The sequence below is a fragment of the Onychomys torridus genome, chromosome 18 (genome assembly GCF_903995425.1).
Source record: "Onychomys torridus chromosome 18, mOncTor1.1, whole genome shotgun sequence".
NCBI lineage: Eukaryota > Metazoa > Chordata > Mammalia > Rodentia > Cricetidae > Onychomys > Onychomys torridus.
In genome coordinates, this window is record NC_050460.1 from 43439429 (window position 1) to 43560753 (window position 121325).

The 121325-nt window shown below is 50.8% G+C and overlaps 2 protein-coding genes and 1 pseudogene across 2 annotated transcripts; 1 reads left to right on the forward strand and 2 right to left on the reverse strand.

The window, feature by feature from the left end:
• Positions 1 to 16169: 16169 nt before the first annotated feature.
• Positions 16170 to 19681, forward strand: Prf1 (perforin 1). Its single transcript, XM_036167098.1, has 2 exons — positions 16170 to 16705; positions 18553 to 19681. Exons 1-2 carry the CDS (start codon positions 16170 to 16172, stop codon positions 19679 to 19681), a joined length of 1665 nt encoding a protein of 554 aa, XP_036022991.1.
• A 17061-nt stretch (positions 19682 to 36742) lies between these two features.
• Pald1 (phosphatase domain containing paladin 1) lies at positions 36743 to 61004 on the reverse strand. The gene is made up of 17 exons (XM_036167160.1): positions 60710 to 61004; positions 59552 to 59769; positions 56681 to 56783; positions 55173 to 55352; positions 53932 to 54096; positions 52962 to 53122; positions 52735 to 52810; positions 51828 to 51979; positions 51446 to 51545; positions 51194 to 51298; positions 48309 to 48404; positions 47829 to 47957; positions 47318 to 47434; positions 47083 to 47238; positions 46587 to 46769; positions 39651 to 39806; positions 36743 to 37253 (listed from the first exon to the last, which is right to left on the reverse strand). The coding sequence occupies exons 1-17, from the start codon at positions 60725 to 60727 to the stop codon at positions 37101 to 37103; spliced, it is 2268 nt and encodes a 755-aa protein (XP_036023053.1). The 5' UTR covers positions 60728 to 61004; the 3' UTR covers positions 36743 to 37100.
• Positions 61005 to 80878: 19874 nt separating this feature from the next.
• LOC118569407 lies at positions 80879 to 92366 on the reverse strand (annotated as a pseudogene).
• Between the last annotated feature and the right edge of the window lie 28959 nt (positions 92367 to 121325).

Consider the following 121325-nt stretch of genomic DNA (forward strand, 5'->3'; position numbering starts at 1 on the left):
TGCGCCAGATGCAGTAGTGACCAGGCTCAGTGGGAGAGGGGATGCTTTCTTACTGAAAGCTACTACTCCGATATGCAAACTTATGTAAATGAAGGTAGAATGGTATGAGTCTTTTCTCAGCATCCGGCTCTAATGGCCAGTACTCCATTAGTTCTAGCCCTCCCTCCACACCCAGGTTATTTAAAGCAAACCCCACACATCATCCCTCATTCACCCTCCATAGCTAGCAGACAACGCCTCTAGCTCCTTGAAACACAGAATCAGGGCTGGGGAATGGCTCACCCAGGAAGACGCCTGCCACTCAGGCATAAGAACCTGAGTTTGATCTCCACACCCATGTGAACAGGCTGGGTGCAGTCATCACCTATAAATCACTTTGTACTTCCAAGGTTGAAGAAGCAAAGACCGGAAGTTCCCTGAATAGGCAACCTAGCCCAATCAGCAAGTACCCAGTGAGAGATTCTACCTCGAAAGTCAAGGTGAATGGCTCTTCATGAATGCCACCAGAGGTTGACTTTTGGCTTCCACATGGCCACACAGGAGCACATATACACACAAATAAAAATTTCAAAACACGATAGCAAAACAAAACACCATGTATTTGGCAATACCCAAAAAATTCCTTAAAAAATCGTTGTTCACACTTTCCAAGTCAGCACAAAAAAATCCACTTGTCTTGATTTTGCAGCGTAGAGGCTGAACCCAGGGCCTCATGAATGCTAGGCAAGCACTCATACCAGAAGCTATAGCCTCAGGCCTTGACCTAAAGTATTGTTTTCTTTTGTTTTGTTTGAGATTGAGTCTTATGTAGCCCAGGCTAGCCTTGAATTCATTAGTTGGCCAAGGGTGACTTTTTGAACTTCTGATCCTCCTGCTTCCATCTCCCAAATCCTGGGATTATAGGAGTGTACCGCTGTGGTCATTTTATGAGGTGTGTGACTTGGAACCCAGAGCTTTGTGGAGATGAGACTAGAAATGTCACCTGCTGTCGAGAAAGGACTGAGGCCAGGCATGGTGGCAGACACATTTAATATCAGTGCTTGGGGATCAAGGCCAGGAACTTGCTCTAGAGACTAGGCTGGCCAGGGCCACAGAGTGAGATCTTGTCATAAATAAATAAATATTGAAAGAAGAAAAGAGAGTGGGGGCAGAAAATGGAGTCGCACCAGTCATCAGTCCAGAAGCTCCGTGAGAACCAAGGAGCAGAAGCCATCAGATGGAACAACACTGGGGTCTCAGCGTCCTCTTGAGTCTTAGAAACCGAAAGCCCTGAATGAGTGAGAAGCCCTCCTTGTGGTAACCACTCGGGGGCAGTCTGGCTGGAGGTGACATTCGGTCATTTCCAGGATGAACTGCCCTGTCAAGCTGAGTCACACAGATACCTGGAAATTTTTTGCTTTCAAATTTGGTTAGCGCTTTCGCAAACCTCATCTCAAACCTCAGAGCTCCCAAGTTGTCATCTATGCGTCCTTTAAGAAGCAAGCACCTCTACCCAACATCCCGCCATTTTAGAGGACAGGAATGTTTACTGAGCACCTACTATGTGCCTGGCACCTCCCTCCAGCCTCTGCATCCCGGCTTCATTGGGTTCACCAGTGGGTGACTAAGGTCACAGTGTTACCTACACTGTGCCTCTCAGTTCTGAGGCACAATGCAGTCCCCGGGCCTTTCTTCAGCCTGGGATGCCTTTTCCCATGGCTAGGGTCCTCTTTCATAGGCTTCATTTCCTAGGAAGTCTTCCCAGGAACAGACCACCCCCCACTCCCCCCACAACTTGCCATTCCATGCTCCTCCAAAGCTGCTAGCTTGAGTATCTTGTACTGAATTTTTTATTTCTTTTTATCCTATGAGTATGGGTGTTTTGCCTGCTTGTGTGTCTGGGCACCACATGTGCGCAATGCTTGCTCAGGGTAGAAGAGGGCATTGGATCTCTCCTGGGACTAGAATTACAGACATTTGTAAGCCACCATGTGGGTGCTAGGACTCGAACCTGAGTCCTCTGGAAGACCAACTAGTGCTCTTCACACCTGAGCCATCACTCCAGGCCCTCTTGTACTGAACAATCCATCAGTTTAGACACAAAAACCACGGTCTCATTTCACCTCTGTGTCCTATGCTTGAGGCGGAACCCAGACCGAGGCTTTCCAAAGGTTTGGTGTGCCTGGACGATTGCTACATTGTTTCTTAAACCCACTGGACATTAAGAGATTCTTATTACCATCTGGAGAGACATAGACTTCTTGTTAAAGCCTTCTGGGTTTGACTGTTTTTGAGACAGTGTCTCCCAGCGTGGTGGTCAGGGGTGGCAGTGAGTTTCAGATCTTGCTAGCTCAGCCTAGGATTTCAGACTTGTAGCACACACCTAGCTTAAAGAACGCCTTGTACTTTTCTTCCCTCTTCCCTTCTTTTCTAGGCTGGCTTGTAGACTCCTGGGCATCAGAGATCCTCCTGCCTCAACTTCCTGGGAAGCAGGAACTACAAGCAGAGCCCCACACCCGCCTCTCTCACGCATTTCTGTTGTTGTATTGCTGTGGTTGCATCGGCATATGCTTCTTTAATCTGCGTGTAACCTTTAGCCATGCAGAAAGAACCCTGAGCTTTGCACACCCTGTGCCATCATCCCCAGGCCGCTCCCTCTCTTACACATTATCTTTATTACGATTTTACAGTTCTTTATGTATGGGAGGGGTGCCACAGTACACCCCTAGGGGACAACTTGTGGAAGTCGGTTCTGTCCTTTTCCAATGTGGGTCCTGGAGACTGAACTCAGGTTTTCAGTCTAGGCAGCAAGCTCACCACCTCATCTCCTATGCGTTTCTTCAGGGCAAAGCCTATTTTCTTTGCTCACATTTAGTTTCATCGGGTCTTGGCACACAAGAGTCTCAGCAAACAGGTATCACGTCAGACGATATTGAGGTCTCCCCTCCCCCCTCAGCTGACCTCCTCACTGAGAGAGCAGGCTTTCCAGGGGGCTGGGGAACTCCCAGAGAGTCAGAACTCACTGCCACATGGGTGTGGGAATTAATTAAATTAGGACAGAAAACATCTCCATGTGTGCTAGGGTGGGGCCCTGCAGGCCAGCCTGTAGCAGGGCTACCCAACAGTATGTCCAAGAAAGCCACTGTCATCACTGCTGGTGGCCCCAGACCCGAGGAGAGAAGTGTGCTATGACTTAAATGTAAAATGTCCTTTGCAGGCTCCCATGTTTGAACATTCGGTCCCCAGCTGGTGACATTGTTTGGGGAAGTTATAGAACCTTTAAGGAGTTGGAGTCTAGATGCAGAGAGAGGATCCCTAGGGGGCTAACAATGAGGTCTATAGCCCTGTCCACTCCCTGTCTTGTCCCCAGAGATGTGAGCAAGGAACCTCGACTTCCTGTTACCTCAGCCTGGAGCTGCACCCGCCACCATATCTTCCCCATAACGATGAACATGGTCCTCGAACTGTGAGCCAGTAAGTAAACCCTTCCTCCTGGGGGTCACTTCTTAGTAGGCATTTGTCATAGCAACAAGAACACTAATCCACAGTAGTATAACAATGACAATGTTTGTTGGGGGTAAAGGCTGTCACTGGGATCAGCTAGGAGACAGAGGCAGGAGAAGTAGTAGTTCAGACTATATTGGGCTTTGAACAAGAGCCTACCTCAAAAAAAAAAAAAAAAGAGGGAAGGAAGAAGAAAGTAAATGTATTATTTATTCATTGTTTATTTATTTGTTTGTTTGTTTGCTTTTCTTAAAAGAGGCCACTCTGCACAGACCAGCACCTAGCCGGCAAGACCTGCTGTGTGTGAGAGTCAGCCAAGGATAACTTGTCCGATGTTGGGTTAAAAATTAGGTTGCTGACTTTTCCATGTAACCTCGGTGGCAAAGACGGTGTCCTCATTTCCGAAACAAGGCCCCCTGAGGTCCAGAGAAGCTTACACACTCAATGGAACGGCACACAGCTAGCTGGGACTTGGAGGTAGCCCTCCAGACTCCAACGACCACAGTTTTCCTGTTCTTGTCAACTCTGCAAGCATTCAACTGTGAGCTTCTCCACCCTGCAGGGAGAGAAGTCTATCCTCAGAGCGCATGCTCGACCACCATACTTCATCTTGGCCACCCTGCAGTTGGATTTCAGGGAATACCAGGGGCCGCTGGCCAAGTCAGAATTGGGCCCTGCAGCCGGCTTGGAAGGTGAGTGAGGCTATCAGCTTCCAGGGAAGAGTCTTGAGAACACAGGGTAAGTGACCCATCATCTTCCCTGACAGCTGACGTGACACCCTGAGCTGCCACTATTAGTCACTCACAGGCCATGATGCTGTTACTCTCTTTATCAGCTGAACCCAGCTGGGCCCTCCAGCAGCCCCAGGGTTTGGCTCCCAGGCCTCAGGGCTGGTTTTTTTTTTTTTTTGGCAAGAGCTCCAGCTCAATTAGCCAAGTCAGCATTGGGAAGCCGGGAGGTGGTAGGGTGGGAACCGGGTCAGAAGTTCCTCCCAGGGCCCCTGACTCAGTCACTAGCTGGCTACTTTAGGACCAGTAGAGCTGAACTTCTGCCTTAGGTGGAGCTCTGCACAGAGCCATGGAAAGATGAGGTCTCCAGAGAGCAAAGCGCACCAAGAATTAAAGTACTGTGTGAAGACTCAAATCCGGATAAAGCTAAAAATGACCTCTAGATTGTATGTTACAAGATGTAAAGCCAGCACCCCGGAGCTATGCAGTCTTACAGCCCACTGCCAAGAGGAGCTGACCTCAACTGAGTTTTCCAAAATAAATGGGTAAGACATCCAGCCTCACTGTCCAGAGAGCAGCTAGAGGTGTGTCCTCCCTGTAGGCCAAGCGCCCTATGACCTCACCCTGCAGACTGACCAGGCAAGGAAAGAGGATTCACACATTCCATTCCGGGAGATTGGCTTTTGGAGTGGAAGGCGCATGTTACCAGTGTTCAAAAACCCAAACCTAAGAGCCAGTTTGGGTTTAGGGTCTAGGGAAGAAATGTCAGTAACTGAGGCGTGGTGACCGATCTGTGGGAGGGTTTCAGCAGCCCTCTGGCCACCTGGGCTCAGTTTGGACCATCCTGAGCTCTCTCTCTCTCTCAGCTCTGGTGTTCACTGCTAAGTTAGGCAAACTCCTACACTGACTTGAGGGCAGAACCTGCTCCTCTTTAAACGGCTGTGAACTTATTTCCAACATTGTCCCTTTTGTTGCAGCTAAAAAAACTCTTTGGAAAAACTTACAAGGAACATCTAAGGTCACTACGTCACTATGACTCATTCTTCTTAGGCAAAGCCGAAATAAACTTGGCTTAGTACAATACTGAACTGAGCATGCCCAGTAGCATTCACATCTGCCATATTTCCTTTTTGAACACATGGTCTAGGACTTGCAACCGAGCATGGTCAGGAATGTGTCAGCCATCCTTCCTGTTGGAACATGGATCACTAGGACTTTAAACTGAGCATGCTCAGAAGTATGCCTGCCCGTGCATTAGCTTTCTTATATGGATCTGTATAGAATTTCTGGTGTTTCCTCTTTTTCCCCCAGAGAACATTGCTCTGTAAATAACTCAGGGCCCTCATTACTTGCTGCAAGTGATAAACCTATCCTCAGTCTTTTAGCTCCTGAGTGAGATTTCCAGCTTTGCACTCACCAAGACATAAGTCTACTGTGGTCACTTCCATGGCCCTTGGGTCTGTTTGCAAGAGGGTAAGGAGCAGATAAAATGGTTATGTGTAGTGGTTCATTCCTTTAATCCTAGCACTCAGGAGGCTAGGCAGGTGGATCTCTGAGAATTCCAAGTTAGCCAGAGCTACATAATGAGGCCCCATCCTTAAAAAAGGGAGGGGGTGTTGAAGTGACATTTGAGCACCTGGTTTCCATCCCAGCTCCTGCTGACAGCTTCATTAGCAGGGAGGGACCCTTATTCCTAACTTCTCACAACTGACCAACTGTGCTTCCTTTTTCCATCATCCCCCCCCGCCCCCAAGGAGACTTTAGATGCCTGGGTCTTCCTTAAGGCAAATGAGAATCACAAGCAGTGGCTGAACAGGGGTGGGTCTGAGCACAGAGGGGTCTGTAGGCTGTGACAGAGGAGGGCTGCTCAGGACTGCTGTGGAATAATCCTTCTGTACACTGTGTGCATGATGTCGATACAGTTGGTTTAATAAACAAGCTGACTGGAACAGGATGACATTAATCGGGAAAGCCAAACTGAGAATGATGTGGTGAGGAAGGACGGAGTCACCTGCAGACACCCACATATGGCGCTCCAAAATGTGGCCAAAATTTCCACATAAAACCTGACAAAGCTTAAAAAAAAAAAGGATTCTAGACACCCAAAAATGAAATCAAGCACAGCTTCTTGGTAGCTGCATTTTCTTGGGTGGGCTCTGTTTGCTGCTGGGGGGCAGACGTACGGCTTCCTGGCTCAGTACTATCAACATAAATGCGCGGCTCTTTTAAGAGGCCCTGCTGCCAAACACTTATATGGTATTTATGAGCAATGGATGGCATGATACTCAGTGGCAACATGGACCCAGGGATGGCATGATACTCAGTGGCAACATAGACCCAGAAACTCCCCAGAGTTGGGGCAGTAAACATGGCTCCCAGAGCCGGCAGTAAATATACCTCTGTCATAGGACTAGCCTCTTAGGGACCAAGGAGGAGCCAGCCACCAACATGCCATGATTTAAGTTACACAGTAGGGTTTTTTTTGTTTGTTTGTCTTTTTGTTTTTCTCCTGCAGGTAGAAAAGCTTACAGATACACAGTAGTTCAGATTCAGACAAAAAGAGCATCTCAACCGGTCACAGTGTGTTTGAAAATATACATAGGCGTGAAAGAGAAGAGAAAGAGTCTATACAGTTTTAGATTTAAAAACATAGTTTTAAAATAATAAAATAAAGTCCTTAAAGGGGGAGTAAAGTAATATAAAAAGAAATAAACTGCATAAAGATGGAAAATACACAGAGTGTCTGGATCCTCTATGTTATTGTGTTGTCTTGAATTTTTTGGCTGCTAAGAGACATTGGACCAGGCGGTGGTGGCGCACGCTTTTAATCCCAGCACTTGGGAGGCAGAGGCACGTGGATCTCTGTGAGTTCGAGGCCAGCCTGGTTTACAGAGCGAGATCCAGGAAAGGCGCAAAGCTACACAGAGAAACCCTGTCTCGAAAAACAAAAACAAAAAGAGAGAGAGAGAGAGAGAGAGAGAGAGAGAGAGAGAGAGAGAGAGAGATTGGATTACTGAAACTGCTGGATTAAACCAACCTATATGTTTTAAAAACATCTTAACTTCAAAATTTAAGTCAAGGCTGGGCAGTGGTGGCGCACTCCTTTAATCCCAGCACCCGGGAGGCAGAAGCAGGTGGATCTCTGTGAGTTCGAGGCCAGTCTGGTCTACAGAGCTAGTCTAGGACAGGCTCCAAAGCTACAGAGAGAAACCCTGTCTCAATAAACAAACAAAAAACAAACAAAAAAAATTAGTCAAAAGATATGTTGCTCTGGGGGAGAGGTAATGCTTTTGTTTCTACAGGAAATGGGAGGCTATAGATTCATTCCGGGTTAAGGAAAAGCAGGCATGTTGATGGAGCACCTCACATTGTGACAGGCAGAATGAGGCTGTATCCTCGCATGCTGGCTGTGTTGCTACAGTCGTTTGTCTGCCATAGAGCCTGTGTCCAGTCATTTCAGCAGCCTCTTGCAACAATGCCACCAGCTGGAGTAGGTTTGGTCTTGTGGGAGGAAGTATGTTACTGTAGGGGTGGGATTTGGGGTCTCATATATGCTCAGAATAATATCCAGTATCTCAGACTACTTCCTCCTCCCTGCAAGATGGAGAACTCTCAGCTCCTTCTCCAACACCATGTCTGCCTGCACACCACCGTGTCCCACCATGATGATAACGAACTGAACGTCCGAAACTGTAAGTGCCCACCACAATTAAATGTTTTCCTTTACAAGAGTTTCCATGGTCATGGTGTCTCTTCACAGCAAAAGAAACCCTAACTAAGACACCTCGATTGCAGCTCAGGCTTCCTGTTCAGTTTTACACATATCCTACTCGTGAGATCCACTCAAGAAATCTGAGCACACTACTCATTACCCAGCCTCACTGGCATTCTGGAATCCTGGTGCAAGCCTCCATGACTCTGTAATTCTGTGTTCTTCATGCCTAAAAAGCAAGCACCCTTTGAATGATAGCATGTTCTGTTACCAGTCAAGATGTAGCCTAGTGGTCCTCTGGGTGCCCTTACAGCTGAACCAGGAAAATGCTGCCCTCATACTGTGGGATCTTACTGTTTCTATTGTCTTAGTTCCGAGTTCACACTTGTTTCAGAGGCTGGCTGCTTCACCCTCGGGATCTCATAAATATTTCTTAATTTTCATAAGCTTCAATGTATCCATTTTCCCTTTATATGAAAATCTTTTTAAAAATTCTGTTTCAGGGGGCTGGAGAGGTGGCTCAGCACCTAAGGGTGCTTTCTGTTCTTGCAGAGGACTGGAGTTTGGTTCCCAACCCATGTCAGAGAGCTCACAACTGCCTGTAACTCCAACTCAATGAACTCTGATACCCTCTTCTGGCCTCCACAGGCAGCCTTCAGGGGTGTGTGTGTGTGTGTGTGTGTGTGTGTGTGTGTGTGTGTGTGTAAGAGAGACGAGAGACAGAGAGACATCAAGGCCCTAATGAAAAGACCACATGCAAAAACTCAAGAGATGTAGTTTCAGAGAATTGATAGCAGACTTGAGAGATGGCTCAGCAGCTAAGAACACTAGCTGCTTTTCCAGAGGACCTGGGTTCAGTCCCAGGACCCACAACTTACCAGTACCCAGTGGCTCACAACTGTCTGTAACTCCTATTCCAGGGAATCTGATATCCACTTCTGAACTCTGTGGGCACCAGGCATGTATGTGTTGCACATACTTACATGCAATAAAACACCCATACAATTAAAGTTAATTCATTAATTTAAAAATATGTAATGAAATGCCTCAGTGCTTCCTAAAAGAAGACTGGAAATTAATGAGTGTATCTAAAGAAGTTAGGAAAAAGAACAAGAGAAGCCTAAATAATATAGAAAAAGAGAAGAAAATGAAAAAGATAGGGAAAAAATTAACAAAGTAGAAAAAAAATGTCTCCTTACAGAGGTGATTAATAAACCAAGCACAGTCTTACAAAACATCATATAATATCTAAATGTCTTCAGAAAAAAAAAATCCTTTATGCTGGGCAATGGTAGTGCATGCCTTTAATCCCAGCACTTGGGAGGCAGAGGCAGGCGAATCTCTGTGAGTTCAAGGCCAGCCTGGTCTATAGAGCAATTTCCCGGAGAGGCTCCAAAGCTACTCAGAGAAACCCTGTCTCAAAAAACAAACAAACAAACAAAAAATCCTTTAAAAAATATGATCAAGCCAGGTATGGTGGTGGCGCATGCTCTTAGTCTTAGCACTTGGAATGCAAAGGCAGGTGAGGTGTATCTATGTGAGTTCAAGAAACCTTCTCTGCATAGCAAGTTCCAGACCAGCCAGGACTACACAGTGAGACTCCTTCTAAAAATAAGACAAAATAGCATACTCCCAACCCAGAGACTATGTTTTAAAAATAGAGGTACCAAACTATAAATAACTTCAAGCCACACTCACATTGTTTTTCTGTTTTACATGTGTGGATGTTTTGCCTGCCTGTGTGTTCATGTGCATACGGTGCCTGCAGCCCCCAAATCTGTTTAAAAGAAAGAAAGATCAGAGACAGCTGAGGATACAGTTAGTAGAAGAGCGCTTGCCCAGCATGTGAGAAGCCCTGGTAACTACTAGTACAGCAAAAAGGAAAGCGGGAGGAGGAAGAGCAGCGGGGAAGAAAGGAAAGGAGACCATGAAAAATGACTCAGAAAAGAAACATTCACAAAACCATGTGTTGGGAGCCAGGCTGATTCCCAGGCTATCTCAGAGGCCCTGATAAAAAGACAAAGGGAATTCTACTTCTGTGTCCGTGCCCAAGGGCAGACTTGGCAAGGTCTAGCATGGGGCTAGCTAGCGCGGGGCCTTGAAGGAGTAAAGATTTCATTTCCTAGCAACCTGGCTTTTCTTCCTTGAAGAGACTGGAGCTATCCATCCCCAGGCCACTGTGTCCCCAGGCCACTGTGTGCTCAGTCTGTGCTACACTTGAGATACCCTGTGTCCCTTTGGGCAACATTGCTTGGTTACCTTCCCTCTGACTTCACCCCATTGTGTGGTAGCTTTCGGCTGACTCTATACCATTTTCCCCATACAAACATATACAAGAAGCTGCACTTCTTAATAAACTTGCTTGGAAGCTGGGTGGTGATGGCGCACACCTTTAATCCCAGCACTCTGGAGGCAGAGGCAGGTGGATCTCTGTGAGTTCCAGGAAAGGCGTAAAGCTACACAGAGAAACCCTGTCTCAAAAAACCAGATAGATAGATAGATAGATAGATAGATAGATAGATAGATAGATAGATAGATAGATAGATAGACAGACAAACTTGGTTGGCCTAAGACAAAGCTTGGACATGACCTCCTGATCCCAAACTCTGCTATTTTCTTGATTTTCTGATCCCCTGGTCCTTTCTCTCAGAAACCTGTCACTGAAGAATGACCTGCTGATCCTGGCCCATGATGTATCTCTGAAGGGTCTAGAATCCATCACAACTCTGAGTTCCAGGACAGGCTCCAAAGCTACACAAAGAAACCCTGTCTCGCAAAAACAAAAAAGAACAACAACAACAACAACAAAAGAGTTGTCACAACTCAAGAATAAAAAGATCATTCAAGACTGGGCAAAGGAGTTGAAAGGCAGTTTTCCAAAGACTATAAACAAATGGCCCACAAGCTCACACGCAGAGTGCACATCTCTTAACTGAATGAAAAGAGAAGAAAGAAGAAAGGAAAAGACATGGCTGTTCCTAGGTGTGGTGGAGGAGAAAGTTTATTATAGATAATAGGGGATTATAGCCATAGCCAAGGGCATCTGAGAGAGTCCAGAGTGGACATGACCAGACTGAACTGGGCTATGTGGGAAGTGGGGGGTGGGGATGGGAGAGAGGGAACCAAGAGCAGCAGCCAGGAGGCCCAAAAGAGAGTAGACGAAAGGACCAGGTAAACAAAATGGTTGGATTTATATAGGGAAGGACAGCTAGGATGGGTGGGGGTATCCCAGCCAAGAGGGCCCTGTAACAGGTAGAGACTGAGGGATGCAGGGAGAACCTGGCAGCCTGCATGCACTTTGATATGTTAAAGAGACATCTCAGCCATTTCATCCCAGGTTTGAGACCTAACATTAACCCTCAGGGAAATCAAAAGAGAAAGTACAGTGAGTGATCACTTCATACCAGCTAGGGTAGCATAGTCAGACAATCGTAAGGGTGGGGAAGCTGGAGCGCACACACACACACACACACACACACACACACACACACAACTGGTGGGAATGTAAAATATGTGTTAGCTGCTTGGGAAAACAATTCCTACAAGAACAAAACGGAAGTTACCGCCTAACCCTGCAATTCCACTCCTAGGCATACACTGAAGGGAGTGAAGACATGTGTTCTCACAAAGAAGTATGTAGAGAAATATTCATAGCCTCGTGGTTCGTAATACTGAGTAAGTGGGAAAACATGACCGTCAACCGATGCATAGATAAACAAATGTGGTATGCCCATATGATCGTATATTATTCCGCCATGGAAAGGTTGACACATGGCTACAGCATTTGTGAAGCTTGAAACTCTTGAGCAAAAGAAGCCAGACAGAAACAGTTATAGTGCATAACTCCATTTATGTGAGAATAAATGTCCTAGTTAGGTTTCTATCACTGTGGCAAAGACCATGGCCAAAAGTAACTTAGGGAGGAGAGGTTTATTTGGCTTACATATTCAGAGTCATAGTTCCTTGAGGGAAGCCAAGGCAGGAGCCTGGAGGCAGGAGCTGAAGCCGAGGCCATGGAGGGGTGCTGTTTTACTGACTTGCTCCTCATGGCTTGCTCTGCCTGCTTTTTCAATACAACCCAGGACCACGGGCCCAAGGGTGCCACCACCCACAAGTGGACTGGGCCCTCCCACGTTGATTATTAATTGAGAAAAAGCACTACAAACTTGTCTACAGGCGATCTGATGAAGGGGCTTTCTCAATTGAGGTTCCTCTTCCCAGATGACACTAGTCTGCATCCAGTTGACAACGAAAAAAAAAATAGCCAGAACAGTAAGAAAACAGGAAAATGCAGAGTTGTAAACCAGGTTAATGTTAAGAGAAAACAAGCAGCTCACCGCCAAGTGAGTGCAGGCTTTCCTTTGGAGAGGGGTGAAAATGTTCTAAAGTCGGCTGTGGTGGTGGATGGACAGCCCTCTGGGCATAGCAAAAACAAAGGGGTGTCAAATACTTTCAATGGGTGAGTGTAGGGCAGGAGAATTACATCTCAGTACAGTTGAAACTTGTATCAAAGAGAAAAAGCTATGCAGATGCACATTTCAAATGATAAGACAACTCTCATCAAGTCTACAAGCCCGGAGATGTCAGAAACATTGGTGTCATCGTGGCTTTCTGAAGGACACCCCCAAAGGGAACCTTTGACAGCTTGTCATTTGCTAGAAGAATTCTTTTTAAAAATGTGTGTGTATATATATATATATAATATACTTTTATTTTGTGTGCACTGATTGGTATTTTTGCCTGCATGCATGTCTGTGTGAGGGTGTCAAAAGCCCTGGAACTGGAGTTACAGCCGTGAGCTGCCATGTGGGTGCTGGGGATTGAATCTGGGTCCTCTGGAAGAGAAGCCAGTACTCTTAGCCACTGAGCCATGTCTCCAACCCCCAGCTAAAAGGATTCTGAAGAAAACAAAGGTTTCCTGATGATTACGGTGGTGGTAATGTGATGGTGGCATGATGGGGATGGGGATGATGGGGATATGTCAGTGATAGAGATGATGATGGGGATATAGATGATGGGCCGGTAATGTAATGTCAGTGATATGATGACGGTGATTACGAAACTGCTGATATGATGAAGACGAGGGTGGTGATGGTGATCTCATAATGATTATGATGATATAATAGTGATGATAGTGGTGACCATGATGATGATAATAATAAGGATAATGACTGTGGTGCTGAAGGTGAAACATGCGGCCTTTCACCTGCTAGGTAAGTACTCTACCACCGAGCTACATTCCCAGCGCCCTCCCTTGCATTTCATAGATGAGCAAATTCGGGACTACACAGGGGCTGAAAACCACTGCTGAGAGTGGGTTTCTGGTGTAACTGCACCAGAGCCTGTTTAGATTCTCCACTCTTTCCCTGCAGGCATTTTGCAGGTATCTACACCTTCCCCACTGTCCTTCCAGCGTGGTTGGAGACTAAACTTTGGCATCCTTTGGTCAGGCCCACTCGGACAGAGTACCAGCCTGGGACAGGGCAGCTGCAATTTCTGGGAGAGTAACAGAAGATGAGGCCAGATTCTGAGAAGGCAGCATAAGCCAGGGTGAGATGTGACGATGTGGCCTGGGGTCTGCGGATACTTGTTGATCACGTACACACTTGGAGGTGTTGAGAACTAGCACCCCCCCTTGCCCACTTTTACCCACCTCATAACCAGTATGATTTTTTTTTTTGCCCCCAGAAGGTACCTGTGAGTCACCCCACCCATGGAAACCTCTCTATTCTAACCTCAGGCAAGTCAGAGTAGGCAACAGTCTCTCATCCCCTCCTAACCCTCAACAGTACTAGCTTGCTCAAACCTGGGGCAGGGCTGGGATGTAGGTATGGACAGGAAGTGGGTGCCAGCTGTGAACATCTCTCCCCACTACCCAGGGAGGAGGGGACAGTCACATGTATTAAGAAAGAGTGACGATCAAGCCTGATTCTAAATACTGCACCTCTTCTTCATGTGCCCTCTCCTGGGATATTGTCATTCTCCACCATTTGGGGTGAGGAGCCGAACCAGGAGGAGGCCAAAGCACCTTGCCTAGCCAATCAAGCCCAGGCCACCCCGCCACAACCGCCAGCTCCTCACATCTTATACACTCAGAGCAGAAGCAGAGAGGAGTCAGTGGGCCTGCTGGGCCACACCAGAGTCCCACACCCCAACACCTCTGCTTGGCAGATGAGGCCCTGGCCTTCACAGCTGACTTCCTGAAGGCTGTCACAGGCCGGATGAGGAGGTGACAGCAGGGTGGGTGCTGGTGGGGACCTGTGACCACACTCTGGGGGCAGGGCAGGAAGCAGTAGTGAGGTGACGGTGACCAGGGTGGGCCTGCCTGGGGATCGCAGCCCCATTTCAAAAGCCTCCATTGGGAGCGCAGGTGTCTCCTGTACTGCAGCGTCTCTGTGGGACTTCAGGTAGGGGAGAGGAAGGGTGGGGAAGCAGGGAGGTTGGGATACCCTGGCAAAGAGAATTGAGAGGCAGAGCCGGAAGTACTGGGGCCATAAAACAGGAGCCCTGGGGCTCTGACAGCCTTCGGGGCCCATCACTAATTCCTTCACTGGTCTTGTGCCCACTTTGGGGCTCGGGTGTAAATGAAGACTGCCCACAGTCTCAAGGGCTATTTCAAGTCCTGGCAGTCTTTAAAAGATAGAAATGGGCTGAGTGTGGGGTACACCTATGATTTCACCATTGGTAAGGCCGTGGGAGCCTGTCATTGAAGATACAGGGAAGGGGAGGGAAGGGAAGGGAGGGGAGGGGAGGGGAGGGGAAGAGAAGCAAAAACCCGTAAATAGACTACCTGACAACAGGAAGAGTTCCAGAAGCGGACTGATGTCTGTGGGTCAGCACCAGGAGCGTTCTGGTCACCTAAGGAGGGTGGCCAGAAAGCTTGACAGGATTCTCCTTTGCCTGTTTATCTCCCGGCCCTCCAAGTCACCTCTCTGGGTAGAGCATGAAAGCCTGCAGCTAGGTGGGAGGGACCCTTCTGCTCCTTGCTCCCTCGCCTAAGACCCTGCTGCGTATAACAGACAGCAGAGGAAAACGATCTCTGAGGGCCCCAGAAGGAGATAGAGCAATGGTTCCCAATCTGTGGGTTGCGACCATTGGAAAATACACGTATTTCCAATCCTCTTACGAACTAAGACACTGCTCAATAGCAAAATTACAGTTATGAAGTGGCAATGAAAATTAATTTATGATTAGAGGTTTCTAAGATCATTGGAAATACGTTTTCCTATGGTCGCAACCCACAGGTTGAGAACCACTGAGATGGGAAGGAGATAGATCGGGATTCAAAAATAGGCCCCTAGGCCGCCTTAAAGCAAGGAAGAACCTTCACTGGCAACAAAGTAGTCCAAGTCTGAAGAAGTTGGTGAGGAATGTCAAGACAGGAGACCTGAGCAGCTGAAGGGGCTTGCAAGGGCACCCTTACAAGTCTCTCACACTAGAGCCAAGGGCACAGACACGGGGCAGCCATCATTCGTTGTAGAGTTGGGGCTGGCACCCTTCCAGGAAGCTCAGAGCAGCCACACGGGAAGTGCCGGGAGAGGAAGGGAGCTCACTGCCTCTCCATATCTGTAAGGGAGAGACAGAAGTGAGCACCGGAATTAGAGACAGGGAGAGAAAGAATTAGCTAGGAGCCATGCCTGGGGCCACAGGTTTAATTAGGCTCCTAGCTCCTCTGGAGGATCACACGTTCAAGGCTAGCCTGGGCTACAGAGTGACTTCAAAACCATCCCAAGCAACTTAATGATACCTTGTCTCAAAATAAATAAATAAAAAGAGGTAGAGTGTGGCTCAGTGGCAGGGCACTTGTCTACTATCTGTAAGGCTCTGGGGTCCACCCCTGGAATAGGAGAGGGGAATCAAGTAGGAAAAGGCACCCTATTCTGGGTAGAAAATGGCACTTCTCCAAAGCCTTACCTATTATAAATGCTTTGTCCCTTCTGTATGGTCAGAGCCATCTCCCCACACCCCATAAAGTATTGTCCAGGATCAAAGCCATCCATCTTGATTCCCACTAGGTTTGAGATAATGAAATCTGAGCACAGGGCTCTTCCTGGCTGTGTGACTCTGGGCTATATGTTTAGCCTTTCTGGGTCTCTTTGCACAGTGGACCAAGCCTGTGAGAGCCAATCTGGCTCTGGCATGCAATAACTTAAGAGAATTTCAGTCTCTCTCCTTGAGTGAGGTCAGCATCTTTCATCCCTGTTTCCACAGCTTGCCAGAGCTCACGGCAGCCGTCCTGCAGCGCCATGGCCAGACACTTGTTCCTCCTGGGCCTTTTCCTGATGCTGCCACCACCCGCCCCTGCTCCCTGCTACACTGCCACTCGGTCAGAATGCAAACAAAAGCACAAAGTTGTGCCAGGTGCGTGGCTGGCTGGGGAGGGTGTAGACGTGACCACCCTCCGCCGCTCCGGCTCCTTCCCAGTGAGCACACGGAGTTTCCTGAGGCCTGACCGCACCTGCACCCTCTGCAAAAATGCCCTGAAGGGAGATGCTATACAACGCCTGCCCCTGGCAATTGCCCACTGGCGGCCTCATAGCTCGGGCTGCCAGCGTAGAGTGGCCACAGCCAAGGTCAGTTCCACGGAGGGTGTGACCCGGGATGCAGCTTCTAACATTAATAACGACTGGCGTGCAGGGCTGGATGTGAACCCCAAGCCCGAGGCAAACATGCGTGTGTCCGTGGCTGGCTCCCACTCCAAGGTAGCCAACTTTGCAGCCGAGAAGGCCCACCAGGACCAGTACAACTTTAATACTGACACAGTGGAGTGTCACCTGTACAGGTAAGAAAGAGCTGGGGCAGTGGAGAGAGGAGCCAGAAGAGTAGCAGGACACTCCAGGAGGTCTAGGAGCCCTGGAATAGCACTATGGAGTCTATAGACCGCTTCACAGGAGGGCACCAAATCCTGATTGGTTTAGATCAGAGGTTTTCAACCTTCCTAATGCTGTGACCCTTTACTATAGTTTCTTATATTGTGGTGACACCCACCCCCAACCAATTTCATTGCTACGTCATAACTGTAATTTTGCTATTGTAATGTAAATATCTAATATGTGACCCCACTGTGGGGTCGCGACTCACAGATTGAGAACCACTGCTCCAGATTTATTTCTGTTGCTGTGATAAAAATGTCCTGACCATGGCGCATACCTTTAATCCCAGCGTTCAGGAGGCAGAGGCAGGTGGATCTCTGTGAGTTCGAGGCCAGCCTGGTCTATAGACAGAGATCCAGGACAGGCACCAAAACTACACAGAGAAACCCTATATCAAAAAAAAAAAAAAAAAAACCAACCCCCCCCCCAAAAAAAAAACCAAGCAAACATGTCCTGACCAAAAAGCAGCTAAGGAGAGAGGACTTGTTTTAGCCATACTTCCAGGTTACAGTCCATTATTGCATGATGTCAAGGCAACAGGAGCTTGAAGCAGCTGGTCACATCATACCCACAGTCAAGAGTAGGGAGAGAAATGAATGCCTTCATGCTTAGCACTCAGTACTCTATTTGTATACAGTCCAGGGTCCAAAACAGGAAATGGTGTTGCCCATTTTCCAGCTGGGTCTTCCTACATCAATGGAGGCAATCAGGACAATCCCCCATTGGCATGACCACAAGCCAACCTGATCTAGATTATCCCTCATGAGATGTCTATCTGTCTGTCTGTCTATCTATCTATCTATCTATCTATCTATCTATCTATCTATCTATCTAGCCATCCATCCATCCATCCATCCATCCATCCTAGGCCTCCTCTATTTATGAACACCCACATCTGGAGAAAAAGGGGATGGAAACAAGACTGATCCTGAGTCCTAGCTGAGTGACATTTAGGTAAAGGCAGGGAGCACCTAAGCCCTGTCTCCCAGGCATTGCCAACCTCCCATGGGGCCCTTCATGAGTATCGACAGAGACAGGAGACCTGGCTGTGTCCTCCCTCCTCACTGCATGGATACACAGTGACTCCACATCATCTGCACTTGTTTCTCAGGCTTTTAAAAACTATTTCTACTTCATTTATTTATGTATGTATTTATTTAGTGTATCTGTGTGTCACAGTAAGTATGCAGAGTTCAGGGAACAACCTGTGAGACTTTTCTGTTTCTTTGTCTTTGTCTTTCTTTCTTTTTTTTTTTTTTTTTGGGTAGCTTTTTCAAGACAGGGTTTCTTTGTGTCATTTTGGTCTCTGTGTCCTAGATTTCTCTGTGCAGACCAGGCTAGCCTTGAACTCACTCTGCCTCCCGAGTGCTGGGATTAAAGGCGTGTGCCACCACTGTCCCGCTCATTTCTCTGTGTCTGCTGTGTGAGTTCTGGGGATCAAACTCAGGTTGGTAGGCTTAGCAGCAAGCTTGACCCACTGAGACACATTAGCCCTTACCCCACATGCACAGGCTTTACGTTTTTAGATATTAAACATTAATTCTCAATAACAATGAGTTTCACTATGTGTATATATTTTGATCGTACTCTTTCTTATCCCAGCTCCTGTTAACCCCTTCTTTTCCCCACCTGTTCCCATCTGGCCTCATTCTACTTTCATGTCTGTGTGCATGTATGGGGAAGGGGTCTGGAAGTTTGAACTGAATCGGGGAAGTACCACCCACTAGGCTCACCTAATGCTCTGCACTCTCCACAGTTTTCGTCTGGTACAAAAACCCCCACTGCACCCTGATTTCAGAAAGGCACTCAGGGACCTTCCCCCCAACTTTAACACCTCCACAAAGGATGCTTATCACAGGCTCATCTCCTCCTACGGCACCCACTTTATTACGGCTATGAACCTAGGTGGCCGCGTCTCAGCCCTCACGGCCCTGCGCACCTGTCAGCTGACCCTGGATGGGCTCACGGCTGATGAGGTAGCAGACTGCCTGCAGGTGGAGGCCCAGGTCAGCATTGGTGCCCTTGCCAGTGCCTCAAGCGAATTCAAAGCCTGTGAGGAGAAGAAGAAACAGCACAAGATGTCCACCTCCTTCCACCAGGCCTATCGAGAGCGTCACATTGAGGTGGTTGGTGGCACTCTCGATTCTACCCAGGACCTGCTCTTCGGGAACCAGGCTACCCCAGAACAGTTCTCAACCTGGATAACCTCACTGACCAGCAGCCCTGGTCTGGTGGACTACAGCCTGGAGTCCCTGCACGTGCTGGTAGAAGACCTGGACCCGAGGCGGGAAGCACTGAGACAGGCCATCAGCCATTATGTGATAAACAGGGCTCGTTGGAAGGACTGTAGCCGGCCCTGCAGGCCAGGCCAGCATAAGAGTACCCGTGACTCCTGCCAATGCATGTGCCACGATTCAAAGGTCACCAGCCAGGACTGTTGTCCACGACAGAGGGGCTTGGCCCAGCTGATGGTGACCAATTTCCGTGCAAAGGGTCTGTGGGGAGACTACGTCACAGCTTCTGATGCCTACGTGAAGGTCTTCTTTGGTGGCCAGGAGTTTAGGACCAGTACAGTGTGGAACAATAACGACCCTAAGTGGCCTGACAAGATGGATTTTGGGAATGTGCTCGTGGCCACAAGCGGACCCCTGAGGGTGCAGGTCTGGGATGCTGACAATGGCTGGGATGATGACCTTCTTGGTTCCTGTGACAGGTCTCCCAAGTCTGGTTTCCATGAGACGACCTGTAACCTGAACCACGGCAGTGTGACATTCTCCTACCATGTCAAGTGTTTGCCCCACCTGACGGGAGGCACCTGCCTAGAGTATGCCCCCCTGGGACTTCTAGGAGCTCCTCCGGGAAACCGCAGTGGGGCTGTGTGGTAAAAAAAAGAAAAAAGAAAAAAAAATGCTCTGAAAGCTGGGCGTAGTGGCGCACGCCTTTAATCCCAGCACTTGGGAGACATAGACAGGTGGATCTCTGTGAGTTTGAGGCCAGCCTGGTCTACATAGGGAGACCCTGCCTCAAAAACAAAAACAAAACAAACAGCAAAATACCATACCCTGAAAGCATGTCAGTGATCAACTGAGTTCTCCCAGGGGAATCCACAATGGCTTAGTATGCAGCAGAGGCTGAGACTTGAACTTCTCACTGAAGTGGCTAAGTTTATAGAACAGAGCTTCCCGGACCTCCCTGGCCACGCTGCCTCCGCCATCCAGCGCCGCCAAGCCTGACAGCTACCGCCCACCACACAGCACCAGCATTAGCCAGGAGTCCAGCAGAAAGCCAGGAGGCGGTCCCCACCAAGCTTTCAGGCCCTCCCTCCTTGGCATAGCACGGTCATCTGTTAGAGACGACCCCTGTGCCCGATTGATTCCTGTGTGCCTTCTGTTCCTCATTCTGCTCCTGATAAGTCGAGGCCTGTGTCACCAAGCACAAAGCTTGCTACAGGACCAGGAAATACGGTGCGATGGTAAGCACACTGGTGTCATGGTGGCAGAGAAGAGGGGTAGATGTCTATGTCCAACCGCCCAGTTTTATGAAATGGACAACTAATGTAAACAAGCTGGTTGTTTTGTTTTTTCTACTTTTGCCGCTAATGTGGAACTGCAAAATACCTTACCCTCTTACGTCCAGAAACAGCAGCATAAACTCAGTAATAAATGATGATGGGCATTCAGTTTCTGGCTGAAAGACAATGTGGAATGGTGGGGACTGCGGGGAACCGGCAGGGGTGGCTTTAAGTGGCTGCGGCTCTACTCGGAGAATGCAAGCCCAGGACCACAGGGTTTTCTTACTTCTTTCACATTTATTGTGAGTGCATGAGTGCTTGTGTGTGTGTGTGTGTGTGTGTGTGTGTGTGTGTGTGTGTGTGTGTGCCATAGCACAAGTATGGAAGTCTGAGGACAACATACAGGAGTCAGTTCTCTAATCACATCGTGTGGGTTCTGGTTCATCACACTCAGGGACTGTGATAACTCAAGTCGTCAGATTGGACAAGAAGCACCTTAACCCACTGAGCCATCTCCAGTCCCTTCTCACCTCTCCTCCTCTCTTCAAGACTTTTTATTTGAGGTGTGTGAGTGTTTGTGTGCACATCTGTATGTGTGCCTGGCATCTGAGGAGGTCAGAAGAGGCATCAGGTCCTCTGGAACTGTAGCTGCAGATGGTTGTGAGCCAGCCTGGGGATGCTGGGAACCAAACACGAGTCTTCTGGAAGAGCAGCCAGTGCTCCTACCCACTGAGCCCTCTCTCCAGCCCCCTCTTCTCACTTTTTAAAGTAACCAGGAGCCCCGACATGGCAGACACAGTATATAAGACAAAGTGTGTGTGTGCGCCTGTGTGTGTGCCCATGTGTATGTGTGCCCATGTGTATGTGTGCCCATGTGTATGTGTGCCCATGTGTGTGTGCCTATGTGTATGTGTGTGTGCCTGTGTATGTATGCCTGTGTGTGTGCCTTTGTGTGTGTCTGTGTGTGCAGGTTGTCACTGGCCCAGGTGTACCCATAGGAAACCTCAGTTTCTAAGAGAATCCATCTGCATAGGTCTGTAAGTTCTCTCCTACTTTCCAACTTAGGGGAAGCAGTGGTCCTAACAGGGTAGTCCGGGAGTCTCCCAAGTTCAGCCTGCTTAGCCAGGATTTGATATCAAGCGATACCCTCTTTGTTTCATGTGCCTGGGACACAGGGCATGGAGCACAGGCAAGCTTTGTGGCAGCATCGGGGCCAAGGCAGGACTTGGTGATGCATAGCCGTTTGTAGTCAGAGGGGCTTGCAGGAACCACACAGACTCTGAGTGGCTTTAAAACCCCCAACAAAATAAACTTCGAGGTGCGTGGGAGACCCAGAGACTCAAACCTCAGTCTCTGACATCGCAGTGACCCTAAATCCCCAGCAAACAGGATGATCAGAAGGGTCTAGAAGCCTGTGGAAACCACTGTTCTTATATGTTTCCAGTCTCAGCCACACACAAGCAAGAGCACCAGAAATATTGTTTGACACACGACACTACCTGTGGCCCTGGGTGAAAATAAAGGTGGTTATAGCCAAACCCCATTGAGAAAACTGATCGGCAGGACTCACTCAGCAGGTCCTTTTCCCTGCCTCAGTTTCTCTCAAAGGTTCATCTGTGGTTTTCTCCTTTCCCAGGACCACTTGCAGGGGGTCACCAGCCTTTGTAGGATAAGAGAAGGGATCCCAAGAGAGAAGTCACTAACTCTGAAAGGTCATCTGCTAACCCCCCTGCTTTCACATATACAGAAATTGAGGCTGAGCGGTGGCGGCGCACGCCTTTAATCCCAGCACTCGGGAGGCAGAGGCAGGTGGATCTCTGTGAGTTCAAGGCCAGCCTGGGCTACAGAGTAAGATCCAGGACAGGCACCAAAACTACACAGAGAAACCTGTCTTGAAAAACCAAAAAAGAAGAGAAAAAGAAAAAAAAGAGAAATTGTGGTCAGAAGGAAAGGAGAGTCGTTGTTTAACAGAGGTTTGTGAGGATTTTGTTTCCTCTTTCTTTTGTTGTCCATCAAGGAATTTAAGTGTGGTCAAAGGAGTTAATTACATCAACAAGACAGCCAAGTCTCCGGGTCCTGGCACTCCAGCCTCGACATGCTGTGGAGAGGCCAAGGGCACAGGAGAGAGTTTATTTGTGGTTTTTAAAGATTTATTATTTTTATATTATGTGTATAAGTGTTTTGCTTTCAGATATGTATTAAGGCCAGGAGAGGATACCAGATCCCCTAGAACAGGATGGAGTCAAGGACAGTTGTGCGTCACCATGTGGGTGCTGGGAACTGAAACCGGGTCCTTTGCAATAGTAAGTGCTCTTAACCACTGAGCCATCTCTCTAGCCCACTATTTATATTTTAAGATAGAGTTTCCTATAGTCCAGTCTGGCCTCACATTTGATGTGTAGCCAAGGGTGACCTTGAACTCTGATCCCACCCCCTCCCCGCCTCCAGGTACAGGCAGGCACCACCATACCCAGTTCTATCCAGACATAGGTGGTGACATGCTGGACCAGACATGCTTCCTCCCCTTTGCCCATCTATTTTCCCGCTCCTGCTGCTGTTCTCTGGAGTCACCTCCCACAGGCACTGCGTGCCCTGTTACTGGACCTGCCTCTGGGGAGACCAGCTATGGTGCTCATTGGCCATGCCACTGCTATACTTAAAACCCTTCTTTCAGGCTGGGAGAGATATTCCTATTGGTACAGGGATCTCCTGGAGAGGATGAGGCCCTGAGCTCAGATTCCAGAAACTATACAAAAATGCTGATCTTATAATTAAGCCTAGAGCTGGCGAGGCAGAGACAGGACAATCCCTGAGTCTCACTGGCCAGCCGTTTCAGCCTTATTGGTGAACTTCAGGCCCATAAGAAATTGTGTCTCCAGGAAGTGGACCTTGTTTCTGAGGATGACCTCAGGCCTCTACACATTCATACATACACACACAGAAAGATGACCTCTACACATACCCACACACAGAGATGGCCTCTCTATACATGCATACACACAGCCACATATGAATACATGCATACATACACACACAAGCACACATGCATGCATACGTGCACACATAACACATCTATACATGTACACATGCATGCATATGCACCATACATATGCATATACATATATCTGCAGCTACACATACACACATATGCATACATACACATATATGCACACATACACACACACTCATACACACACAAGGACACACAGAGAGACATACACACACCACACACACTCATACACAGACACAAGCACACACACGTGCACCCATACATGTCCATACCCACTCCTGCACACACATGAATATGCACAAACACATACATTCTATTTTTATTTTATATGTCTGAGTGTTTTGCCTACATGTAAGTCTGTGCACCACGTGCATGCCTGATGCCCACAGAGGCCAGAAAAGAGGGTTAGATCCTTTGGAGCTGGAGTTATAGACGGTTAGGAACCACCATGTAAGCACACCAAACCGAGGTGCACCTGGCCCAGAGGGGGAGGTTGCCTGCCTCCAGTTTATTCAGCCCCCTTCAGACCCCAAGATGCTAGGTAAGTTCCTTCAGGGACTGACTCCCACTCACAGCTGTCCATTCCTCCCGGGGTCAGGACAGTCCTGGCACTAAGTAGGTGCCAGTGATGGGCAGTGTCAGATCTGCTGGAACCCAAGGTCATGTATGGTGAGAGTCTCGTGGTGAGAGGTTAGGATTTGAGCTGCTTGCACAGAGGCAAGCCTCAGCCCCAGGAAGGAGCCTGGGAAACAGTCAAGGAGTGACTTGTACAAATAAAGAGACCTCCATCATCCCCTCAGAGGCTAGCTACCAGACCCAGCCTGTGGTCTGACACCTAACCCTATCTACTCTCTTAAGCACGCTGAAACCACATAAGACTGCTCCTCCAACCCCAGATGTCCCCAGCTGTGATACACAGGGGCTGAAACAAAGGTTTCTGCACAGCTTAGGGGCTCTAAGGGTCCATGGAGTTGTCTTACTCTGGCAGTCCACACGTCACCACGTCAGCCTGCATGGTGAGGATCATACGACACCCCCATCCCTGGGCCTGGAAGACACCTGACTTCTTCTGTGTCTTGCTTCCCAGAGGCTAGGCCTCGACTCCAGCTAGCCCAGACCGGAACAGCTGCTGTTGTTCTGCAGGCTGTAACCGGGCTTTGTTGTTCATTGTGGGGACTCGATGGCACATCTGGACTCACTGTTCATCTCTCCAACATCTGGTTCTTGGTTTTGTCTTAAAAGAACAGTGACATCATCAGCTTTTTGATGGTGCCTTGGGCTTTTCTCTGGGAACCCCAGCCTCCCTGTGACCATGAAATAAGGCTGACCCCAAGGAGGACAGCCTCATCTCCCTGTCCTCACTGCTCTTAGGACTCAGTCCCACTGGGCTCCAGGAAGTTTCCTCAGTGTCCTGCACAGGGCAGAAGGCAGTAATTGAACAATCATGGACATCGTTACCGCCCATGCCTATCCCTCCCCAGGATGGGTTCTGGGACACCATATGAATTCATTTTGGAAAATGTTCCTCTAAGTCAGAGAATTGGGAAAAGGGCCCTCGCTCCCTTCCCTGCCCGCTTCCTTCCCCTTCTTTCCAGGTAGCCTCTCCTGAGGACTGCAGAGCTTTAGGCACAGGGTAGGTGTTAATGACCTTCTCAATAGCCTAATGAGGTAAACACATGTCTCCCCATCACAGAAATGGGGTCACCTATAAAGCCACAACTTTCTCCCTCACTTTTACAGTTCACTTACAAGTTTGGTTTTGGTGTGTGTGTGTGTGTGTGTGTGTGTGTGTGTGTGTGTGTGTGTTGTTTTTTATGGCTTTTGTTTTGTTTTGTGTGAGACAAGGTTTCTCTGTGTAGTTTTGGTACCTGTCCTGGATCTCGATCTCGCTCTGTAGACCAGGCTGGCCTCGAACTCACAGAAATCCACCTGGCTCTGCCTCTTGAGTGCTGGGATTAAAGATATGCACCACCACCACCTGGCTTTTCACTTAACTGTTTTTATGCACAGCATCTTTGGGGTTTTCCTTCATATACTCAATAGACTCCTGGTGCCATCACTGGCCATAACAGTCCCACCAAAAGATGTGCTCTTGGCCAGGCGGTGGTGGTGCATGCCTTTAATCTTAGCACTCGGGAAGCAGAGCCAGGCAGATCTCTGTGAGTTTGAGGCCAGCCTGGTCTATAGAGCGAGATCCAGGACAGCAAAGGATACACAGAGAAACCCTGTCTTGAAAAACCAAAGGAAAAAAAAAAAAAAGACATGCTCTCCAAGAGCAATGTGCTCATACCATCCTGCCATCCCAATTTCCTAAAACATGATTAAGCACATATAAGTTAATATATCTGGTCAGTGTACCATTCAGTAGTACCCAGTGAGTTCACAATATTGCATAACCATCACTACCAAGCAGACCCCCAGTCTTTTCATCCTCCTCAAAACAGTGCTGTGCCCATCATGCTAAAATTCCTTCAGGATTGAGGGTAGGGAGCAGGATGCCAGCCACATCTACCCCTTCTCCTAAGGAACCAATGACAAACCAAGACACAATTCCACCAACATCTACTCTGGGAAACTGAGTGTGTTGGGCTTCCCCACAGAGCATAGATGAGGGGTTACTTACAGGGTGTGGGTTCTCTCCCCACCTAATAGGCCTCACCCAACAAAGACGAGGACTTCTCTGTAGCTGCACAGATGAAGCCCACCTCTTCTGGTCTTCCCTCCAAGGTCTGCATTCGATTAAGATAGAGCTGCATACAGTTGGGCCTGGACTGGGCAGTAGGGACCTGCAGGTGGTAGGGAGCTCAGATGAGGGTCTCATGACCTTCCCCACACATCCATGAATTATGAACAGTCAACAAGCCCAACTGTGGTAATCAGTTTTCAAGGGGGCACTGCTGAACTCTCCAAGACTGTGGTTGCTTGACTCAGAGGACAGTCACTCACAAGAGCCCACGAAACAGCAGTAACCCCAGGTCTAGAAACTTCTCTCCTCTCCTCTGTCTTCCACCGTTTGCTCTGCGCTGAGTACTTGGTGTGTTTGAGGAATTCTGCAATCTTATGTTCTGAGTCTGGCTTCTGTCCCTGTCCAGCTGGGTTGGATCAAAATGCCATTCCATTTGTGGCTGAATAATGATGCTATGAACATTGGTGTTCAAGAGTCAAAGCTTCCCGCCTTTAGATTCATGCCGCGGAGCAGGGTTGCTGCTCATGTGGAAGTTCCGTCTGAGCTTTTGAAAAACCACTAGATCGTTTCCCTCAGCTGCCACCCCACCTGTCAGGTGGAGACCCAAGTGCATGGGGGAGTCCCCACAGGTGCATGGGGGCTCCAGCTCCTCCCCCACCTTTCCCTTATAGCCTCCCCACAACAACGAGGTCTGGTCTGTACAGAGGATTCTGTTCGGTAGGCTACCTCCTCTGCCTCTGATCCCCCATTTCTGCTGAGGACCCCGCCAGCAGCTCACTCTAGCCCACATAGACTGGCCAGAGGTCAACAGTCAGACCCTCCCTTCCATCCCAGAACTCCCCAGGCTCAGGGTGACTGCTAAGAGGGTTCTTCCCCACAGTGACAGTGGGAGGCAACCCCTGAGTGGCCCTGGGATGGGTGTCCAGCCTGGGGTTCCCTTCCCCCACCACGAGCATAGCAAACTGGACACAGCAGAAAGGTCTGGGTTAGGATGTAACTGGCAGTGTAAACACACATCTGTTTATAATTTTAAAAACACAACAAAACAACCTCTGTGGAACCAATCGAGAGGGCCAGCTGGTTGGTGGGGAATTACACAACTTTCTTTTCAAAAATTGCTTTACATGTGGAGGTCATAGAAGAACTTGCAGGGACTGTCTCTCTCCACCCTAGAGTGTCTCAGGGATCAAACTCAGGTCATTAGTCTTTGTGACAAGGGCCTTTGCCAGCTGAGCCATCTTGTCTATGTAACTTTCTTAAGAAATCAAAATACAACTGGGCACAGTGGTGCACTTTAATCCCAGCACTCGGGAGGCAGAGGCAGGCGGATCTCTGTGAGTTCCAGGTCAGCCTGGTCAACAAAGTGAGTTCCAGGACAGCCAGGGCTACACAGAGAAAATCTGTCACGAAAGCAAAAAACAAACAAACACACAAAAAAGTGTACACACCATCACTGTCCAGCCATAATTTCTCTACTAAAAATGCATACAATAGTAAATGCCAGCCCAACTATAGGAGTTCAGGGAACCTTCCAGCAGCAGATAATTTACGATTTTATTTTTAATGCTGAAAATATAGAAGGTGTCTCACAGGTTTATAAGACTGGCATAGCCCTACAATGGGCTAGAAGCCATGCCAAGAGGGGAAACACTTAAAGCACCAATATAAATTTTCTAAATAGAATAAAACCTATTAAAAGACCAAGTAATGGGGCTGGAGAGATGGCTCAGCATTTAAGAGTACTGGCTGCTCTTCCAAAGGACACGGATTCAACTCCCAGCACCCACATGGCAGCTCACAACTGTCTGCAACTCCAAGATCTGACACCCTCACACAGACATACATGCAGGTAAAACCCCAATGAACATAAAATAAAAAATGAAAAAATATAAAAAAGACCAAGTAACGTTTATCTAGGAACATAACAATGACCCACACTGAAAACTCTGTCCATGTACATTCCAGTATCATCACATTAAAAGAAACCAGGTATGATGCCTTATACCTGTCATCCCAGCATTTGGAAAATAGAGGCAGGAGGTTTAGGAGTTCAAGGCCAGCCTCAACTCTATAGCAAGTTGAAGACCAGCCTGAGAAACATGAGACCTTGTCTCAGAAGAAAGAGAGGGGAAGGTAGGGAGAAGGAGGAAGAAGAAAAAAAAAACCGGGAATTTGAAAAATTAACCTGCAGGGAGGGCATGCTGGTGTACACCTTCATCTCAGCACTGAGGAGGCTGAGGCAGGAAGAATGTGGGTCAAGGACAGCCTGGGCTGCTACCATCCAGGCTAGAAAGACTGTCTCAAAACATGAAGTAAAATGGAAAGCTAAGGGTCCGGTGTGGGAGCCCACAGAGGTTTCCTAGTGAGACCTTACTCAGGGTCTGAGAATCTGAGCTGATTTAACTCAGCAGGGCTGCCTAAGGGGATGATTTGACCACGGGCGTGGTTACCAGGTGTTTGGAAGGGTCTACACTTGGCTGTACAGTGTGATTTGATCTAGCAAGAGGGAGGTCTTTTTCCTCTCCCCTTGGCATTGTTATAAAAAGCCTTTTGAATAAATCTTCGAGGCCGTTCCAGGCCCTCCCGAAGCTATCCTGTGTTTCTGTCTTTCTTCTCATCAACTAGGTCTCTCTTTCTAGCTAATATTTTCTTATCCCTTCTCCTCCTCATAAGAATCCTTCAAAAATGTGGGAGCAGGACCTCCACAGTATGGAGACTTAGCTCGGTGATGGAGTGCTTGCTTGCCTAGATGTATGATGCCCTGTGTTCAAAACCCAGACCATCAGGACAAAAAAAGATGAATCAAGAAAAAAACTGGCCCGGCTACCTCCCTATCTTTCTGCCTGCCAAATATCTACCTATCCAGGAAATGCATGGCATTACAATATCCAGCCTACCTCTAACAAAAGCATTGAAGAGTCAGTCAAAATGGCGGATAAACACATGAGAGAATGTTCCAGCCCTGACAGTACTCAGGAAAGTTACATTAAGATAAAATAGCCAGGCGGTGGTGGTGCATGCCTTTAGTCCCAGCACTCGGGAAGCAGAGGAAGGTGGATCTCTGTGAGTTCGAGGCCAGCCTGGGCTACAGAGCTAGTCTAGGACAGGCTCCAAAGCTACAGAGAAACCCTGTCTCAGAAAAAAGAAAGAAAGAAAGAAAGAAAGAAAGAAAGAAAGAAAGAAAGAAAGAAAGAAAGAAAGAAAGAAAGAAGATAAAACAAAAGCCCTTAGTTTTGGGTTTGTTGTTGTTACTGGTTCCTTCTCAGACTGACAAAAATAAAAGACTCTGACCTCAGTGCCCATCCGAGAAAGGGGAAACAGTGCTTCCTAGGCGGCTGGTATTGGGTGGTGCCTAGAGACAGCTCCACCTAGCTCAGAGCAAGCATGACATCACTTCCAGGTAGAAGGGTGGTTAGGCCAGCCCGGATGAATTCATTGTGGTAATGTGGGAGGAGGCAAGAATCTACTGAGAGGCAGTGCACAGGACACTTCAAAGGCCATCCGTGTGGCTCCAGATGAAAGCACTGTGGGCGTGGAGGGACCACTTGAGAAAGCACAGGGCTTCGACCAGCATCAGGTCAGAAGCCCAAGAGACTGATGGAGGCTTTTCTGAGTCAGGTATTCCCCTGGATCACCACCCTGAGTCACCCCAGCTTACCGCAGGGCTTAAGGTCTCTTTTTTCCTTCTTTGGGGCAGAGTCTCACTAGGTACCCAGAACTCTTGATCTTCCTGTCTCTACTTCCAGAGTTCTGGGATCATGGCCAGGTGAAGTTTTATTTGGTGCTGGGAAGTCCCACATAGGCAATGCGCTGTAACCACTGAGCCAGACATCCCCAGTCCCTTGAGACAGGGTTTCTCTGTGCAGTTTTGGTGCCCGTCCTGGATCTCACTCTGTAGACCAGGCTGACCTCGAACTCACAGAGATCTGCCTGGCTCTGCCTCCCAAGTGCTGGGATCAAAGGCGTGTACCGCCACCACTTGGCACAAGAACATTTTTAAGAGATGTAAACAGACAGTGGTAGCCAAGGCAGGGAACAGCACTCACTGCTGTGTGAGGTTGTTCAAAGGCCACTGCTGAAGGGGGACAACTTGAAGGTGGGGTATGGAAACCCCTCAAATCGGACATCCCCTTAGCTGATAAATAGCCAGAGACTGGCACCGCCATCTTCAAACTCAGCGTTTGGCAACCTAGTGGTCAACCCAGACCGCTAGTCTCTGCAGTGTCCCCTCCACAGGTTGACAGCAATTCCCTGCCCTTGGGCGGTCCTCATTTGAGATTTCAGAAAGGAGGGGGTCCCACTAGCTCTAGCTAGCAACTAGCCTACTGACTGCCACTGTAACAACATTGGACACCCACCAAGGGGTCACTTTTCCTGAGCAGAGCCAGAGAAGGGCCACCCTCAACAGCAAGAGCATAGAGGACACTCGGAGATGCGGAAACAGAAGGATGTCACTGCAGTCCTCAGAGCTGCACCCCGGAGTGACTGAGTGTGCAACAAGATTAGGGAAGGGCCCCAGGCTGAGATGCTCTTCTGACACCTCCAAGAAGAGAGGAAAGGAGGAGCCACATGCTGCAGCGTAACCCAGAGCATCGCTCACTTTGTGTGATGGGAGGCCCAGCCAGGTTTTAACACAGAGGAACTGGGGTAGTCTGGCTGTGTGTCCTCTGAGCACCCAGTGGCTGGCCGGGGCAGCCCACGGTCAAAGGTGCTGGGTAGGAGCTGATGTGAGTGTGAACAAGGCATAGGGTGGGCTGAATGGAGGATGCTGAGGTTAGTCATCAGCTCATAGTCATTGGCTCAGCACAGCAGGCTGTCCTCAGATTTGAACAGCACCCTGGCAGGACAGAGGAAGGAAGCTTCCAGGCTCCCTGGATGGACTTCCCTGTAAACCATACTCCCATTGCCTCCAGGCCCTGCTGCTCAGCTCCCAGAGTCCCCCTACTGGCCATGCTTTTGATAATCCTCCATGTGTAAGCATGAAGATACAATTCAACTGGTTCTAATTATTATCTCCACAAAATCGCCTTTAAAGATCGCCTGGGAGACATTGTTTATAAGGTTGTTGGAAGGGCTTTTGTTTGTTTGGTTTCTGGTGCTTCTGGACAATTAAATTTGGGTTCTCATGGGGCTAGTCAAGGGCACAACATTTATAGGTTTTAACATTAAAGAATAACTCCAGAAGATATTTCTCTCCCTACACCATAAGGATATGCATTTGAAAGACATTAAACAATCAGGTGATACATGCCTGTCATCCTAGCACTTGGGAGGGGAAGGCAAGTGAATGCGTTGAAGGCTAGCCTGGGCTAAAAAGCAAAACAAATTGTTAAAAAAAAAAAAAAAAAAAAACAACCCTCAGCAAATGAATTGATGACACCCCACCCCAACACCCTAGTATAAAAAAATGGATTTTAAGAAGTTACTAAGTGGCTACACAACAGAATATTACAGTCACCAAGGCAGCAAAGAATGCTTCTGCTCACATGTAAATGAAGATACCATAAGGCTTTCTGGAGCTAATGAGATGGCTCGGTGGGTAAGGGTGCTTGCTGCCAAGCCTAATGATCTGAGGTCAACTGATTTCTAAAAGTTGACTACCACATGCTGTAGCATTTGGGCATCCACATACATACCCAAACCTCACACCAACATATACACACAAAGATAAAGAAGTTTTAAAAAATCATCTTTTAAAAACTATATTAAAAGCTGGGCGGTGGTGGCACATGCCTGTAATCCCAGCACTCAGGGAGGCAGAGGCAGGTGGATCTCTATGAGTTCAAGGCCATCCTGGTCTACAGAGCTAGTCCAGGACAGGCTACAAAGCTACAAAGAAATCCTGTCTCAAAAAAAAAAACAAAACAAAACAAAAAAAAACTATATTAAGCAGGCGGTGGTGGTGACACATGTCTTTCATCCCAGCACTCAGAAGGCAGAGCCAGGCAGATCTCTATGAGTTCGAGGCTATCCTGGTCTAAAGAGTGAGATCCAGGACAGACACCAAAACTACACAGAGAAACCCTGTCTCAAAAAACCAAATAATAATAATAATAATAATAATAATAATAATAGTAGTAGTAGTAGTAGTAGTAGTAGTAGTAGTAGTAGTAGTAGTAGTAGTAGAGCTCGTCCTAGTCCCATGCATGTCTGTAACCCCAGCACTGAAGGGAGGGGCAGAGATAAGTGGGTCAGAGGGACTTGCTAGCTGCCGAACCTAACTGAAGAAATCAAGCTCCAGGTTCCGCAAGAGGCCCGTTTCAGAAGAACAGAGTGGTGGGTACTAAAGTTCCCCTCTATGCCCCTCTGGCTTCTGAGCATGTACAGGTCCACACACATACCTCCACACATGCACAAACATCTCCTACACATCTTAGTTAGGGTTTTTAGTGCTGTGATAAAACACCATGATCAAAAGCAATCCGGGGAGCAACGGGTTTGTTATTAATCTTACAGCTTGGAGTTCATCATCTAGAGAGGTCAGAACAGGAACTCAAGGCAGGAACTGGGAGGTAGGAGCCAAAGCAGAGGCCATGGAGAAGTGCTGCTCCGTGGCTTGCTCAGCCTGCTTTCTTACAGAACCCAGAACCACCAGCCCAGGGGTGGGACCACTTACAAGGAGCTGGGACCTCCCACATTAATTGTCCATCAAGAAAAGGTACCACAGGCTTGCCCTCGGGCCAGTCTAGGGGGTAATTTCTTTACTTGAGGTTCCCTCTTTCCAAAGGACTCTAGTGTCAAGGGGTCATAAACCTGTCAGCACAGCATCGACACAAACATACACAAAGAATTTTAGGACTAGCCTTATGCTAGAGCAGAGCTGGAGATTTTATTACAGACTGAAGGAAAGGCACCCAAGGAGAGGACAAGCTCATCCCGAGAGGGCATGGCTTCTCTGAGACAGACTCAGCAAGTGAGAAATACTCAAGTGGACAGGCTCCAAGGGAGAGGGTCACAACCCAGTCTCAACGTTTTGATGGCTCCGGTTACACTTTAAAAGGTTGCTAAGCCCCCGCCCCCCTCTTTTCTCTGACTTTTAAGATATGTATGTCTGTATGCATGTGTGCGAGAATGCATGAGGTAACAGGTAAGTAGATAGAATGTTGGTCCATATCATTGGCCTCTAGGGAGCCTTAAACTAAAACCACCTGCTTGTAAGTGTCCATCATAAAGGGCTGCTAACTGCTGACATTGCCTCATAGAAGCGGGGGGGGGGGGGGTTGAGGGGCGGGGTGGGAGGAGTGGAGAAGGCTAATTGGACCTTTACGCAAAGTTCCAGCTACCCCTGGCGACCATTTTTAGTGTACTTGGGGCTTGGGAGGTGCTGGAGTATACAGGCCCGGGAAGGTGAACACAAGTGGGGGCCCCATCAAAGTGGCTGTAGGGAAGCCAACATCTGTGCTGCGGTGAGACTTTCCAGTGCAGCCGCTTTGGGGTCACTCTAGATCCTGTAGCCCACCCCTCACCTGGGCTCTATAAGTAATCAGATATTGTTTGCATCTCCCCAGGAGAGGAATTCCCACAACACAGGGAAACCTAGCCGCTGTCAGGATGGCGACTGTCACAGAGACGAAAGATAACCTGGTTTGGAGGGTGTGGGGAAAGGAATACATTGGTGAGAATGGAAACTTAACCCAGCCTCATGGAATCTGGGATAGGGGCTGCCTTGGAAAGCCCAAATCTAGTGTTTCTCTGTGTGGATCCATTATGTTTCTCCTTGTGGTGACAAACCCCTGACATGAAGCAACTTAAAGAGGGTTGTTTCGGCTCAGGGTGTAAGAAAGGATGTGATAACCGGAGCAGAAGCTGCTCACTCTAAGTCAAGAGCCAGGAAGCAGGGCCAGGCTACCAAAACCTCAAGGGCTACTACCAGTAGGTCACTACCTCCAGTGGTGCACTTCCCCCAGTGGTGCACTTCCTCCAGTGGTGTACTTCCCAGTAGGACACTTCCCCCAGTGGGGCACTTCCTCCAGTGAGGCAGTTCCTCCAGTAGTGCACTTCCCCCAGTGGTGCACTTCCCTCAGTGGTGTACTTCCTCCAGTGAGACAGTTCCTCCAGTGGTGCACTTCCTCCAGTGGTGCACTTCCTCTAATGGTGCACTTCCCCCAGTGGTGCACTTCCTCCAGTGGTGCACTTCCTCTAATGGTGCACCTCCCCCGAGTGGTGCACTTCCTCTAATGGTGCACTTCCCCCCAGTGGTGCACTTCCTCTAATGGTGCACTTCCCCCAGTGGTGCACTTCCTCTAATGGTGCACTTCCCCCAGTGGTGCACTTCCTCTAATGGTGCACTTCCCCCAGTGGTGCACTTCCTCTAATGGTGCACTTCCCCCAGTGGTGCACTTCCCCCGAGTGGTGCACTTCCTCTAATGGTGCACTTCCCCCCAGTGGTGCACTTCCTCCAGTGGTGCACTTCCTCTAATGGTGCACTTCCCCCCAGTGGTGCACTTCCTCTAATGGTGCACTTCTCCCCAGTGGTGCACTTCCTCTAATGGTGCACTTCCCCCGAGTGGTGCACTTCTTCTAATGGTGCACTTCCCCCAGTGGTGCACTTCCTCTAATGGTGCACTTCCCCCGAGTGGTGCACTTCCTCTAATGGTGCACTTCCCCCGAGTGGTGCACTTCCTCTAATGGTGCACTTCCCCCCAGTGGTGCACTTCCCCCCAGTGGTGCACTTCCCCCAGTGGTGCACTTCCCCCAGTGATGTCACTTCCCAGTGGTGCACTTCCCCCAGTGGTGCACTTCCCCCAGTGGGTCACTTCCTCCAGTGGTGCACTTCCCCCAGAGGGTCACTTCCCAGTGGTGCACTTCCTCTAATGGTGCACTTCCCCCAGTGGGTCACTTCCCAGTGGTGCACTTCCCCCACTGGTGCACTTCCCCACTGGTGCACTTCCCCACTGGTGCACTTCCTCCAGTGGGACATCTTCCAGAAGTTCTGCAAGCTCAGACACAGCGCCACCTGCCGGAGACAAAGTGTTCAACCCCGCGCCCTATGTGGGATATTTGACACTTAAACCAAAATGGTGTCAATGAGGAGGCCGTGAGCGCAGTGCCGGAAGGTGCCGGCAGGGCGTCTGCAGAGGAAGTGGGGGCTGAGGTCTGTCCTCCCCATAGGCCCTAACTCCACCCTGAGCGTTTTCTTTCTTACAATCTGCACTCAGATCTGTGTGTGGAGATGCTGTGCTTGCCGTAAGCTAGAGTCATCTGGGAAGAGGGAGCCTAGGTGAGCAAGCGCCCCCACCAGAGGGGCCTGAGGGCTAGCCTGGGGTGCACTCTCTCCATCGATGGTTGGTGGTGGTGTTTGTTCAAGCAGGCGTCAGCAGGGCCATCTTGGACAGCCAGTACAAGACGGTAAAGTGTGACTGATGCTATGGAGGAAGGAAGTGACATCTGTAACACCCACGGCCTCTAAACACTAGGAGTGCCAGTAACGAGGACTTCCCATTCACCCTGCTGCCACCCTTAGTCTAGAGAACAGGGGACCCACTTGTCCTCACGACTTCCATAATGTCTGCCTCACACTAAAGATCAATCAGCAACACAGTGCACGTTTGTACTGTTTTTAATGCTCAAAAGCTCTGTACAAAAACAAAAAACAAAAACATAAAGGATTCCTCACAACATCCCTGTGAGGTAGGTAGGCAAGTATTATTCTCCCATTTGGCAGATGGGGAAACTGAGGCAGAGAGGTAAAGTGATCCGCCAGTGGTCTCAGCATATCTGCAAGTCAGTGCCAACCTGAGAGTGTGAAGGGTCCCTCTCTGGTCTCTGACTCCTTGACGACTTATCTGAAAATAACTGATATGCACAAAGCAGACACCGGCAAACCTGAGAAGCCGTGAACAGACAGACATACAGCAGCTTGCAAAATAAGTTGGGCTAAGAGGGTCACTACTTCCCCAGGCAGGAAACAACTTTTGGCCTCTTCAAATAGTACAGCCAACAGCGGACAGGTCTTTCCACCTTCCTGCTGAAGGGCAGGAGCCTCGGAGACTCATCCCTGTCCCCACAGAGTCAGACAGGTAACCCAGCTCCCAGGTGTGCAACCACTGGACGGAGCAAACTACAGTCCCCGCCAAGACTCGCCAAACACAGCCCTCTATGCTGGTCTTCCTACTGAGTGAACAAAACTGCTCAGAACTCAGCAGTGTCCCAAGGAAGCTACTCAGGGGTCCCCACAAGGGCGGACCTGGAATCTGAGGCCTGACCAGACAAGCCTCCACAGCCCTGCCTGTCTCACCCTCCCCTTCCTCCCAAGAGTCACCCTTGAACCTGCCAACAGGCTTTCGACACATGGCTCCACTGGCCTCTACCTGACCTTTCCTCACATTGGGAGGGTCTCCCTGATATTTCCAACGCCCTGGGACCTCCCACCTCTGCCAGGGTGGGGAGGGGAGTGGAGGAGAGCTCTCTGCACAGTCTTCCAGGCTGGCATCACACTCGTGAGCCAGGAGGAGCTGGGCAGAGCTGCCTTTAACGTGGATCAGCCCAGCTCACCAACCCCCTTCACCTACCTCAGGCAGCTACACAGGCTGAAAGTGTGGGGAAGCAAGAGCAAGCCAGCAAGAGGAAGGAAGTTAAAAAAAAAAAAACAAGCCGGGCAGTGGTGGCACACGCCTTTAATCCCAGCACTCAGGAGGCAGAGGCAGGCGGATCTCTGTGAGTTCCAGGCCAGCCTGGGCTACGGAGTGAGTTCCAGGAAAGGCGCAAAGCTATACAGAGAAACCCTGTCTCAACCCCCCCCCCCCCAAAAAAAAAAAAACAAAACCGAACATGGCCAGCCTGCTGCCCACCTAGGCAGTCTGATGACCAACAGTCAGAAGAGGACAGTGTGGTGACCGGCTGTGTGGGGAGCGGGCTCCCTGGAGGCTTGTTCGCTAGCTGGTCTGTGAGGTACACATGCTGGGCCTTGCCAGAGGCCATTCCAGACCCCAAGAGTTTACAGAGGATGGCTGTGCCATCTAGACATCCTACAAACACCTCTTTCCAAAGGCTCTCTTGGCCCCTGGAGCTCTCTCTCCAGGAAGCTGGCCAGTGTTCATCTGGAGCCACGAGAGCCTCAGGCCCCCCAGCCTGCCTGTCATGGAGCAAGAAGAAGGTCTACAGGAAGTCCCCAACGTCACAGGCCTCGGGGTCTCGGCTCTGTTCCCGCCAGCGGTGGCGGAGCCTTGACAGGGGCTGGTCTTCCACGCTTTCCAGCTCAGGGAAGCCCAGTTGGTTGAGGATCTCGTATATGCCAGCTTTGGTTGCCACCTGGAGAGGGCAGAGATGGGGCAGAACTTCAGGGGAGTGAGGCATCATCTGGCCTACTTTCCTGCCAAGCTCATGGCTGAGCTCTGAGGCACATGGGTGAGTCCGGGGCCCAGAGCTTCCCTCGGCCAGCTCAGCAGCTACCACAAGTTTGCGTGTCTATCTGTCTATCTGTCTATAACTGCTTTGTGAGAGGGTCACTGACAAGTCTTCTCTCCTGGGATTGCATGGAGCAGGCTGTGCGAGTACACGGGGCCCTGGGCATGCCTGGGAGACCTCAGCAGCACTGGCCTGGCCGCTCCAACAAACCACATCTGGGCAGAAAGGCCGTAGAAGTGTGGATGCCAGAGCAGATGGCAGTCCTTCCCATTGTCTGGGAGATCAGCCAGCTTGGCTTTCTCTGCTCTGGACGCTCAACACAGAGCTGGTGGCCCAGTAGCCTGGCCCTTGGCCCCAGGCTCCAACCATCCCCTATACCTTCTTGAGACAACTCCACTCAGAGTAAAGAGATGCTGCTGCCCCTCTCGCTGTCCCCAGGGACCCTTGCTCCAGCCTTGGCCTGTCCAGGAGAGGGGCTGATGTCACCTGAGTTAGAGTCACACTCCTGCCTAAACCAGCATCTCTCCCTCAATATCCTTCCACATCCCGCGCGAGAGGGCGATGGGGGGCAGAGCAAGGCGCCCCAGCCCTAGGTTTCTCTGTCCAAGAAGAACTCAGGAAGAAAGTGTCCCCGCCCCCGGGCTGGAGATGTAGCTGCTAGCAGAGAACTTGCCTGGCAAGCATGAAGCCCTTGGGTTTGAGCCCCAGCAATATTTAATCCAACTTGGCATGGTGGTAAACACGGTCATCCCGGGAAGGTGGAGGCAGGAAGATCAGAAGTTCAAGGTCATCCTCAGCTATATGGCCCATTTGAGACCAGCCTGGGCTACAGGAGACCCTCCCACCTATATTCTACCCCAGGGCTCAAAGGAAGAAGCCAAGTCTGGGCCTGCCCACCAAGGTGGTCTCAACACGGCCCTCGTCAGGTCTTCTCACTCAATACTCACCCTTAAGTACAAAGATTCATTTCCCATGCTTTACCACATTGACGCCTGAGACCAGCCCCAAAGTGCATCTCCTGCAGCCTGCAGCCCCCATCCCCACATCCCCGTCTGTTCCCTGAACACGTGTCCATCCAGTCCTGAGGCCCTGCACCTGTCCTGTGCCCACTCTGAGTTCCTGGTTCCTGCTCTCCACCCACTCACATCCTGGTAACTAGCTCACTGTGGACTTGAATCCAGATTAGAATGACTGATGGATGGTGAGGTTGACAGGGCCAGCTCCCTGGCTGAGGGGTAATTACAGGCTGCTTTCCTCTCTCTCTCTTGACCAGCAGGTGCCAGGAGGGATCGGAAGTCCAAGCAAAGAGGGGTCATGGGGGCCACAGGAAGACAGGCACCAACGACCAGTTCCCATGACAACCATAAATCGATGTCGGGGTGGTTGTCAATGCTTTATCCCTGAAGCACCACCCCTAGCAGGCAGCAGGTAACTGCTAGGTACCTGCCCCCCATGGGGCGTGGCCAAGGGGGGGCCCTTAAGACCTGGAATGCATACATGCTTGCTCTCTTGGCTACCTCGTGGTCTTGGGTGCTGGATGCTGGTACTGCGGACCAAGGCAGAGTTCTCCAGAGAACCACGTCGGACTGTGCCCCGCCCCTCCTGGATCTTGCCACTAACTCCCTTGTACATATTATGGATTAACCCAGTATAAATCCCTTTTGACTATCAGACAGACTCTGTGGAATTGCCGTTTTATCTGCCGCTTTATCCTTGAACCTCCTCAAGGCCTCTCTTACCTAAAGCACACCTGGATCTTGCCAGGTCAGGCAGAGGCACGACTGGTATGTCACGGAGTCCCTACCCCTTCCCAGATGACGCCAACACCATTGCCACCATCCTAGTACCGAAGACAGCCGACTTACAAGGCTGGCCACCTTGTCCAAGGTCATGGGCGGAAGGAGACAGGTTCAGGACAAACAACCTTGCTCTTGGCCTTTTTAGGGCACAGATGGGAGTCGAACAGAAGAATGGACCAAAGTGCCCAGGCGTCCAGGCAGTGCTGGCCATGAGCCACAGAGAGCAAGCTCCTAGCTGGCAGGCTGCCCTTCACACACCCATCTCTCCCTCCCCCATCCAGTCACTGACTCAGCTGTCACACTTACTGGCTGGCTGGCTGCCTGGTGAGACACTAGGCAAGGGACACAACAGCTGAGTGGGACTCTCCCCATTCCATGGGGGAGCCTGTCACCTGGGTCCTTCCAGAGTACACTTCAGGGACCAGGGAGGAGAGATACAGCCTGCCCTGCCCATCACCCCAAGGGAGGCAGGCGTATAATCAGTCTCGGCATCCTCTCTCACCTCCCGCATCCAGGTGCTGAAGGGCCTCTGCCAGGAGCTGGCTTTCTCCAGGCGGAGGTAGGCATTGAAGAGTATCAGGTAGATGTAACGCTCCAGATACTGCAAGCTCCGCAGCTGCAATCTCCGAGCTTCCTGGGCCTCTTTGGTGGCCTTTGCCTGGAGGACAAGAGGATGGTGTCAGCATGGAGACCCATCGTATAACAACACCTCCATGCCCAGCAGCGTGATTTCAGTGGCAAGGCCTGGAGTGCTGCTTGGCTTGGCCACAGAGGAGACCCATGGGGACCAGTTCCTAAGGGTAGGTGGGTGGGTGGGTGGTGGTGGTGGTGGTGGTGGTGTCTCAAATCCATTTCCTATTGAGAAGAAAGGCCTCTATTTCCCCAAAGACCATGCTGCTCCAAAGTCAGGCTGTCTGCTGAAAAGCTGGGGACATCTGAGGTATAGAGGGTGAGATGCCCAGCCTGGGGTCCCCTAGTTAGGACCATGTTGCCAGCTCCTGTCAACATGGCTCCTAGTCTCCCAGGCCTGGCTCCTCTCTCCCAGTCCCCTAGCATTTCCATGGGGGCATGCGGGGCTCTGATCATGGCCAGCAGGGGGGCAATGGCAAAGAGCTCTGACTAAGGCAGCCTCTACCACCTCCTCCTCAGTCTGGGCTCACAGAGGTGGGGATCAGCTCCTCTATGACCAGGAAAGGGAGAAAGCCCATCTCACATGTGACCCCACCTGGCCCCTACCTGACTTCCTATGTCTCCATGGTTCTAGATCTGAGGTGGCAGGGACAGACACTCAGCCCTTAGAGGTCCACCCTCACTCTCCCCAAGTTTGGGGGCAGGTAAGAGAGGGGAAAAGGCCACCCAAAACAGTAGTAGAGGGAGCCCAGGTGGGTGGAGTGTGGGACCTCTCACTTGAGTGAGCTCCCTCGAGGCACCTTCTCTGGAAATGGCACCAGGTCACACGCTGGAGAAAACAGAGATGGCAAAGCTGAAGGATGGGAAGTTCCCTAGGGAAGACGGGAATCTGGATGGCCTGAGAGTGAGAATCTGCACCAATGGGAACAGCAAGAAGGTAAGGGATGGTGACGAATATGTGTAGGAGCTGTAGCCTGCTAGCCTGGGAGAAAAGAGAATGTCAACAGTATCGTGTAGGACATTAATCCTACCTGTGTTGTGTGGGAGCCCACAGAGGTTTCCTAGTGAGATCTGAGCTTGCTTTACCCAGCAGGGCTGCATAAGAGGATGGATTGACCCCATGCATGGTGACCAGGTATTTGGGAAGGTCTGCACTTGGCTGAGCTAGGGGGAGGTCTTTTGCTCCACCCCTTGACATTCCTTTTTAAAAGCCTTTTAGAAGAGACAGAAGGGACCGGTGGGTTTTGACCCAGGCCCTCCCGAGCAAACAATTCCTGTGTTTCTATCTGTCTGTCTCTCTTTATATTTCTATCTAAATCTCTTATCCCTTACTCCTCAAGAGTACCCTGGGAAAAAAAGGTGGGGGTGCCCCCCCCCACAGTGGGGTTCACAGCCTCACTGTTCATAAGAACCACAACATACAAGTGTCTGGAGTCATCACAGATCAGCGAATAAGAGTCTCAGAGGGATGGGGTGTAGGCACCATGGGATTTAACACTGGAAGTCATTGAAGGTTTGGTAGTGCCAGTAGCCTGTTGGAGGATGACACTGTGGGAGATGCAGGCTCAAGAGAAAGGGGACATTGAAAAACTGGAATGCTTTCAAGGTTCTCCTCAGCAGGGAAACAGGCCAGGGACACTCACAAGATCTGGGACACACAGCCAGCCCCGCTCTGTAGGGTGGTCTGCCTCCATATCCCAGTCTCCTCCTCTACCTACCATGGATGTGCTGCCCACACAGCTATGGGAAGGAGTCCCAGAGGGGGAAGGCCACCCAGACCCATAGTATCCGATCCTCACACCCTCAGGCCTCCACCCAGGCCCACTGTGGCTCTCTGCTCTAGAAAAAAAGTGTGGCACAGGATGTCCTTCTAGTGACAGCACTATCTGTGGGCAGGCACAGTGAGCTCCAAGGGGCCGGGGAGGGCCGCTCTCCCAACAGCTGGGTCACAGATGGAAGCCCTTCCATGAACACACACAGTGCCGGCCTACATACTCTGGGAAAACTCCAGGGTTGTCCCCACCCCAGACATGACATGGCCCGGCATCCTAAAACTCACAGCTGGAGAGGGCCTACACAGTACCAACTGAGCTTTGAGAGCATGGGAGGGGTGGTAACTGGCAAAGCTGGGGACCCTAGGGAGGGAAGCGGGGTGGGGGGTGTTGGGAGGGAAAGGGTACCAGAAAGGGCTTGAGAATAAGAACAACAGTGCCCTGGATCCCTGAGAGACAGTGAGCTTCACAAGATGGCGGCGATTCTGCTCTTAGCCTCCACATCTCAGGGAACTGGTGAGAAGGTAGGTTGTGACCCACACTGCCCCCAAGTCCAGGTCTGAAGCCACAAGGGTGAGTGCCGTCTCCTCCCCTCCCCCCACCCAAGGTTCCAGTGGCTGTGTCAGGAAAGGAGGGGGAAGGGCAGAAAGAGGAAAGTGCCCCACAAGGTGGGTGAGGAAGAAGGTGCAGCAGGCACCAGGGAGGTAAGCTGGGGTCAGGAGGGAGGTGTGTCCTCAGGGTAGAAAAGGAGGCAGCTCAGACGGTCGGGTTAGCAACAAGGGAAGACACAATTGTTGTGGACTCACAATGTAGAATCACCTGGAAAGAGAGACTCAGTGAGGAATGGTCTAGATTAGGTTGGCCTGTGGGCATGCCCGGGAGGATCTTAATTGCGTTAGGGGAGATGAGGAAAGCCACTCTGAATGTCTGGCGGTGCAGTATTCATTCATTGTATTCACTAGGCCCTGCAATACATGAAAAGGGGACAGAGCTAGCCGAGTACTGCCGTGTAGTAATTCAACGCTCTCTGGTCTTGACGGCGGGTGAGATGGTACCAGCTGCTTCAGATTCCTACAGCCTTGCCTCCCCACAGTGGAGGGCTGTATCCTGGAACCACAGGCCAATTAGAGCCTTTCTCCCTTAGGTGCCTCTGTCAGGGTATCTTATCACAGGAGCAGGAAGGGAAGCCAAGACATGGGCCCAGAGCTTGGGAGAAGCCAAGACAAGAGACAAGAGGGTCGGTCCTACACACGAAGGGCCAGAGCAGCTGCTTGCAGAATACACAGGCCAAGAGCACCAGCTGCACACTATTTGAAGGATTAACATCGCATGCTCTGAAAAATCAATTCTGATTACAGGCAGCAGATGTTAGAGAAAAGAACAGAAATATGGAGTTTACTTAAACGTAAAGCACGTGGCCAACACAGTCGAACACAGACACCGTGTTTGACTCACAGGATGGTGAGCTGGTGGTCCACACTGCATGGGTCAACGATAGCCCCCATCCCTCAGTCTGCCTCGCCTCTCCCAGTCTCCTCTGGACCCTGGAGTGTTTTCAGGAGGGTGGGAGGCACCCACAGTGCTCCTTGGAAAAGCCATTTTAAACTGCTCCCAACCAAGGCTCAGGAGAAACGCCCCATTCTCACCTGGCCACAGCCCTGGCCCAAGACACCAGCACTGACCCAAGACACCAGCAAGGATGGATGAGGTCTGAGGTGCATCCGGCAAAGGGCAGAGGGAATCTTTCTCCTTACCACCAAGGGTAGAATTATCTCTAAATTCAGACGCTGTGCGAGGATGTTGCCTGGCACCCCCAGAGGTTCCCATGGACACATCCTGCCCCTGGCCACAGGGCTGTGATTTTGAGACAATGGCCCATCTGCCTGTCCCAGCCCAGTTTCCTTAAAAGCACCCCATGCTGGCACAGTTCCGGGAGGGGACGCCCGGCCACCTCCAGTGCATAAAAATAGCCAAGCTGTTTTTAAATGGTCCAGCAGGCCAGGCTGTCATTAGCTGCCATGAAGCTGGACAAAGGGTTCCTGGACCCTTGGGACTGAAACCTAAAATAAAAGGGGCCCAGGAGAGATGCCAGGGCTGTGCAGACCACAGGCTTCACCTCTGGCCTGTCTAGTATGAATGTAGGGTCCAGCTCTGTCAGTATGGCTGTCTGGGAGCTCAAGAGTAAACGTGAGGCTAGCCTCTGGGCCTTCAGCCACTCTGTTCCTTCTGCCCGAATCACCCTTCCTTAAGTGCTGTGGATATCACTCTGTATAAATAAAATGCTGTTTGGCTAGTGGCCAGGCAAGAAGTATAGGCGGGACAAGAAAGAAGAGAATTCTGGGAGGTGGGAGGCTGGGGCAGGGAGATGCGGCCAGCCACCCTCAGGACAAGGAAGATGTAAGGTACAGATAAGCAACGAACCAAGTGGCAAAGTATAGATTAATAGAAATGGGTTAATTTAAGATAGAAGAACTAGATAACAAGAAGCCTGCCACAGCCATATAGTTTATAAGTAATATAAGTGTCTGAATGATTATTTTATATGTAGGTTATGGTACCGCGGGGTTGTGGGACAGCGGGGCCTTGGTGGCACCTGGAGAGAAGATCTCCAACTACACTTAAGGCAGGGTTTCTAATCGCTTCATGGAGGTAGGACCTGCCTCCCCAAACAACGATGATGACAATGATGACATCCAGGGTGGGTGGGGGTTGCCACCAGCTTTCTGCCTCTCTGGCCCTCACGCCTACCCCAGAAGGTCTGCATTAGAGCTTGGGATGCAGCAAGTCCTTGGCTGGCCAGTGAGCGCTCTCCCCTGTAGTCTCCTCCAGAGGCAGTTTCCAGTAGCTTTGAGAATCTAGATTCTAGAACGATGCTGGGACACCCCTTCCCCCAACACACACACTCCCCTTCAACCCTCCTCCAGAGGCTCCCAGCCACCCCATCCCAGGGACAGTCCCTGCCTGGCCTACCTCCATGCCCCAGGGCCCTTCCATCATTGGAGAAGAACAGCTTGTCTTGGAAGACCATCCCAGCCGACCAAGCAGCAGAGGGGCAGCAGACAGACAGGTTTGCCATTTATGCAAATGTTTATTCCACCTGCCATCACTAGACACTGCAGAGGCCTGCTGTGTGTGGCAGGGGCCTGGGAGCCAGGCTGAGGAAGTGGGCCTAGGCGATGAACAAAGCCCTCCCCAGACAGTGAGAGCTACAAGCAGAGAGGCAGGTCTCCGTGAGATGAGGCCTGGGGCAAGGGATGCCGGAGTTGATCCTGGGACCCCCGCTAAGTCCAGTGGTACACAGAGAACCTGCCAGGCACAGCACCAAAGTCCCTTGTAAGGCCAAAAGGTTTCCAGCCCAGTCAGCAATTGTGGGAAGGAAGGGGAGTGAGGATCAGTGGCCGACAGGGGCCCTCTTTACACAACAAAACACACTCGTGAACACTCACACACACGTGCACACAAACTCCGTTCGGCAGCCGCACCGATTCCATTGGCTCTATTCTGAGCTGGCCGTGAAGAGCCCAAGGAAGCAGACTTTCCTCTTGTCACATCTTCTATGCCAGCGTATGTATGACATTCTGAGGCTGCTCTAATTACAGGGCTGGGCCCTGGAGACTCATTACCTACTGGAATGAGGTCTCCAGGGACAGTGGGGCCGGAGTGTTAGAGAGGCTGAGACCCACCAGGGCCTCGGCGCCTGAGCCTGAACCATCTCACTTCCTGTTTTTCTTAGGAAATGACTTTAGTCTTTGGGGCACTGAGTGGAACTCTCTGCCTCACGGTAGCTCCTGCTGGCTAGGCCTGTTCTGCATCCATTAGACAGTGCACACAGAAGCAGCCACGGCTTCCTTTCTTCACATCCCTTCTCCTTCTGATGCCATGAAATTGTCCCCTGGGTCCTGAGTGTCACCATGGAGGGGCAGGGGGATAGGACAACGTAGAAGATACTTCCAGCCAGGTACAAATCTCCCTCGGGCCCCAGTTTCTTCCTCGGTAAAATGGGTCTAATAAAACCTGCCCTGACTTCCTTACCTCTCTGAGGGCTAGAATGGACAAGCTCTAAGTTCTCAGAAAACTCAGTCAAAGCAGTGTGGTTTCTGTAAAGTATCCTGTGGAGAGCAATGGGGCAGCTGCAGCCACCGCTGCCTCAGCTTTTCCTCAAACTCTTTCCGGATGGAAGACCGAAGAAGGTACAGTAAGCCGTTTCAAATACAGAACGGTAAGCATGACTGCTTCACCTGAGGTGTTGGCGCACACCTTTAGTCCCAGCACTCGGAAGGCAGAGGCAGGTGGATCTCTGTGAGTTCGAAACCAACCTGGTCTGTAGAGCGAGTTCCAGGACAGTCAGAGTTACACAAAGAAACCCTGACTCGGGAGAAAAAAAAAACCAAACTGTCACCAGCCAAGGCCAAGGAAAATGCCTGCTGGCATTAATGCTTCTAGCCTGGCTTCCTCTAAAGCCTACCCTTGGTTTCTGTCAGAAATATCTTTCCCTCTCCAAGTCTAAAAGGAAACAACTGATTCACGGGTAGTCAACCTGTGGGCTGGTGGCCATGTTGGAATACCTCAGTAGGGCCTGGGCTTCTCATACTGGCCCCAGCCACCTCATCTCCACCCCAACCTCAAGAGACTTTCTTTCTTTCCTTTTCTTTTTCCATGTGAGGCAGGTTTGTTTGTTTGTTTTTAATGCGTGTGTGTGTGTGTGTGTGTGTGTGTGTGTGTGTGTGTACAGAGGTCAGAGGACAGCTCAGAGGACTCAAACACCCCCTTCCCTGTAACATATGGTACACATGCTTACAACACAAGACATACACACACTGGCCCCACAACACAAAGCATATGCAGGTAAAATATACAATGAATGGGTATGTGCACTTGCACATACACACACACACACACACACAATGGGAACAAGCTTCTGAAGCCACATATGGACCCCATTAGACAATCCCCTGGCCCCATTATAGAGTTGAGCTGCTCTTCCCAGGCCAGAGAAGAGGAAGAGAGATCTGGTCCCCAGAGGCCCGGCCCCTCACCTCCTCCCGTGGGGCGCAGAAGTCTGGTATGGGAACACGGTGGTAGGTAAGGCCAAGGCAGGCCCCCTGGTGCTGGCTGAAGACCTCCTGTGTGGTCAGGCACTTCTGGAACCTGGGGGTGGTAGGGTTCTTCGTGTTGGGGGCAGGAGCACTCAGGTGGGTCTTCAGCTGGGCCTCCAGGGCCTGGATGGGGGCAGGACAGAGGGCAGAGGCCACTGAGACAGGCCTGAGAGGCAGGAGCCTGCTGGATCCATGACAGGTGCTGGCTTCCCAGCTCCAACCTCAGGTCGGAACCACCCCAGAGGGCAGAAAAGCCACAGGAGTAGGGGGACATGGGAACACAAGAACAGACCTGGAGCAAAGCTGCCTGAATCATCTGAGCCCTAGCTTCTCAATCTACCCAAGAGGAGTGCAGGGCCCTCTGGCTCTCCCTCATCCCCCTTCTCTCTCAAAGAGCGCCTCCCATGCAGACCATGCAAAAAGCCAGAAACCTTACCTCCAGCTGCTCAGGGGCCAGGGTTGGTCCGGGTGGCCACAGGCTGTGGATGTGACCATCACACTCCAGTACAACTTCCTCCCTCAGGTTGATCCAGACCACCTGCCGTAGCTTCCTCTTGGCATCAGACAGGTAGGCCAGGATGCTGCCTAGAGCCTAGGAGATGAGGGGCCATCAGGGCCAGGGCTAGCCTTTTCCCTGCCCCATGTTTGGACCTGGGCCTGGGAGCGGGCACCTTGGCACTGGGCTGGGCGGTGCCATAGATGGGCATGCGGGGTACACGCCGGAAGTTGGCTACATCCATCTCTCTGACGGTGCTGAGCTCATCCGGGGAAACAAGATCGTCTGCTTCCTGTAGGAAGGACACCAAGCCTGAAGTCCATAGTTACCAACCATATCCAGCCTCAGTGAGCAAGTGTGGGGTGGGAACATTGGCCTACTGGGTGTAGGGCATACATGGTTGGACACCACAGCCTTATTGGTGTCCTGGCAGGGATGTGATGATGCATACCCTCCAGATAGCGCCAGCTCTGATACCTTACAGTCCAATCTGACTGTTGTCAAAGCTCTGGGTTTTGAGACTAAAGAGACAGCACATGGCACCTGAAGGTGGCACATTCTGCTCACACAAGACGCCTACCACCCCCCTACCCCCACCCCCACCCCCCAGCCCCGCAATACTTCCCAAGCCCTACAGGAATCTAGAACTCCTCAGCCCAGCCCACTCCCCAGACACAGCCACTCACCAGGGAGCCCTTGGCGATGAGGTCCCCAGGGGCCATGGGCCCCACTGAACTCAGCGTCACGGGCAGACGGTACAGCTCAGGGTGGGTACACAGCCATCGACTGAAACTGAGGGCAAAGGCCAGGGGGTACTGCAGCCCAAGGCCAAGAGAGACAGGGCACTGAGGGGCGTGGGGCCTTCTTGGGCCCTCCCTGCCTAACCACAGAAAGGGAGCCCCAAAATTTCAGTGTCCTTGTGGTCCAGGGGGAAAACAAGTGGGTGAGGGAGGACCAGGATGTTCGCTGCCCTAACCAAGATGGAGTCTAGGCCTGGGTTGGGAAGGAAAAGGGGCCATGGGGTGGGGGCAGAAACAACACTCATCTGGACCCCTTCTGGCGCTCCCAACCTTCCTTGGGGACCAACACACACAATGCCACGCCATTCCCCATCCCATGGGGTCCCTGTTGCTGGGGTGGGAAGATTGGTGCTCCCTCATCCCCACCTGCTCATGCAGGTAGTAGTTAAACAGGATCAGGTAGAAGTACAGCTCCAGGCTCCGCAGCGCCCTCTGTTGGACAGCATGCTGGGTACCACTTTCCTAAGGACAGGCGGGGGAAGGGAGGGAGATGCGGGGTGTTAAATGTGGAGCTGCCCTCCAGCCGCTATAGAGGAGTAGGAAATCCCAGAAGGCATGCTCTCTAGCTCCATGGCAGTTCTGCCAGGCTGGAAGTCCTTCCACGTGTCTATCCCATTTGTCGTGGTTTATGGGTAGCACAGAACTCTGTGGTGACCACACTGAGCAAGGGTGGCTCTAGAGCAAATGCTGCCTCTCCAGACGGGTTCCCAGGCCTGGGACGGGACGAGGGTGAGGAGCAGACAACAGGGCGGCTGTAGAAGCCAGCACCGACATCCTTTCCCTTTCTTGAGGGAATCAGGAACACAAGCCAGGTGGTGGTAGTATACACCTTTAATCCCAGCACTCAGGAGGCAGGGACAAGCGGATCTCTGTGAGTTCGAGGCCAGCCTGCTCTACAGGGCGAGTTCCAGGACAGCCAAGGTTAGAAACCCTATCTCAAAAAATTAAAAAAAAAAAAAAAAGAACAGGACACACACACACACACACACACACCCCCACCACACACACGCGCGTGCACAAACACACACACACACACACACACAAACACACACACACGCACGCACATGCACACACACACACATGCTCTCTCTCTCTCTCTCTCAGAAGTGACATTCCAGGGGCCTTTTGCCACCCCTAATTCATGGAAAACAGAAATTCAGAGCAACAGAACAGCTTCCTCCAAGTCACAGCTGAAAGCTGACAGGCCTCCCTATCTCCTAACCCCTAGCCCCACCTCCTCCAAGCATTAGGGAGAGAGCCCTGAGTCCCACCCCTTGACCCTCAAACATCATGGTTCTCCAGCCAGGTCAGTAACCTAGAAGGCAAGTGAGATCTAAGCTGAATTGGCCTGAGAGAAGGGTCAGAGCCTATGGAAAAGCTGGACCCCACCCCACCCCCATCTTTGGGAATCTCCAGGGGCTACACAGCCTTTTCTACAGAAAGCTGAAGAGTGAGCTCAGGCAGTGGCGATGCACGCCTTTAATTCCAGCACTCGGGAGGCAGAGGCAGGCGGATCAATGTGAGTTCGAGGCCAGCCTGGTCTACAAAGCTCTCCAAAGCCACACAGAGAAACCTGGTCTCGAAAAACCACAAAAATAAATAAATAAATAAGTGGAGGGAGGGAGGGAGGGAGGGAGGGAGGGAGGGAGGGAGGGAGGGAGGGGAGGAAAGAAGGAAGGAAAGAAGGGAGGGAGGGAGGGAGGGGATGCTAGATGGGGGGGGCACAGTCTCAGTCACACCTGCTCTGTGTTGCCATGGCAGCATGACAGCATGAGCCCTGGGCCCTGAGCCAAGCTCTGATGACCCCCGACCCCTGGTCTAGACTAGGAGATAAGGCTGGTCTTTGATGACCCCCACTGCAGATGCCAGAGGGGAATCGAAACAATGTTGCAAGATGAAGCTGCCCCAGGGAATAGCAATGGCAGGATGGGGTCCTGACGCAGCTGGACAACTGGGGCCTGTCTGGTGACAGCAGCAGGTGACATTCGGTCCTCTCCGAAGCACAGAGCAGATGCCCAAGTCACCACCCCTGTAAAGTGACACCAGGCCGCGGGATCGGAAGCCCCCCACTCTGACTCGGCAGGCCGAGGCAGGTTGACCGGCCAGAGCCATTAAAAATCTCAGTGACAAAAATGCCAAGGATTCACGTTAAGACAAGGCACTGCTACATCGAGAATCACAAATGTGGTTAAAGAGAATGCCCGGGCAGCTGCCGCCATGAGGTGCCGCCGCGGCCACTTTTCCTGATTCTAGTTTCTCAGTTTTCCCATCTTGGGACACAGCCCTCACGGACTTTTTTTTAAGTGTTAAGGAAAGAAAAGATTGTTAAGATTCTTTCCGTACACCGTACACAAACACTGTCAGCCCCCTCTTCTCCCCAGAGCTAGGGGCAGGGGCTTCGGGCCAGCCCCGCACTCCTGAACTGTGGGATGGACACAGCCCGCTCTTCCCAGGGAAGCTCCAGAAGTTTCCTTTGGTCAGAAGACCTCCTGTATGAATCCCCAAAGTCCCCCAGAAGTCCCTGGATTAAAGGCTGGGTCCTGGGGTGACACTGTGGGAAGGTGACGGGTTCCTTAAGGGACAGGGCCTGGCAGGAGCTCTTGGGGTCACTGGAAATGTGCTCCAAAAGGGGACTGCAGGATGCTGGCTGCCTCTGCCTCTTCCTTTTTGTCCCCTTGCCATGATGTGAGAAGTGTTGTCCCACCATAATGTGCTGGCCAGAAGAACAGAACCAATGAGCCACGGGCTCGCTCTCCCCTCTTTTCTCTCTCTCTCTCTCTCTCTCTCTCTCTCTCTCTCTCTCTCTCTCTCTCTCTCTCCCCCCCTCTTCTCTCTCTGCTGGCCTGAAACACACCATGCAGCCCAGGCTGCCCTCGAACTCAGTCCCCCTGCCTCAGCAGCTGTGTGGGGACCACAAGCCTGCGGCACCCGGGCTAGCCTTTCCTGTTCACAAGGTCCTGGTCTCAGCCTCAGGTTTCTCATCACCCTAACGTGAAGCTGACTGATGTGATGATCTGGGAAATGTCTGCGTCCAGAGGTCTCAGCAGGCCCCTCTGTCCACGCTGTTTATTCTGCAGCCAAGAGACCTGCTCAGAAAAAATAAACTTCCTCTTCCTCGTCCTTCCCGCCGGTCCAGCTGCCCGCCCCACCCCCTCCAGAAATGACCGACGATGGAGAAGCAACAGCCAGGAACCATCAGACTGAAAAATCCCAGGCCCAGGCAGAGTCCAGCATGCTCCTGCTGGCCTCACCTGTGCTGGGCTCTCTGGCCGGATGTCTTCCAGCTTCCTCTGGTTCTTTAGGACCTCTTCCTTCAGGTCATGTAACTCTGCACAGGCAGTGACAGCTCGATCCACCTAGGGCCAGAGCAGGAGAGGACTGTCAAAGAGAAGGGGCGTGGGGGAGGAAGAGATACACACACACACACACACACACACACATACCAGTGACAGGAGCAACTGCCTACCACCACCCCCACTGTCCTGACCCAGCCCCTCACTCACCTCCTCTACCATCTTCCTCCCCTGGGGCACCATGCTGATGAAGCCTTGAATCACTTGAAACTGCTCCATGGGCAGGGGTTTGGTCAGCAAGGAGGCAGCCCTGACAAGGTGGGAGTCAGGAGCATGATGAGGGACAGCCATGCAACCCTCTGCTACCCATCAGCCACCGGGAGGCATCAGATTACAGGCTCCTTCTGAATTTCACTGGGGGAAATGAAGGCCCAGGAGGGTCCGGTGCCTCTCCAGCACACCAAGCAAATCTGTGGCAAGTAAGGCAACCATGCCTGTTCCTCTGGATGTGGCCCCATCATCCTAGAGATGGCTTTGCCCTCTCCTCGCCTGTCCTTCCCACCCCTCTGCTGCCTGGACCCCGGCCACTCACTCTGGCTGGGAGGTGGTTCTACTGTAGTGGGACAGCACAAGGGTACCCAGGACCATGCCCAGGTTGGTCCTGCCCACACCTGACTGGCAGCTGAACAGGAAAGCAGGGGGAAGCCCGTGGGTATCTCGGAGCCGCAGGAGGCTGGGGGTCTCCTACAGGAGGCAACACAAATGACTATCAGGCAAGAGTGTGATGGGAAAACCCCGAGACTGAGGCCCTAGTCAAGTTGGGATCAGACAAGTAGCATGGCCTCTGATGTCAAGCCCGCAGCCAGATCTGATCCAGCTGCTCCCAGGGCCTCAGGTCCTGCCCCTGCCCAGCCTCAAGGGAACTCAGAGAACAGGCCAGGAATCTCACGGGGTCTGGAACAGGAGACACTCACAGGGTCCCAGGCCCTACACTGACCCGATGCCCCTCCCCATGTAAGACAAATTAGGGCACGATCCCAAAATGAGTTGGGACCGAAAGGCTCCCTCCCGTACCCAGTAAGTATCAACAAACAAGCCTGTGGGGCAAGACTCAAGCTTGACAGAAGGGAGGAAGGAGAGGGTTACAGGAGAAAGGGTCTCCAACACCACACAGCGAGTGGGCAGCCAAGCCATGGCCAGAACTGGGTCCTCCAGGCATCAGTGCTAGACGCTGGCATTAGAGAACTGTGGCATGTGTGCTCGGGTGTACGTGTGCACACACAGACACATGTGCACACACTGCAGAAGGGGGCAAATATGCACACATAAGGACACAGACCCCACCCACACCCCAACATATTGGACTCTATATATATCACAGATCGAAACGTCCACAGAGACAGCCTGAGGTCACCATCACCCTGAGCATCTCCATGGGAACCAAGAAGTAGCACCTGTTCCTGGCTCCCACTCTCAGAATTCCCCTTGGTCCCACTTACCCGGAGGACACTAACAAAGGCATCAAACTGGGCTTCCAGGGGTGCCCCTTGCTCTGGCAGGGGGAGACGGTGATACCTGCCAGGAGAGGAGAACAGCCCATGAGCCAGGCAACGACTCTGGGTAGCAGCTCAAGCCCTCATCCCCAAAGCACAGGCCTGAGGTGCAGAGGGGGAAACTGAGGCGGCAGCTGGAGAGCCAGCCCAGAGAGGACATCAGCTCCGGGTACCTGTAGGTGGGCTGCAGGAACAGCGGCCGCTTATACACCTCCTCGGTCACGTGCACATCATCCTCACCTCGGATGGCCACAGTGTGCGGCTCCCCACGCAGGTCCTCTATGTTGTGGTACACGTGGTACGTGTTCTCTCTCAGCTGGGCAAAGTCGTGGATCTAGAGTGAGATGCAGGAGTCAGAGGGGTGTGACCTGAGCTTCCTAGGCTGCCCTGATTGTCCCTGCCCAAGGCTATACACGGGCTTCTTTTCCTTCAAGAGGAGAACCGCACAGCCAGAGGTATTCTGTCCTGTCTTCAGAGATCAGGCCTGAGGGCAACCAGACCTGCATAGGCTGACCATGACCTCCATGGAGGTCAGTCAGAAAGCTCTGCCCAGGGGGCAACAGAAACGCACTAAGCCACCTGAATCCCAGGACCAGCTGAGGCTCAGCCAGCTGAAGCAGAAGAAAGGCAGGGAGAGGCTGGTCCCCTGCAAGGCCTGGACTTGACCACATACGTCTATCTCTGTGACCCCACATTCCATTCATACACCTCTGTGGTGGTGTCTCAGGTTTGTGTGGGAGAGAAGAGGAGGCCCCGGAATCTCAGAGACAGGCCCAGCCAAGGACTCCTTAGGACCCCGCGTGACCAGTGAGTAGCCAAACTTCAGCCACGGGCATCCTACTCTCCTTACCAGACCAGACCCCTCCCTAAACCAGGCAGGAGGGAGTGAAGGAGGACCAACATGGCGAGAGGCGGACAGAAATAGGCCAGCTGGGAACAAGAGGTCAACTGTGCAGCCAACCACTCACCCAAGCAGGGCACAAAAGCCGGGGAGTGTGGGCCAGCAAAGGCTGAGTGGCTCCCACACCCAGAATGGCTGCAGGGGCACGTCTGGAGAGCAGGCTGGAGTCTCGGCACAGACATCTGAGGCCAGCCAGCGAGGGAGAAGCGCCCTCATCACGTCGGCACCCCACAGGCCCTCACCTCTTTCCGGATGGCCAGCTCCAGGCTCTCAGCCTTGACCCCTGGCCCAGGGCCCCTGAGGTTCTCATGAAGGCTCTCCTTGTCTCGAGGTGTGTAGGACACGAAGTCCTCCTCGGCGCGCAAGAACAGCACAGGCTCCTCCCGCACACAGAAGATGATGCACTCCTGTCAAAGAGAAACCATTGCCCCTGTGTGCACGGACGCCCGGCCCCTGTCCAGCCTCTAGGCCTTTATCCAGATAGACAGTTCCTCCCTCATCCAGGGTGAAGCACCGGACCAGCCCCTTCAACAGAAATCCTAAAGAAACTGAAGTTTCGTCTAATCGACGCTGCCTGCCCCGCCCCCAACTCCCCTCAATCAAGCAAAAATCCATAGGCCAACAGTCTTTTCCGTCTCCAAGCAAGTTCTGTTGCATTCCACCCCATCAACATGTCCGTAGGTCTGTCTTTTCTCTCTGGGTGGGCACATCACATTCTGGCCTTTTCCACAGGCCCACAATACCTAGCACAGAGGCCTGCGTACATCAGTGCCTGATAAAGAGCAGCTCCCCAAAAGAACAGGTAGCATGGCCTCTCCACCAAGCAGTCAGCCATTGGCTGAGCTAGGGTCACGCTGAGAAGACAGGACCTGCACACAGCCCCCCTGCCTTTCTTTTTGACCCTGTCCACTCAACCTCATCCCAGGCCCATACAGTCACTGCCGCAGCTGAGGAAGCTAGGATCCCAGCAACCCCTTGGCCTTATCCCACCTTCGTCAGGCAGGTGAGAGGAAGCCTTTGAAAGCAGGCGCTGGGGTCTTAATTGCCTGGGGCTGAGCCTTCGGGTACCACACAGGAGCCACGTGACCTTGAACAATGCCGCTTTCCCTCTCAGGACCTCAGTGTCCCGCTCTGTAAAATGGGGCCCTTCCTCATAGAGCTGACAGATTTAGGTGTCAGCTAAGACCACTGTGTGGCAGTCTCTGGAGTTGGAAAGTGGCACACTTGTCACCTCTCACTTCCTCCAAGGCTCTCAAGGGTGGGGTGTACAAGAGGCTTCTGACCTTGGGCAGTCCCACCCCCTAGGCCTCCCCCCACGCCCCATCCCACCAACAGGACAATATAATAAACACTCTCCAGTTTCTGCCTGAAGGTTGAGGCCTAGCCTAGACCACACTCCCTTCCCAGCCCCAGGTGAGCCACTCCAGAGCCTCGGAAGTCACCTCTTGCCATCAAGGGCCAGCCTGGGACAAAGCATGCTCACCTTGTGCCCGTCCTTCTGGAGTTTCTGCAGGACCTTCCTGAACCCCAGGAGGCTGGGCTGTCCCATGCCAAACACAGGGAGTCCGCCCTGCACCTGCCGGAAGTTGGGAGCCCCACAGCTCCCCAAGGTGCGCAGCGTGTCCATCTTCTCAGTGACGTCACGCACCAGGAAATAGCGGCCCTGGCAGAGAGAATCACAGCAGATCAATCAATCAGGGATGCAAGGGTTCTCTTCAGGCAGAACTGTGTCCTGGGCTCTAGGGGACAGGGAGGGAGGACTTGAGGTGGGGGTGAGAACGTGGCCCTCAAGCTGCTTTCCTATTCATGGGACAGACATCTGTGACAGCGACGGTGTTTGGTTCAGAAAAACAAAGAAGGCTTCACCTAGAAGGTGGCCCTGGGGCCAGCCAGGCCTTGAAGAGAGCAGAGATTGGAACTGCAAGCCAAAGTTGGCTCCAAAGGGGGCCTGCAGGTCCCCTGGAGGACAGCAGGACACCCTGAGCTCTTAGCAAGGCTTGTGGGAAAAGGGTCATGTCTGGATTGAGCCGGAAGATCACTAGGCCAGCTCTTCCCGGGGGCCCCTACCAGTGCCAAGGATTCCAGACTGCAGTGAAATGACACACAGTGAATACGGAGAAAAGACCAGAAACCTCGCTGCTCAAGAGCTCATTCCTGGACACACCAGAATCCTGGGACATCTCCTGTGACCCTTGCCTAACAGACAAGGAGTGAGACCTGTGCTCCCAGACAAACCAGAAACTTCCACAATGGTTACCATGCAGCCAGCGAGCCAGCCAGTCACCCAGTAGCTAGCCAGTCCTACACACTGCTCCCCCACCGCTGTTCAGGGGACAACAGTACCAAACAACAGATTTTAAAACAGCAGGTCTCTGGACTTTTTAACCCCATGAGACATTGGGGGTTTGGGGGAAGGGAGCTAAATCCAATAAATTCTAAAACTCTTAAGTTTCAGAGTTTTTAAACTCTTTTTACAGTGGTTCTCAACCTATGGGTCGGGACCCCTTCGGTGAGTCTTGTCTCCAAAGATATTTCCATTATGATTCATAACAGTAGCAAGATCACAGTCCTGAAGTAGCAATGACAATGTTATAGTTGGGGGGGGGGGTGTCAGCACGACATCAGGAACTGTATTCAAGGGTCACAGCATTAGAAAGGTAGAGAACCACCAGTCTACAAGAAGATGGAGAATACCAGACGGGGGGCTGGGAAAGGGGGCGGGAGCTAGAGTCTGGGGCCAGGCCCCCTGAAAGGTGAGAAGACTGCATGAGTGAGTGGTTCAGAAGAGCTGAGGGGCTGGGGCATGGCTCAGTGGGGGAACACTTGCCTAGCGTATGAAAAAGGCCCTGAGTTCCAAAGACGGACCGAGAGACAAAGACAGAGCCAGAGAGGGTGGAAGTGGAGAAGAAGCAGAGAAGAGGGTGAGTGGGTGGGGTGGGGTGGGGTGGGGTGGGGTGGGGTGGGTGGGTGGGTGGGTAGGGCTGCCCTCACCTGCACTAGGTAGTGCTCAGGGGTGGCATCTGAGAGCCTGCCCATCCTGTAATGGGCCTTGAGCAGCTCATCATGGATCTGGAACTCCTCTTTGCAGTTGTATCTGCCAGGGGCACGGTGAGAACTGAGTCAGACAGCCTTTGTGTCGGTCCCTGACACCGCCACCAGACCCCACGGCAAAGCCATCTCACCCCCACCCGTGCAGCTGCCCCTTCATCCTCACCACACACAGAACACCAGAACTGACTGAGCCGGAGACCTGGGCGACCCCCACTGCAGACTACATTTCCCAGCCTCCCTTGCAGCTAGCTGTCTTCCTGTGATTAAGCTCTGGCCAATGAGATGCCTGGGAGTGGGGAGGGGGGCAAATTCTGGGCCACTCCCAAAGGGGGGGATGCCTTCTAAGTGTGTCTTTTGCTCCTCCCACCCCCTGCCCCCACCCCCGCACCCCCACCCCGGCATAAGTAGAACATTTGTTCCAAAAGACAGAGGCACACGCTGATGAAATTATGGTAAAAACGCTGGGGGACCCTGCATGGTCATGGTCTGCCAAACCAGCCTGGACACCCAAATGAGAGGTGAGTATCCATCTTGATTCAAGCATTCTGTATGGGCAATACTTTGTTATGATAATCTAACCTGGACCCTGATGAAGACACTGACATTGGATGGCACCCACACTTCCAGTCCTAGAGTCCAGTGTGGTTCAGGCCACAAACTCTAAAAGTGAGTCTCGACCCTGGCTGTTTACAGGGTGTTTCGATTCCTCAGGCCTAGTAATCATTCACAATAGGCCTGACCACATACCAGCTGTTTAAAGACACCCATGATGATTTCCGCAGACAGGAAGCTAGGTAAAGACACAATGACTAAAGCAGGATGTCTGTGTACTCAAGACACAAAGCCACACTGCCACTGTACCAGTGCACGAGACCTCCCTGCCAGAGCCCAGGCTCTCGTGCTGGGGGCTCCATACAAAACATCTGCCTGCTGGAAGTAGTGGGCAAATGGGTGGGGTAGGGGGACAGCGGCATGAGTTGGGGGCCTGCTCCTGCTCTGCCTCTACCTTGTTAACCCTTCACAGTGGCCCACCCTCTGCCTCCCTGAAACCCATTTTCCTATCCAACTCAGTTTTCACATCTATCTGCCGTGACCAGGGCTCTGCAAACCTTTCCTGCAAAGGATTGAGAGCCATCATTTCTGACTTTGTGGGTCATGCAGGCTCTGCTCCAGCCTGGCAATTCTGCCACTGAAGCATTAGATATCAACAGGTGATATACAAGTGGATGGGCCTAACGGTGGACCAATAAAACTTTATTTACATCAGCAGGTGGTGGGCCAGATTTGGCCTGCAGGATGCAGTAAGCTGGTGCCTCTACTGAATGCTCTGTAAGGTCCCTTCCACCTCAAACAGTCTGCAACCCAAGGAGGGCCGCAAGCACGGTCCATTCCTGCCGGACATTTTCAGGTAGCCAGTAACTGTCTGAGCCACATGACCCAGTCCCCTGTCCCACATTTCCCCTGTCATCTCTGCTTATGCTGTTGAGGAAACTGAGGCCCAGAGAGGCAGAGCCCAGGCTCCAGACCTGCTTTTCCCAAGGCTGCCTTCAACATCCAAACTGCCTGCCTTTCTTTCTCTTTCTCTTCCTTTCTTCCTTCCTTCCTTCCTTCCTTCCTTCCTTCCTTCCTTCCTTCCTTCCTTTCTTTCTTTCTCTGTCTGTGTGTTTGTTTGCTTGCTTGTTTGTTTGTTTGTTTAAAGATACAGTCTCACTATGTAGCCCTGGCTGTCCTGGAATTAACTATGTTGACCAGTCTGGTCTTGAACTTACAGAGATCCATTTGCCTCTGCCTGCCAAATGCTGGGATTAAAGTCATGCATCACTACACCACCCAGCAACCCAAACTAACTTTCACTGTCTGTCAGGTCACTTTTGTGTGACATTTCTTTTCTGCCTTCATCCCAAACACAGTAATTTATGGTAATTACTGCTTTCCTGCCAAGCCCTGGGGCTGGCAGCCTGATCACTCTACCCACCATCTTCTTTACACAGAAAGCCCATCTCCTAGGTCTCTGCCAAATTCATATGTGGAATGTATTTCATTCTTAGAGCCCCATGTCCTTCTTCCTGCGTTCCAGGAAGGTCCAGAGATGAGGAAGCACGGTGGACAGGTGTGGTGAGAAGAACAAGGCTTCTGGCTCCCCAGGAGGCAGACCCAGGGTCCCTGCATTCCCTGTCTCTGGCTCCCAGAAGTACCCACTCCTTCATCCACACACAGATGTCCGTCCTTCCTGGCCCTCCTGGATGCTTCTGTGTCCAGGTTGCTGAAAGCATGCTAACAAGAGCGAACCTCTGCCTCCTCCCTCAGTGTTCCTGGAGGCCCCGGCTGGAGCATGGAGGAGAATCTCCCAGCTTTCCAGCCCAGGGCCCCCCAAAAAGAAGCTACTATGGGGCATTGTGGCACTTAAGAGCCACAGGCAAGTGGATCTCTGTGATAAAGGACAGCCTGGTCTACATGGCAAGTCCTAGGCCAGCTCAGGCTACATAGTGAGACCCTGTCTTAAAAAAAAAAAAATGGGGTCTGGGGAGAAGTAGTAAAAAGGAAGTTCCTTTGGCCAGTCTTCCATCCCCAGGCTTCTGGCACTGTGCACATGGGTAAGCAACACAGAACCAGAGACTCACAAGAGACTCGGCCCTACAACCTGCTTGCTGTGTGATTCCAGAAATACTGCCTAACCTCTCTGGGTGAGACTTGGTGTTTTCAGCCACAAAACTGGAAGCCTTTGTCTGTGAGCATTAAGTGCACACCGGTTCCCCACCCTCCCAAGGCCACGGCTTCCAGGAACATGCTCACGTGTCCCCTGATACTCACGTGATCACAACAGGGGCCACCTTGTTGGGGATGATGGACTTGGCCTTGCTGTTGTGCAAGCTTGTGGTATGGAAGGACTGCACGCTGAGGGAATGCCTGCCATCCATGGCGCTGCCGCCTTGCAGGCCCTCTAAGGAGGAGCCAGCCGAGACTGTCTGCTGGGCCGCGCTCGCCGTTGTACCCATAGTCTGTCTGCCAGCCACCTCAGGACCCCAGACCTGCAGGGAAGAGGACACACAGTTGAGAGGGGCAGGAAACCCATTAAGAAGCAATCCCCATCACGGCTGCAGACACAGACTCTCAGGGGCACCTTGCTAAGCTGACGCTGTGGCAGAGTTCTACACAGAGACACCTAAGGACCAGCTCCAGCTACGTAGGGAGGCTTCTCCCAGAGCCTCCTGGGCCCATCTCTGTTCCCTGTGTGCTCTAAAGAGGTAACTAGAGCCAAGAGAGGAAAGGGGCCTGGGAAACTAAGTCAGGACCCCCCAAGGGTGGTGGGGGGAGCAGGCTGCGCTGGCCACTAAGAGGGACTAGGGAGATGGCTCAGAGGTTAAGAGTACTGGCTGCTCTTCCAGAGGACCCGGGTTCAATTCTCTGAACCCACACAGCAGCTCACAACTGTCCCAGGGGACTTGACACCCTCTTCTGGACTCTATAGGCACCAACATGTAGTGCACAGACACATACATGCAGGCAAGATATCCATATACATGAAAATAAGTTTAGAAAAATTAAAGCCCTGAACATGTTCAGGAAAATAATTGAAAAAAAAAAAGAAAGAAAGCAAGAAAAAGAAGGGCTGAGGGACTGAGGTGTAGCTCAGCCATATCATGGGGTGACATGGGGTACAGTCAGGAAAGGACAGCTGCCCACAGAGGTGATGGTGGTTCAGGACTTCTAGGCTCAGAGACTAGGAGATGAAGCTGGGTGGAGAGGGCTTTGGACAGGAACAGGCCCTGGGCCGTCCTCATCTCCTCTGCGTCATTGTGGCAAGGCAGGCACACAGGAAGACAGTCTACCCATGAGCTTCCTAGAATGAGCTCAACTAGGTGAGCTTCCATCGGATGAAGTGTTCAAAGGGATCAGCAGCCTCAGAACCCCACACCAACATCTGATCGGCATCCTCGGCCTTTGGGAGAGGGGGCAGCGCTTTCTCACCCGCAGAAAGCTAGGCATCCGGGAAGGAAATGGGTCTGGCCAGGCTGAGGTTAACGTTCAAGGGCTATGGCCACGGTTGAAGAGCTGGAGGATGGCGTGAGGCTTGGGGTCTGCCAGAAAAAAAGGAGGCTGGGTATCCCACAGAGAGTTGCAGACATGGCAGAGGGGGGGTCATGGGAGTTTCTAGGAACTCTGTGGCCACGGGCATCACACATGGCACTGACAGTACTGTGGGTAGGGGGATCCTGGTAGCCCCCCTACACCCTTTTACACTTGGGAGATAGCCTGCTTTGTAGCCTAAAACACGGCAACTCTCCCAGCTGCGCATCATGGGTACTGTCTGCTCCTGACCACACCCACCCACCCCTCAGGCCCACACCACCCTTTCATCATTGCAATGGCACCCAGAGATGTGAACAGTGGGGGTCAGCACAAAGGCAGGCAAATCAGTCTGCAGTCCTTAGACCCGACCTAGAGCTCACAGTGCCCAAGTACACTCTCCTTATACCTCCCAACACTGTATACGGGGGATCCTTCCCCGGAGCTATCTCTTGTCCTGGGCACTCAGGGAGAAACTGACCATCTCCTCTGCCCTGCTAGAACCTTCTCCTACTACTGACAGTTCTTGTCTCATACAGAAAGGCCCCCTGTTTTCTTTAGCCTCAGCATCCTTGAAAACTCCCAGGAGCCTCCGACAGTCCTGGTGACCACCCCACACCTGTGTATAAGAGCCCATCTCCCTGGCTCTGGAGACACTGCTCGATCCCCCACCCCTCAAAGGTAGGAAGAATGAACCTTTATATTCCTGAATAGGAAATCAGGTAGCTCACAAAGCAGGGCTTCTCGGTGGACCCCAGCCGATGCGCCACAGAAAGAGAACTCTCTGTCTCTTCTTCAGCAGCCCCTCCAGCTGCTAGCCTCCACACTGAAGTTTCCCAGGCCTCCTCCCAGCAGCCTGGGCCAAAGGGATGTGAGTGACACAGCTCCAATAGGAAAAGAGGGAACCGGGCATGAATCCATTGCCGGCCACAGCTGCCACAGGCCAAGCCCAGGCCCATTCCCACAGGACGGGCTCTACCCCACCCACCCTTTGCCTCTATTCCTCCTTGACTTGGGCTCATAGACAATGACAGGCCCCAGCTGGTAGCCTGCAAGGACAGCCAGCAGATGATGCAGATGTGCACAGCTGGCAGAACAAGCAGTGAGGGTGGGCAGCATCCTTTGAAAACTGAACGGGCCTTTAAGACGTGTAGACATCCTATTACACAGTGACACAGAGGCACCCAAGGTTGCAAAGGTCAGTGGTACTGATAATCAGAACACTGCTGAGGACAGTGGTCAGCATGGCAGGGGCGTGAGTGAGTGGGCTCCCAGGCCCTTGTGGGACGTCTTAGAGGTGGAAGATGGGAGGGTGGGCATGAAACAAGCCTGTTTAGGCAGTCCATTAGCATAGGTATGTAAACAACACGCTGTATCGTTAGAATAACAAAATACCTTGGGTAGTCAATGGAGGAAGACAGGTTCATTCTGGTCTACAGATCCAATGGTTTCAGGCAATGGGGAGGGGGAATGGGTAGATCTCCTGATGGCCAGGAATTTGTCTTGTATTATCCTGTTTAATCCTGACCTACCCAAGAGGCACTAAATCCCACAGCTCCATATGAAGTTCACTCACACACACACACACACACACACACACACACACACACACACACACATACACAAAAGAACTGCTTAAAGATGGACACGAGCCGTGAGGACGTGCACCCATCGAAACAAGCATACACAAGGACAGTGCTCACTCACATTCAATGACACGTTTCCAAAGACTCAATCATCAAGGCCCTGGAATTCCCAGGCTCTCACACAGCTGGCCAAGTGAAGTCCTGTGGCTACTTCCCAAAAAAAAAAAACCGGCTCTGTAGTTTTGTTTATTTGATTGATATTTATGTATTTGAGACAAGGTCTTGTTATGTAGCACGGGCTGGCTAGGAACTCGGTATGTAGTCCTGGAGAACTGACGATCATCTCCTACCTCAGCTTTGTCCCGTCAAGTACTGGGAAGAAAATCGTGAGCCACCACAAGCCCACAAGTCCTGAAGTTTCTTACCAAGGTAAGCGCAGGCCCCTCATCAGTGTGACTCATCATTTCCACTTAAAAGGCTCTACCAGAGAACAAGCCTGAAGAACGGCTCCTCCACACCCTGGGGACTCACATGGCCAGTGCCTGAGACCACGACTAATACCCATCAGCTGGTGACCGAGGAACAAAGCCCTGTAGATCTGTGCCATGGGGACTCATTCAGCAATGGTGACATAGTGGGAGACACATCACTGTAACAGAGTCACAGTCATACGAAGAGGAGGAGAAAGCCAGGCCCCAGAGGCCAACTTTTGTTACTTCACGGCAGCACGGGGCAATCTAGAAAAGGCAAGAACCTTAACGAAAGCAGGGTGTAGGGGCTGGGGGCTGCACGGAGGCTCAGTGGCACCTTGGGAGGACAGAGTTGTCCTGGCTTGTCCAGGACAGCACCTGGGCCAGCAGACATCAGCGAAGTAAACTGAGCTCTCAGGGCCAGTGAGCACTGTGCACCAAGCCCCCACAACCAGGGGCCACGGAATCATCTCAGCCTAAGGGGCCGCTCCCATGACACACACCCCCACATGCTACCCAACAGATGCCCAACTCCTTCAGGAAGCCTCTCTGATCTCACATTCACACACACACACACACACACACACACACACACACACACACACTCCCCTGTCTCTCAACTCCCACAGCCTCCCTAGGGCCTCATAAAAGCTGCTTCTCTCTGTTCCCAGCAGGAGCCATCCTGCATCTTCCCTGACTCAGGACCAGCTGCCCGCCTCAGAGAAGGAGCAGAAGACCAAACTGTTCCTAGAAGGAATCAGCTCAGAGTAGACATCTCTCACTGCCTACCCTGCCAGGCAGGTCACTGTCATGGAGCCAAGGCTAGCGTTCGACAACAGACACTAGACACTGGCGCCTCACTTCAACACCAATGTGCAAGCCAGGGCTCAGATCTTCCTTTTCACTGGTCCACTGCCCTTAAATTTCCCACACCTAACCTGGCTCCTCCAAGAATTGTGTGTGTGTGTGTGTGTGTGTGTGTGTGTGTGTGTGTGTGTGTGTGTGTGTGTGTAATTGTGGTAAGAGTTTCAAGGTCATGGTGCCTCCCTACTGCCCCAGTTCCTCCTGCTCTAGGTCCTGCTGGGACAATCCCCCTGTGGAAGTCCACTGCTACAGTCAAGCGGGCTTTCCACTGACCAACAAGGAAGTCTAGGAGGTGCTTTACAGAGCAACAATGGAGCAGGCAAAGAGGGGCAACCCAATGACTCAGCTTAGTAACGGGAGTGTCCTCTCTGTCCGACACCTGGAGTCCCCAACTCAGAGTCCCACGGATCCTCCCCACCCCCACCCCTTCCTCTCAAAACTAGGATAGTATCCACTGGAAAGTAAATGCAACCTTCTGAGGGTTGGGAAGGAGAGAGCCGCTACCTCTCCTAACTTGTTTTGGGTTGTTTTTTTTTTTTTTTTTATATTGTGTGGGTTGTTTTTTTAAAGATGTATTTATTTATTATGTATATAGTATTCTGTCTGCATGTATGCCTGCGTGCCAGAAGAGGGCATCAGATCTCATTACAGATGGTGTGAGCCACAATGTGGTTGCTGGGAATTGAACTCTGGACCTCTGGAAGAACAGCCAGTGCTCTTAACCTCTGAGCCATCTCTCCAGCCCCTGTATTGTGTTTTTATGGCACTTGGGTTGAACCTAGATCTTTGTGAAAGTTTCGGGTTTCAGCCCCAGCACCCTGTATAAACCAGGCAGGGTGGGACACAGCTGTAATCCCAATACTTGGTTGGTGGAGGCAGAAGGACCATAAGTTCAGGGGCAGGGACTGGAGAGATGGCCCAGTGGTTAAGAGCACTGGCTGTTCTTGCAGAGGACCCAGGTTCAGCTCTCAGCAGTCACATGGTGACTCACAACCATCTATAAACTCTACCTCCGAAGGATTCAACACCCACTTCTGACCTCTGGGGGCACCAGGCATACATGCAAGCAAACCACTCACACATAAAGCAAAATAAATAAATCTAAACAAACAAACAAAAAACCCAAGTTCATGGTCAGCTAGAGGTCCTTCTTGGCCTGGGCCATGGGGGATGTGGCTCGCTGGTTCTCAAAAGCAAGATGGACCTACCTAGGAAATCCTGAGAGACCTTCACACCCTGAAGCTGTCACTCACTCATGTTCTCAGCCTAAAATCAACCTTAAGTTTGATCAAAATGTCCACAGTCAGGGCCAATGAGATGGTTCAACAGAAAAAGGCACCTGCTGCCAAGCCTGAGGAGCAGGGTTTGAGTCCCGGGACCCACACACTAAAGGAGAAAACCTACTACTAGCTGTCCATGGACCTCCACGGGAATGCTGTCCGTATGCTGTGGTTTCTGCTCTCTATGATAAATAAATACTATTCTAAAGTTATTTTAAATGCCCAGAATGCCTTCCTCCCCCAGGAAGAGCAGGAATGACTACCTATGCACAATGCTACCCAGGACCAAGATCTTTCTTGTAGATTGTGCCATGTGACTAGATTCTAGCAGCATCACATGCCGAGTTCCAGAATCCTTCCACATGAGAGCTTTTCCTCCTTTCTTCCATCCTGTGGCCTGGGACACAGATGTGACAGCAGACATTCTGCAGCCATGTCGAGCCTAGAGCTTGTGAAGCCGCAACCTAGGAAGGAACAGTGGCCATCCACGGTCCGGAGGTGAACCACGGAGTAGAGCCACCCCAGCAGGTGTGATCTACAAAGCCCTGAGCTCGGATAGGGACAGAGAAATAAACTTCCATCTTGTATAAACTCCTGTTATTGGGCTTTTCCTATGACTTACAGACACATCTAATCCTGACTAATGCACCTTGTTATTTTTAGGCTGGACCCTCAGTGACCACAGACCACATGGTCACAGGAATGAAAGCTTGGCCTCTCATGCAAGAGAATGTCAGCCTTCCCTGCTGGTGGACAGGCTGCGTGGTAGACTGTGCGTCTGCTCTCATCTCAGGGTTTGAGGTGGAGGGAGTCACAGCAGAGGGTGATCACAGAACACATGAGCCACCCCCCACCGGGGTCTTGGGGGCAACTGCAGAGGCATAGACATGAACCTACCGTCAGTTAACCTCCCCCTCCTGAGCAGGTATCACATTCCCTGCTGCAGAAAAAAACAAAAAACAAAAAAAACAAAACCCTGGCCTCTGCTGTTCCCAAAAGACAGAGGAGCTCAGAGTGTCTTGATGTCCCTCCAAGGGTCCTTGTAAGCCATGAAAATCTCTGCTGGGCAAGAAGGGGTCACCAGAGAGAGAGAGAGAGGCCCCCCCAGCGAAGCAGGTCTGCTCCAGATAGTGCTAGTAGTAGGCAGTGCAGTTTCCCAGAAGAGCCAGAGACTCCGGAGAAGCAGCTGCTTATCTGGCTTCTGCCCACGGCAGCCCCCCTGAGTATTGGCATGACCTCAGACAACAGGGCAGAGACAGTCTAGATGCCTTAGGGTCAGCAGAAACCTAGACTCTCTTGGGGACCCATGAGGCTATGAGGGCACCGCCTGCCCACTTCCCTTATGGCCACCCGGGCCTCAGAGGGTCGGCAGCACCTTATACTCAAGCTCCACTTATGACTTCAGCAACCCTGCAGGGCCCCCATGGTCCGTTCTCATTCCTCCACAGCCTGTAAGCCAAACTCCCAAAACCCCTTCTTAGCCAGGCCTTTAATCCCAGCACTCAGGAGGCAGAGCCAGACGGATCTCTGTGAGTTCGAGGCCACCCTGGTCTCCAAAGCGAGTTCCAGGAAAGGCGCAAAGCTACGCAGAGAAACCCTGTCTCGGAACCCCTTCTAGGGCCAGAGCAGCAGCTCAGGGAGCAGAGTGCTCGCCCAGCACGCACAAGGCCCTGGGTTCTATCCCTCAGCACCACATAAACCAAGGGTGGTGGTGCACATCTGTAATCCCACCACTTAGGAGGTGGAGGCCAGAGGATCAGACGTTCAGGGTGATCCTCAGCTACCTTCCAAGTTTAGAGCTAGACTGGGCTACATAAGACCTGTCTCAAAAAAAAAAAAAAAAATCTAATAAAATAAAATACACCGGCTTCTCACAAGATTATAGGCAAACCAGACTGCAACTGCCTCAGAATAACTGGAAAAGCCCCACAGAAGCTTCTCTCAGCCTCGACTTGCTTTTGTTCCTTTTTTATATTTAAATATTTGTTTGTTTGTTTTCCTTAGACAGGGTCTCACTATGTAGCCCTAATGTCACGGCCCATGACACTAGCTGGCCTGGAAACTTCAACGTAGACCAGGTTGGCCTTGAACTCACAGAGCTCTGCCTGCCTCCCGAGTGCTGGGATTAAAGGCCCGGCTAAGAAGGGGTTTTTTTGTCCATGTCCGAGGAAACTTTTTTAAAATGTATTTTATTTTGTATGTGTATGTGGTGGGGCACTTTCATGCCATGGTGCTCCTGTGGAGGCCAGAAAGGCAATTTGTGCGAGCTGGTTCTCTTCTTCTCCCAGTAGGGCCCTGGCATCATTAGCAACAGCTGCCTTTACTCACTGACCCACCCTCGTCCCTGACCTCCTGACAGGATCTTGGGGTCAGCCTCGCCTTCTCTGTGGGCCACCTTTGTTTCCACACTGACAGTGAGGGGAGAGACCAGATGGGTGGCGTCTGGTCATCTGACAGCTGAATCATTCATGCAAAACCAACACTTCCCAATCGTGCAGGGTGCAGCCAATCACATGCAGAACCACTGAGCTGGCTTCTGGCTCAGGGCAGAAGTGCAGAGCCCCTGGTTCCCAGACCTGCTCCAGAGACCCTCAGGGGAAGACACTCTAGCAGGGATGGCCAACTGTTTCGGCTTCCCTGGGCCACAACCGGCGAAGAATTATCATGGGCTACAGGGGGTGTCCAACCTGAAGCTTGCAGGCTGACAAACAGACTGTGTGTGATACGAGGGCATAAGGCTGCCCCTTCCCAAAACTGTGCACTTTAGTTACAAAAACATACAAAAAGAAAAACCTCAAAATTTGGTGTTGGCCGGGTGGGGGTGGCACACACCTATAACCCCAGCACTTGGGAGGCAGAGGCAGGCAGATCTCTGTGAGTTCCAGGACAGCCTGGTCTACACAGAGAAACTCTATCTCAAAATAAATAAATATAATAATAATAATAATAATAATAATAATAATAAATGCTGTTCAAGCACACTCACAGTTATCCTACACAGATCACCCCTCCCAAGACACAAGCTTCCTGGCTTCTGCCCCTGATATTCTTGGGTTCCACACAAGAAGTGCCACCCTGCCCCTCACCCCCACCCCCTCCATCTCATCCACCCACAGCCACTAGAAAATGCCCACGCCTAGCCACTCTCAGCCCATGTCCCAGTACCTTTAATCAGCCCCCCAGTCTACACCCCCACACCCCACACAGCCAACTTGGTGTTTCTAAGTACAGCGGCCCACAGATTCGAACTCCTGACACATGTAGTTTCAAAATGTCTCTTGCTGGGTGAATTTCACATTTCTCACCGCTCCAGAGCAGCGCTATGAGGAACAGAGGGCTATTGTCCCATTCATCGGGTGGAACAAACTGACTGTGCAGCGTTCACTGTCTGAGAAGCCACTCAGTGTCTCAAGGGACACAGAGAGGCCTAAAACACGGACTGCCAGGAGACAGAGCGTGATGGGGAGGGGGGAGTGTCCTTTCCAGGGCTACAGCCTCCCAAATGCTCCTGGAAGCAGATGCCCAGGCCTTAACAATAGAGCTAAAAATAGCCTGATCCATCTTGAGGACAGTGGCTGAGTGAGTGGCCAGCTGCAGGAAACATCTGCCCCAGCTTCAGAACAAATACAGGGAAGTCACCAAGCTACAGGGTTCCCCTGCTGGGGGACCAAAGGGCTGGAGTGGAATCATAAAACTTTGAGGACAGGGAGTTCTGGGAAGATGGTTCAGTCACACACACACACATACACACACACATACACATCAATTTTTTTTTTTTTTTCAAGACAGAATCTCTCTATGTAGTCCTAGCTGTCCTAGATCTCACTCTGTAGCCCAGGCTGGCCTCGAACTCACAGAGATCCGCCTGGCTCTGCCTTCCAAGTGCTGGGATTAAAGGCGTGCGCCACCACCGCCTGCATATTTTTAACTATTACAAGAAGTAGACACGCCTGAAGAACACCACCCAAGATTGACTCTAGTCCCCACACACCCCTACACACACACACACACACACACACCCCTACACACACACACACACACACACACTTTTGGGTCTATCCCTAAAGCATGGGCTCAGATTGTCCCCTTCCTTCCCAGGCCCTTCTCCTAACACAGGCACAAATATGAATGTGTGTGAACACTCACAAAAGAGTCAGTCTCTCCTTCAGCCACCGATATGTATCTTAGAATTGCAGCCAAAGGTGCTTTTGAGATTCCATTCTGTTCTCTGTTTACAGAGGAGGAAACTGAGGCCCAGTGGTAGCCAGAGACCCGCCCACACTCAAACAGTGAGCAGCAGAATGGGACCAAGAGTCTCCTACCCACCTGTCCCCTGCACCTCTCTGGTTATTTGTTTGCCTGCCCAGAACTAGGGAAGACCCTATTATGGGATACACACCTGTTTTCAGTAAGCGGCGAGAACAGATTCCCATCAAAAGGACTTCAGGGAGACTCAAGGAAGAACTTCCCTGAGCCTGCCCAGCTGCCTCCTCCTAACTACGGCTCCCAGAACCCACGACGCCCCAAGAGTTCAGTCCAAGACACTAGTCACTGATCCAGGAACAGCCACATCAACAGGCCTTCATGGATCATCAATAATAAAAACACGGAGCAGAGGCACATCCTACCACAGAGCAGGAACAGTCTTGGAAATCCCAGTCACTGGTGGGTGGCCTCTCTGCTGGCAGTCTGGAAGACACAGGACCTCTCTCCAGCCTGCTCACTCTCAGCCTTGCTCATTCCCTATCTTCCTGCCCAGCACCACCCCCCATCCAAACTGAGAGAAGCTTTCTGCCCTCCCCCAGAGGGCCCCCCACATCTCTGTAGGAAGAGGCTGGGCCTAGCCTTCAGGTATATCCCAGGGCCTGGCCAGGAGTTGGCACAAAGGGGTCACCCGAAGGAACACAGAACAGAAGGCTGGACTCAGAGAAGCCTCTCATGAGAATTAACAAATTAACAAGACAACATGGGTGCAGTTTTAGCCCAGGGTGGGGGACACAGTGTCTGTACCACAGAGGGCCACCATGTGTAACTAACCATTAAAAATGACAGGCAGAAGTATGCTCAACCCTGAATCCACACAGCTGAGGACAGTGAGGAAAGAATTCAGAATCCAGAGGCCCCCATGGACACCAGAGGGGTGGATATCCCATCTGAGAGCACACCCCACCCATGTGGGTCAGCAGCCTGTCTGAGACCCTTGGACCTCGTCTCTTGAGTCATGCCCTCCTGTCTCTCAGTGAAGCAAGAAAAAATCGCCAAGTTACACCCTCCACATGCACGGCCTCATTCACACCAGAAATGTATTGAGGCTCAGCAAAGTTCAAGCAAATCTTTTTTCACTGTGTGTGTGTGTGTGTGTGTGTGTGTGTATCTGGGAGGAGGTATTTTGTGTCTGTTTTGGTTGCTATTGCTTACAAGAGTCTATGTGTGTAATTAAGTATGATTGTCTATGTACACATGCATACATATAGCAACATCAGTGATTTTCCTCAATCACTCTCCACTGTGTTCATTGACTCAGGGACTGTCAGTTGAACCCAGATCTCCTGATCTCCACTGTATTGACTGACTCAGGAACTGTCAGGTGAACCCAGAGTTCCTGATTTGACCAGTCCAGTTAGCCAGCTTTTTTCCAGAGACTCCCTAACTCTGTCTTCCAAGCAGTCAGCCCAGCCACCCAACATTGGGTACTGGGTACTCAAATTCCAGTCCTCCTATCAGCAATGGCAAGCATCTTACCTGATGAGTCATCACCTCAGCCCTGATGTTTGTTTGTTTGTTTTTCGAGACAGGGTTTCTCTGTGTAGCTTTGCACCTTTCCTGGATCTCACTCTGTAGACCAGGCTAGCCTCGAACATGCAGAGATCTGCCTGGCTCTGTCTCCCGAGTGCTGGGATTAAGGGCGTGTGCCACCACAGCCCGGCCTGATTTTTTTTTTTTTTAACATAGGGTCTCATGTATGTATCATGAACTCATTATGTATCCAAAGATGACCTTAAATGCCTAATGCCTCCTCCTAAATGCTGGGGTTACATTTTTGCATCACCCCTGTCTTAGTTAGGGTTTCTATTGCTGTGAAGAGACACCATGACCACAACAACTCTTATAAGGAAAAACATTTAATTGGGCTGTCTTACAGTTGCAGAGAGGTTCAGTCCATTACCATCATGGTGGGATATGGTGGCGTGCAGGTGGGCATGGTACTCCTGAAGGAACTGAGAATCCTACATCTTGACTCACAGGCAACAGGAAGTGGTCTGAACCACTGGGCGTGGCTTGAGCACATATGAGACCTCAAAGCCCGCCTCCACAGTGACATACTTCCTCCAACAAAGCCACACTTCCTAATAGTGCCACTCCCTATGCGCTTTCAGGGGCTAATTACATTCAAAACACCACAGCCCCAACTAACTAAACAATGAATTTTTAACACCAGACCGTATAATGTGCTCTATCTGGGTTTGGGGGGGGGGCAATATAAAAATTAGGACAGGTGAGCTGGGGAGACAGCTCAGTGGGTTCAGTACTTGCTGCATAAGCAAGAGAACCCAAGTTCAATGCCCAGCACACATTAAAAAAAAAAAGCCTAGGGCATCTTTTCGACCAGCGCCAGAGATACCAAGATGCTGATCCCCGGAGGTTGCTAGCCAGTCAGACTAGCTCAGCCATTGAAACAGACACCCACCCAATGCTGACCTCTGCCTTGCACACATACATAGACACATGGACACACAGGAAGATGATGGGCAAGGAAATGTCTGAATTGCTATTGAAATGGAGACCAGGGAAAAAAAGGAACGGGTGATAAGCAGTGGCCACCAAGATCGCCCAGACACTGGGCAGAGGCCAGCACCTGTCACAGGACTGCAGTTCTGTAAGCATGCTTCTCAGGGGCCAGGGTCCCCAATATCTTCATTCCAGGTTACCCGGGTGGGAACACATGTGAAAGCATGCTGCTTTCCTTGATGGATTGGTATGTTGTAGGGCAAAAGCCACCGTGAGTAAACATGTCACAGCCATAGCAGGGAGCGAGGCAGTGCCCCGCGTGGGCTGGCCTGTGTTCTCACGGTGACAACATACAACACCCGTATCATCTAAGAGTGTCCTCAACGAGGCAGTGAAAGTTACCCAGAGCCACTGCTTTTCAATATTGGTGTGCTGACCCAATTGAGCTGCTCACCTCAGTGAAAAAAATATTGTACCAGAGCTGGTTAGGAGCCAGAGTTAAAACTCTTTTGGTCCAAAGAGTACATTTTCACTTGAGAGAAAACAGCACAGTTCTCAAAAAGGAGAAGAGTGAACAGTGGTAAGGTCAGAGCTCTTGGTGGGAAAAACAAGATCCGCACAGGCTCTCAAAGCATAAATGCAGTAGTAACAGTAATGGACAGGCTGGGATGTGATTCAACAGGTAGAATGCTTGCCTAGCATGCCAAAGGTCCCGGGTTCAATCCCAGATACCACATGAACTGTGCACTGTTGTGGAATAATCTTTTTTGTATACTGTGAAGATGTGTCACTCTGATTGGTTTAATAAAAAGCTGGGTGGCCAATAGCTAGGCAGGAGGTGTAGCAAGGACTTCTGGGAAGAAAAAAGGGAAAGCCACCAGCCAAATGGAGAGGAAGCAGGATGGGAGCACAGAGTAAAGGTAACTAAACCACATAAAAGAATGTAGATTAAAAGATTTGGGTTAATTTAAGTTATAAGAATTTATAACACCAAAGATATGCTTGTTAGGAACAAGCCTAAGCTATTGGCCAAGCTTTCATAATTAATAACAAGTCTCTGTGTCATTACTGGGAGCCAACGGTCCCGGCAACAAAGTCCAACTACAGTATATGATGGTACAAGTCTGGAACTTGCAAGATGGAGCCAGGGGGATCAGACGTTCAAGGCCATCCTTGGCTACACAGGGAATTCAAGGCCAGCCTGAATGAGAACCTTCTCAAAAGATCTGCCAGGTGTGATGGTGCACACCTTTAATCCCAGCACTCAGGAGAGAGATGCAGGTGGATCTCTCTTGAGTTCGAAGCCATAGAGAGACACTGTCTCAGGGTAGGGGTGGGGTCAGTGTCTTCCTGCCTAGTAAGCCAGTGTTTCCCCAAAGGCCTGCACCTGATGTTACAAAGTCACAGAAAAGCCATTCAAAATGTAGCATGCTCATGGGATTCGGGTTTAATAAAGATCAGTAACGTTTCTAGACTCTCTGCTCACTTCTAAAAATCTACTCCTGAGCCAACGACATGGCTCAGTGGGTAAAGGCACCTGACACCAAGCCTGACGACCTAAGTTTGGTTAGGACCCAGGACCCAGAAGATAGAGAGACCCAAGTCCGGAAAGTCACCCTCCAACCTCTATGCCCACACCATGGCTTGTTTGTGACTCCCAGCACTTGGGAAGCAGAGGCAGGTGAATCTCCGTGATTCAAAGTGTATACCTTTCGAGTTCCAGGTAACCAGCCCTTCACAGTAAGACCCTATCTAAAATAAATAAATGGAATCTACTGCTGGCAGCATTTTTACCTAATATCAAAGAAAAGTGCCCCCAGGTGACTGAAACATCTCTGTCCACCCACGAATCGATGGACCGATGAGCCTTCTTCACACATCTGAACCAAGCAGCAGATCACAGCCCACTGAATGCAAAAGCAGAAATGGACACCAGGCTGGCTTCCCCTGGGCCAGACATAAAAGAGCCTTGGAAAACTGAGACAATGACACCCTGGCCAGGAGAGCATACACACGTCTACAATGATAGTTTAAAATGCTCTTAGTGAGTATAGTGTGGGGTGGGGTGGGCACAGGCAGGGATAGCCCAGGTGATTTTTCTCATCTTTCCAAATACTTTTATCTTCTCTGATTTTGTAAAGGGGTTTTTTGCTTGGTTGGTTTGTTTTGTTTTGTTTTGTTTTGTTTGGTTTTTACTTTAGTTTTTGTTCTTGTTTTTGTTTTTTTGTGGTGCTTGGGAATGAATGTGTCACATCATGCATTTAAAAGTAAGACCTTCTCCATGGAGCTACGCTTCTGGTCTTATTTTCTCCTATAAGGCCATTGGGATGAGCCGCCACGGTTCAGTATCAACCAAAGATATGCTGGCACCTCCCCCAGAAGTGGACCCGCCCTTGAGTACCATGGGCAGACTCATAAACACCTTCCTGTAGGAAAAACCAGGACTCTGAAGTCAGCAAGACTTCTCTGCCAGCGCTATCCTGCTCCAGAGGCCTGGCCACGGCCTCTGCACCCCATTTCCTGCAGGGTACTGAGGGTTACATGAGGTCCTCGTGTGTTGTCCTGACCAGGTCAGCCTTCTTGTTGACACAGGCTGCCCCAGCTCCCCAGAAGAAATGAGGCCCAAGGGCAGCCATGCAGCTTCCTCACCTCACACTACTACTGGCCTGGGAGTGTAGCCCTGAACCAGTCAGTCACACAGCTTCCTTGGACCCCACTGACGGAATTCCAGGCAGGAAAGGTGGATGGCTTATTCAGGCAGGAAGCGGAACTCGCCGGATGAAAGACAGGCCAGTATTCCATCAGGAGCCCCCACCTGCTAGTGACCCATGGGGTCATGGGAGCTGGGAGTGTGTGGGCACATGGAGGCTGCGGAGGAAATAGGATTTACTGCAAAAGCCAAGCCCAGGGCAGCCCCCTGGGTAGGGAAGTGACTTCATTTCACACTCTGTCCTCTTTGCTTCCGCCTCTGGCATGGAAGGGACTTAACCCTGAGAAGGCCATGTTTCTTGAGTCCTGGCCGGCCGGCTTCACATCAAGCCAGGGGAAGAAAACTCAGGCTTTCTCGAACTCTCCCCGACACCTAGCCATCGCAATTCACAGACGGGGAAACTGAGGCTCAAAGAGGCTGACAGCAGGCCAGAGCCTCCAGCACCTTTCCCACGACTGTGAGCTGTAGCCGGGGAGATGTTAACCATCCATCAGAGAAGGCTCCTGAAGACCTTAAGGGAACCAAGCCTGGTAAGGAAAATAATGGTATCATTTCCAGAAGGAACAACAGACTGGCGTACTGTGCTGTACAGAGCCTCCTGGGAAATCACGTGGTGCCCGGGACTAGAAGAGAGGGCGGGAGGTTGACCCCAAGTGCCTTGGGCATTGAACCAAGACGTCAGGCGTCACTCTGTTGGTGAGATGTGCTGCCCAGGCTTGGCAACAGAATGGAGGCGTGGCCACAGCCAAGAGTCACCTTCAGGTGGCCATGCAGAGGGGGAAGCATGTGGAAAGGCACCCTAGCAAGGATTCAAAATTTCTCTGGAACAGGGAGCCTGAGTGCTGTGGAATACTGCTTTAACTATGTAAAGATGTGTTAATTTGTTTGTGCTATATTTGTTTAATTACGTAAAGATGTGTTGCATGTTCCACCTTGCCTGCCTAAGGCACCTGATTGGTCTAATAAAAAGCTGGACGGCCAATAGCTAGGCAGGAGAAGGATAGGTGGGGCTGGTCGGCGGAGAGAATAAATAGGAGGGGGAATCTAGAGAGGAGAGAACGAGAGAGGGGGACATACCAGGGGCTAGAAGCCGGCATCTTCCAGACAGATATGAGAAGCAGTAAAAGTAAGATATACAGAAGGAAAGAGAGGTTAAAAGCCCCGAGGCAAAACGTAGATGAAGAGAAACAGGTTAAGTTATAAGAGCTAGCAAGAAATGAGCTTAAGCTAAGGCTGAGCATTCATAACTACTAATAAGTCTACATGTCATGATTTAAGAGCTGGTTGGTGGCCCAAAAGAAAAAGCCTGATATAACTGAGACTTGGCCCCTTCACAATACCACCCCAACAGCTCTAAGAGAAGAGAAAGAGATTCCCAGCAGCCCAGGCCAGGTCGACAGCTGACAGCAGCTGGATCAAAGCACTGGGTGGGTAGACCCTAGACTCCAGCCTCAGCCTCAGCACCGTGGCAGCCTTGACTGAAGCCCTCTGTACTTCTGGGTCAGAGTCCATTAGACAAAAATAACACTGCCTGGGGCTGGAGAGATGGCCCCAGAGATGGGTAAGAGCACTGGCTGCTCTTCCGGGAGACCAGGATTCAATTCCCAGCAGCTACATGCCAGCTTATTACTCCAGTCCTAGGGAATCGGATGTTCAGTTCTGGACTCTGGGGGCCCTGTAAACATGTGGTGCACAGGTAAAGCATTCATACGCTGCGGTGGTTACTCTTGTTTGTCAACTTGACCACATCTGGAATTATGAGTGAGACCCAAGCAGCTAGGCACACCTGTGAGGGCTTTTCTTGATCGGCTCATTTGAGGTCAGAAGACCTACCCTAAATCTAGGCCACAGCTTCCAGTGGCAGCCCACATAAAAAGACGTGGAGAAGGAAGAGTCTGCATTTTGCCCACTTGCCCTCACTCTTGCTGGCAGGTTCATCCCTTTGACTGGTAAATAGAGCCTGTTTCTTCAGAATTCCAAGGTATACTGATAACCAGATGAGACATCCAGCCTCGTAGACTCTCTGTTGGGAGACTAGCCAGACCACAGCCTGTAGGCCAGTCTACTAAATCCCCTTTATATAGGGATAAAGACACAGATTCACCCTACCAGTTGTCTTCCTCCAGAGAACCCCGACTAATACGTACACATAAACATAAATAATACAAATTTTAAATCATGATGTTGAGGATGCCCAGCCAGACTGAGATGACTCCTGCCAGACCCACCTGCCTGCCCACGGCCAACTCTCCACACACACCTGCTGCTGTGCTGTTCCCTATGCCCCACGGGCCAGCAAACACAGATGGGTGGCAAGGAATACTGGCACCAAATTCAGAGCGGAGTACCACCTAATATAGGTTCACGCCACTCATTGAGACAAACCATGACCCTAGGGCGCTGACGGGCTGAGCCTAGTCCCCAGGCCTCTGTCTGCCCTTCCTAACTCTAGGCCAAGACAGTCGCAGGGAAGGGGCGTCAGGCTGCACGGGAAGATGGGGTTTGGTTTCTCCTCTTCCTGTTTATCTGTCCCCACCATCCTGAAGCTCCTGGCACTGTTTGTTCAGGGAAAGTCCTGCCAAGAGGGACATCCTGCATTACGGCCACCCTGGGCTGGGCTTCCCTGCTAGCTTTGTGATGGGGGCCCGGAGGGCCACCTGCCTGCACCCCCCAGCCTGGCTCTGAGATTACTGCAAAGAAGGGGTTTCCATCAAGCAGGGTACTGGGCCTGAAGACAGGCCTGTGTCCCCCCCCCCCCCCCCCCCCCCGTTGGCTCCATGTACAGATGGGGGAAGTAACAGGAAGGATTCCAGGCAGGGACCTAAAAGCCCACTTTGGGGCCAGGAACACAGAGCCTAGGCTATGCAGCCAGGGAGACCTGGCAGCCCAGCCTGGCTCAGCGATGTGAACTTGGCCACATTATGAACTTCTCTGAGCCTGTCAGGTGACAACAGCAGAGAGCCCACAGGGAAGGGGTGGTACCTTATAAAAAAAAAAAACAAAAAACAGCAGCTGTCACCGGGCGGTCGTGGCGCACGCCTATAATCCCAGCACTCGGGAGGCAGAGCCAGGAGGATCTCTGTGAGTTCGAGGCCAGCCTGGTCTACAGAGCGAGATCCAGGACAGGCACCAAAACAACAAAGAGAAACCCTGTCTTGAAAAAAACAAAAACACCCCAGCAGCTATCATCTTATTCCTCAGTGCTGGCTCCTCACTCAGTCCTCAAATGTGAAATGCCCCCCCCCCAAAAAATAGTTACATTGGGCTGGAGAAATGGCTCAGTAATTGAGAGCCGTGACTGCTCCTCTTGAGAACCCAGGTTAGATTCCCAGCACGCACACAGCGGTTCACAACCATCTGTAACTCCAGTTCCAGGCACACACGTAGCACATATACATTCACATAAAATAAAAATAAATCTTTCCGGCGGGTGGTGGTGGTGGTGGTGGTGGTGGTGGTGGTGGTGGTGGCGGCGGCGGCGGCGGCGGCGGCGGCGGCGGCGGCGGCGGCGGCGCACGCCTTTAATCCCAGCACTCCGGAGGCAGAGGCAGGCGGATCTCTGTGAGTTCGAGGCCAGCCTGGTCTACAAAGTGAGTTCCAGGAGAGGCACAAAGCTACACAGAGAAACCCTGTCTTGAAAAACAATAAATAAATAAATGAATAAATAAATAAATAAATAAATAAATGATCTTGAAAATATTTTAAGAGAAACTAGAGAGCTGGCTCAGAGGTTAAGAGCACTGGCTGTTCTTCCAGAGGTCCTGAGTTCAATTCCCAGCAACCACATGGTGGCTCACAACCACCTACAATGAGATCTGGTGCCCTCTTCTGGCCGGCAGGCATACATGCAGGCAGAACATTGTATACATAATAAATAAATACATCTTTTAAAAAAATTCTGAAAAAAAATTTAAAAGAATAGTCACATGGAGGCAGAGGCAAGAGGATCTTGAGTTCAAGGCTAGCCTGGGCTACATAACAAGGCTCTCTCACAAATAAAACCGGGAGAACAATTAGGGCCCAAAGAGGGAAGGAAATTCTGACAGGTGCTGCCAGAGCGGGGGGGGGGGGGGGGGGGGGGGGGGGGCGGCGGCGGCGCTGAGGACACTACGCTGTTTGAATGAGCTAGAAATGTAACAAGGAGAGCTGTGTGGCTCCACTTCGTGGCCCCTGTAGTCATCCACCACAGAGCCAACAGCAGGACAGTGGCGTTCAGACACTGAGGCGTTGGTGTCTAACGGGCACAGAGTTTCTGGTTGAGAAGACGAGACTGTTCTAGAAAGGGCTGCGGATGTGGCGCATTCGGCAGAGTTTGCCTAGCACGCACAAAACCCTGGTTAATTCCTTAACACCAAGCACAGTGGTACATGTAATCCAGAACTTGAGATCTAGAGACAGGAGGAGAATCAGGAGTTCAAGGCCAGCCTCTGCTACATAGTGAGTCTCACACCAGCTTGAGCAACATGAAAAGTCGTCCACAGACAGACAGGCAGACACAGAGACAAGGGTAAACCTAAGCCTGACCATCTGCTCCGCTGGGACCAGGGATTGGGGACAGAGGAGGGACAGGGGGAGGCGACTGCTGAGTGGGCCTGTCCATTACCACAAGACTCAGAAGCATCGGCTCCCTCCCCCTCCCACTTCAGCTGGACCTGGAAGTTGCAGCCAGGGTGGGGGTGGGGAAGAGTGGGGAGTCGGACAGACTGAGTGACACTTCCTGTTGCAGGCCGTCTAGAAGCTCCTCAGCTTCCTTCTTGGTAAAAGAAGGGTTCCAGTCAACAATTCGCTCCTGGGCGTCTCTTCTAGAGAGGTAAGAGAACTTTATTCCAACGCCCCCGGGTTAGAAATAAGGCTCAGGCCCACCCCAGGAACAAAGGAACACAATTTGTGACTGCTCTTGTGAAGGACCCAGGTTTGGTTTCCAGAGCACCCACATGGCAGCCCACAACCTTCTGTGACTCCAATTCCAAGGATCCAGTGCCCTCTCTGACCTTGATGAGCAACACACACACACACACACACACACACACACACACACACACTCGTAAACGCTCACATATATTGGGGGAAAAAACGCCACCCTAATTGTAAGGACCACCTTGTACTGCCGTGCAGTCTGGGCTGGGGTTTGTTTCCACATTTAGAACCCAGTTCCTTCTCCACGAAGGTCACGTGACGGCATCGCACACAGCATCCAGAAAGACTGGTTCAAGTCCGAACATGGAGCCGGGAGGGCCGACTAGGCCACCTCACCCCCACAGGAGCATGGCCCTGCCTGACTGACAGGGCCTGGTTTCCGAGCAGCCTGGACTATGCTGGAGTCGAGAACATCTGCGTGTCCTGGGCAAAGCCCTTGGCTGCTGTGCCAAGTCCTGACTCCCACAAGAAGTGGGCTGAAGAACCACTCCATACAACTTCAATAGTGCCATTATTCCGTCCTTATCGACAAGCCAAGAAACGGGCCTGCCAGGAGTTCAGGCTGACCTATCGAGACAGACAAAGTCACTCACGGGCAGTGTGGGCTGAACTGGGAGGTCTGGTTACCCCAATCCACCCACCCAGCCCCAAGTCCTTGATATACAGTCTGAACAGTCCAGGTAGCAGGGGCAGTGTCAGGAGAAGCCAGGGCCCCAGGACTCTGTCGGCCACCCAGCACTGGCAACCTCTGAGACTGGGTCACTTCCCCACACTAACATGGCTCACTTCAGGTGGCTGGCTTTCCAGCATCCTTTGGGTTCCTGCTTCTAGAGGTGTTTGCTTTTTGATGATGCTAGAACCCAAGGTTCTGAGCATGATAGGCAGGCGCTCTACCACTGAGCCTTAGTCAAACCACCCCATGTTTCCTAGTTAAATAAGACCTGAATTCTTGGGCTGAAGATATGGCTCAGAGGTTAAGAGCAGTGGCTATTCTTCCAGAGGTCCTGAGTTCAATTCCCAGCAACCACATGATGGTTTGTAACCATCCGTAATAAGATCTGGTGCTCTCTTCTGGCCTGCAGGGATATATGCAGGCAGAACACTGTATGCATAATAAATAAATATTAAAAAAAAAAAAGACCTGAATTCTCAGACACTTGGTCTAACGTGTATATGTAAGTTACACTCTAATGTGAGTAATTTAAATCAACAAGTACTTTTCTCGTTTTTGTTTGTTTTTTGTTTTTTGGGTTTTTTTGGTTTTTTGGTTTTGGTTTTGGTTTTTGGTTTTTTTTTGAGACAGGGTTTCTCTGTAGCTTTGGAGGTTGTCCTGGAACTCACTTTGTAGACCAGGCTGGCCTCGAACTCACAGAGATCCACCTGCCTCTGCCTCCCAAGTGCTGGGATTACAGGTGTGCGCCGCCGCCACCACCACCCAGCTCGTTTTTTGTTTTGTTTTGTTTTGTTTTTTAATAACAGACTTAATTCACTCTATTTTTCTTGTATAAAAACCCTTAAGTAGTGGCCACAGCTGGAGCCTAGGTCATCTGGACAGAGACTCTGGTGTGGGTTTTCACAGCCCCTTTCCAGAGGTTGGGGGTTAAATAGCTGCTGTAGGTCTTGGAGATGGCATCAAAGGTGGCCTTGGTAAAGTTGCCCAGGGTGGGAGTGCAGCCCCTGGCTGATGTGTGGCAGTCATCAACACTGGCCATCATCAGTGACTTCTTAGGCTCGGGAGCAGAGATGAGGCCAGTGCCTCTTGGGGCAGGGATGAGACGCACCAGCACAGAGCCACAGTGGCCTGTCACTTTGCCAATCTTGTTCCCCCAGTAACCTCTCTGCACAGGGACAATGGACAGCTTGGCCAAGATGATGACTCCTCAGACAGCAGTGGCTACCTTCTTGGAGCACTTAACACCAACACCATGACCATTGTAGTGCCCAATAGCGAAAAAGCCTTGAACCTGGTCCGCTGGCCAGCCCAAGCCTGCTTCTACACTGGCATGATCTTTAGAACCTCATCCTTTAGGGATGCACCCAGGGGAAAAAACTCAATAATCCTGGATTCCTTAATGGGCAGGGAGAACAGGTAGATCTCCTTCAGGGACTTGATCTTCATGTCCTTAACCAGGTAGCTCAGCTTGGTGATGGGGATCTCCTCCTTGTCTTTGGCTTTACCTCCACGAGCTCAAGGGCCTCGACCACAGCCATGGCTTTGACCTCGACCACAGCCCTAAGACTGCTGCTGAGTCCTCCACAGAAGACACCGACGCCTCCTAATCCTGGGCCCCTGGGTCCTCCACGCCCTCCCGCTGCACTGGCATCATCCGCCACTTAGTATATGCCAGAAGAAGAAGCCAACAAGCACTTTCTACCTCTGAAGGAGGAGACTCTTTGAAAAGGAACCTGGGGCTGGGATGTAGCTTTTCCAGTGGAATGTTTACTGGGTTTGATCTCCAGTGCGGCATAAACTGGACAAGATGGTACTTTCCTGTAATCCCAGCACTTGAAAGATGGAGGCGAGAGAATAAAGAGTTCAAGGTCACCCTCTGCTACACAAGAAGTCAAAGTCAGCCTGATATATATCAGACTCTGTCCCAAGGTGGCAAAAATCAATCTACAAATAACACACATGGTATGACTACAGTTATATGAAGTGTTCCGAATCAGAAAATCTATAGAGCTAGACAGTGGCCTCATGGGTTGGGGTAAGCAGTACAGGGTGTCTGTAGTAATTTGAATGTAACTAGATCCTGTAAGCTCACAGGAAGTGGCACTATTGGGGGTGTGGCCTTGTTGGAGTAGGTGTGGCCTTGTTGGAGGAAGTGTGTCACTGTGGGGGTGGGCCTTGAGGTTTCCTATGTTCAACATACCGACCATTGTCTTAGTCCATTTCCTGTTGCCTTCTGGTCAAGCTGTAGCCAGCACCATGTCTGCCTGCACGCCACATGTCCTGCCATGATGACAATGGACTGAATCTCTGAAACTGTAAGCGAGCCACCCCAATGAAATGTTTTCCTTGTAAGAGTTGCCATGGTCATGGTGTCTCTTCGCAGCAATAGAAACCCTAAGACAGTGTCTTTGGGGGGGATCATGAAAATGCTGTATAATTAGACCTTGGTGACAGGTGCACCATCTGTGAATATACTGAATAGAAACAGCCAAACTAAACACCTCAGATAGGTGAGCTGAATGACATGTGAATTATTCTCAAGCCAGGTGTGGTAGCATATGCCTAAAATCTCAGCAGTCAGGAGGTTGAGGCAGGAGGATCACAGTAAGTTTTGGGCCAGCCTGAACTATATGGCAAGATCTTGTCAGAGAAATAAAGAAAGAGAGAGAGGGTGAGAGAGGGAGGGAGGGATGGGGGCAGAGAGAAAAAGAGAGAGAGACAAAGAAAGAGAGAGAGAAATTATATGTCAGTAACACAGATTAAGCAGTGCTAGGCTGTAGGATGCCTCCTCTCCCAGGCCCACTCTTTCCCATCCCCCTTTGGTGTACCTAAGTTCCAAGTCAACCCCATCTGAGTAAGCAGTAGCTAGACCTGGGTAGTCATCCCAAAACAAAACGTCTACCTGGGAAATACTTCACACAATAGTGTTAAGACACTACACTGAATTATTAAATTAGGGCAAACATTAAAACTTCACAGGCAGAAGGAAAGGGTTGTGTTTACCCATCTAGGACAGTGTCAAGGTGCAAGTGTGACCACAGAGATTCAGAGGAGAGCAGACTGTCAGGGATTTGGTAGTGACATCCACGCCTGCTGGGCCCTTTCCTACAGAGGTGCAGACAGGCCCAGCCCTCCACCCACACACATGCCAGCAAGCATTCCTGTGCTGAGGCCCCAACCGAGCACTCCTAAGAAAGAGAAGACAGGAAGAGAGCCGTCTCTGGAGCTCCCAGAAAACCTCGGCACCTGCTCCATCTCCTCGCAGACCCCAAGGCTCTTCCGTACACCCAACCCACTGCCTTCTGCAGGGCCGTATTCCTTCTAGTAACTCACAGATACAAGAAGTGGGTGGGAACCCTGCTTGAAGCTGCTAGCTGGAGGACACATCCACACAGACCCTCAGCTTTCAGCCTAAGATGAATCCCCACCAAGCAGCGTGTACAGGCCAAATGCTTCTATGGTAATGCCTGGTCAGGCTTGGAGCAAGGATGTTTACCCACAGAGCCATGTCACCTACCCTAAAACCGTTCATTGTATGTTCAAGGGAAGGACTGTTCAAAACAAGAATGAACTAACCAGAATTAATTTTTTTTTGTGGGGGGGTGGCTATACATGGCAGCACATGCCTGCAAATCCCAGAAGATTGAGGCAGGATTGCCAAATGTTCAAGGTCAGCCTGGGCAATTAATGAATTCCAAGCTAGCCTGGGCTATCAAAGTGAGAGTCTGCCTCCAAAACACACACAAAGGGCTGGGGATTTAGCTCAGTGGTAGAGCGCTCGCCTAGCAAGTGGAAGGCCCTGGGTTCGATTCTCAGCTCAAAACAAAACAAAACAAAACACACACAAAAACCAAGAAAAGGAGGCTAGAGAGAGGGCTCTGTGGGTAAAATGGTTGCTACGTAAGCACAAGGGCCTGAGTTCGAATCCCCAGAGCCTGTGTGAAAGCCAGACACAGCCATGTACATCTGTAACCCCAGAGCTCCTCCTGGGAGGATAGCTGCTCGTCAACAAAGAGACCCCACCTCAAACAAGGCAGAATCCAAAGGCCAACATCCACAGCTGTCCTCTGGCAGACAGAGACACATACACACACACACACACACACACACACACACACACACACACACACACACCATGACATAAATGTAAATATAAACACAAAAAGCAAGACTAGAGAGAGAGCTCAGTCAGTAAAGTGCTTTTCTTTCTTACTTTTTTTTTTTTTGTCCTGTTTTTTGGAGACGGGGTTTCTCTGTGTAGCTTTGCGCCTGTCCTGGAACTCTGTAGCCCAGGCCGGCCTCGAACTCACAGAGATCCGCTGGCCTCTGCCTCCCGAGTGCTGGGGTTAAAGGCGCATGTCACCACTGCCCAGCCGTAAAGCACTTTTCTTACAAGCATGAGGAACTGAATTGGATGCTCAGAAGTCAGGTAAGAATGCCTTAGTGGTGCATGCCTGTTAGCCCAAGGCTAGAAAGGCAGATCCCTGGGGCTCACTGGCCAGCCAGCCTAACCTACCTGGGAAGCTCCGGGACAGTAAGAAATCCTGTCTCAAAAACAAGATGGGTGGTGCCTGACTGAGGAAGCACACCCAAGGAATGACATAAGGTTAACTTCTGAACTCTGCATTCACATGCGTGCGTACAATTTCTTTTTTCTTCCTTTTGTTTTGTTTTGTTCGGTTGGTTTTGTTTCTTTGTTTTGTTATGTCTGGGTTTGGTTTTTGGTTTTTCAAGACAGGGGTTTCTCTGTGTAGCCCTGGCTGTCCTGGAACTCACTCTGCAGACCAGGCTGGCCTCGAACTCAGAGATCCACCTGCCTCTGCTAGTGCTAGGTTTAAAGGTGTGATCCACCACCGCCTGCATGTGTGCAATTTCTAAAAGGCGGGCAGAGAAAAAATTTCCACCTGTTCTGCAGTTGAGAACATGTGTTCAGAACAGACAACTGGACCATCACCTAAGCTGATGCCCATCAGAAACCATAGAGGAGAGGCCTGCCCTACACTTCTCGGCAACCCAGGACCTGATGTCCTGAGATGGCCCTTTGTCATGGGCATCTGGAACCCTGAGCTTACTGACAGGTCCTGGGTGAGTCAGACCAAGACACACTCACAGGAGGCTCCAAAGGTCCAGGAGCACCTACCTTAGTGACCAACTGACTGCCCAAGGAAACCATACTGTCCAGTTCCAACCATGGGCAGCAATAACCTGCCCAAGGTGGGCCCCAATGGAGAGTGGTATAATTCAGGTGTGTGCTCCTAGGTGATCAGAGTCCAATCTACCTCTAGAAAAATAATTCACCTCTGTGTGCGCACACCGGTGTTCATGCACATGTGTGGCCATGCGTGAGGGCTGGAAGCTGACGTTTAGGATGTCTTCCTAAATCACTCTCTTGGACGTTTATTTTGAGTCAGTGTCTTGCTGAACCTGGTTCTCAGCAGTTTGGCTAGGCAGGCTGGCCAGCACACCCCAGTGATCCTCATCTCCACTCCCCCAGCACTGCGTATGACTGCAGTCAGCTCTTCAGTGGATTTTAGTGACGGAACTTAGATCCTTGTGTTTGCATGGGATCCAACTTTACCAACTGAGCCTTATTCCCCACCGACAGATCCTCTGTACTTCAGAGGGAACCCACAGGGAAGAATCAAAATCAAATGACATTCGGTCCCTGTCCCCATTCAACATGGTGCAGTCGTTGGCCTCTCTGGTGTCACCAGCCACCCTCCTGGAAAATGTGATCGTGATGGCTACAGCACCCATTGTCTCCCTAACACATCCTGTGAGCCAGACAGTCTCCAGCCATCTCCGTACACACCCACCTTAAATTCTTGTGACATTCTTACAGGGGAATCCCTTTCCCTGTCCTGTTACATAAGGAAAGTAAGGCACAGAGATGTAGGTGTGCTGCTGAGGGTCACAGAACCAGGACAGAAACTCTGCTACAGTGTGCTATAGAACTGTATTTTTCCCCCAAGACAGGGTTTCTCTGTGTAGTTTTGTGCCTTTCCTGGATCTCACTCTGTAGACCAGGCTGGCCTCGAACTCCCGGATATCCGCCTGTCTCTACCTCCCGAGTGCTAGGATTAAAAGCGTGCTGTGCCACCACCGCTCAGAACGTATTCTTTAAATCGAGGGAAGATGGTCAGGGCTGAGGCTATCTGGACACCCTGGGGGAAAGATCCGCAAGCGACAAAGGGCTGTTGTTACTCACTCACTTCTTCTTTCCCAAGTCCCAGACAAAGGCCTGAGCAAAGTGGCAAAGCCAGCTGCACCCATGCTCCTGCAGCTCCCGGCTCCCAGGCCCATCCCTGTGCCGTGCTGGCCACAGGGAACATGAAAAGCCTGTCTCCAAGTCCCCTGCTCTGAGCCAGGGAGAGGCAATGCTGCCCACCGGGAGGCCAGAACCATGATTTGGGGCTATTCTTAGCGAACCACTGGCTCCCCTCCCAGAGGCCCAGCAGGCAGAAAGCCCGAACTTCCACACGCCCAGCCTGCCACTTCCTGACCCTTTTCAGAGGACCCCAGGACGAGGAGGGGCTATGAGCAGAGAGAGAGAGGACAGAGTGGGCTGCCCCTTCCAACAGAGAGGTGTCCCATGCCTACATGCCCCACTTGCCCAGGCTCCCAGCCAAGCCAAAGAGTCTCTGGGACGTCCTGGTTGCACCCCTGCTGAAGGATGCAAAGTCACTAGCTTTCCATGAATTGTCCCCCATTTAACCCTCTAGGGAGCTGGGGTAAAAGATGAGGCAATTGAGACATGAAGTAACCGTGGAAGGTCACAAGAGCGTTTAGTGTCAAGCTGTATCAAGGTCAGGGCTGGCTCTAAAGTGCCAAGCTGGGCAGAAGAGGAGCCATGAGCACAGCCAGAACGTGGAAGACTCTGCTCTGTTGAAGCCAAAGGGAGAAAGCTTTAATCCCAGACCCTCCAAGTCTCTCCCAGTGGTATACAGAGACAACTACCTGAAGGCTCAGGAGTTAAGATCAGCAGAAAAGCCTGAGCCAGGGCAGCGCACAGTGTAATAAGGTTCATCAAAGTCCCGGGGACACAAAAGGACGCCACCAAAGAAGTTTCTGCTGGTGCCCCAGGCAGACACTCAGCCCTGTAACTGAGGGGGCAGGAGGTCACATGACTTCAGAGTAAAACAGAACACTGAGCCCCCTAGGGTCCTCTAACCATCCCCAACATGGTCTAGAAATCAATCCACAGTGGGGTTGGGTCTCAGTTGGTAGAGTGTTTGCCTAGCATGCATGAGGCCCTGGGTTCCATTCCCAGCACCCTATAAACTGGGTGTGGCGAAGCATGCCTGTAACCTTAGTATCTAGTGGGTAGAGGCAGGAGGATCAGGATTCTAAGGCTATCCTTGGCTACACAGTGAGTTCAAAGCTAGCCTGGGATACACGAGGAAGGAAGGAAGCATACCACACAGCACCTGAGAACCTGTCCCTCCACGCCGAACAAGAGGATGGTTGGCTAGGCTGCCATATCCACAGCAACATTCACCTAGAACTACATCTCAGCATCTGCAACCATCAAGATCCTAGCCGTGACTAGCAGGCGCCTCTGGCCAGTACATGTGTTTCCCTGGGGGTCCGCAGCTGGCTCTATGTCTACCTAGGTACTTGAGAATCTTGAGACTCAGTGTCTTGTATCTACAAATGTCCGTTCAAATTCATGTCCGTTCTTCGGTGAGTCAACCTACCTGTCTGCCCGTTCACACACCTGCTGCCCAGGCAGACTGCAATCCCGGGGACACAAGCCTGTCTATAAGTGTGTCTGTGGCTGGTCCTTGACATGCTCGCACACGCCTGTCCCCTCACGTGTCTATGCTCTTGGGTTGCCTGCCCACCCCCTTTTGTGCCTGTTTTCAGGTAAATATGTCTAGTTCTTCCCTGTGTCTGCCCAGATGGCTATTCACCTGACTACGAGCTCATGGTCTGCCCACAATGGCACTCCCACCTGTGACTGGGAAGCTCCCACTAAGAAGAATAGTGGCCAAGGCCTTGGACACAGGTACACTGCCACCTCCCCCAAAGTGTTGTAGAAAAGCCTATCAGGAACAATAAGGACAGAGTAGAGCCAGATACTGCGGAGCCTCAAAGATTGGGTCAGATTGCCCAGGACCCCACCCTGTCCACTCCAATACCAGAGAAGGGAGCAGAGTGGGCCACCTCAGGCCTGTCTGCCTCCACAGGAAACCGCGTCTGGCCAATGCCTCCCACCCTCCCCTCTGGCCCCCACGATGGAGGCTCTTCAAAAAGGAAGTCAGGGCTTCCTCCTGCAGGGCTGGCTCAAACCTCAGCAGCCCCAGACTTGTGCTCCATCTGACTGGAGAAAACAAATGGGTCCTTAGACCCCCCCTAAAGCAAACAAAATCTGAGGGGTGGGGGTGGGGGTAGTGGACACACAGCATCAGGAAGTCCTTGCCAGTCAGTCCTCCTACGCTTGTTGCCCCTGGGGTGAAAAGAGGTCCTGATTGGTTTGGTTATGCTAACAAAGAGGGCGGGACAGATCCCACCGGGACACTGAAACACATCTATGTGCAAAGTCTCAGGACACCCTAGCCTTGCAGCACTGGTGTTTTGTAATTCCCAGGAGTAGCCTCCTAATTTCTTCTAATGCTACCGGCCCAGGGCTGATATCAAACTCCCTATCAGCGAACTGGCTGTGTGTTCTGTCTTGTCTACCCTTGCAGGGCAGAGCCACACGGGGACAGAGTCCTCCCAAGTCCTCCCACCTCCTACACTGTCTGGGTATGGCTCAGAGCCCACAGCTCACAGGTGCTCTGTCACTGGCTGTGGGCAGCCAAGGACTGGCGGGGGCTGTGGCTGCCAGAGCAGAGATGCCTCAAGCTTGCCCGGACCGGGAGGCTTTTATTGAGTCTGATTTCCAAAATAAGAGCACTCTGGCCACTACAAGAGGCTGGAGCAGTCAGTCTCCCATGCACTGTACCTTTTCTGACTCATGTTCTTTCAGGGGTCCTCTGAAGCTTGGTGAGAGGACAGATGGACACACACCACACATGCACAGGCACATGAATGCACACACTCTACACACACACACACGCCTGCTCACACCAAAAAGATCCGGGCTCTGAAGAGACCAAATAGAGCAGAGAATCAAAGCTTGTGCCTGCCAAGCCCCTGGGTTTGCGCTCCTGTCCCTGGGCCTAAAGGGCCCAGGCGGTGGGAGTGGAGGGGGACCCATGCACGGATCGCGACCCAGCTATGTCTCCTAACTTCTTCAGAAGCCCAGGTAGCCAGGAGGACTCCTAGCCCGGCAGTGAGGAGCGGGTACTGCCAGCCCACGTTGTCTCCGCTCCGAGGGAAGCCAGGGTACAGGAGCTGAACCCGAGTTCGACCTGCGCACGACCCAGGAGCAGCCCGGGCTTTGGGAGAGCGCAGTGGAACCGGCCTGGGGCAGGCCTGGGTGGCCGGGACGCTTCTACCCTAAGTCAAGGAACCCCGATCCGCCCTTGGCGCGGCCCACGCGTGCTTACCTGGCAGCCGCAGCTCCGGGGGAGCGTTGCGCTCTACGGCCGGGGACTGCCGGCGCCTAGGCGGGCTGCGGGCGCGCCCGGCGCGGGCTCCAGCTAGCTCCGCCCACCCTCCCGGCCCATCCGGGGGCGGAGGCAGATCCCGCAGAGTCCAGGCGGTGCAGACCCCACCAGCCTGCAGCTACCAAGCCGGGGATCATCCCCGGAGCCCCGCCCCGAGTCCGGATCCCCCGCCCTCTACGCCAGGGCCGGACTGGTCACTCCCTACCCAGCCTTGCCCGCCGCAGCTTCGGCCTCCTCCAAAGAGGAGGGGGCGCGAATTTAAAGACACACTCACCCTACTGTGTCCCGATAGGGATGCCCCCCTCCCCCAGCCACAATTCCCAGAGGGCCCCGTTCCGAGCCAGCTTCCTCCGTCCGGTCGCCCTGCGCCTTGGAGAAAAAGTCGGGGGCGGGAAACACTGCCCGCAAAGCCAGTTCCTCTTCCCTTGTCGGCTCCGCTCCTTCTGGAAGATACCCAAGGCCGGCTTCCAGACTCCTTGGCTGGAGAAAGCCGCATAGGCTGGCGACGCCACACACACACCCCAACTCCAGGTCCCCCCGGATATCGGTAGCCCCTGGCTTCCCTCTCTGCTTCTCCAAACTGAGCAGAACACCTGAGCTCCAGAATCTGCTTTTCTCCTGTGCAGCTTGAGCTAGAGGACTGACGTCTCTGGGCCTCTTCAGATGTCCAAAGATGGGCCCCTTAAAGAGCAGGTTGTTAACTTGGGTTAAGGAAACTGCGGCTCCCAGTCTTTGGAAGAGGCGGGTCCTCACTGCCCTTACTCAACACCTCCAAGTGATGGTGGGCCGGGTGGCTCTGGCGAGCTCTGGGTTTGCACCTGGGCAGGCTACATGACCCTTGACTTCCGGTCTCCCACATGTACCTGCTCACCCCTGCTTCTGTCTCAGTAGGCCCTCTTTGTGTATGAGGTGAGTTTCTTTCACCCTTAAAAAAAAACACCTGATACTGCCGGGCGGTGGTGGCACACGCCTGTAATTCCAGCACTCAGGAAGCAGAGGCAGGTGGATCTCTGTGAGTTCGAGGCCAGCCTGGTCTACAAAGCGAGTTCCAGGACAGCCTCCAAAAAAGCTACAGAGAAATCCTGTCTCGAAAAACAAAAAATCAAAAAAAAACAAAAACAAAAACAAAAACACCTGATACTCAGGCCTGTATTCCAATCAACCTCTTAAGCAGTCCTGCTGGGAACAGCTACTAGGAAACCTAAAATGGGCCCCAACACCTCCCCAAGTCCCAAATGGTGTCCCCGCAGGCCTGAGAACATGTTTCAGGATAGTATACACACATACATACACAGACAAGGGTATACATACACAAATATGCACAGTGTTCCTCACTATCCAGAAGACACTGGATCCTTGGCTGTCTGCCTCTCAAGACAGTGCCTGGAGATGTCAGAGCATGTGTGACCTGTCTTTGGTCCTCAGCATGTGTCTGGCACATCTCCACTCAGTGACTATGCACCACTCACACACATGTCTCTGCTCCTTGTTGAACCCAGCAGAGTACTCTCTCCAGTAGAAATCACGGACAGAGAAGCGGCTCCTCCAGCTGAGCCAGTCCAGAACCTCTCAACTACCTCAGAAGCTTCTACAATGTCAGCTGGTTGCTCAGAGCAAAGCCCAGCTCTCCTAAGAAAGGACTCATGAGTCACAGAACCAAACCTGAGAAAGCAGTGGCTTCAGGAGGCACCCCACACACCCCCAGCAGCCCATACAAGACACTATGTAACACCTTGAAAGGCCTAAGGAGTGGGGTGCCCTATACAGATGTTTGTGTTGAACATGTGTGCCTGTGTGCACAGCCCAGGCTTGTACTGCTTCTCTGCAGGAATGTAAAGAAGGAATTGTGTGTGTCTGTGTAAGGCTTCAGTGGGAATGTGGGCATACAAACGTAGGGGGGGGGGGTTACTATGCGTGTGTGCATGTGCATGTGTGTACTCAAGTGTGTGTGTGTGTGTGTGTGTGTAGAGTGTGTGCGTTCATGTGCCTGTGCATGTGTGATGTGTGCCCCTTTCAAAGAGTCCTCTCAAATCCAGACCTTTGGCAGAAGCTGTGGGAACCTGGTTCCCCTCCTGGGAACACTCGAGCCACAAGTTATTTCCTGACAGGCACAAATGACTGTCCGGAAGGCAGAGGTGCAGAGTCCAAACCAAAGATCACACTTGACAAGGGACAAGAAGCAGGCCCCACTGCTCCTCTCAGCTCCCGTCGGGCCTGGCAAGCCTGGGGACACAGAGCACGCAGGATGAAGTCAACCTGTCCTTGCTCTTGGTGACCACGACTGTCAATACTCCAGAGCAGGTGTCAGTAGCTCCTCCCAAGCTTGGTGATCTCTGGGACAGTTACCTGGCTCCCAACCCAAACAGTCACAGGCTGCTATGGCTACCCTGGCAGGCCCTTTGTGCTGTCTCGGGATCCTTCCCATAGTTGACCGAGTCCAACTGTGTACAGTCCACATGTAGAAGACACTGGCTTTGAACCAGGAAGACAGAGGCCTGGAGAGAGCCTTGGGCTCACCTTGCACATTACCTAACACGCCTCCCAGTCACCACAGGTCTCCAGCAGTTCTTGCTTTCACCTGGAGGATGACAGGGGTGCCAGCACTTACTGGTGACATCTGTCACTGTCATTATTATTGCCACCAGAGCTCACACTGAGAACCTAGCCCTGAACCTGCCAGAGCAGAAGACATCTCCTGGCTGAGTTCAGAAGCCTGGTCCGGTAGCTGGAAGGTTTATTCCGTCCCACCCAGCCTGAGGTCCCACCTGGCCCCATGGTCCAATAGCCACTTATAAAATAATCACTCAGAGGCTTAATATTATTTATAAACTGTATGGCCTATGGCAGGCTTCTTACTAGCTCTTTCATCTTAAATTAACCCATTTCTATTAATCTATGTTTTGCCACATGGCCGTGGCGTTACCAGTCTACTGGAATCTTGCTTCTCCTTTGGCGGTGGCTGGCATCTCTCCCCTCTCCTTTCTTCTCTCCCCATATCTGCTTGGATTTCCCACCTGCCTCTAAGCTGCCTTGCCACAGGCCAATGCAGCTTTATTTATCAACCAATCAGAGTAATGCATATTCACAGCCTACAGAAAGACATCCCACAGCATGGTCCCCCTTGGATTCCATCCTTGGTGCACCCACTAGATCTGTGGGGCTTTGGACTCCTCTGCATGCTGGCCCTGCAAGCCTTTGGGACCCAAGCACATCCCCTAGACCAGAGCACATCTCCCAGACTAGGTACCGGTAACTGACAGCCTCAGAATTACCGGGATTCACACTCACACCACAACCCACTGGCTAATTCAAATTATTCAAAGTTTAAATTCAAGCATATTCTTTTTTTCTTTTTCTGATGCTGGGGGTGGAGCCCAAGGCCTTGAGTGAAGCAAGGCTCTACTACTGAGGTACAGCCCCCAAACCATGCTTAAAACCAAGACCCAAAGTAAATACTTTTGTCTGGTTGTTTCTTTTTTGTTTCCTTTTTGGTTAGGCTTTTGTTTGTGAGACAGGGTCTGGCTGTCTCCAAGTCCCTGTGTCACTGAGGGTGCTGCTGAAGCCCAGATCCTCCAGCATCTTCTTCCAGATTGCTAAGATTACAAGTGAGTATCACCACACCTGTTTATGCAGTACTGAGGATAGGGCTTAGAGCTCCCACCATGCCGGCCCTACAGCATGGTTCTTCAAGCACCTTCTCCCTGCCTAGCCCTGAGCACCTGTGGGAGAGACGAATAAGCCAACAAGCCAATTGGTCATCTCTAAACATTCCGTGCCTGCAAGGGAGGGATGGGACCTGAGCCAAGCAAGGATACCCAGCTTCCTAGGCCAGTTTGAGCTGAAGTAGATTGTTGCAAGGACCCTGCCGGCTCCAGCAATGTGGGGGTGGTTTGTTGAGTCATCTGCCCCAAACAGATCTGCGTTTTCAATCAGTTTCTGCCATTTCTCTGTGTGACTTCAGGCAAGTGACTTAACTCCTCTGAGTTACCATTTCCACATCTGAGATTAAGCAAACGTAAACCCCTTAATCAACAGCAACCCCAGATGAAGTTCTGAACAGAAAAATAGTTGTGGTTATCCTCAGCCCTAGAAGGTTCTCTGACATGTTATTCACCCTCTTCCCCTCCTGTGTTCCCTAGCCAGCACTCATTCCAAACCCCCTTCAGAACATGCAAAATTGCCCAGCCCTGCTGCTGGTCAGGCAGGATTCCAAGTGGCTTTCTGCTGGGCCTCAGTGCAGAATCCCAGGCTCTGGACGCTGGGAATAATGGGCACAGGGAGGGGCCGCACCCCTGCAGCAGAGACCATCCATCCCTGAATAAGCCGCTGTCACCCGTTCCCTCCCACCCATTCTCTCCCTTAAATAATCCAGCTCTGTTGCCTGGTTGTCTCCAAGCAGCCCCGTCCAGGCTTCCAAGGATGTCTCATAATGGCAGTGCCATTTATGAAGATACCACAGGGGAAGTAAGGAACAGAAGGAGGTCACAGGATCCAGGGAGGCCTGACATAGCCTCCCAGTGGCCTCTAGTGACAAAGTCCCTGTCCCTAGAAACAGAACTCCTGGGGTGGTGACATCTCCCTAAATCAAAGGCAGGATGAATGGCTGCTTGTCAGAAAAAGTCAAGGAGGTAGAGGGCCACAGACTTACAGGGAAGGTCCTGGATATTGGGAACCTGAGACATGCAGGAACCCAGACAGGAGCTTAAGAGGGTGGCCTGGGTTCAGCCCCCTGCCACCCAGCCAACACTGTGGGCTGGTTTTTCCAGCAGGGCCGCTGACCCTCTCTGAGCCTCAAAGAACCCCAGTGCTGGAAGACAGCAGCCATAGGGGTTAGAAGAGACTCTAACATACCCTTCATCAGTATGTGTCCAAATGACACAGGGAGAGACCCTCTGCCCTCACACTTCCATGTAGAAATGGGCCTAGAGCTGTGCTTCTGTGGCTGCAAATTGCCCATGAGCGAGGCTGGTCATAGTTTTTAATGGTGTAAGTTTGGAAAAATGAAGGATCTATGGACAGAAAGCTGATGGGCTGGCTAACTGGAGCATGGAACATGTGTAGCTATTTTATTTTATTTTATTTTATTTTATTTTATTTTATTTTATTTTATTTTATTTTATTTTATTTTATGTGCATGAGTGTTTTGTCTGCATGTGTGTATATGCACCATGTACATGCCTGCTGCCAGAAGAGGCCAGAAAAGGACACTGAGTACCCTGAAACTGGAGTTACAGACAGTTGTGAACCACCATGTGGGTACTGGAAATGGATCTTGGGTCCTCTGGAAGAGCAGTCTATACTCTTAACCACTGAGCCATCTCTCCAGCCCAGCCATTTTATTTTCTACGGTGTGAGTGTGTGTGCCTATATTCAGGTATCTGAGGAGGCCAGAAGAGGGTATCAGATCCCTAGGAGCAGAGTTACAGGAGGCTGTAAGCTACCTGATAGGGGTTCAGGAACCGAACTCTGGAAGAGCAAAAAGAACTCTTAAGCACTGAGCCTTCTCCAGCCCACACACAACTATTTTAAAACAGGAGGAGGATGGATGTAGGCTGAGAGGGGAGTATCTCTAGAGTGGGAATGAGGCCAGGAGGTGGACAGGAATGAGGACAGCCCGTGTGGTGTGGACTGTGGTGGCGGCGTCCTGGAATCAGTTAAGGCTTTGTCTCTAGAGGGACTGATCCCAACTCACCCAGGCAGCTAAATACACAGACCAGAAACTGGAATGAGCTTGGAAATACTGTATCCAAGGATAAGGGCCAGGAGTGAACAGATACTATGCAACACCATTGATAGATGGTATCACAGGTGTAGAAAGACAACAGTATCCAGGATGCCACTTTTGTTTACTGCAGTTCTGGGAGAGAACCTGGGCTTTATGCATGCTATATTATCACTCTGCCACTGAACTACACTCCTAGCTGAAACACCATATGTATATGTGCTGAGCATTCACCGTGTGTGTGTGTGTGTGTGTGTGTGTGTGTGTGTGTGTGTGTTTTATTTTTAAATTAATTAAATCAGTGTCTCACCTTGTTGCTCAGCCTGGTCTTAAACTCCTGTATGAAAATTATTTTCCTGCCTTAGCATCCCAAATACTGAGACTACAGTCATATACCACCATGTCCAGCCCCGTAATTTTTATTTTTTTTTTATTATTTTTTAGTTCTATTTATTTATTTTTATTTTGTTTTTGGGGGACAGAGATTCTCTGTGTAACAGCCCTGGCTGTCCTGAAACTCAGTTTGTAGACCAGGCTGGCCTTGAACTCACAGAGATCTGCCTACTTTTGCCTCTGCCTCTTGAGTGCTGGGATTAAAGACATATGCCAAGGTCACCCTTTGGAAGGCTCCAGAAGTGGGTGTCATGACAGCTTAGCCCTAGAAGGGGAGCTGCATGTGGGGCCAGGGATCAGAATTTGCTGCTACCATCCTTTCATGCAGATGGATTATTTTTACCTCATGCATTTATGCCAAATTCTAATTATTTATTTATTTAATTTTTTTTTTTTTGAGCTGAGGATCGAACCCAGGGCCTTGTGCTTGCTATGCAAGTGCTCTACCACTGAGTTAAATCCCCAACCCACCAAACTCTAATTAAGTCATTTTAAATTTTGATCATTTCCATATATGCACAAATACAAAGCAACATAATTAATTCTCCAGCCCATTGTCCAAATAGGATACTGTCAAGCTTTCACCTCTGGGAGCTGAAGAGATGCTCAGTGGTTAAGAGTACTACTGCACAAAAGACCCAGATTTGATTCCCAGCACCCATGTGATACTCACAACTGCCTGTAACCCCTCCCCCCAGAGGACACCTTCTTCTGAATTCCTGCACACACACACACACACACACACACACACACACACACGGTGCACAGATATACACTCGGGCACATACACATTCCCATAAAAAATATTTTTTTTTTAAATTTCATCTCTGAACTGGATCAGTGGTTAAGAGCACTGACTGCTCTTCCAGAGGTCCTGAGTTCAATTCCCAGCAACCACATGATGGCTCACAACCATCTATAATGAGACCTGGTGCCCTCTTCTGGTATGCAGGGATACATGCAGACAGAATACTGTATACACAATAAATAAATAAATCTTAATTAAAAAAAAAAAAAAAAAAGCACTGGCTGCTCTTCCTGAGTTCAATTCCCAGCACCCACATGGTGGCTCACAAGCATCTAGAGTGGGATCTGATGCCCTCTTTCTGGCATTCCATGCAGTTAGCGCATATATATACACATACAAACAAGCAAACATTTCATCTCTTAGCTGGGCATGATGGCACCAATCTAATCAGAGCACTTGAGGAGGCAGAGGCAGGTGGATTTCTGAATTCAAGTCCATGTTGATCTACAGTGAGAGTTCCAGGACTACATATATATGTATGCATGTAAGTAATTTCATCTTTCATGATTTCTTCGTAATTTTTCTTTTTCACTTCCTATTGGCTTAAAGTGTGTATGTGTGTGTGTTTTGTTGTTTGGGTTTTTTGGTTTTGATTTTTGTTTTCGTTTTGTTTCTGTTTTGTCTGTGTGCTTGCTTGTTTGTTTGTTTTTGGAGTCAGCTCCAGCTTGCAGCCATCGGCTTGCCTCCCCCTGCCAAGTGCTAGGATTACAGACTTGCAGCGCCACACCCAGTTCCCACTGGGGTTTCTGTTGGAATGTTTGAAAGCAACCACAGACCTCACACCAGCTCACAGACCCCACATCAGACTGTGAGGGGTGTGACACACACCATTCCAGAAGCAAAGTGTAGAAAAGACAGCCAGCGTGTCCCACCAGACCTGACCTTGACCCTGGACTAAGTTCCCTAGGGTAGCATCGCCGGCCCTCTTCTTGACTGCTCCCAGCAACTCACTACCAGAAATCTCAATCTCTTCCTCTCCCTCTCTCCTTCTTCCCTCCTTTTAAGACAGAGTCTCATGTAGCCCACACCAACCCTTGCACTCCTGATCCCCCTGCCTCCACCTCCCAAGTGCTGGGATTATAGACGTGCCCCAGTACACCTGACTTGCCCAGGTCAGTGTCTTCAGTCCAGTGGCTGGCAGCTATGGTTTTGAAGAGACGATGCTTCCTGCTGCTTGGCCAGTTTGCAGACACCTAGCAGAGGCAGTGACACCTCCCCGGCCTGTTCCTCCCTCTAACAACCTCAGCTGCACGGCAGCCTCCGACATTCGCAGCCACTGGATTCAGGGCTGTAGCAGGAATCTTAGAGGTCTCGCCAGCTCCTCAGCTGATCCTGTTTCCTCAGACTGGAAGCCTCTGAGTCCTCATCCAAATGCTCAAAGCCTAAAAGCTTAACCAGCTAAAAGCTTCTAGTTTCTGGTCTTCACGCCTTATATACCTTTCTGCTTTCTGCCATCACTTCCTGGGATTAAAGGCTCACTTTCTGGGATTAAAGGCGTGAGTCACCATGCCTGGCTGTTTCCAATGTGGCCTTGAACTCAGAGATCCAGAGGTATTTCTGTCTCTGGAATGCTAGGATTAAAGGCGTGTGCTACCACTGCCTATCCTCATGTTTAATATTGTGTCTGTCCTGTTCTCTGACCCCAGATAAGTTTATCAGAGTGCACAATAGTTCGGGGAGCACAATACCACCACACAGGGCTCTGTGGGAAAGTAGACTTCCCTCCATAAGCACTCAAAATCCTGCAGGAAGGTGCCAGCAGGAGCAGGTGCCAGACCATTCTTCCCTGGTCCTTGGTCATTAGCAGAAGCCATGGACTGGACGACACCTTTCCAGGGTGGGTGGGGATGGTGTTGACTGTTTGGGAACCAACCAAGCCAAAGGACACTGAGCCTTCTTATGGCTATACCCAGCTAATACAACCTAGTTACAGGACCCCCACCCCCACCCCTGTGTGTTAGTCAGAACTCACTGGCAGGGGTAGAGGTGATGCCAGCTCCTCTGAGCCTAAGGCTGCTCTGGCCAAGGCTCAGAGAGCTTCCCAGGTCTGAACCCACATGGCTTATGATTGTACCTCCCCCCACCTCCAACAGGGATCAGGGACTGTGAAGTAAGGCCAGATACCCTGAAGCAGGTTAATTTACCTCCCAAACCTCCATTTCCTTGTCTACTCAAAGAAGAGAATGAAATTCCTGCCTCAGGGGGCCTCCGTGAAGGAGCGTGGGGAAAATGTGGCACAGTGATCTCCCGTGCCTCTGCCCTCTCCTCTACCTGCCCCCCAACACAGAACCTACTATACCCTGTCCCCTCTTCATCCGGGACGGTCCTGGGCAGGGGCTCCTCTAGGGGCAACGTCAGGGGAGGGCGCTCCACGGCTGGGTTCCAGAGGAATGGAACCCATCCTGCCTTCCTTTCCTATCAAGCAGTCAGCCTTCCTCCACTGAGGGGGAAATGGAGCCAGGCTTGAAAGAGCCATAATTAGGCTTCTAGAGACCCAAGTTCCAGGTCAATCCCTACCTCCCTGGGACAAGACTGGGCAGATTAGGGGACCCTGCCTCAGTCTGCTCATCTGTACAATAGGCAGAATCATCCTTGCCTTGTGCTCTTCTCAGCTCCATCTGTGAAGGAGCAGGGACGGGGAGGGGGGTGGTGTGGTGGTGGTGGTGGAGGTGGTGGTGGTGGTAGATGCCCATTTGGTGGCAGGTGGCAAACTTCAGGTGACTTAGAGGCATTGTTGGAATGGGCCCATGGGTCCACTTCCATGGAACCTTGGGCCAAGAGGACAGTTGGAGAGGATCTCCCCACCTCACCCTAAAACCCCCAATCTTCCCTGAGATGCTGCTCCTTCCTCCCCTGGGTGATAGACTTTATAGTGGCCATTTCCGTTCCAAGGCGGACTCTGTTACTGCCTTCGTTATCCAAATGCATGCATACATTGAGATAATGGGCACTTGAGGAATTTGCCCTGCTTCCCCAAGTTGTGTTCAGCCTCACAAATGCTGCCTGACTGGATTCCTCTTCGTGCAGGACTGAGGTGTCAGGGTGGACTTCATCCTTCCTCTCAATGAATCTGACAGCCACTTCCAGCTGGCGCTCGATATCTATCTATCTATCTACCTACCTACCTACCTACCTACCTATCTATCTATCTATCTCACACACACACCATCACCATCACCTCTATCACCTCCACCACCACACACACCACACCACACCACACACACACACACCACACCACACCACACACACACCACACCACACCACACACACACCACACACACACACCACACACACACCACACACACACACCACACACACACCACACACCACACACACACACCACACCACACCACACCACACACACACACACCACACCACACACACACCACACACACACCACACCACACACACACCACACACACACCACACACATACCACACACACCACACCACACACATACCACACACATACCACACACACCACACCACACACACACCACACCACACCACACACACACCACACACACACCACACCACACACACACACCACACCACACCACACCACACCACACACACACACCACACCACACACACACCACACCACACACACACCACACACACACCACACCACACACACACCACACACATACCACACACACCACACCACACACACACACCACACCACACACACACCACACCACACACACACCACACCACACCACACACACACCACACACACACCACACCACACACACACACCACACCACACCACACCACACACACACACCACACCACACACACACCACACCACACACACACCACACACACACCACACCACACACACACCACACCACACCACACCACACCACACACACACCACACCACACACACACCACACACACACACCACACCACACCACACACACACCACACACACACCACACCACACACACACCACACACACACCACACCACACACACACACCACACCACACACACCACACACACACCACACCACACACACACACACCACACCACACACACACCACACCACACCACCATCACCATCGGCACCAGGAGTCTCAATAGCTTAACTTTCACATATCTGAGAAATACCATGCCATATCGGCCCCCCACCCCCAGACTCCCCAGCTGAACACCCCAGCCTTCAAAGGCTGTGGGAACCTTGGAAACACAAGAGTTCTGAGTTCTTTTTCTGCCTCCCCTGTGGGATTCTTTCCCAAGATGGTCAAGAAAGGAGTCTTTGTCTCTCCACCCGTCCCCTCCCACACCGCTGGAAGCCGACTCTTGGCTCTAACTTCGCACCTAACTGGCACTTGAAGAAATTGTAGTCTGATCCTGAGCCCCCTTCACCTGCCTCCTGGCCTGTCACCTGTTACCTGGCCCCCGACTTCTGCTTTGGGGAGGGTATAACAGTGGTTTGCTGTAAGTGGGAGGCCTGGGCATGCTGCTCTCTGAGGTCCTATGGGAGGGCCAGGCCAGGCCAGGACGGAGGGATGGAACCCCAGCAGGGCCGAGAGCTTCCTGGGGCCTTGTAGGCGTGTAAAGGGTAAGTAAATTCTCTCACCTCCTCTCTCAGGCTACCTCCCCAGCCTGCAAAGCCTCCCCACGTTATCACATACCGTCTATGTCTATGGAGTTTCCATAGGAGAGGATGGTAGGCTTCTGAACAGTGGTCACCGAGGAGCCTTGGAAATGCAGTTGTGCTGTTGTATGAAACCGTTAAAAATGCTGGAAGGCCTGGAGGGACGAATCAGCAGTTAGGAAGCATTGCCTACTCTTCCAGAGGACCTGGGTTCAATTTCTAGCACCCACATAGCAGTTAACAAGTATCTGTAACTCCACTCTCGGGGACCTGATGACTTCTTCTATCCTTCAAGCACACTGGGCACACACTCGGTGCGCAGACATATGTACCCGAAGACATACAAACAGAAAATACCCATACATATAAAATAATCCCAGCACTCGGGAGGCAGAGGCAGGCAGATCTCTGTGAGTTCGGGGCCAGCCTGGTCTACAGAGTGAGTTCCAGGACAGCCAGGACTGTTACACAGAGAAACCTTGTCTCAAAAATAAATAAATAAATAAATATTTTTAGATAAATAAATACTTACCGGAAGTCAGATGTGGAAGTGCACACCTGTAATTCCAGCCGCTGAGAGACAAAGGCCTGAGGAGCAGGATTTTAAGTTCATTCTCAACTACAAAGTAAGTTCAAGGTCAGCCCAGGTAACGAGATCCTGTCTCAACAACAAATACTTAGCTGGTGGTTGGGGATATAGATGTAACTCAGTTGGTAGAGTACTTATCTAGAAGCTGGGTTCAAACCCCAAAACTGAATAAAAAGGAGGCTAGTATGGACACCTGTAATTCCAGCACTTGGGAGGTAGAGGCAGAGGATCAGAAATTCAAGGTCATCCTTCCCAGATACATAGCAAGTTTGAGGCCAGCCGGGCCTGTAGGAGACCCTGTCTGGCTATATATCTAGGCATGGTATTGCACGCCTTTAATCCCAGCAGGCAGATCTCTGTGAGAGGCAGAGGCAGGCAGATCTCTGTGAGTTGGAAGCCAGCCTGGTCTACAGAATGAGTTTGAGTATAGCTGAAACTATAAAGAGATCCTATCTTTAAAAGTGTGTGTGTGTGTGTGTGTGTGTGTGTGTGTGTGTGTGTGTGTGTATACATGCCTACACTTTTCTACTGAGTTTTTGTTTATTTGTTTGCTTGTTTTACTACATCACAATGCTTCTCTAGTTCTCTGAGATTTAAAAAAATAATATGGGTGTTCTGCCTGTATACATGTCTGCACACTGTGTGTGTAGTGAGTAGCCATCCCAGCATTGGCCTGGAAGTTCCAACCCCCATTGAGGCTTCAGTAATGGTCACGCCCACAAGAAGGAGTGGAGGAGGAAACGGAAGACCCAAGATCGAGAGGAGGGCTCTCTCTTTTGGTTCTGGGACGCTGGACGCAGGAGGTAGACCGAGCAGAGATCTCCAGAGAACACCGCCAGACTGCACCATACCTTTGCCAGACAACCTATCCCTTCATTTGTAAGTTATCCCACAAAATAAACCTCCCTTTTAACTACGTGGAGTAGCCTTAATAATTTCACCAGTACGTGTGTGTGTGCACGCCTGGTGTCTACAGGGACCAGAAGTGGACATCAGATTCCCTGGGACTGGAATTAGAGACAGTTATGAGCTGTCAAGTGAGTGTTGGGAATTGAACTTCAGTCCTCTGGAAGAGCAGCCAGAGCTCTTAACTGCTGAGCGTCTCCCCAGCCCCATGTTATGTGTATTCTATGTATACATGTGCTTGGCCAGTTTGAGCAAAGCACTCAGGACCCAATTCATACAAAGCATGTACTCTGGGACTAGCAAGATGGCTCAGAAGGTAAATGCGCTTGCTGCCAAGCCTGGCGACCTGAGATCCATTCCTGGGACCTACAGTAGAAGAAGAAAACACCCCCCACAAAGTGTCCTCTGATCTGCATGTGTGCACGTGTGCACACACACACACACAAATAAAATTTAAAAATTAAAAATAAGAAAGCATTCAGCCAGGTGTGGTGGTGCACACCTTTAATCCCAGCACTAAGGAAGCAGAAGCAGGCAGATCTCTGAGTTCAAGACTAGCCTGGTCTACAAAGTGAGTTCCAGGACAGCCAGGGCTACACAAAGAAATCCTATCTCAACCCCTAACGCCCCCCCCCCAAAATACAGTCTGTCATTGGGCTACACCTCCAGCCTGTTTCACATCTTTTACCACAATTTGAAACAAACAAAAAAAGACAAAATGCGAGAAAATAATTGTAAAACAAAACAAAAACAATCAACCCAACACACACACACACACACACACACACACACACACACACACACACACACAAAAGTAGGCCTCCCCAAAAAAGCAGCCCCAGGGGTCCTGAGATCTGGCTCTGAGTCTGGCAGACCAGCAGAGGTGGAGACCCCACACAGCGTGGGAAAGTTCTCCAGCTGCTCTCTTCCAGCTGCTCCCATAGCAACCCGGGGGCCAGGGGCAGACCGTGGAAACCAAGAAACCCTGATCTCCGCACCAGCACAGAGACCAACGCTAGACTGTGGGGATGGCGCCGAGAGCTGGCCTCAAAGCTGGTACCAGGGCCCCAGGGCTGCTCTGGGCAGGAAAGTCAGGCCAGTGGGCCTGGCAGGGTTCCGGCACACCTAGACCTTATCTCCTACTCTCTCCAATCCCGCAGGGCCCGCCTCGAACCAACCCTTCACCTGGCTTCTGAAGACAGGTGTGTGGTCTTCAGTCCCTCCTTTGGATGCAGGGTGATGCTGTGAAGGGCTACGTGGGCTGGAGTCTGACAAGGGACTGTGGCCTGTGACTGTTTCTTATACTCAGCCCCTCATCTGTAAAAAGGGCACAATGATGCCCATTTTGAGTTACGTTGACGATCACAGCAGATGAGTTAAGTTGAGGTCAACACAGAGTACATGTTCATTAGATGGTCTTTCTCTTCCATTTCCAATCATGGATCCAGTGGAGCCAACAGTGTGCGCCACCCTGCCCCCCCCCCCCGCCCCACTCAACCACTAACTCTCCAGGTAACTGGGGTGAACCCAGCACCTTCTGATGACCCTCAGTTTCTCTCACTGTAAAATGCATGCATCTGATGTTTCAACCACCTAAAGCAAAGGCCAGCCTGGGTTTCACGAGACCCTGTCTCAAGAAAAACACAAGACTGGGCATGAATACCTTTAGTCCCCGCATTCAGGTGGCAGAGACAGACAGATCTCTGTGAATTGGAAGCCAACCTGGTCTACTCAGCAAATTCCAAGACAGCCAGAGCTGCACAGTGAGACCTTGTCTCCAAAAATCAAAAATGAATTTGAAAAAAAATAATAAAGTTGTTGAACAGCTGCATCTGAGGCGTCGTGAAAATGTAAAATCACAGACCGGTGATAGCCAGGTAGGTGCCAGATGTGGAAGAGACTCCACCGCAGTGGCTTGCTAGGACCAAGACTTTGAGAAAGGCCACCCATGGGTAAGGATCACACTGGCTAAGGTGGTGCCAGTGAACCTCTGGGGTGCTGGAATGTTCTTCAGAGTGTTCTAGGCAGGGACTTCACAGGCCGGAGCGGATAGCTGTAAAACTCAGGCAGCTCCAATGCTAAGATTCTATTCGTGCATTCAGCGCCCCCTGGTGGTCAGGGCCTGTCATCCCACCTACTCTCCAGGATGAGGCAGAAGGCCAGCCTGGGCTACAGAGTGAGTGGAAGGCTCAGCCTAGGCACCTTGGTGAGACTTTCCTCCTCAAAATAAACAATATAAAGAAGGCTAGTCATACAGTTCAGTAGAGCAGCGTGGCTAGCATGTAGGAGGCCCCAGGTTCAATCAGACTCTAGTAACAGACCAGCTCTCTCCAGTCTCCTTCCCCCGCTCCCCTGCCTATGCATTATTTTGTCTCCCCATTACCCATTAAATATCATTTCTTTCCGTTCCTTAAGGCAGACAAGTGTGCCCCTTCCTCCAGGCCTTTGCACTTGCAAGTCTTTCTTCCTAGAACGCCCTTCCTTCAGACCCCTCTTCATTTTGGTGAGGTGTTTGCTTAAATGTCCCTTCCTTAAAGAGGTCTTTCCTGCCCCCAAAGTTGCCCCTCAGCCCCTCTCTATTGCATCATGCTATGGACCCCCAGTTGTTGCCCAGGATGATCCCCATCTGATGGGCTTCCCTGTCCTCCTCTGACTCTCGAGAAGGATGTGAGTTTGCAAAAACCTTGACCATCCAGGTTTCAGCATGTTTCCATACAGAGCTGATGCTACTGAAGAAACATTGTGGACGAGAAGCTCATCACCAGAGTGCCATCAGAACTGCAGTCTCCTCAGGGTGACAAGAAGGAGTTCAATATTTGTTTTTGTTCCCCCCACTCCCTGCCCCCCAAAACATTCAAGAGAGGTCTACTATGTGCCTGGACAATCTGAAGCCTTGAGGAGTGTACCACCAGGCAGGGGAGGAAAGGGCGAGGGACCTTGCCCAGAGCATACTCAGGGCTGGCTCCATCTCTGAGTTCCTAAGGTCAATGCTCCATTGTGGGCTCTGGGGTGAGGAGAGGCAGATGGGCAGCAGGAGGCTGAGCCTTGGCAGGAACCCACCCCCCCTAAAATACCAGAGAGCTCCAGCCAAGGCCAGCTGCCTGTTGCCGGGGCAAACCGTCCCAAGTCAATGGGCACTGGATGCGAGAGGCACGGGCCCCGGAGGTGACAGGCATCTGCCATGCCCCCTTTCCTTGTGAGGGAGGCTCCTTGGTCCATCTAAGCTGCAGGCCACAGAGCTGGGTGCTGTGTATTTTGTTTGCTTGTTTTGGTCTGTTTGAAAGGGCACCTCTTATGGTTCAGTCTGGCTTCCAACTTGCTATGTGGCCAAGGGTGACTTCGAACTCCTGATTCTCCTGTCTCTGCCTTCCAAGTATGGAGATTCCAGGATGTCTTGCTCAGTTTGGTTTTGCACCATTGTGCGTTTTCATGTATGTGCATTTACCATATGCAACTGTGTGCAATGGTACCCAGTACAAGAGTGGGCGGCTTCTCCTGGAGATCCGTTGGGTGTTACAGTAGGGGGAAGGATTGTGTGGTAATAAAAGACCTCCTTCACTGAGCATTTACTATATCCATAGGCCACCCTTGATTATTTTCAGGTATTTTGTTTTGTTTTATTGAAATAAGAGTCTTGCTATGTGGCCCAGGCTGGCCTTGAACTCATGGCATCCCTCTTGCCTAGTGTTGGAATTACAGGTACCAGCCACCACACATGGCTGCCATGAATTTCTTCATTCTGTGTCACATGAGCCCCCGGACGCATGTTCAGTTTCCATTTCACCGAAGAGGCCAAGGAAGAAACTTCCCAAAAGTCTCCTAACTAGGAAACTGTGGAGCCAAAATTAGAACCGAGGCAACAGGACTTCAAAGTTTGAGCTCAGCACCAGGAGCTATGTGTCTCTGCTGTTCATGTGGCCAGAACTCTGCACAGTAGCGGGGGAAGGTGGACATGGGAGAGTGACAGGTTTCCCTGGTCTCTGTTAGAGATGTACAGAAATAACCCTGAGGAAAGTCCCAAGAAGCAGGAATGCAGGGGGCTGTCCAGGGCAGGGGGGTAGACAGGCTCAGCACCTGCCATTGGGCTCTCGGTTGGATCCAGGCCTGTGGGAGGACTGTTCTCTGCTCAGGACTAATGTGAGGACCAGGCCTGGGAAACCACCTGCCAGACGGCCTCAGTGGCCAGCTCCTCTCCTCTACAAAGGGTATCCCCGGACCCACTATGAGCCTGGCCCCATGCTCAGCACAGGGGATTCTGAAGTACACAGAGTGCCCTTGTGAGACCTGTGATGTCATATACTTAAGGCATGAGGGCTATTTAGCACCAGGGAAGGTAGAGGCAGGAGAATTGCCTTGAGCTTGAGGCAAGACAAGAGGATTGAACTAGACAGAGGTCACGTCGTAGGGAAACTTGCTGGCTTGAAGGATGAGAGGGACCGAATCCGGATGTACAGTCAAGTAGGGTCAGAACCAACTTGGAAACAGTTTCCCATCACCCAAGCCAGGGAAGCCTTGGGTAGATTCAGACAGGAGAATAAAACGGAGTGGATGGTAACTCTCAGGAGGAAGACGGACAGTGTGAGGAGGCAACACCATCAGCAATTTGGCAGTGAAGGGGAAATGTAGCAGCTAGCAGGGGGTCGAGGGTCAGGGTGTAAAGTAGAGAGTGGAGCCAGGGCATAGTGGCGTGTCCAACAGTGTGGCTGTGGGGTCAGAAGACTTGGGCAAAGCTTTTCTATAACTTTCTTTGATTCCTTCCACACGCACCCCAGTTTCTGGCGTCACTCAGGGAGCGCCTACCCCTTCCTCAGATGTGGGAAACAGTGCCCCAGAGAGAGGCCAAAGTCACATGTACTCTTTGCTCAAATCTGCTCCCTGCCAGGCTGTTTACAACAAGGCTCTGAAGCCAAGGATTATGCCAAGATCCCAAGAGTCCCTTGGCAGGGTCTGGTCATCCTTCCTTCCCCTACCTGGCTTTCAATATCCAGCCCAGAAATTCCCAGAGGACAAAGAAAGACCACTTCAAGAAACAGTGCTCTGATGTGACATTTCATTTCCATGTGGTCAACATGAGTCAGAAAAGGTTACAGAAAACATGCCCCCCTACACGCATAAATAATTTGTTAGTGTTAAATTACATATGCTCTGTGTACCATGATGAAATCTCCAGCTGTCCCATGCCCAGGATATGAACTGTCCTTTCATCCAGAGTATCCACACAGTATTGCTAACCTTCCCTTGAGCTACCTAGCATCCATTACAGGTCAACTGTTATCAGTGTTGGTGTTCATGTAACTGTTGTTAGCCATTTCCTTTTTGAGACAGGGTCTCATTATGTATCCCTGGCTGGCCTGCAGCTTGTAGGGGGCCCTCAGCCCTTTGCCTCTCAAGACAGGAATGGTAGGCATGTAATCAGCTCTGTGGGGTGTGTGTGTGTGTGTGTGTGTGTGTGTGTGTGTGTGTGTGTGTGTTGACAGTCTCACTAGCTCAAGCTAGCCTCAAACTCACTATCATCCTGCCTCAGCCTCCTGGGCACTAGACTTATAGGCACGCACCACCACAGCTAGCTTAAGTAACACTCATCAAGCAGAGGGTGTTGTCTCATCTCTAATCCCAGCACTAGGGATGCTGGATCAGGGGGGTCGCCATCTAGACTACACAGTGAAGTGTGTACCTGTCCAGAAATAAGCCAACCAACCACAAAACCAAAATAAATAAGTAAATAAGGGTCAGGTAATACTTATTTTTCTTAAGGCAATTAACATCTTTATTTTGTCATTTTAAAAAATTAAAAAAATATTTTGTCGTAGGAATTGCTTACTGTGCCTAATTTATACATTTTTGTTTGTTTGTTTTGTGACAGTCTCACTGGCCTGGAACTTGCTATGTAGACCAGGCTGGCCTGGAACTCAGAGGTCTGCCTGCTCTGCCTCCTGAGTGCTGGGATGAAAGGTGTGCACCTTAATTTACAATTTTTTAGATGTATTTTTTAAAAAAGATTTATTTATTTATTATGTATACAGTGTTCTGCCTACATGAATGCCTGCAGGCCAGAAGAGGGCACCAGATCTCATTATGGATGGTTGTGAGCCACCATGTGGGTGCTGGAACTTGAACTCAGGACCTCTGGAAGAACAAGCGGTGCTCTTAACCGCTAAGCCATCTCTCCAGCCCTTAAATGTATTGTTATTATTTTGTGTATATGGGTATTTATTTTGCCTGAATGCAGTGCCCGTGGGGGCCAGAAGAGGGCATTAGCTCCTCTGAGACTATTTATGGCATAGTATCACCTATCCCACATTGGTCTCGAAGTTGCTGTGCAGTGGAGGATGACCTTAAACTTTGGATAACTTCTGCCTCCACCTCGTGAGTGCTGGGATCCCAGGGGTGTGCCACCACACCCAGTTTTTCATTTAGTACCAATGTGACCTTGGGCAGGAACGGAAGCAGTGGGATCCTCAGTGTTTTCAGCTGTGAAATGGGAATAAGCACTGTTAGTTGCTGCCGCTGCCGCCGAAGCAGTTAAACTACCTCGGCACCTGTCGCCAGGGGCCTTTTCACCGACAGCTATGCGACATGTGCACCCCTTAAAGGTGCCCGCCAGGCACAATTCCCTCACTCTCTTGCCTCTCTTCTCCCTGTTCTCTCTGTTTCTCTGTCTGTCTGTCTATCTGCCTCTCTCATGCCCCCACTCCATCATAGCCTTTGGCCCTGCAGTACCCTTCACCTTTCCTTTTGTATCCTTTCAAGTACACCTCCAGAGAGCATGCCTTCCTTTCACCAGGGGCAGGAGGAAAAAGAGGCATGTGTCCCAAGCATCTGATGTAGCAGAGAATTTCATTGAGGCATGGGTTCCCCACGTCTGACATGGAATTGACACAGGCGGGGGTGGCGGGGTGGGGGGTGGTTCATTGTGGTTGTATGAGAGAGTTTGACTATGTATGTATAGTAACTGGCCTGGAGCTCACTATGTTAGACTAGGCTGGCCTTGAACTCGCAGAGATCCTCCTGCCTCTGCCTCCTGAGTGCTGGGTTTAAAGGTGTGCACCACCACATCTGGCTTCTGACAATCTTCCTTCGTCACGCTTGGAAGGGACACAGGTTTGGCACAGCTCCATCCCACCCTAATCCCCAAGTATCCAGAAGCAGATACAAGCCCTAGAATAAAGGACTCCTAGCGTGGTTGGGGTGAGAATTGATTCTCACTTCCAGGGAAGCTGTTAGCTGTTCTCAAAAGTACTTCCTGCCCCATCCAGAGTCTCTGGCTAATCGCATTAGCTCTCCTGGGTTTTCCTGCATTCTCAGCCCGGTATGTGCACCTCTCCCATGATGCCTTTGAAGTCTGGGGACCTTTGATGTGAGTGGATGTGAGTGGGGGGGATGCGGCTGCCTGGAGATCTTGTGACCCCTGTGGTCAGTGGCCCACAGAGCAAGGGTTCTGGGAGCCTGAGCTGCAGGTGCCCCCTCCGGGCCTGCGGTGAGCCAGTGTGAGCTTTGGAGGCAGGGAACTGAAGGCTAGTGCTAGCAGCCGCCGCCCACGTGACCTATGCTCAGTTACCCAGCCTCTGAGAGAGAGAGAGAGACAGAGAAAGAGAGAGAGAGACAGAGAGAGACAGAGAGAGAGAGAGAGAGAGAGAGAGAGAGAGAGAGAGAAAGAAGGAGGATGCTTCCATCTCACCTGGTCAAGAGCAAGACTCTGAAAGACAGACAAATCTTCCTAGGTTTCTGACAGCCCCGAAATGAGACCACCTTCCAAAGACCTTAGAGAACTAAGCTTTAATCAAAAATATTCTCTTAAGCATATTTTTCCTTCAGAATTATAATCAAACATATGAAGAGCATCATTCTAACTATTTTCATTTTTGACACATAGTTTCAGGTACTTGTTGGTTTAATTTTATCTGTTTGTTCTGTTTTTGTTTTTTGCTTTTGAGAGCCCTAGATGTCCTGGGACTTGCTGTGTAGACCAGGCTGGCCTGGAACTTATGGTGAACCCCCTGCCTCTGTTTCCCAAGGGCTGGAATTACAGGCATAAGCTACCATGTCCAGCTTTATTGATTTGTTTGTTTTTGTTTATTTGTCTGTTTTGGGATAGAATCTTGCCTTTGTAGCTCTGGCTAGCCTCAAACTTGCAGCAATCCTCCTGCCTCTACCTCCCAAGTTGTCTTCTGACTACCACGCTTGCTCATACCTTAGCACACACTTGTCTTAACACATATACACACAAACACAAAAAAATTAAAAACAAAATTACTGGACTGGGGTGGTAGCTCAGTGGTATTGTGCTTCAGTAGTACTTGTGAGACACTGGTTCAATCCCCAGGATCAGCTTTAAAAAAAAAAAAAAAAATTCAGCCATGGCATGGTGGTGCACCTTTAATCCCAGCACTTGGGAGGCAGAGGCAGGAGGATCTCTGTGATCTGTGAGTTCAAGGCCAGCCTGGTTTATGAATGGAGTTCCAGGATAGCCAGGACCTTTGCACAGAGAAACCCTGTCTCAAAACCAAAACCAAAACAAAACAATTCGATAGGAGCTGGAGCCACGATGGTTCAGAGGTCAAGAATACTGGCGTGGTGCTCTTCCAGAGGATTTGGTTCATGGCCCATCACCCATGTGAGACAGCTCTTGGGATAGATAATTCTATCCCAAGGGATCTGCTGCAGGCACCTGAACACACATGAACATACCCACATACGGACTCACACATTCACATAAAGTAGTGAAAATGAAACCAGTCTTTTCTTTTGAATGTGTCTGAGTGGTTTTCTTGTGAACCACATGCATGCCCGGTGTCCACGGAGACCAGAAGAGGATATCCGATTCTCTGGAACAGGAGTTGTGGATGGTTGTGAGCCACCATATGGATGCTGGGAACCAAATCCGAGTCCTCTGGAAGAACCACTGAGTCATTTCCCAGCTCCCAGCATGAAATAAATCTTTTGAAAATTTTCAGTAAAGCATTGCAAGATGACTTTGTAAGTCTCTATTATTTATTCTTTTGAAGGAATTAAGGATTAAACAAATGCTTATAAAAGTAAAAGGTATCCCCCTGACTCAGATTGCCAGTACTGATTTTTTTGGTTTTGTTTTTATTTTTTTAAGACAAGGTCTTGCTACATAGCTCTAGCTGGACATGGATGGCATGTGCCTTTAATCCCAGCACTCTGGCAGGCGGGAGAAGGTAGATCTCTGTGAGTTTGAGGATAATCTGCTCTAGGTAGTGAGTTCCAGGACAGCCAGAGCTACCTAGTGAGACTCAATCTAAAAATAAATAAATGAATGAGTGAATAAATAAATAAATAAATAAATAGACAGGGTCTTGCTATATAGCTCAGAGTGGCCTGGAACTCCCTACATAGTGCAGGCGAGGCTTGAACTCATGACAATCCTCCTGCCTCAGTCTCCCTGAGTGCTGAGATTTTAGGCATGGGCCACCATATGGCTGTGTCTTTTCTCTTTCTGTTTGTTTTTCCAGTTTGTTTTTGGGTTTTCAGACAAGGTCTTGTGTGGCACAGAGTATCCCTAATCTTACTGTGTCACAAAGGATAACCTCCAATTCCCAACCCTCCAGCCTCCACTTTGAAGCTCTGGAGCTGTAGGTATGGGTCACCACCATGCCTGGCTTGCCTTTGCCCTTCCCTGGTCATTGTCCTAAAGTAGTTTGAGGAACAGTCAGCAACTCTGCACCTAGAAAACAGTTCTGACGTTATTACACCCCCCAACCCCGACACACAGACATGGCGGGGGTAGTGGGTGGGTGTGGGGGGGGAGTGTTTCTCAGCCCAGGGCTCAGAGTTGAATCTCAAACTGCACCTCACCTTCAACTCTGTGACTTCCTCCCAGGGATGAGGGGAGGTGGGAGGCAGGAGACAGAGGCTGTGGGAATCTCGGTAGCTCCAGGATGGGAGGGGAAGCCGACCTCCTGGTGGTCTCCGTGTTTGTTTCACAGAACCTTCCCACTCCCCGGGGTTCCCAGGCCAAGGGAGCCTTCACCTCCTGACCCTGTGGGAAGCACTCAGCTGGGCTCCTGCTGGAGAGGGCCCCGGGATGAGGGGTTGCAGGGCCCTGGGGCTAGACCAGCTCAATCCAGTCTCTTCAGACTAAGACGGCCAACGTCAGCCCAGTTCAGGACACAGCTGCCACTGTGCTCCTGAGAGGCGGGTGCTGAATGAATGGTGCACATAGAAGGCACAGTCATGGGCCATGAGTCCAGACACTGGCACATCAAGTCAGATGTCCCCTGCCGTGGGCCTAGAAGAGTGAGGAAGTCTCAGACCAGAGGAAAGTGGTGACCTGGGGCTCCTGTCCTGTTGCCAGCCACAGCCCCAAGAAGCATCTGCCCAGTCTTTATTCCTTCCCACTTGTATCCCCACCCCCACCCTCAGCACAGGTATTGGGTAACATGTATTCAATCAACAAACATATGCTGATTTCTTATGTGTAACAGAAATGGGCCAGGGGCCTACTGATGAACCTGTCAGATAGCTCCAGGATGAGGCTGGGGGCCAAGGAGGGGACAGCTATAAAAACGAATGAATGGCAACCTCTACAATGAGATCATTTCTGCTGTGGAAGACAACGGAGAGAATGCTACCATACAGGAGGTTCCTCAGCTGGAGTGAATGAGGAAAGGCCTCCTTGGGACTGTGTGGGGACATGCCAGCACCTGGCCTGTGTTTACAACTCGGGAGGACTTAGGGTGCATCACAGCATTCCCACCCGTTAGGTATACTCTTCCTTAAGTGAGCTGTTAAGCCTTTTGAGCCTCAGTTTCTCTGTCTGTAATGTGGAGGTCAACAGCCCATCACTCCTAGGACTAATTAATTGGAGGTGTCCACCCTTAGCATGCTTCTAGTTCACCCAATCAGGGCCACGTACATACAACCTAAGTGCTAATCACCATGAGGGACAGTGAGTAGTGCCATGGGTCACCCAGACCCCACTGAGTCCAGGTCTTTCTCAAATTTATGCATCAAAGTTTACAAGTCATTTGACTTTTTTTTTTTTTTTTAAAGATTTTTATTTATTTATTTATGTTGCTTTTTCTTTGGAGACAGGGTTTCTTTGGGTAGCCCTGGCGGTCCTGAAACTCACTCAGGAGACCAGGCTGAACTCAAACTCACAGAGATCACCTGCCTCTGCCTCCCAAGTGCTGGGATTAAGATGTGCACCGCCACCTGGCTTATTTTTAATTTTATATGATGTATGTGCACATGTGTTTGCGTGCGGATCTGTGCGGTGAGTGCAGTACCCTCGGAAGCCAGAAGAGTGAAGCAGATCCCTGGAGCTGGAGTTACATGGAAGCTACCTGATGTGGGTGCTTGGAACTGAACTTGGGGCAGCGGTAAAAGCAATGCATGCCCTTAACCACTGAGCCATCTCTCAAGCCCCAAGTCCTTTGTCTTGAGGGCCAAGCAAATAGGTTTAATAGGTTAGGAAGGGAAGGGACTTGGGCACACTGAGAAACAGACTTCGCTGCACGAAGCAGTGACTAGTCACTCTAGGGACTGTTTGCCATGGTGAAATGAGGATCCAGATCTTCCCATTTCTCCGATGAAGCGAGACAGAAATCTACCTTATTGCAAAACAGCAATAATTCTCAGCTGGATGTCATGGCTCACACCTAGAATCTCAGCACTCCAAGGAGTTGAGGCAGGGGGACTGTGGATGAGCTACAACCCCAGGTACACAGTGAGTTCCAGAGCAACCATCTCCGTATTTATAGTCCCAGGCCCTGTCTCAAACAGGAAAAGGAAGAAAGGAAGGGTTTTCTGCTGCTAATGATTTAAGACAAACATTTTGAGACAGGACTGCAAAGTGGCAGATAAAACATTGCTCTCAGCCAACTGGCTTCAGACACAGTGTGCCATCCCACTCACCCAGTGCCAAGCCTGCTGGCAAGAAGCTCCTTCAGGCTCTCAAGTACTTACCTCCTAAACAAAGACAGGTGGGGATCAGTCCTAAAGGACAGGGTGTGTGGGGAGTGAGGGATAGTGACCCTGGAGCTGGATACTGAGGAACAAATAATGCATTTAAATATTTTACTTCTTAGTTGGGTTTTGTTGTTGTTGTTGTTGTTGTTTGTTTTGTTTGTTTGTTTGTTTGTTTGAGGCAGAATCTTGCTAGGTTTCTCAGGTTAGCCTTGAACTCATAACAATCCTCCTGTTTCCACCTCCCAAGTACCGAAATTTTGTGTGTGAACCATCACACCTATTTATTCAACTAACTCTAACAAAGGCAGGATTTACCAGAGCCTAGGCTGGTTTCAAACTCCCCTTGTAAGCTGAGGATAACCTTGAACTTTATTCTCCCACTTCTTCCTCCTGAGTGCTGGGATTATACCAAACCTGGTCTATGTGGTCGTGCGTTTCACGTATGACAGGCAGGCTCTTAGCCAGCTGAGCTGCATCCCCAGCCCTACTTATTAACTTTGACAAGAGGTCTCTCTGTGTGACCAGGCTTGTCTCATACCTGTGGGCTCAGATCACCAGCCCCTTTTGCCAGACTTCTAAGTATAACTATTTGGACCACTGCTTGGAGCCCCCAATCACCTGATAAGAGCAATGTTTTGTGTAAATAAAGAGGCAAAATGATTTCTGGGGGAAAAAAAATAAAACCAAAAGAAGCTGAGAACATCCGAGAAGGGCAGGTACTCCTGAGGGGCTGTATGTAGCACACTCAGGGAAAGGTGGGGGCTGGAGGGAAGACTGTGAGCTACAGGCTGGAGAGAAGGAGCTGTCAATACCTCAAGAAACAGAGAACCACCTGAGCCCTGCAGGGGCCTAGATGGGACCCCCTCAGCTCTGGGTGTCGGTAGACCTGGCAGGTCTGGGCACTCAGATCCACCTGCGTCAGCCTCCTGAACACTGGGATTAAAGGCACCTGCCACATGCTTGCTGGATGATACTTTATTTTAGGAGCTTTAGTCAATAGCTGGAGACTGTAGAGAGAGGATTCCCATCCCACCCCCAGTATTGAGGGGAACCCAGGGCCTTACCCATACTAAGCAAGCACTGTACTATTGATCCACATCCCCAACCCTTTTCTCATTTTAAATTTTGAGACAGGGGCTCTCACTAAGTTGCCCAGGCAGGCCTTGAATTCATGATCCTCTAGCTGTTGGTGTTTCAGCCTTTAAGCCCCAACTCCTGGAGGGAACTTTCGATCTGTGTTGGTAGATGAGTTGGGGTTGACGGAGGAGATGCACTGGAAACACCAGAAAGGTGGGGGTTCTGGGGCCTTGCTTTCTAGGTCTGAACCCACTGAAGCAGTTGGCAAACATGATAATTGAATGCTAGAAGCTGTGCCAGGCACTGGAGCCATGCAAGATGGCCGACGATCTCCACCTTCACAGAGAACCCGGGATTGAGTTCTTCCTCTGTATGCTACTTGTTGAGAAGTAGCCATGAAGAGTTCTAGGCTCTCCCAGGTACCAAAATCTACAGAGGCGCGTCTCTTATATCAAATAGCACAATGTCTACATATAAGCTATATACCTTCTCAGACACTCTTTTTCTTTTTCTTTTTCTTTTTTTTTTTTTGACAAAGCCTCGTGCAGCCCAGGCTGGCCTTGAGCTAAGTAGCTGAGGCTGGCCTTGAGCTTCTGATCCTCCTGCTTCTGCCCCACAAGTGCTGGGATTACAGGTGTGCACCACCACACCAAGTTTCTGAAGTCCTGGGAATGGAACCTAGGGTATGGCTAGGAAAGCACTCGGTAAACTGAGCTACATGCCCAGCCCTTCCCATACACTTTAGATTATCTTCCAGTGATTTACAAGATTTGGAAAAGCTGGGTGAATCGTTATTATACTCTATATAATGATATATTGGTTTTCGTAGAATATTTTTGTAGCCAAAATGGTTGAATCGACAGATTAAGAACCTGCAGACGGGGCTGGAGAGGTGGCTTAGAGGTTAAGAGCACTGGCTGGTCTTCCAGAGGTCCCGAGTTCAATTCCCAGCAACCACATGGTGGCTCACAACCATCTGTACTGAGATCTGGTGACCTCTTCTGGCCTGCAGACATACATGCAGACAGAACACTATGCATAATAAAGAAATCTTAAAAAAAAAAAAAAAAAAGAACCTGCAGACACAGAGGGGCCAAGTGTGTATGAAGGCAGGCAGTGTCAAAGCTGGCATGTCAGCTGAGTGGGGTGGGGCACACCTTTAATTCCAGAACTGGAGGTGGAGGCAGGTGGATCTCTGTGAGTCTGAGGCCAGCCTGGTCTATATAGTGATTTCCAGGCCTGTGGGGCTACATGATGAGACCCTGTCTCAAAACAAAACAACAACAACAACATGGCAGGTAGGAAAAGCTTCATGTTTGTGTGTGTGTGTGTGTGTGTGTGTGTGTGTGTGTTATGTCCCTGCAATCCCAGCACTTGGGAGATGGAGGCAGGAGAATTAGGAATCCAAGGCCAACTTCAGCTACATAGTGAGTTTGAGACCAGCCTGGGGTAGAAGAGACTTTGTCTCAAAAAACCAAAACCAGATCAGGAGAGATGGCTCAGAGGTTAAGAGCACTGGATGCTCTTCCAGAGGACTTGGGTTCGATCCCCATCACCCATGTGGCAGCTCACAACTGTCAGTAACTCCAATTCCAAGGGTTCCTACCCACTTTTTGGGCCTCTGAAGACAGCAGGCACACATGTGGCACACAGATACATAAGCAGGCAAAACACCTATTGTAACACAAAATCTAATTCTCTAAAGGTCTTGTAATTAAACAAAAAACAAAAACAAAAACAAAAACAAAAACAAACCCAGAGCCAGATATTGGGGTAAATGCTTCAAGATCAGAGAGGCAAAGGGACAAGCCACTGCTACGTCTCACCTCTCCAAATCCACAAATCCTCTGACTGAATGTCTCTGAGTTCTTAGCCAAAAGGGGTCCAGCTGAAAAGGGCTTTCGTTCATGTCTTCTCACGCCTTATACACCCTTCTCTGCCCAGCCATATTACTTCCTTCTCAGTACTGGGATTAAAGGTGTGTGCCACCACTCCCTGGCTCTGTTTCTCTCCTAGACTGAATCAATCTCATGTCGTCCAGGGTGGCTTTGAACTCACAGAGATCCAGACGATCTCTGCTTCCTGAGTACTAGGATTAAAGGTGTGTGCCACCACTGCTTGGCATCTATGTTTAATCTAGTGGCTTGTTCTGTTCCCTGATCTTCAGACAAATTTTATTAGGGTACATAATATATCACCACAACCTATACTCATAAAATAAAAATAAATCTTAAAGCCGGGCGGTGGTGGCCCATGCTTTTAATCCCAGCACTTGGGAGGCAGAAGCAGGCGGATCTCAGTGAGTTCGAGGCCTGCCTGGTTGACAAAGCAAGTTCCAGGACAGCCAGGACTGTTACACAGAGAAACCCTGTCTCAAAAAACCAACCAAACAAATAAATAGATATTTCTTTTAAAAAGTAATAATATATAGTAAACATGTCTTTGACTTCCTAAGAATCGTGTCTGAGTTAACAGGCTGTGAACTCACGGGAAGACCAAACTTATTCAGTGAATTGCCAGATGCTACACACACCACGTTTATCTGCATTTACTATCTATGGCACTATTTAGACATTATTATTTATCTTCATTTTCTAGTCAGGCAGGCAGAAGCATCAAAATGGACCTGGCAAGATGGCTCAGCAGATGAAGGAACTTGCTGCCAAGCCTGAAGACCGGAAGCCGTATGAAAAAATGAGAGAAAAGACAGCCCCAAGTTGCCCTTTGACCTCCACCAACATGCCAGGGCACATGTATGATCCATACACAAACACGAATAAATAAATCAGTGCTTTGTTTTTTTTAAGAGAGTAAACAATTAAGCCAGGTACTGGTGGTGCACTCCTTTAAGCCCAGCATTTGAGAGGCAGAGGTGGGCGGATCTCTGAGTTCGAAGCCTGCCTGGTCTACTGTGTGAGTTCCAGGACAGCCAGGGTTACACTGAGAAACCCTGTCTGGAAAACCAAAACAAAGAAAGAAAGATAGTAAACAATTGACTCAGTACACTGAGATGGTGAGAGATGAATCGAGATTTGCTTTCTCAAGCCTGACTTCAAGGGCCTAGAACAATCACATGCCCCACACTAGTGTTCAAGCAGGAGACAGCAAGAGCAGCCTGCTGGAAGCCTTTGCAACCTCAAGAGACTTTGCCCCCCCACCCCCGCCCCCCAGCAGCTGTGTGACCTCAGAGGTTATCATTCGGGTCAGACTGTCTGGGGGAGTGAGAAAGTGTCACCCTCCGCCTTTCAGGAAACAACCCTGGGACTAACTAATGCCCTTAATTAAGGGAGAAGGGTGACTGGATGGCTGCCCTGTGTCCTGAAGAGGCTGCGAAGACTTGGGGTCCTCTTCCCAAGGATTGAGAGATTGCTGGAGATGGACGAGCTTTGCCAGACAGTCCAGGGAGAAACCCCAGACCCCCAGGCAGCTGGAGCCAATACACACAAGAAATGAGCTCTGTCTGCAGCCCCGGTCACATGAGGGCAAGGCTTGGGAACCTAAAAAAAACTTTTACTACAAGACACATGTGCACAACTGTATTAGTCAGGGTTCTCTATAGTCACAGAACTTATGGAATGAATCTATCTGTCATCTATCTATCTATCTATCTATCTATCTATCTTATTTGGGTATATATTTATATGGAAATTTATTGCAATGATTTACAGGCTGCAATCCAACAGAGAGAGAGAGGAGGAGAGGAGAGAGAAAGGAGAGAGAGAGAGAGAGAGAGAGAGAGAGAGAGAGAGAGAGAGAACGCGCGAGCAAGCCATAGCAGAGGACAACCTTCAGGTGTGAATCTCCCTTCACTATATGAGTTACAGGAATTGAACTCGGGTCACCTGGTTAGGCAGCAAGTGCTTTTCCCCACCGACCCATCTCACCAGGTCTTTCTCCTCCTCCTCCTTTTCTCACCTCTTTTATGGGAAAGCACCAAGAATTGAAGCATGGAGGCAGGTGACAAGTAGACCTGCCTCTCCTGCTGGCTGTTCCTTGGGTGTCTTGGGGCCAGCACATCACCTTCTCCTCAGGAGCTCCACTTTGCCTTATAGTCCTTTCTTGGACATGGGTCAGATAATGAAATCCAAGGAAACTTAGCAGAATGCCCAATGCACGTGCCTCTCAATAATTAGCCATTGCTGTTATCATTAACTTCAACTTGCTTGTTTGTTTGTTTGTTTGTTTGTTTGTTTGTTTCAAGACAAGGTTTCTCTGTGTAGCTTTGGCTGTCCTGGAACTCTGTCCTGTAGACCAAACTGGCCTTGAACTCACAGAAATCCACCTTCCTCTCCCACCTGAGTGCTGGGAGTAAAGACATAGCCCACCACCACCCGGCACTTGACATCCTTACACTTCCTATATGCCACATAGTGCAAGAGACATTGGATGCCAAGAGCTTAAGAGAAGCTTCTAACTTAGCACTGAAGGTAGAAAAAACCATAAAATTGGGGGCTGGAGAGGTGGCTCAGCGGTTAAGAGCACTGACTGCTCTTCCAGAGGACCCGGGGTTCAATTCCCAGCTCCCTACATGGCAGCTCACAACTGTCTGTAACTCCAGTTTCAGGAGACCCGACAAGCTCATACACGCAGGCAAAACGCCAATGCACATAAAATAAAAATAAATTAATTAAAAAGAAAAAGAAAAACCATAAAATCATCTTCTTGACTCTTGGTACATAAATTTGCCCTCAGCCACTTGAATCCGAGGAGTCCAGACTCTGGCAGTCGTGGGTTCTAGAATCCTCATTTCTTCAGCACCCCTTTGCATTGCTTGCCACACTTGGTGCTCATATTTTTGTTAGTCAGGATCTCACTATGTAGCCTTGCTGGCCTGGCATGCCAGCTGGAACTCCCCGAGAGAACTTGCTATGTAGATCAGACTGGCCTTGAACTCACTGAGATCCTTCAGCCTCAGAGATCTTCCTGCCTCTACCTCTCAGAGTGCTGGGATTAAAAGCACCTCTCCCCATGCCTAGCAATCTGTCGATGTTTAATTTCTATCTGCTAGGATCCAGGTGCTGTCCACCACTGGGGAGGGGCTGCAAAGGGCAAGAGCTCCTAACTCCCACCAAGTCACCGATAACCATCCCATGTATAATCCTTTCAACAGGGTTCAGAGCATTTCAAGCGTTTAAGTTTTAAGTGCTTAGGAGGAGATCTCTCCAGCTGTTTTATTTGGGACACATCCTACAAACTGTAACCTGGCCCACCCAGGTTTCCAAAGCCTTCAGATAAGAACCACTGGGGAGCTTGTTGAATATGCAGATCACCACATCCTCTCTCCCAATTCTAATTCTGAAGTCTAGAGGGAAGGTGGAGACCAGGGTTTAACCAACAGCCCAGGAGACTGGCATCCTTGGGCAAGTCCAGACATGGTGCTCAGCACTGTGGGGTCTGCAGCTGGGACTAGAGGGGAAGCTCAGTTCCTATGGGTCCACCTAGCAGGCATGAAGTCATAGGTTCAATCCCACTACCAGGACACTGTAATGGAAGCTGAGTACTTAGGAGGTGGAGGCAAGAGGATCAAATTTTAAGGTCACCCTCAGCTACAAAACGAGTTCAAGGCTAGCCTGGGCTACATGAAACCCTGGTGGGGGAAAAGAAAAATGCTTGAGCCAGGCTATGATAGTGAGTGGGAGCTCAGGATAAACCAGCTGGTGTGCAGGTCCCCAGGACCTGTGGTTGGCCTGTAACCTGAGGCT

Coding starts and splice junctions, on each gene's coding strand:
- Pald1 (XM_036167160.1), bottom strand. Junction 47,958..48,308: donor ACTACTACCTGCATGAGCAG/GTGGGGATGAGG, acceptor CTTGGGCTGCAG/TACCCCCTGGCCTTTGCCCT. Junction 37,254..39,650: donor TCAGCACCTGGATGCGGGAG/GTGAGAGAGGAT, acceptor TGCCCTCTCCAG/GTGGCAACCAAAGCTGGCAT.
- Prf1 (XM_036167098.1), top strand. CDS start 16,170: ATGGCCAGACACTTGTTCCTCCTGGGCCTTTTCCTGATGCTGCCACCA. Junction 16,706..18,552: donor GTGGAGTGTCACCTGTACAG/GTAAGAAAGAGC, acceptor CACTCTCCACAG/TTTTCGTCTGGTACAAAAAC.